Source organism: Chrysoperla carnea, chromosome 5 (assembly GCF_905475395.1).
Source record: "Chrysoperla carnea chromosome 5, inChrCarn1.1, whole genome shotgun sequence".
Taxonomy (NCBI): domain Eukaryota; kingdom Metazoa; phylum Arthropoda; class Insecta; order Neuroptera; family Chrysopidae; genus Chrysoperla; species Chrysoperla carnea.
Genome location: NC_058341.1, coordinates 22933676 through 23077854, shown reverse-complemented (window position 1 = coordinate 23077854; position 144179 = coordinate 22933676).

Sequence of the window (144179 nt, the reverse complement as noted above, 5' to 3'; positions counted from 1 at the left end):
TAAAATTTCTTGAAAGTCTAGATATAGTTTTGGCATCCTGATCAAAATTCTAAATGGTTGGAACCTTAAAAGCATCCATTAAATATTCAAAATTTTAATTTCTCTTTATACAGGGTGTTTTTTTAACTTGACGTATGCGTGAAATGCAAAAAATAAGTTTAATCGAAGAAAATTCTTCAAACGAAAAATGTTAATCAAAGACGTACATCTTATACGAGCAAAGTCAAAACTGGCATACATCAGACGAACACTGTAAAAGTAAATATATAAAGTTTTTCTATATAAAAACACAAACATCTTTTGTTTGAAAAGTTTTTTTGTAAAAAGAATAGTTTAAACAGTAATTTATGGCAAAAATACCCTATAACACACAATACACCTATATGAAACTGCATATCATAGCTTTTTTGCGCTTTTCTTCATTCAATTTGAACAAAAATGGTCTTTAGAAAAGAAAACAACTTTTATTGGAAAATTTTTTTCTAAGAGTGCCGTAATTCCATAGAAACATACGAGAAAACAATTTTTTTGCAAAAATTTTCAGTTTGTTTTTGTTTGGTTTGCGACGGTTTGCGAAAAAATGTTTCGAACAAAAAATGTTACCTATTTAATCAATAATTACTTTCTAATTAAGTCTTCATCTAACACTTACCAGGTTTGGAATAGGGTAAATTTTTCATTTAGCCTGAAATCCTGAGTCAAATATAACATTTGTTGCTTGAAGAAATTACATTAATTAAATTTATTTTTCAAGTTTTAAGCAAATATCAACTTAAAAAAGACATTCTGCTATATGAAGGAAAGAAGCTGTTTTAAATCACTCTTTCAAGAGTAATTTATCATTCAAAAGGCCAAAAATAAGTTTTACTTATTTTTTTACAGAAATGGATATATATTTTTATTAGAAGTGTTTATCGGCCATCAAAACTTTGTGTCGTAAAAGCTTCACGAAGCTCACGCCTGTGATATATCAAGCAGAAAATCTCCGCAATGCCCCTTCCAGTTGATAAATACCCCTTTATTTAAAATTTCCTAATTTATATCAAAATTCATAAAACTAATTTTTTGCATTTTTAAGCATTACCCTCTTAAATGAATGGTTTCATACCGTTCTTGTCCTTATACACAAAGGCCAAACCTGGTCAGCACAGTTTTATTAATTTGGGCATAAAATTTCCATTGCTAATCGATTTTGATGTACTTTTCCGAGAACACTGTGTATATTATGAGCACATGAAATAATATATGAATACAGAGAAATCTGTAAAGCTAAAATGATATAGATATAAACTAGGGGGCCACATGAAATAAAATGTGTCGAGATTGTTGTGTTCTAGTCATTGACGCGTACACAGGAAGCATATGCCACACAGTTTTCTCTGTGCCATGCTACCATACTATGTTACTACAACACCATCGTCATCATCATCGAACCTTGTTCGAATGTTGATGGTAACATATTGTAATGTTAGAATCGTTCAATAATCATCAAAATTTTTCGACGAATAATATTGTTATATTAAAATATATCACCGTACCGCACATCATCGCCGTCGAGTTATAGACCGACAGATAACAACACTTTAAATTATCTTTTAAATTAATGTCTTCAATTGATTGACCTTCACTGGCCTTCAGTTATTTTAAAACAAATGAAAACAAACAATTGACTGAGTTAATTGTTGAAATGCCATGCATAGTCAGTGTTGATTTCTTTATCACATTACACATACAAACATGTGACACATACATAACTGATAATCAAGTATAGTACATATTATAAAATTTCCGCCTAATTGGCGCTCTCACGGGTAAACAGTGATGTTTACGAAAAAATGTTTCAAACAAAAGTTGTTTAATTTTTGATAAGGAACATTTTTACATTCTTTTGCTCTTCTATCTCTAACGGTTTACAAGATGGGTCCTACGGATCCAAGACCCAATTGACCTATGATGCTCATTTACGAACTTGACCTCACTTTTTACGTCCTGTAAAAAGTTCGCTGTAAAAATTTCAGCTCGATATCTTTTTTCGTTTTTGAGTTATCGTGTCCACAGACGGACGGACGGACGGACAACCGGAAATGGACTAATTAGGTGATTTTATGAACATCTATGACAAAATTTTTTTCCTAGCATCATTATTTTTAAGCGTTACAAACTTGGGACTAAACTTAATATACTATGTATATTTCATATATGCATGGTATAAAAACTAGTACTAAATTCCTGTATCTACCCTACTAAATTGCCACGGACACTAAAACCAGTTCGAGTGTGTAGCACGTAAGAGAATGGTGCAAACTTTTGTTTGAAATAATTTAACATCGAATTTTTCGCATTATTGAAGTTACTTGTTAATCAGGATCGTTCAATAAGATAGACAGTTACAGACACTGAAACTGTCTGTTTCAGTGCGTTAAAGATAGTCAAATATATAAAAGTAGTAATATCTTACGGTACAACCCTGTACAATAAATAATATTCAAACATAAATTTTCTTGTGTCTCATACCTATGAACTATTTTTTAGCTTTAATAATCAGGTTGGGAATTCAGATTGGGAAACTTGGTACATAATATACAATAGCTATATGCTTACCTTAATGGCTGACATAAGCTTATTGAACAATTTTGAGGGTTGTTGGCTGCCGGTCCATTATAGTTGTTCAATATGAATATCGCATCTCTACAATATATTATATTATTTTGATGGTTGATAATATACAGTTATCTTTTTTATTGTGTTTCTTTTTTTATGTGGGAAAAAAGGAAGGTAAAGAAAAAAAATATTTAATATTGTCATCAGTTCTTGTCATGTCAATATTAAACGCAATATCCGTGTTAAAAAAATGTGTTTTTATTTATCGGGTGGATCGAAGTGATTTCTGGTTAAGTTTTTGAAAGTCAGTTATTGTTTTCATCCCGAAAATTCAAACCAAAAGTTTCTCATCAGTTTAAAAAAGTCATTGGTAAAATACACTTTTGGAGATTTTTGTGTGACTTATCTGAATAACCATAATAGGAGTGTTTTTTGCATGCATCTTGGATGTTCTTCACGAGATTTGACTATGCAAAAAGCTGAAAACTACAGGATATGAGTATTTTGTTTTTTAAATAAGTACAGTGGGTTTTTAATTTAATTTCTAGAATAATTCGAAATACGCATGAATAAACCGATGAAAAATTTTCAATTTAAGGATAAATGGTCCACCCAATACATACATATATTTATTTATTTTTTTGAGGATTTTCAATACATAAATTACAATAATATATGTGTTTTTCATAAAGTGAAATTTTCTTTTTTCACGACCCAACAACATAAAACACTTTATGTGTCATTTACTCCTTTACTACTATTAGAGCTTAGTATTCTCTAACTGAATCTGAAGAATCTCTGACGCCTTTCCATCAAATTCACCAATTTTTGTACTAAAATTGTGCTTGTAAACTAAGTATCGTCTTGTTTTTAAACCAGTCAAGTTTACTTTTCAATCGTGTAGACAGTGGCTAATTTTTCCAGTCAACAAGCCAGTTGAAACAGCATTTAGCCAGCACACAAATTTGACAAGAGTTTAGTGTTTTTGAGCTGCTGGCTTACACTTATACTGTTTCTTTAATTCAAACATTGCGCAAACTGATGAATTTGTGTCAGTGGAATTTAACTGGCTCGAATTTCATATGCTCTTATAAATAGCAGTGACTTTATACTAATCCAGGAAAATAAACCAAGCTAGTTCCTGAGATATTAAGATTTAAAGTTGGATTTTATGTAATTTGAGACTGAAAATGAAGATTTCGAAAAATATCTCGATAACTTGAACTTTTTGCCCTCTATTATTGATCTTCATTCACAAAAGAATGTTTTGTTTGTCTTGATCGACCATTCCTTGAACCATGATATCATTAAACATGGAATTTATACGAGAGAGCAAAAAGTTCTAATAATGGAGATGTTTTTCGCAATTTTCTTTTGCAATCTCATATTCCATAAAATATAACTTTAGTACCCGGAATGAACTAAATTGATTCACTTTCTAGATTAATTTTAGGCCACTGCTATTTATAAGAGCAAATCAAAAATCGAATGAGTATAATTACAGATTTTATTATACTAAGATATGACTCTTGACGCCCTATTAGTTCTGTTAGTTAAGGCGTAAAAAATTAAGTCCGCGGTATGCTTAAGGTAGGTTTCGATTCCCGCCGTCGCAACAAAATTAATTTAATTAATAGTTGTGATAGGCTGGTGTAGTGCATGGTATATGCATGAAGGAGATGCACTCAGCCTATGGATATGAGGAGCTAATAAATGAAATTATCAGCGTAAAGGTGGTAAAACACATAGATGGTATCACAATGGGCTCTATACCCTAAGTGTGTTCTTCGTGGCCAGCCAATATAACCTAACCTAACCTAAGGTATGACTCGCATTCGCACAACATACAAAAAATACTAATAACAATCTGATGAAAAAAAATCATATAAATCCATCACCGAATTGAATAATTATGACATAATATATCTAGATTACGGCAATAAATAAATTTATTATGATAGACATATATTTATTTATAAATATAAGAATGATGAAATTTCATCACAAATAAATCTATTCCATGTACAATAAAAAAACACAATATATTTATAACATTTTTTAAAACGAATATGAAATTTTTTAAGCCATTTTAACACGAAAATTATTTATAATGAAAGATAATTTGAAAATTGTCCCTCTATACTACAAATGTCATCACATTTATCACACACAATAAGTGTTAACTCATTTCAGCACTCACCCTTGAAAAACAAAAACCGGTTTTTTAAATAAAAAAAAATTTATATATAGAGCTTTAGCAAATAAATAATATAAATATGAGACAGAAAACCTGTTGAAAACTAATGGTAGAAGGTCGAGTATTAGAACAAATTCGCTATAAAAAATAATGCGTTTTTCAAGAATTTTACACATTGTGAAGACTTAGTCTTAGATTGAAATCTACTATCTTTCTGGAAAATTCCAACTAGGCTCTACCATCTTCAAAAATATTTAGGGTTAATTTCATTACAACTGTTTTCTTCATGTTTGAGCGTGCATGATCAAGTAATTTCAGGAAAACAAATTAAAAAATATATATTTTCAATTATGATAGTGCCTTAAGAAAGAATAAAATTTTTCGATACCTTCAGTTATTATCAAAATAAAGAAAATTGAAAAATTTAGAAAATTTATTGCTATTTTTCATCTACGTCTATAAAAGTATAATAAAATTAATTATCAAAGTTGAAAATGCGATAAAAATAATTTCAACTCTAAATCTACCTTGCTCGTATGGATGTAGACACTTGTATTTTTTCACTTTTGCATCATTTCTATTATGCTTATTTTCTATTAACAAATTTTTTTAATTTGTCTTCATTCGTTCCTTGGGAAAATTATCAAAAACTTTCAAAATATGTCGTTATTTGAGATTTCTTCATATCAGCAAAATATTTTATACCAGTTTTCAATGATTTTTGATGAAAAATAAAATGCAAGGCTAGTAAAATGATCATAATTGAAATTTAGCTTCAGGAAAAAACAAAAGTTATTTGCAAAAAATTTGGGATGGAAAAGGCTCAAAACAATATACTGAGCGCGATATATGGTATCACGCAGAGGATGTTGTATAAACCTGTACATAAAATATATTACATAGTCCAGGCCTATTTTCCATACAACATGTCAAAAAAATATTTATGTTTGATAATATAATATTTTGGTATCTCGTTTTGTTTTTGTTGTTGTTGGTTTATAGATTCGGTTTTATTATAACATAAATATTTTTGTTTTGGAACAGATTAAAATAATATAATTTCTGTGTATTGTTTTTGGGGATAAAATTTATGGTACCTATATTGTTGTTGCATGCTTTTTTTTTTTGTTCTGTTCTGGTGATATAAATGGGTTGTACATTTATCATATTTTACAAAATTTATATTTTGATAATTTGAAGTTAGATATAAAACGCATGTAATAAACTAAATATAAAAAAAAAAACTGCGGAAATATAAACATCAATAATATTAATTTAATATTATTGTTTTGACTTTTTTTTTATAAATAGTTTCAATTATTCATTTAAAAAAATTTAATACTTGTTGAAATTATTCGAAAAAAAAAAATTTGTAATGAAAAGTTCAAATATTAAGTACGTCATGGAAAAGTGAAAATAAACAATTTGTAATGGTCTGAGAGACGGTATAATCGATTTTCATCCATTTGATAAGCAGTTGAGAGTTTTGCAATTTTGAAATTCGGTTTTAAGCCACCGGATGATATATGGCAAAATGATTTTCCTAACAGTATTGAGAAAGGAAATTAGTAAAAATGAGTATATTATTTCTACTCTTTTTATGCAAATTAGTATATGTAAACATTTCCAATTCAATTGGATAAAATCCATAGACAATTTAAAAACAACGAGACAACGCAAGCTACAAAAATTAAAATTTGATTTTCGCAAATGAATGAATTATATGAAACACACTAAATCATACTAAAAAAAAGTGTAGTAGCAAAACAAATTGTGTGCTATAAAAACATACATAAATTTCCAAATAAACTTTGTAGTACATACTAAATATAGGTATACACTCTATTACGTCATAATATACGTCATCATAGCCTTGTGCGAACAACAGAGAACTATAATAACACGATATTGACATTAAAAAAAAAACAAAATTTATCTACATTATAAATGAATTTTTAATAACATTCAATAAAAAAAATTGTATGTATTATGGTGTTCTTTATAAAATTATAACTACCTTTTTTATAAAATTTTATGGGGCAAAGTTCATTCTTTAATGAATTTATTAATTAAATGGGGATTATATAATTAAAAATCAAAGTGCTGTTTTTGAAGACAATAGAATTGGTATTTGTTACAAGATTATTTTGTGATTTCGGGTGAAATTTCCTTTTGGCTGTAATTCATTTCCAAATCCTAACTTCCAAGAAAATTGTCTCCTCATTAATGAAAATTTGGTTTAGCTTGTTTATATCCAAGCTTTCAGAATACCACATTTTCTGAACAAACTTTAAGCAAGCATTTGATAGACAAATTATGCATTATGCTATTTTTCGATATTTGCAGTTTGCAGTCGATCCTTGTGGTTTTGATTTACAAGCTTAGATAAACCTTTAACAGTTTCTTCTTAGGCATGAACCGATATAGATACATATCGGTTATTTTCTTAATGGGCAGTTTCCCACTCAAATGAAAGAAGAAGTATATATAGATAGTCTAATTTACATAAAGAAGTATCATCTCGTAAAGTATCTACTGTACCGAAAGTCATGACATCGATTGTTAAATTATCTGAGGAACACCTAATTGTTATATTTAAATCCTTCCAGTAGCTACAACTATAGTGAAATAATATAAGTTTTACGTTTTCATAATCAAAAAAATTAAATGCACCACTCTAAGTGCTTCAGAAAGCACTATATTAATTTTTTCAAGAGATTTTTCCATCTTTTTGAAATAGTTTAATCATAATTTTAGACATTAGTTATTTTGCTTATTAGAACGAAGTAATACTTTATAGTGCAGCTCTTCTTTTTTGTTTTCTAATCTGTGTTGAATAACCTTTACATAACTAAATTTTCAATTCTAATACAGTTGTTAAAATGCGTAGAGTATTCGAAAGAAAGATTGTGGTGATAGAGCAAAGAAAGTTATTTACATCCTACTTAATTAACAACAATATGAGCACTCGACTGCAAACTTTTACATGCTTAGAGTGAAATTTCTCTTCTCTACTTTCATTTCGAACCGTGTAAGTTCAACTTTACTTTTCTATATATGCAGTTCTAAGAAATATAAAAAATAGTATTTAAAAATATAACGAGTAACAATATTTATTTTGAATGGTGCATGTATAATAACTTTTTTTTTTCATTTTGTAAATATTATAAGGCTATGAACATTTTCTATAACAAGGGCGACTAGATATATCTAGCCGTCTCAAATACAGGTGGTTTCAAATTCTGACACCATACTGACAAACTTCTATCAGTTGTACAGGACATAAAAACAAACATTTTTGACACGGAAATTGTGGGTTCAAAACGCTTTCTTTTCTAGATAAAATATAATACATCTGAAAAACTAAAATATGCTGTAAACCAAAATAATTTCATTATTTTAGAGATTGATTTAACTAAAATAACATAAAATGATTTTGAAACAACTTAATGACTGTATATCTCGAAATGTTTTTGTCCATAAGCTTACATTTTAACGAGTCAGGCATCGAGGGAGCTGTGGAAGTGTTGCTGAATTATTAAAAATACATTGCTTGTAATATTAATTAGAAAATTCAAATTGTTAATTGATTTTGGTGAAAAACTTAAATGAATCTTCGATGAACAATAAAATATATCAAAGTTTTCAAAGAATTCACAGATTGATCTTTTTAGTGTATCCATCCTACAGGGAAGAACAGAACAATATGATGTTTATTGTTTTTTTGTGTAAGGAATTTTAAAACGTAATACACTTAAATATACCATAATCATTATTTGTTTGAAACTTAACCACCCAATCACCCAGTATCTCGAAAACTATATTTTATATATTCCCTACAAGCTTTACAACTTTCTCAGTATATTTCTGAAACACCCTATAATATTATATGGGCAAATAAATGTTTTATATACTCATTTTCTACAAAAAAAAAGGTATGTAATATAAAAATGATTAAATGGCTTCATGTCACGTGACCTTTGCACGTATAAGTAATATCGAAGAGAGAAAACACAAGTAAGTACATAAACACATAATTTGTCAGAAGAATCTAAACGCATATTGAATTTTTGTGATATTGTTATAATTTTTAGGTAATTTTTTTTCATAACTTTGACATGTCGTCTGTTTTCACTCATGTTTAACGAAGAACCCCTTTATTGGGGATATAAATATAACGATTTTACGAAACATGTGTTTTTTGTCATAAAAAATATTGATGTACTACAAAAAAGACCTTACTTAGAGCATAAAGACGTGTTGTAAATGTTTGTAAATTTTGGAATTTGTTTTTTGCGATTCTGTATTATGTTAAAAGCTTTGGAATGGTAATGTGTTTTAAAACCACTTACAGCTATAGGATATCCTAAAAGCTTGGACCAAGAACAAAAAATTGCTATTTTTGAAAGACAGGTAGAAGGCCCTGGAATTTAGTTTTAAAACTAGTTTTGTAAAATTCAAAACCAAATTGCTTGTGTTTTTTTTAATATAATGGCACTGTTTTATTGAAAACAAAAAATCCATATAAAAAAATGATTACCATCAATTTATTATCGTGTGTGAGGCTTTAGTTATAGAAACTGCCAAATTCCTTCGGCAATGAAGAGAAACTATTTTTTGTATGAAATTAAGTTTCAGTTGTCTACAAAAAAACTGCTCTGACGGTAAATTTCGTTTCTTCTCTGGGTCAACTCAAAATATGCATTTGTTAAGTTTGCTTCATTTTTATTTCTTCCAACACTTATTTGATAGAGAATATCCCACCAGAGAAGAAAATAGGCTTTGGGAACAGGAAGAAATTTTTTCTGTCTCAAGGACTGAACAAACTTTATTTATCATAGGAATAAAAATGAAAATGGTAATTTTAGCACAATAAATGTTAAAGGACTTATTCCCTATGCCCTATTTTTGCGAGTGGAAAATATTTGAAAGAAAATCTTAATATTTCAAACATTTCATGTATTATGTTTAGAAAATTAGAAAATATAATTCATATTTTAAATAAGCAGCACCTACAAAAGTATACAAGTCGTTGAAAGATAGAGGAGGGTGATTTTATGGTCTATTTTTAATTAAGTAAAAATATAATTTATTACTTAAATACCCTTTAAATATCAACATTAAGTACATGCATTATAATTCTAGAAATCTTATCTAAAATTAATAATCTATTATTTAACTGTAAAACAAAAACAAAACAATACTATAATTTTAATTTATGGGGTAAAAAGGGCACTGTGCGTATATGAAATTGCCACAAATATTAATATAATAAATGAAATTCTGTATTTATGTAACTTCTGAACGTTATTGTCAATGGAGATCTTTACACATATTAGTTTTGATGAAATGGTTCTCATTATTATTACAATTATTTTTTCGAATGATTAGTTACTAGTACAATGTAAAATAAAGAGTCTATCTTGTGAGAATTTTATGGCCTACAATGTTTTTTAACAACCTTTATTACATTATTTTTGACATTATAAGAAAGGAAATTGAGCGTTGTTTATTATTATCAGATTATGATTAAGATACAGCACCACAAAAAACATTAAGAACTAAAACAAAGAGAATTTTCAATTTTTTGGCAAACGTGAAAATATTCACGACATTCACCATAAATGTTGAACAAGACTGTTTGTTATAACATATTTTCGGTAATGTTTGGGATTTTCGACTTTTTCACGAAAAAAACATTTATTGTCCGAAATAATTACTAGTTTTTAAGTCGTTCCAAAAATATAAAATTGGGAGAATCATATAAACTCCAATTTTCCACACATTTTGGTTTATAAATGTAATTCAAGAAATTTTATTCAAACATTTTCAACAGACAATGTGATAGTAATTTTATTATTATTATGTTAAAATTAAGGTTACATATTTTAACAACAATTAACTGTTGTTCGAAGAGTCTGCTGTTCCATTCAATTCCCACCTTTTCACCATAGTGTACCTGTTTAGTAAATTAATTAACCACTGTAAAATAAAGAAAATTTTATAAATAGTCTGGCGCGTATTGGTTTAAGAGTTCAGCAAAAACACTTCTCTCTTTATTTAATTTTGAAAAATATTGCGGTAACGTTAAATTTGACCCAAAATTAGAAAAAAACGGCCAAAATTTAGTTGGATTACATACTTGGTTTATTAAAATAGGATAAAGTTTGGGTGTGATAGAGCAAAATCAAATTTTTTTGGATTTTAATGACGTCATAGAGTATAAAAAAAAAACAATTTTGTGGCAATCTTGGGCAAATTTTGGTCGATTTTAATGAAATGTTTTTTGAAACATACTAACTTTGTGTCGTATTTTCCATTTTTCGTGTTCGTAAGTCGCTTATACCACTGTTTGAGTCAAATGTGGAAATCATGATAGCTAAAATTTTAATAACATTGCAGTAACGGTTAATTAGCAAGAAATTTGAAAAATATGACCAAAAATTAGTGGGGTTACATACTTGGTTTATTTAAATAGGATAAAATTTGGATGTGATAGAGCAAAATCAAATTTTTTGGATTTTAATGACGCCATAGAGTAAAAACAATCAAATTTGACCAAATTTTAGTCGATTTGAATGAAATTTTTTTTGAAACATATTAACTTTGGGTCCTGTTTTCCATTTTTCAGATGTAGAAATTGTGAATAGACTGTCTTAATGGACCTCAGACCTCTGAGTAAGCGTCAGCATAGCCTTCAACTTACTTCCTACCTTCTACTTAGAAGTTAACTTTCAACGCCAATGTATTTACCGAAACCTTTTCGATATTGATAGTCCAATAAGTACCAGATTAAATAATGTTTTGTGCTATTTGAAAACAATTTTGTATGAAAACGTTACTTATATTATTAACATCCATTGTATAATACATTTTCATTATGATAGAAAAGCTTTTGATATAGTTTGTTTTCGAATAGGAAGTTCACTTCCTTTCAATGTTTTAAAACTACTGTTTTTCCTAGAAACTATTATATACGCGTAAATGTTGTGTATAGTTTTTAACAATTTCTCACAACAATGTTATTCGTTGGGAAAAACTGCATTATAATCCAATAAGGATGTAATTCTATTTGACGCGCCTTGTATATAAAGTGTTTATTTATGCTTTGTCTACATAGAATGCATTTACGTTGAAAACGTCAAAGTCCATATGGGTAAACACAGAATGCTCCACAGAAACTTTTCCACATGGGCTAACTTACCTTTTCGAAAATTTTCGTTCTTGTAAAAGATAATGCCTTTTTTGCAACTTGACTCTCACCTATCTCATCACATTAGTTAGAAATTTCAAAGAAAAGGAATAAAAATTGTCTATAATCAGAAAAATGTTTGTTAATATTGTTAATAAAAAAGATGTAGGTTTCTATATTGCGGGTCTATTTGTACCCATTTGGCCAGACTTAATACCGAATTCAATTAAGAGTTAATCCTAAAACAACATTATATTTTAATTCATTGGAATAAAAAGAAATAAAATATATCATTGTTTTATGTGATAACTGAAATAATCGAAATTAGGTATAAAATTAAATAAATTATCTATTTACATGATAAAGTTGGAACCGAAACATAAATAAACCTAAACAAACTAAAAAATACAAGTTTGTAAATCACCAGGTGTGATAAATGTCATATGTGTCGGTTCTCAAAAAGTTATTTATCATTTAAAACCTCATTTGATTGCGTGTATCAAACCAAACGAACTCCTAATAAAATATAATATAGAAATTAATAGGTAACTTTTGCACACTGCCCTTTAAATCATCCTTAAATATGAAAAATGGACACCCTCTCGTATATGATAATAAATGATAAAATAATTATAATACATATTGCACGAATTTATTATATTCTAAAACCGCTAAAACTATGTAAAATTGTCTAATTTCTGTTATTTAATGGTCAAATCATGTGAATCATACTAGCAATTACTTAAGGAGGGTTATTTTAATCAATGAAATGTTTTAAATATCCCACAATGGGTTTCTATATGGTCAGACATTATTAAGACAGTTTCGAGTCTGGGAACTAATATAAGAACTAGTACCATTTACTTTAGCGGTAAGGAGCGAACATAATTTAAGATATATAAAAAAGTGATTCCAAGGTATCAAAATTGATTATTGAATTTCTCAAATTAGAAAATTTAGAATATACTATCTTGATACCCGCCCGCTTCACTGGGCTTAAAAGTATAAACCATCGCTTTATAGCCTCCTCTTCTCTTGATCTCACTTATGTCCATCCATAACACTGGAAGGGATTGTTTTACACTGCTAAAATATATTCAGTTTTCAATTTTTGAAAGTGTTAAATAGTCATAATTCACTAAGTATATCAGCAAAGATGGCCATGAATTGTTTGACATTTACTATTTTAAAGAAGTTGGCCGAAAGCACAAACAATAACACTTAGTTTATCACTTTGAACTTAACTGTCAATAACTTACCTCAAACAGAATTTTCCTTACAAAGAATTTTGGAAATCCAAGTTTTTTGGGAAAATTTTTGGTTAAACAGAGTATTTTGTGCTATGAAGCTTGGTCCTTAATACTTCAGTTATCCTATAATTAACAAAGCATTCTCTGCAATCATAAAAATGAAACTGAATTGAATAAAATAAAATTTTTTGCTTTATTATTATAAGGGATAATTCGAAAGAATGAACAAGTTTGGCGTCCTAATCAAATTATGTGATTGAATTTTTCTTCAGATATCACCCATAAGGTTGCTTTACGGCTTTATCGTATCTTCTTACTTCCTTATAGCCCACATGACAACTGTACCTAAGTTAAGACCTCGATTTCTTGAATTTTTACCTTAATTTCTTTTTTTCCCTATTAATGTGTGTATCATAATGATATATACATCATAGTTTTAAGAGCATCGATTAAGTTAATTTGGCTTTTTGATCAGTATAGAATTTGATATCTATTCCTTCCGGATTCGAATCTCCTCTAATAAATAAAAAAATGATGTAAACTATAATTTGACTGTGTGTCATATGCCACTAAATTCTATTGTTTATAATGAAGAACCTCCTTAATGATGTTAATAATCAAATACCAATATACAAACAGTTTCATATAATATTTTATAATCCCTCGTGTGTCGATATGTTGTTGTGTACGTACAACATATTATAATAGCATCAACAAACACCTCCAAATAGCCTATCTACCTACCTACCTACCTACCTACCAACAAACCTACGTCTACCAGCCCTTACCTTACCTACATTAACCATGATCCATGTGAACTATACGCAAATGTTGTTGTGTATCAATTAACGATGTCATTTCGGTATAATATTACCAATAAATACCAATCCATAACATTATAGTGCAGTTATTGAAGCATTACAATTGGAAATAAGTATCGAAATTTAGCGAATTTACATCTTAATTATAGCTTTTGCAACAATATTTCAACATTCGGATAAAAATTGAAAAAGTGTCTTGCTATCTTGATCGTTAAAATCAATGAAATATTTGATTTCTAGAGTTCGTAATAAGGGCCCACATCGACGATAAACAACCTAATGTTTACAACAACATGTTATACAAGCCTTGTTGATTCGATTATTAAGATTTTGTAGGCCTACCACGAGTATGGCAGAACGATTTATGCAATGCATCTAAGAAAGAGGTTTTAGAGGCATGTGTTGAAGCTACGATACGCATTGAGTTAATTGTAAGACGATTGGATTTCTAAGACATTAGATGCATTCCTTAAAGCATGTACTCTGTCATATTCGCGGCACGTCTATGCCTAGAAGTGAACTGAACGAATAGTATAAAAAAAATATGCTTTTACATTGATTATTTTCTTTTTTGACCAACGAACCAAAAAAGGGGTGTTACAAATATAACCGCTATGTGTGTGTGTCTGTTTGTCTGTCTGTCTGTGCCATGGTAGGGCCTATAAACAGATGAAGCGATGGAGAGTCTTCTAAGCTAACTTTTAGGTGCAAGTTTATTGTTCCGTACCCGAAACAACTAATAAAAAAGGTGATAATCATCAAAATCAGTTTCCCACTAAACGGTCAAGCAAAATCAAACTGAAACTTTAAAAGCCATTGGCTAATATATTGCCAGTCTCCAAAACGTTTGTAGAAAGTTGCAGTTTTTTTTTTCGACTAGAGTTTCAGTTTTATTTTGTTTGTCCGCTTAGTGCAAAACCGGCATAAGAAAAAAGGGGTATTTAATGGAGAGTGTTCTTAATGGAGAGATATGTTTCAAGAGGGTATTCAATAGAGAGATATGTTTCAAGTGCGAGTTGAGGGTTCTGTACTCGAATTTGACGGGGTTTTTTAAATTTTGTAAATTTAACTTGATATTACAACTTATATTTTCCGATCTTGTTGTATGCTTTGGACTTCATTTTTGTTCATTTTTGACATATTTTGCATACTTCTCTTTTTCTGGGAATTTTTCAAAAAAAGATTAAAATTATTTAACTTTAAATTTAACGATCGGGAAAATTAAGACATTACCATTTCGAACCCTTAATGGGAGATGGTAGAAACAAAATCAGTGAATTTTGGATACATTGTACAAACTCTTACCTGATAGAGATCTATTATTGAGGGATAAAAAACTACGATCACGCTAATTATTTTTATTTAGTTTAGTTTGATGATATGTGGTCTTCTTTGAATGGCCTATTACATGCCCATTTAGATGATAGAAACAACACAACTATTGTAGATGATATACAATAGATAACATAACAATTATATCCACCTATATGTCCGTCCTCTCCTTCAGCCCCTCAGTTATTTTATGCATATGATTTAAATTATAATGAGTTCGTATAGTACATACGTATTACGTACGAATTTAGTTTCTAACTCTGGCTATAATAATCATTATATTATTGTTATTATTGTTATTTGGTATAATGTGTTTGATAACGGGATGTAATTAAAGGGTTGTCCTATATCAAGTAATATATCTGATAAAAAAGTTATGGGTAAAAATAATTTTAAATAGGACCTATTGCTTATGACAAACTGTCATGTTGTTAAAAAAACGTTTTACAAAAAAAAAAATAAAAATAAAAAAAACGATAATATAATGTAGTTAAAATTATTGTTATTTTTGGAATTGGTGTCAGCCAAGGAAAAAACTGTGACAGAACAGTTTGCTACATTAGCTTGGCTGACATTGACTCCAAAAAAACAATAATTTTAACTAGATTATATTATCGTTATTTTTTTACTTTTTAGTGCATATTAAGTTATTTTGAAAAAGTTTTTCTCTTGAAGTCGGTTTTCTTTTTGTTAAAAGTTTTTTTTTATTTTGTGAATTTTATCGAAATCGAATTTGTCGTGCATACTTAATAAAATTTAAGCCTTTTATGGATTTCTCATGGATTCTGTTGTCAGAACTGCACCAAAACAAAATGGGATCACACGGAAAGCAACAGCTTTCAAATAGATAAAGAATCATCAAAATCGGTTCACCCAGTCGTAAGTTTTGAGATAACACACACACAAAAAAAAAACAGTCGAATTGATAACTTCCTCTTTCTTTGTTTGAAGTCGGTTAATAATTTCTGTGATTAGTAATTTTTTGCTGGTTTTACTCCAAATGACTATTGTTTTTATGAATACAGCTTTCTAGATATATTATTTGGTGAAAACCTAGAAATGTGAATTGTAGCTGTAAAAATGAAGCCCCAAAATTGTATTATAATGCCTAGCCTAAGTACATTCAATAAAGCAAAATATTGTCATATCAATGAGAATTTATGCCTAATATAAATACAAACTGCCTATAACCAAAACTGCATAATACATACCGAATTGATGCAATGCCTAATGCCATGTAGCCCATGTAGCAGAAAATAGCAAGAGGTATTTTATGTAAATTTATATTACATATTTAGTTTACAAATAAATAAATATATTCAACACTATTTAAAATAATACCAAATAACACAAACAACAGAAATCAATATACAACATTTATCGATATATATATATCATCATTAACTGAAAACGAAATTAATGCAATGGTTACGTACTTTAATATGGAATGAGACTAATAACAAAACTTTTTATTCACATAATAGCGCAGCAAACTAATGCAGAAAGTTTCATACGAACAGTTTTGGTGAAAATAATATAGACCTTCATGCAGCTAGTTTGGTCAAAGAAATACAATCAAAAAGTTGTCCGATTATTCCTTTTTGAGGGCTTCGGAAATATCTTATCAATCTTTAATCGAGTTTATGAGATATGTAATTCTACTCAACTAACCAACATCAGAAGTTTTACCCTAATTGATAATGTCTCCTTAAGTTTTAAAGCTCGATTTTTTTTTTTGTTATTTCTAGTCTTTAAAGGTAAATTTTTTAATTTTGTTTACTGCATAACCTGTTTCATTCTCTTCCAAAGCAAGCTAGCAGTTAGGTTGTTTTGGGATTTAATTAATTTGAGAAATAATGTACAACAAACTTGAAATGTGAACAATTTTTGTCATTTATTCCAGAAGATAATTGAATAGCGTAGTGTAAATCATTTTGCCCAACGCTCTAAAAAATGGGATATCCGCTGAAACCGTAAAATTTTATTTTTTCGGGTTATCGAATAACAAACATTATTTTATCAAACAAAATGATTTTTAATCCACGAGAGGAGATCACGACTGACAAAAAGGGGTGTTATCAGTTTAACGAGTCTAATCTTACAGGAGACAGTAGGTAGAACTCTCATGAACAGCGTAAGAAATTTCTATTTTTAATAAAATTAGAAATCAAAAGCTTATAAAGATATAGATACGCTAGAGTCAAACTATTATAACGCGTACAACACCCACAATAATTGTATAATTTGATTTGTGGCATATTTTAATACTCATAGATTAATATATTTTATACAAATAATATTGATATTCAATAACATATAGTCATATATTACCACACATTACAAGCATAAATCTGAAATATTAATTACAACAAATAAATTGAGTGATTTATAAATCAATTTAGGGGAGAGTGGGATAAACAGGAACAGCAAGTAATTACGGACAGCGGAGCATTCGAACATACCATGAAATTATTTCAAAAACGAAAACATAACCAATTTTTTGCAAAATTTTCACTTTATACTACTCAAGAAATTTTTAAAATGAAGTATAATAATTATCGAGGTCTTTATCACAATATCAGATCGAAAAACGTCAATGGACTTTCCATTTTCGAATTTCGTAACAAAACCAAAAATTATGCTTCTCCAGGTTATTTTGGGCATCTTGTTTTGAAATATTTCGGATATTAACAGTGCTTAGATATATACTATGAAATTTTCGAGTGGGCACATTCCGCTTAGCCAGAATATAAAATGAACCTTTTCGAATACAGTGTTTATCACAGATTGTACTTTTATGTTAATCATAGAAAATAATTTTATATCTTAAGGTTTTTAAATTTATAGCAAAAAATGGTAATCTTTTCATTCCTACAAAGTATTAAACCTACTCAATAAAGCTTGTATAAAGAGCAACAAAGCTTTTTACGTATTCAACACAATTCTCGATATACAAAAATTGTCTAGCACTTTCACAGGACAATAAAAGACAAAAACGTAATTCAAACTGAATAATTGATGGAAAATTTTAAAACATCAATTGGTACTCAAAACGCATTTTCTTTTGTTTTATTCGTACAATCGTACAGTGAGGATATTATATGAAGTATCTACATTTTAAAATATTGGATGGCCCAACATAATAGGTTATTTCAACACACACAAAATTCTTTGTTTTCCAGAAAATATATTTCTAAATTAAATTTTTCTTGTATTTCTGATACCACAATGAAAAATCATATTAGTCATATTAGTTCCCTCATATTTTGCGTTCAATTTCTGTCAAATTCGTGGGCCCCTTAAAATACATCGATTTAAGAAGCAAAGTCTATAAAACCTGCCTCACTTCTAATATGGCAAGGGTTTTAATCAAGGTTCATTTTTTCAGACATTTTTGATTGAATAAATTGATCATTAATAAATTCAAAATTTGAAGACACTCAATACTTAAACCCAAAACATGTAATCGTTGTTATTCATTCGCATTTAAATGTTTAAATAATAGATTAGTAAGTGTTCGTACCTATCGTTCATATTATAACGTATACCTAACTAGTGTACACTAAATAATATGAGTGCACACACGCGTATATCACATCACAGTCATGTAATATAAATACTATATATATATTATTATATATTGTCTCATACACCAGTGCAGTGGTGAGAGTTATATATGGTGGTTACTGTGGATAATTGTGCACTGCTTGTATTTTTCAGAACCATAAATAAACCATAAACCATGAATTGAAATGGGTAGATAGTCGCGTTACATTAAGGTGGCTATTTAGCTCGTGTATAACAATAAAAATTCGTAGCGCAGAAGCTACGCTAGCTAAACAAATTCCCTCAGAGGTTGAAAAAATTATCATTTCATTTTTATGCCCACTTCCTTAAATTCTTCTTTTTTAAATTATTCAATTCGCAGGAATTTTTGGATAGCAGTGAGTTTTTACAAATAAAGCAAGGTTACAAAGAACGATTCAAATCAAAAATACCAAGAATAATTTCGAATGAATTAAAACTGATTTCAAATGCAGATGCTATAAGTTTCGAAAATTGTGTTCCATTTCTTCGTTCTAAAACAGACTTTTATTAAGTGGACTTCATCTCTATGGCGATTCTTATAAATTTCGCGTCAGTTTTAGTATTTCTCCTATATCTAGTTTTAAACATTTCTGATGATTTTCTAAAACTAACTTCATCAGCCTGTATATGAAGCAGTTTCTCATTTCATGGTTATCATCTGAAGTTAGAAAAATATGTAACTATTATCCGCATTTTAAGCTTTAGTAGTGTGCATATATCGCGTTTTCATTAGATACAAGATTTTATTACTCAAAGTGTATATACAATTAAAAACAATACATACTGTTTATATCATTTGTGTACTTACACACAAGGGTGTATATTACCATAGTATTGTATTGTGTAGTATGGTAGTATGATGAGACCCAACAACGGTGGATAGGTACCTCTGACGCTTATACATATCACTGTCATTTTCCATTAGTTAGTACAAAACCACATTTACCAACATGATAATAATGATGGATGTACGTACAATGAAATGTCCCAAAGGTTTCGTCAATGTTCAACTATTATGAACTTACGTTTGGGAATAAAGACAGTACGTACGCTCGCTAGAACATCAGCAACCAACCCTACCTACGCCTACACATATAAACGTCACTATTCTCATTGTTATTCGTTTTGTTAAATGTAATTGTTACTTAATATTGTTGTAATTATTATTATTACGTGTTTGGTTAAATCAAAAATTTCGTCAATATGACAACTTGCATAATTGGTGTACAGGTTGTCCGTGAAAGGTCTGTACAACTTGTTCCAAGTTGAAAATAATTCAAATCAGCCAGGTATACCTACCAACTTTAATATTTTCCTACAAGAGTTCTGTCCACGATTAATATTAAGAATCAGTCGAAAACTATGACAGTAATCGACGAAAGAAAATGTTCGTTTTTTTGAAGTTAACAATTTTAGCCCGTGTTCTAATAACAACGTAATGTCGTCAGCTGCCAAATTCTAGAATGGATATATTTAGTACATCAGGCTAGAATCCTACTTTTACGTATGATTTCCAATTCCTCGGAGGGATACGTTGATCAATTTTTTTAATTCTTATTTTATTTCCATGAACTAACTAACCTTTTTAATTAATATTTCTCATAAATATTATGTTTAATAAAATAAATGAAAAAAAAAAAAATATCGAAATAAAATAAAACCAGAAAATATAAATTACAACTTTTATTCGATACAATCTACAAATAATCTATAATTACGATAAATATACAGAGGTTGTCCACGAATTTAAATTATAGACTGTAAAAATGAAAAAAAAATTAAATATGCGTTACGTACGAGTTCAGAGATTATATAACTTGTCTTTATTTTTGTACATTTTTTTAGTATTTTTTATTGTCCTTTAACATACAACACATTTTTATTTTTAGAATTTTTATACATAGAAACAAAGTCTAGATTATACAGTGTGTCGCATTTAAGATAAAGACACCCTCATATTTTTGTTATTTATAGGAATATCGATTTGAAATTTTGCACATTTTTTTAACTAGTGTGGTATGAAATTTAAAAACTGGACAAATTGATAATTTAATGTGTTGTGTATTCAAATATTTTAATAAACTTAAAATATTATTAATTTTAATAAACGTAATAGTTAATTATGAGTGTGGACCAAAATAATAAAAAAATTAAAAATGTGCATTTGGTCATGAAAATCGGTATTTAGGTATTAAAAAAGTATTCTAGGCAACTTTTTCATATAGATTTTTGTCGATTTCTCTAACTATCTCTAGCGCTAGGGAAAATATTAAGAGTCGCCCCTATTTATCAATTTATAGTAGGCTGAGTTTAAAGTTCTGATTTCGGTTAAGTATCTTAAAAAATGTGACCCATCACATCATCAAATGTGAAGATGTCTTCATCTTAAATGCGACACACTGTATAAAGTTCAATAACAGAAAACTTATGGAAAATAAGGGTGCTATGTTTTTTTCTCTGTTATTTTTGTAAGTATTAAATTTAAATATTATTTGGGATACGTTGGTGTAGTTTATGGTATGGGTATTCATGAGGTGCACTTAGCCTCTCAAATTAATTAAACTAAGCTTGTATTCTTGCTAATTAATTAGTGGTATAATGTTTTATAAGAACCGAAAATATGAAAAGAATAAAAATTAAGTACAATTAAAAAGGAAAAATCAATTTTACGATTGATTCTGTTTGTTGTTAAACAAAATTTTACTTTCAGAAATCTTCAAAATACAACTTTTACTTTTTAATATTATTTAAGGGAAAAAATGTATCAACATTCTTTATTCTATTACTCTGTAGGGTCCCATAAAAGATTGTATAAAACTTTTCGGAACAATTGATAACTGAACAAATTTATATCGTAAACTTAAAAAATTATATAAAGTTTGTAACCTTCCGTTACCTTTTTTCTTCTTCACTGACATATGAAAAAATATGACATAAAATAAATGATGTAAAATTTTGACAAAATAAAAAGAAAAAATGTTGTTGTGAAGAAAAGGTTTGAAATAGAATTCACTCGGTGTTAAAATCCAGTAGATTTTAAAACTTTTTAAGATCATTCTTAGATATGAAAAATTATCGATTTGAGAAAATAAAATGAGGCTATGACCTGTGTATTTAGGTGTATTCGATTTGACAGGCGGCAAGAGAGTTACTGCTCCCACAAACGGCCATATCGTTATTTTAATTCTTAAGGGTCGCATGTCAAAATTTCACTTCTAATTGATGCCATTTTCCTCCCAGAAGTTTTCGTGATTGATTATGAAAAAAAATCGGCCACAAGTTGATTTAAAATGCTTTCCAGGCGTTCAAGGAACAAAATTAGTCTTTAATAGAACCAATAGCAGCCTTTAAGAGCTCTACCTTTTGGAATTAGAGCAACAATATTGTGTAAATTGGTTATTATCAGGTAATGTTCTCATGGTTACTAAGCAATATGTTGGAATTCGAGTGATCATAATCTCTGAGGTATTTCTCAAAGAGTATAGCGGTAGAGAAGAAGCAGGAATATAATTTTAAAAGACATCTGGAGTCTGTGGCGATCAACTATTAAGTTTGTCGGCCTTTGCGGGTATGACTATAAAATAAAGTTTGACTACTTTACTTGTATCTTGTTCCATGATTCACACGTTTTTATCGATAATTGTTTGCTATTTAAACTATCGACAAAAATACATCGCGAGAATAAAAATGCTATAAACAGACAATTTTCATTGTGATATTCAAAAAGTTTCTCTCCGAAACACATAAATGCCAATTTTGATTTAATTTCAGAAACATATCTTTGAGTGGTTTATAAAATTGTTGATCATTTTCGGCCTTTGAACTGTAACTTTTGTAAGATTTATTGAAATTATTTGAATAAAAAGTATTTATAGCTAATAAGAACGGTATGATAAACCTATTAAAATATTCCACCAACAATTAAAAAGAAAATGATTTTATATTTAAAAGCACTTTATATTTTAATAAAGCTCATTAGAATCACTTCATTATCAACATAATTTATTAAAGATTTAATATATTTATAAAATATACACTAATTGATAAATTAAGAAAAGATAATTTAAAAACGTAAAAAACAAAAAAAAAACCAAAGCTATGTTTGTGATGATGATCAAGGGTAGATAATAAAAGTATATATGTATTTATATAGATTGTTTACAAGGGGTTTTTCATTATTTGTTTCTATAACGTACCATCAACTCCATCACTCTGAATGAAGTTTGTTCGTTTGGTTAGTTGCTTGTATGATCCAATTAAAAACAATATAATATCTGTGCATACAGTGTACATTATGAATTTTGTGTGAAAATACAGAATGTCACCCCCCAAAAAATAAGACGTTGAATTTAATTAGTTCTATTTGATGTTCTCCAACTTCTTTATAGGTTTCCTTGGCGAAATAGTCAACAAAAAATCGCTTATGATTTAAAATTGGGATCGATGTAGAACTCTTTCAGAGAATAATAAATAAAATCAAAGTTTTTTCTCTTTTAATAATTTTAGTGTCATATACGAAGCTGCAAAGCTTATGTAAACCAAACGATTTAGAAACTGTAAAAATTTGAAAAAACTATTACCCGCTAAAGGTGGTCAAATATTAGAAGGCTGGTGGTATAGTCAAATATTCCAAAATTACGAACATGAAATTATTTTCATCAGGATATTTATTCTGAAATAACATAAAAATTGCATTGTACTTACTTTAAATTATTTCTAATATCCTTAACTTCTGATAACTTTCACAGATCAATTTTTTTATATGATAAAACATAAAATTTTGACAAAAAATTCAAATTGACAATTATAAGAATATTTTTGCATTTTCTCTCAAATGCATGGCAAGCTGAATCGGCTAAAAAAATTTTAGTTTCGTAGGTAACCTAGATGAAAATAGTCGGTTTTTGGAACCATTTTTTTTTTTTGCACTTGTTTGGTTTTGCTTTCCAACCAGCAAACAAATCAGAACGATAATGTACGATAAGGAACAAAATCAGAACGATAATGTGCGAAAAGGAACAATACAAAAAACGGGTAAATTCGTATCGGCTCATTTTTCGGAGTGAATAAAAACATAGCATTTAATTTTATTATTCGTTCTGGTTCTTAATCGCAAAAAGAAACTTTTGTTTGACAATTTTTTTCCTAGACTCCAATTTTCGGTTTTAACATAGTAGGGAGATAACTTTTTAAAAAGAAGCATAAATTAATTTTCGGTTTAATTTCACCCACCGCAAATATGTAAGTAATTGTAAATCTGACTATGATCAAAAGTTTTGTTTGCGATAAATCGCAAAAAAGTGATACATAACAGCCTGTAAATCAGTACAAATTTAGTGTGTATATACATAGACTTTTAATTCCCTGGAGATAATCATTTTTCTATTGAAAAATACAAGCACAACCCCTTTGTAAAAAAAAAAAACTAACAAGTAATCTGTTATCTTTATGCTACTGTTGTAAACAATAGACATGATCTATCCAGCCATGCGAGCAGACAGTCAGACGTCATATCACGTAAATATATCGTTAATGTGTAGTAACCACCAAAAACATTTGATATAACCTAGCGTAACGACGTATGTACCCACACTACAACGGCGCTGCCAAATGCCCTTCTAAGCTTTTTATATTATTTGCCTATTGTAATTTTTGGTGTTTAACTAATATTATAAATAATGTATATAAATATAGTCATATAGACTTTAAAACAGTGTGGGAGGTAGTGATTGGCGCTCCCACACCTTTTGGACAAAGAATTATGTAACAATACCCGCATAAAGGTGATATTCATAGTAATTTTTTGAGACAGTGAAAATTCTAACCTTGTTAGTAAATTTTAAAACCAAATATAATTAATTTTAATCAAATTACCAAAATCACTAAAATGAGCTTAGTTAATAATTTTGGTGATTATCTGAATGTATTTTTTTAGTAAATTACAAGTTTGTTGCTTTAAGTTGTTACTATTTTTGTGAAAGTAAGTTGTTTAAGTTCAAAGAAAAAGAAACTATCCGTTTTCAAGACTCTTTATGATGGGAACGACGTAGTTTATGGGACAACATGGAAAAGTATGATAGGTCTTAAAGGCCATGGTTGTAGAAGTCTTCGAACGTTATGTTCTCCAATTTATATCGTTTGAGAAAGATTATACTTATTTATCATAAGCGCATTAGATTTTTTTTAAATCAATTTTACGTTCAAATTTAAATAAACTATACGAACTTTGTCAAAGATTTCAAATTCATAAAACACACATAAAACGCAAAAATTAACGATTTCAATTTATTACCAGTTACCAATAATTTTCATAAACATTTTAGGTTCGTCTCATTTTTACAAAAATTGCATCTTCAAGACTGAAACTGAATGCAAAGTCGTACCCAAAATAAAAAATGTGCATTGAAAAGAAATTTTTCTCCTTAAAAGTTATCTTTTCCCCCCTTTAAAATACAAATAATCTACAAATGTCAAGTTAGAGCAAAAGCACCCGATATACTAAATTAACTTAATATTAGAATATTACTATTAATAGTTCCTTATGAAAAATTCCAGCATTTAATTGGTAATATATTTTCGACGATGTATTTGTCCCGTTTATATTGTAACTAACATCTTATTGGAAAAACTCTATATCCGAGATTTTCGAGGACAAAATTTATCATTTCTCGATTAAAAGTCATATTAACATGTTACGATTTTATTATTCTTTCTATATTTATTGCTTAAGCAGTGTAGAAAATATAGAGTTATATGAATCAGTTTTTATGTGATTATTCGAAAGTTGGTGAGATTTAATTATCCTAATTTTATTTTAAACTTTTTAACATATGGATCTAATAAAACCATATTTTAAAAACTAAATATATTTGTATAAAAAAAAGTAATATTTTAGAAACATTAAGTAGACAAATAAAAGAAGCTTTAAACATGGTTAAATATATTAAGTATTTAATTTAAAGCTTATAAAAAATAAACACGTCTTAAATGATTAGTAAACAAAGACCATATCTTAAAAAAATCTTTTTATATTGTTTGCGTTTAAACACTTTAGTGTAGAATGATTTGTTATAGCTAGTAGGTATAAGGTAGTAGGTATTACAACATAAGTATTAAGTACATACACACTCAGCGTGGCTTCTTATAACAAATATATTTGACATGCACGAAAGAATTTTCACTACCAACCACCAAACCTGAATGAAGGCCAGCTTACAACCACCATGTTGTCTTGAAAGGTATCCATAAACTTTCTACATTATGATACTTTTCTGTGTATTCTGTTGTTCAATCGATTTTTTTAATACATTTAAATAATTTGAAATATTTATGGATACCTTATATACGTGCTCTTTAGTACATTTAATCGTAATAAATCGGACTTGAACAGAAAAATGAAATGGCAGAATAAAATCAGCCCTTTTTGAATACTGATAAAATAAAATTCAAAAATTAAAACTCCGAGGACTACAAAAAATCACGCTCTAAAAAGTATGAAAACAAGAAAATATTTTTATCTGATATTGTTTTGATAATACAAATCGTTATTACAGTCGGGGGCCTATATGATTAAAGCTGTACGACTTTAATGACGATTTTACTTATCATAACAATTTCAAATGATAATATTTTCTTATTTTCATAATTTTTAAAGCGTGATTTTGTAGTTGTCGGGAATTTTCAAAGTTTTGGGACTTTGTTTAATTTAAACTATTTTTGTGGCTATAATTTTGTGATAAAGTGTAACAACAATATATTATAGATATATGAAAAATGTTCATTTTGCCCTTTTATTCGAAACCGACCATGGTCTCATCTTTAAATTAAAATTTGTTTTTATACCCTCTAAAGGGTATTATATTCAATTTAATGTAACTGTTTGTAAATAATTGCAAAATCGTTACTTAATCGTTACCACATAAACCAAAAAAATAAAAATAATACTAGACCAGATAATTTTCATATTCGACTGACTTATATTCTATTGGAAATTAAACACTAAATTTATAAACATATATATATTTGTTATATATAATGTAAAAAGATTTAAGTTTTTATCCTTAAATGTTTAAATAAACTAAAATGTATATAAATACAAATAATAAATATAAACAATTCTTAAATTAAAACATACATTTGTCAACAAATATATACAAACACACATACAATAAATGTTATATTTGTATATTCATCACGTGACTTGTCATAGAATATCAAGATTAAAATAATATAACATATAAAATATATGATTATTACTTAAAATACCATAATTTGGTGTTATGTTAAATGTCAAAACAATTATAGAAATATTATTATTATTAAAATGTTTATTGTGTTTTTGTATTCTAATATGTGTGTGTGTAAGATTCCGAAATAATATTGTATTTTTTAATAAATAAACCTCATTGCACGGAATCATTTAAAAATGTGTTTATTAAATATGTAACACCAGTCAAATTATTTTAAGGATGTACAATCACTCACTTATCACAATTAATGCAATCGTTAAATAAAAAATCTTTTAACAAAAAAAAAAACCTACTTCAAATAAAGCTATTCCAAAACAAATTAATATGCACTAAAAAGTAGAGAAATAATTTTGTATTTTTCTGAATAACAAACAATAATCAAAAATATTTCTTAGACTTCTCCTAAGTAAAATGAAATAAAAGATATGAGATTACTTAAAAGTGAATCAAATTTAGTAAGATAATTAATGTAGTTCATAACTATTATTGCTATTTTTGGAGTCGGTGTCAACCAAGGAAACAACTATGACAGAAAAGTTTGCTACATTAACTTGGCTGACACTGGCTCCAAAAATAGCAATAATTGTAACTACATTATATTATCGAAATAATTTGATTTACTTTTAAGTAATCTAATATTTTTTAAGTCATTTTATTTAGGAGAACTCTAAAAAATATTTTGATTATTGTTTGTTATTCACAAGAATACGAAATTATTTTTTTACTTTTTAATGCTTATTTATTTGTTTTGTGATAGCTTTGTTGAAGTCGATTATTTTTCGTTCATGTGGTGCACATTTTTTATTCAAATTTAAGACTTATACGGTTTTCTCACGGATGCCATTGTCAAAACTGGACCAATTTGTCAAAATGGGACAACAAGAGAAGCATCAGCTTTCAAATAGCAATAGAATCATCAAAATCGGTTCAACCTGTCGAAAGTTCTGAGGTAACAAACATTAAAACGTCGCCCTGGTAGCTCAGTTGGTTAAGACGTAACCAATTCCGTCCGGGGTATGTCCAGGGTTGCGGGTTCGATTCCCGCCGTCGCATCAAAAATTAATTTAATTAAAAATTGTGATGGACTGGTGTAGTGCATGGTATATGCATGAAGGAGGTGCACTCAACCTCTGAAATGGAGGAGCTGCTAATTAAATTATCAGCGGAAAAGGTGGTAAAACACATATATGGTATCACAACAGGCTCTATAGCCTAAGTGTGTCTTTCGTGAACAGCCAATATAACTTAACCTAATCTAACATAAAAAAAAAAAATACAGTCGAATTGAGAACCTCCTCCTATTTGTCTGAAGTTGATTAAAACCACAGTGTTTTTCCAATAAATATCTACATCAACGCCCATTTGGAAGAGAAAAAAATGAGCTTGATCAATTAATATTTACTATGAGTACAATCTTCGTTGCAGTCGGGGGGACCTCTAAGATTGAAAAATTTTCCAGAGAATGATTCCCCGACTGTAATGATGATTTTACCTAAAATACAAACAGGTGATAATATTGTCTTGTTTCATACTTTTTGAGCATTGTAGTTGTCGAGGTTTTAATTTTTGAAATTTTTTTATTTTTCAACTAAAAGAATCCCCAATTATATATAATACTTTTGGACTAAAATATTTAAAGAAATAAATCAAGCACTTTGCTTTTAGAGCATTCGTGCTTTAACGTCCTTTAATAGCCCCACGAAACATTTAAATGTGTGAATTAAACATGTAACACCAGTCACCAAAATTCTTTTAATATATTTATTATGTAATACATACAACAAAAATTTTATCTGAATATATATTTTGGTGTATGCATGAATGTAGGAAAAACGTTAAAATATTAAAAGATTTATTATTAAATATGAATATAAATGAATCAATTTTTATTTTGTATATGACTTTGTGTGTTGTGTTATTATATTCATTTAAATATTACTAGTTAAGTGTGTAGTTTATTTGAAACGTCGCAAAAATCAGAAATGGTCACGAAAGTTAAGAAAGCGAAAGTTGGTAAGTTTTCTTTTTATGTGCAAACAGTATTTTAAACAATGAACACGATTTTTGAAATTATTGGGTCAAAATTACCTTAAAAAATTAATTTTATTGAATTCCAAAGAGAAAAATATTTTTGTGATTTTCTCGATTTTTTCAAAGGGGTAAAAAATCATAGAATGGCTACTCAAATTTCTGAATATCGATATATAAGTTTCGAAATATCGATATACTCATACTCACTTATAATAGACATATAATTTAAGTCGGCTCTAATCTCTTTTAATAAAGAGAATCAAATCTAGCCTCCAAAAAGAACGTATACTTCTTAAAAGTATACTTCATTAAACATTAAGAATCCACTATAAGTTAAAAGTTGCGGAATGTTTAAAAAAATCTCATAGTATATTGATATTTATGTAAATTATTTTATTTAAAAAAACATTGAAAAAATACTATTGAAAACGAAATATGTATGGTAAAAAATCAATCAATGTAAATGCGATGCTTTCAATTCGTTTTTTTTTATTGCTGCGTGAATATAATTTCAAAAATCCTTACCGTATTTTGAATGTGAAATGATTTTTCTTTCAACTTGAAGTTGGATTTTGTTTCTTACCTGCAAAAAAAAAACAGAATTCAAATTTATATCGATATTGTTTCAAATATTGGCAGGTTTGTCGCGGAGAAATAAAATAAATAAGTTACGTCATGATGATATAGTTTATATTCATACAAAAAGTGAAATTTACAAAATTTAAAAAACCCTCGACAAATGTTTCGTGTACTGAACCCTAAACTCGCACTTGAAACATATCTAAGAAGATTCTCCATCAAATTATAATATGAAAGTTTCAAGTCATTTTTAGGTGAATATAAATTTATCTTTTGGCGAAAAGTTTATTTTTAACTTTCTACTGCAGCAAAATAATTTTTTTTTTTTTAGTTTTACTTAATTATCCTCTAACAAATTCCTGTTCATGAGCCTACTCCTTGTAACTTTTAGTTTAAAGATAGTCAGAAACGTTCCAATTAATTGATTAAAGAGATGAAAAAATATATTTCACGTAACAGTATGAAAAGAAATTTATGCAATTTTTCTTCAATGATATATAGACAAACAAAAATATTAATTTATATTAAAATTAATTAAAAAAATCATTTGAAACAATCTACGTAATCAATTTAATTTACATTATTTATTAAGACCATATCCCGCCCAAAAATGTTTTTTAATAATAAAAAAAAAGGTACCTATATAGATTAATTGATTGATACAAATATATTGCTGACTCTGAAAATATCATACTAATATTTTGTTCATAAATTTATGATGTTTGATTTTCCCGTCAGATATATTTTATTTAGATCATTCATCGTCAAACAGATACGTAAATTTAATAGATATATAGTCTATCATAAATTGTTGCACTACTTCTGAAAATGTTCCGCTATAAATATTGTGTTGGTAGGAAACGAAAACGCCTATTGCCGGCAAAAATTGTTACTAGAAATTATTCTTCACGTGTTTTAATTTTACTTTCACCAAGGAGCTTGCACATTTCATATCTATGATGAAAGTCAGAATATTCCCAAAATTTTTTGACGTAATTGAGTCGTGCGTAAACTCACGATCACAAGTTAAGAAACCGAAATACAGTTTGTAGATTACAAGATAACCGATTTCGTTGGTAGTGTTTGGTATTAAATTAATTAAAAGGAACAAAATAATTGGTTGGAAATTTCGATGGAGTTCAAAAGTAGAAAATCTCTCAAGATAGTACAAACGTCCTACTATGTTATATTTTTCATTGCATTGCAGCAAAATGCAAACAAAAACAAAATTCTCATTTCAATTTTCGCAAGACTTGTACCAATACTCTCCAGATTATTATGAATGGCATTCTGGTATGTGATGCGCGTCCATTGAATTCAAGGGTTTATTATTATTCATTATTTTTGTTTGTGATAACGAATATAAATGCTGGTTTGAAATGGATTGATGGTTTATTTGATGGGTAGGTTGTTTGATTTACTCATACAATATTGTTAGCCTGGCTAGTTATATATAGTATCTACTTACTATACTTATACTACATAAACCAACCACCAGTCAGTTAGCCAGTTCGATTTAGTTTAAATATTTACAGTAGTCCATAAATTACTTACAATTGTAATGACCTTCAATGCCATTACGACTGTGTTTGACACGTGGAAATTGACTGGTCGTTTTGGTATCTATTTCGATTATATCAAATCGTTTTTATAGTTCAAAGAACTTGATATCGAAGATGCACTATTTTGATAACAATACGATGATTAAAGGTTTTTGTTTGTCCGTTTGTCCTTTGAATTTACTCTTTTTAAAGTTACGTTCAACTTGTGGCTTTTCTTCCGTTAATTATATTTAAGAAAAACAACATTTTTTCTTTGAAATTATTTAGTAATTGGATAACACTTTGAAATTGTTCCGGGATGGTTGAATACCTACGGAAAAGCATGCTTTTCAAATATTTGAAAAAATTTTAGGTATTTCATAATTAGTAGCATTATTTTCTTAACTTGACGTGTATGAAAGAAAACGACCCTGGATCTGAAAGTTAGATATCCTGACAAACGTCAAGGCATATTGACAAAAAAAAGTCGCTTTGTCGGGAGTTATGGCCGAAGTACCGTCTTTTCGACTAAAGGAAAAAAATATATAATGAATATAATAGAATTTCGACTAAAGAACTAAGAACTATAAATGTAATGGAATTTTTCAATTGAGGTTGGTCATTTATTTGATTTATCCGAAATTATGCGAACGTATTTGAGAGCGAACGGCAATACAATTGTATGATATAGTGTACATGATATAGTGGAATTCAATATAGAACGAAACGAAATAGAAATTTGATTGGTGGAGGTGGTGGGAAAATATGATAAGATATGGTTAGCCTTAGTGATGGTTTTCTCTCTTTAGTTGAAATATACTTTAATACTTTTCTTGAACTTTTTAGAAGCACTGCATGTGGCATGTTAATAGCTAGGTATAAAAACATAATTTCAATCAATATCCAATCATTGGAAATATTATCTGAGCACGCAATATTCTACAAATAATGTATATTTTAATAAAACACAGACATTTATTTAATATAATATACGAATATTAATAATACTGGTGTGTGTTTAACAGGTTGCATTTGTTACAATTGTACATAGAAAATAAATTGTATACAAAATTGATTAAAACGACATTAAAGAGATCGATAATTATGGCTGTTATAACCGATAGTCGTTATAATTGGAAGTATGCGCATATGCACACATGTTGATCGTTATTGCTGAATAATTCCAATAACAATTTCTCGATATAATTGATTTATAAGTAAAACTCAAGAAAAAGTCCATAAGATTCAAAATAGTATTGTGATGGCTGTTTTGCTTAGCTCAGAAGTGTCTACATGCATGTAACAAACGTAGATATATACATGTTTTGGTTGTTATAGCCAATTCGAATCATTGCCGCTATAGCCGACATGTAGTTAAATCTGATGTTATAGCCGATACAATCATTTATCTGTTTATATATCAATTCGGCCCGGATCTTTCCATTGCGTCGTTAAAAATAGTTCGTCATTATAACCGATTTTGATTTTCTGTCGTTCTGACTAATACAAATATTTTAAATGCAGTTCTGTGATTGGCTTCACTGTTAAGATATAATTGCTTAGTACTACATACACTGCTCCTACTAAGCTCCCTGCTAAAAGCATCCATTATTGTGTCTAATTGGGCGTCCCAAGGACTACACTTACACTGTTTTAGGTATATGCAGATCTAAAGAGTACAAATTGTATATGTATAAAAACATTTAAATTATATTTTTAGTGTAGACATATAAATGATATTTTTAGTGTAATGCAAAAATATTATTGATAAGAATAATCAAATTAGTAATATTCATTGAATTAACATCAAATATTATGTATTTAATGTTAAATTTTATCAGGATTGTCAAATTACTCAGCCCGTTTGTATATTTCCGCGTTTTTTTAGGATGGCTATGAGTCCTTTATAAGTCATTTTCTCCGAAGATATGTACACTTGTGCACTGTATCGCAGATCAGCAGGGAGGGATTGTGTTATACTATATATATTCACTTTTAAAGCCCTAAACACGATTTATGGGACCTTAGAAACGTCTGAATTGTACATACCACACCATACTGTATGTCCTAGAATTTCTGAGCTACTCTTTAGAAAAGTAAGTCAGTAACAAAAAATGTTTTATAATTTGTTAGGTGATTTCTTTATAAAAACATTGAGAAAAGATTTCGGAGTCCTCTCAAAGTGTAACACTTTTTGGAAAAATTCTTCAAAACTTAAACTGTTTTAGTAGTTTTTTCCTTTCAATTTCTGTGGAACCTATTCTTCTTGTTGAAAAAATTGTTCTTTCGAAAACTTGTTCGTGCTTATTAAGTAACAACTTTCTAATTTAAAACTTTCTTCAATCTACTTGTAACGAAATTGAGTATACCGTTTACTGATCTTCAAGGTCTAGGTCCAATCCAAGATGTCCTATGATATGAACTACTTTTACTTAAAACATTTTTATGTATCTGATTTACCTTAGAAGAAACATCTTTTTAAAGGATGGCTAAGAGTAATAAATTTAATGTTTTTATACCTCAAGTCTTAATTTAAAGCTCAGCTTGTTTTAGATTAAATTTTATCCTACAGCAATTTATCTTCTTTTTTCCCTTTTTTCGATTTAATGTATTAAATGTTATCATTTTTGAGGCTACTTAACTCATTGTTCAATAGAATTTAGTTTTTAAAGCTTTTGTTATAATTTTCTGTAATTTTGGTACTATTTTGAAGAACCATTGTACTTAATGTCTCGTGTAAATGAATATAAGAAACTTTCTCATCAAAAGTTTTCGGAAAGGAAAAGAAACTCAACTTAATCGAAAAATAACAGTGGCAGGAACTATTTATAACAAAAAAAATTACATACAAACACACTTTACTTTGATATCAAGATAGTTCACGCGTAGCAATCGAAACTCAGAATATAGTGCAGTATGTCGTACTCGTATGAATTTGTTGTAATTATTGAATGTGTATTTTTATCTCCTGAATACCGAGTTATTCTAGATAGAAGTTTGATCTAATTTTTGTCTAATACTTATCTAAATATATATTTGTTACGAGATGATATTAATATGATAATGATAGATGATAAACTCTCTTTTTCTAACCATTATGTTTGCGAGATGATTGTTGATAATGATTAGAAAAAGAGAGTTTATTGAAAAAAAATGTTTCATACATGTTTCTATATTCTTAAATTCTGCTATCGAAGTTTTAAATTTCAATATGCAATCAAGTTTTATGCCTATAACAAAAAGCATTTTGTCTCAATAAAAAGTTGGGCCGTTTGAGACAGATACCAATTTAAAATTTTATAGCGAGCTCAGGACGTAAAAAGTGAGGTCTATATCGTAATTGAACAACATAGGTCAGTTATGTGTGTGCGACTTCTTTACTTTCTTTACTTACATGATAAAAAAACAAACGATTTCGTATTCAACACTGTCCAAACATGATATTTCAACAATTTACTCAGTCCATTGTCTTTTTTCACTGGATTTTAAGATAATTTTTGTATAAACCAATTAAACGACAAATTATTCGGTCCGATACTACGGAAACGCTGTGAAAACAATAAATTTCTTGCAGAAATTTAAAAAAATAAATATATTTTTGAGTAAACTACCTTATTAATAGAAGTTCAATATAAATTTTATGATCGAATAATAGTTACAATGACTGTACAACATTAGTAAGTTTATAGGTTACCTTATGGCTAGAAAAATATACCTTATTGACAGAGCATGATGGTGCTTTAGGTGGCTACAGAGTACACATATACACACAACGGACATATATGACACAAAACTCATAAGGTCATGTGACATGGATGTCGTGTTTGTTGAGTTTAAATAACGGGAAGTTACAAACAAGGCAAGTGACTTATTATATTGGTATGGTGTTGAAAATCGATCGATAACCTTTTCTATTGAATGAAGGCTTTTATTATGATATTGTATACAAGGTGTTCCAAAAGTATGAATATAGCTGAATTACTCTTTAAGATAATAAAAATGTACGAGCACCAAGACAATTTTAAATAAAAAGCTTTTTTTATAAGAAGTTGGACAAAGTCTAAAACAATCCTGAAAATTTTATGGGGTTGATAAATAATTTCAACCCTAAAATTTGCTTGTTGCTCGTACCTTAATATAAAAACGGCGTCCATGCAGAGGACCAAAATTATTAGCATTTCTGTTATGAATTTCTGTCTCTAAATATATAAGAATGCGAACACAATTTTTAATCAATAAATTTCATATTTTTTTAGCTACGAAACCGATTGAACTTACAAACTTATTGGTTTCTATTTAAAAAATTCAATTTATCTTCTTTCACGTTAAAAAAGGCCTGCAAGATCAAATTGGGGGTCTCCATATGATGTCCCATAATATTCCTCTTATTCAAGTCAATTTTCCATATCCCGATACCTTAACGAATTTTTCAGTGTAAATAATTTTGGAACACCGCCTATATGTATGTGTGTATCAGACAAGTTAGAAGTAATGTTCCCGAAGTATTAATTTCAGTAGAGGAAACTACCTTTATCGTTTTTATTTAGAAAGTTTTTAGAAGTTTAAGTTCTTTAAGAATAAACTGTAACATTTACCGTGTTTACCACATTAAGTTTCTTACATTTATTAAACCTTGAAGAAAAATTGAATAAGTTAATTTTTTGACCTATAGACAACCTTACTTTAAATTGACTGATATTGTCGATTCTTCAAATTAATAAATTTCATATTTTTATTGAACTAGAATCAATTTTTAAATTAATGAATATGAAATAATCTATACTGGCCGCTTAAATCAAAAAAAACCTTTACCCAACTTTCACAAGTCGAAGTTTTTTTGCTCCTGGCAGAAAAATAAAGATTGGTTTAGGTTTTGTTTAAAATATACATTATTTTCCAAACGTATTTATTTAAATATTAACGAAACCTGACGTTGGTCGACAACCTTGTCATATCATATTCCACCCTACATAATATAAACGTATTTATTACACAAACGAGGACTCCCCATGGAAGACTTCCCGTCAACTGATGAAGGCTGAATATTTCTATCTATAAGGTAATACACATTTCTTTTTTTTTACAATCACTTAAAAAAATGTGAATTCTAAAAAGAAAAAGGTGACATTATGGTTGAATAATAATAATGAAGATGATACTTTCTATGTAGACAATGTAGACATGAACGTAGGGTAGACACCAACACGCTCACTAGGTATGAATGTAAAATATTAACTTTCTTATTTGTAATCAGATTAAGTTTTGCATTCATATGAGTTGGTACTATTATGATTACTAGCAGAAGCATTTTGGTTGTATGTTCTAAAATTGTACATAGAAAAAAATTATTATACTACATATACTTAGTTTCAGAGGCGTGCGCAGAGTTTTCCAAACAATCAATATTCAACTTGACTCAGTATAAAAAACAATAAGACAAAATAGTAATAGTGCGTAGATCACTAATCGTTATAAATTATGAAGATCAACTCACAACTGCTCAATCAAATACTTTCTATGCGTTCTTATGTATGGCATTTTATTGTATTTATACGAACGCACACAGTACACGTATGATTATGAGTGCACACAAACATACAGATATTAAGACAAGAATAGTTCGTGCCTTTTCCTGGAGGCACTCAACAGCGCTAGTGTAGCCCAATACGAAGTTTCTTAAAATTCAATGTATGCCGATTAGAATTATAGATGATAATCGTTAAAATGTTTTGTTTATTGATAGTACTCGTAGGCAAATAATATTAGATATCAGAACAAAATTATACATATTTGTCTGCATTGTGTAGCGTAGGCAGTGTCTTTCTGTCTATACGTAATGCACGCCACTGCTTAGGGCATGAAGGCATCCTCCATAATTCCTGCAGAGTACTCATTCATCAACAAAAGATCACTATTTTATTTGACCGTATGAATGGCACATTAGGATCATTTACTTACTTTTCCCTTAAAGGTGATCGAAAAATGTCCACAACAACTAGTTCTGAAGCATATATGCAGTGTTAAGAAATGCACACTGTATATGTATAAAGTAAGTAAATTTATATGGTTTGAAGATAGTTTCACAGATTAAGGTATCAAGTCTTAGTGTTTTCAGACATTAAATGTAAATACACAGTTTTGGAAAATACTCTTGGAGTCTGTGTGCCAATACAGAACTTTGCGCAAAGTAATTTTATTGTTTTTGGTAACTTGACTGAGCTTAGAAAATTAAATAATAAATAAGGATGATTTATGGTTAAGTTCCGAAATTTACAACACCTGCTATTACGTTGCAATTTCATTAATGTGATGCATGAGCTTTCAAATGAAAATTTTGGATTTCTTGCAAAACAATTTTTCACATCCTGTCTTCAAAGACCGTAGAAAATGATAAGACAATTTTTTTCAACAATTTCAATTACAATTATAGTTACAATTTAGCCTTGGAATTGAAAAACTAAAAGCCACAGAAATTTAGATTATCACGATAAGACTATTAGTCTCGTAGAAACAGATGTTGGAAGCAAAAATTTGAATTTATTTAAAAAGAGCGAATTTGAGTGATGCCAAATCTATTAACGTTAAGTTTTGAGCACTAAAATAGTTTTTTATTGATTGAATCATTGAGATAGTTGACTGAAAAGTTAGTACTTCTTATAAATGCATTAAACAAACGTGTTAACTTCAATAAATGTGTATTGGTAGAAATTATTTTCGGTTTGGAGTACCGTGAGCGGTACAGGACCTAAATCCACCTCTGGTATTCAATTTTCTTCATTAAAATCGACTCACCAATTGAATAAAATATATTAAAAAGAATAAAAAACTTCACATTCAAATTAAAAATTTTTCCAAACTAATAAAGTTTAATAGCTGCAACACTAATAATATAGAGATTATAAAAACCGTATACGTAAGTAAACTGTATCCAATTTATGGTATAACACACAACCGGTCTTTTTTTATTATTATTTCTTTTTTCATTGAAATAGTTTTTAATCTCAAAGTAATAATATTTTTACTTTCATACAGACAAGAATAAAATGGGTATATATTTTCCCTAACCTATTGTTTATCTTTATTATAAAAGAGAGCGAGGTAACGCAAAAAAAAAAAATAAAAGAATAGTTTCGATGTGTCGCATGAATAATGCAAATGTGATATTGCAATTGGTGTAATGCTTTTAAATTTTTATTAGAAAGTTGTTGTTTTAATTTAAAAATTTGAAATAAAGATGTTATCCCACAAATATAACCCCGCGTATTATTCTTAACAAGGAAATTTAGAAACAGATGTAGATACACGTATGAACAGCAGGTCGAAACTATTCCAAATTTATCTAGGGAAGCTCAAAAGGGATATTTGAAAACTCAACAACGAATTGTGTCTAATGTGTACCCTCGTGAGTAAACAATGATGTTTACAAAAAAAATGTTTCAACAAAAGTTGTTTTTTTCTTGATGAGGAATATTTTTTATGTTTAAACTTTTGTTCTATCTCTAACGGTTTACAAGTCAAGACCCAATTGGCTTATATTGCTCATTTTCAAACTCGACCTACGCTCTGACTGCGCTGTAAAAATTTCAGCTTGATATCTTTTTTTGTTTTTGAGTTATCGTCTTCGCAGATGAACGGACGGACAACCGAAAATGGATTAATTAGATGATTCTATGAACACCAATACCAAAATTTTGCTTGTAGCATTAATATTTTTAAGCGTTACAAACTTGGACCTAAACTTAATATAAAATATATATTTCATATGTACATGGTATAAAAAACAAGCCTTTTATTTAGAAATGTCCTGGAACTGCTACATCCTTAGTTAGAAAGTTATCAATGTGATCTTTAAAGGTTTATATTCACTACGGTTTGTTTGTTTTTCATATATGCAGCATATAATAATGCTGCAATGTAATATACACAATTGTAAGACCAAAGAGTCCAAAAAATATTATTATTATTATCTTTTTTTATCTCAATGCGACTAGATTATTCCTTACTATTACACACCCTTCCCCGCAATGTAACTCTATCAACGACCGATGCACTATCTTTAGGTTATATAGTAGAAAAAAATTTATCTTGTGGTTAATATTTCCACAAATCAACTTTGAGTATAGAAGAGCGATAATCCTGCGCTGCAAAATTCTAATACCAACAAGTGAAATTTACAAAATTTAAAAACCCCGAGAAATTTTTCGGATACGGAATCCTTAACTCGCACTTGAAACGCACATAAGAACACTCTCTATTAAATTACCTTTTTCCTTAAAGCATTTGGAAGATCGTTTCAAATTTTTAGTTTTTTTCGTGTACAGAACCTTAAACACACTCGCATAGCTAAGAACACATTAAGAAAAAATTCTAGCTTCGTTTACATGTGTATTCACGACTTTCAAAACTTTTACTGGAAGGGAAAGAGATCAGGATGTTGAGAAAAATAATAAAAGATTAAAAAAACTTGTAATAAGTCGGCCTAGGCAGAAAAATTATCTAAACAACTTTCCTCTATATAAATTGAATTTTGAATGATGGCTTTTAGTATTTATATCTTAAAGAATATTTTAAATTTAAGCCCATAGGCCAAGTCTTTTGTCGAATCTGTATTCTACTTATTGATTATTATGATGAAATGTACTGTTCTTTCAATATGTAGCACAAATACTGTACTATATAATATATCACATGTAGGGTGAGATGTGATACCTGGAGTCAAATGTACCTTGAATTGTTCTGTGTTTCTGGGTAGATATTGGGAATTTATGAACAAAAATTTTATAAAAATGTATGTAGGCTGAAAACCAGTTGCCCGTGTTGTTTTAAATATAGAATAAATTAAGACTTTTTATTTTTTTTTATGTATTACTTATTATCAATTGCGAAAATAGTAAACCAACTTAGAATTCATTAATTACGTAAGCATAATTTTGACGATTTATTTAAAAAAATAATTTTATCGGAAAAAAACGTGGGGTACTAAATTTCAAATATGTAAATATTTTATAGACAGATATTGGCAAAATAAAAGTCATTATAAAATATCTTAAAAATCACCCATCGCCTTTAAACGATAACATAAATTTTTGAAATTTAAAGAAATTGTTTTCTACCTTTTAGTTGAGCTAGTTACGAAAGCGTGTTTTTAAGTTTTTTTAAACTATTATTTATTTTGTGTTTTTTAGTTTTTAAGACTATTTATTATTGTTTATTTATCACAAATGCAAATAAATATGGTGGGAGCGCAAATAAATGTATATATTTTCCGATATGGAAATCGTTAATCCTGAAAGGTCTGATCAGAATAATCAAATAATCTTACAAAATTATTTTATTGACATCGTTGCTTGATAAGTATGCCAAATTTCGAGTAAATCCGACGTTTTGAAGGGTATCAATATAATGTTCAAAGTTTCCGTTACATACTAACATACTTATGAGGCTAAAAAAAGTTCGATTCTTGGTACTACTCCTCCTACTTCCATATTATTTAATATATAATACAAAGTACAAAGTATGGAAAACTAATTTTAAATAATTGAAAATCAATGTATTAAACTTTTTTCATCATCAAACGAACGAAGTTTTTTGGTGTTCCTTGTTTTTTATAATTTTCATTTCTTTTTAGAAAGAAAGTTATTTCTTTCATTTCTATTATACACAATATCTTGTTTATCCAATTTCACTTTAAAACACTCACGTGTGTGAGATTTTGAATGCTATTGAGTTTACGGAAGAAAAGTTTCAATAAAAAGTTGTTATAATAGAAATCATTTGTTGTGATATGAAAAGACAGGATTCATTACAAGGGCATAATGAGCGTTTAGAATACAATATACCTTTAAGCCTTCAACGTACTAAACAAAGCTCTTGGCAGCAGGAAGAAAAAAAATTCAGACGACCTAGTCTTGAGGATGAAATAACTCCGTTTCTTAAAAATCTCCGTGGCTCAAAAAATCTATTTTTTTTTTACTCGATGTAAACTTTAATGGCTAATTTCTTTTTCTGGCTTGATAGTTTACCTAAATTTAGCCAAAAACCATGACAAATTTGTTTACAAGCAGAAACTGCATAAGTGTCTTGCTAGCTTCAAATACTTGACCCTTATCTATTAGCCTTTTTCCTCTGAAGATTTAAAAAAAGATCCTCTAGATGGCAGGATATACTTGTACCCCCCCCCTAGTGTTGCCATCTAGCGGATCTTTTTTTAATCTTCTGAGTAAAAAGGCTAATTAAAGCATTAAATTTTTTTAATTATTCTAATAAAATTTTTTAACTAACTACATAAGACAAATTATAAACATTATCATATCATCATTAAATCCGGACATACAACAATTAATAATTCCAGGCCTTTTTCCTCTGAAGATTAAAAAAAGATCCACTAGATGGCAACACTAGGGGGAGGGTACAAATATCTTCAGAGGAAAAAGGCTAATTGGGTATTAAAATGTAAAAAAAAATTTATTGTGATTCTAGACGTATCTGGACTAAGTGAAATCTTGCTTATCTTGCTCAAATAAATAATTCAAAGAGCTAAAACCAGATAAAATTTTCATTTTTTTGTACGATTACTTTTTGAATTGCCGAATTGAATCGATATGATAAAAGAAATGTAAACATGACTTTCACCTATGAAATAAATATTACCTTTCTAGTAATCTTTAATAACTTGATTGATGGCATTTTCAAATAAAGATAATAGTTTTTGTACAGCTATGATGGTATGTTTATCTTTCAATAAAATAATATACTCAATATTTATATAGACAACAAGTCATGTCTACCATATTGAACGATATTAATCTCAAATCTTATCATCACTCAAAGAAAATTTATCATTTTATTAACATCATGTTCTTTTGACATTTTGCTCTTACAATAAAAATTTATTTGAGCATACTTCATGACTACACTACTTTGCTTAAGAAAACTTTACTTCAGTACTTTGTTCGCGAGGTCGAGTGGATTACCCAGTGGTCAAATAACTTCAGTTATTCCGCAGATCACACTCACAAATTCCAATTTAAATTTTTAATGACAAATTTCTTGGAATTTTGAGCTAAAAAAATCTCGACAAAAATTCTTAGAAAGACACACTCCTCTTCAAAAAACGAATGAATAAATAGCCTTAAATATGCTTAGAAAAGAATAAAAACTGTCCATGTTAAAATTGATTCGTTTTGTGGAAATTCCAGCAAAATCTAACTAGCCATTTTCGAGGTTACCATTGAAACCGCCCAGGAAAAACTATAACTAACTTGACTATTCCTTAATTGATAGCAATTATCAAGCTTATGTTTTTCAATAACTTGCCTATTATAGAACAAAAATCTAATAAACGTTAAATCATTTCAAACATTTATTTAACCAATGTTACAGTTTTGAGAAAAGCTAAACTTAATAATGCCACTTAAATTGGGACAAAAGTAATTCATTATTTCCTCTTGTAAAAAGTGGTACCACGAAATTTAAAAATACTAACAAAAATTTCTCAAACAAAAACTTTACCAATGAAAAGATGCATCCCGTTTTTCAAAAGGTTTCCACTATTTCGAGAAGATACATGTAATACTGGTTCGTTCAGTTCAAGTGGGGCTGATACTTTGAACTTTAATGTTCAGATCGTAGCCCCTCGTTAAAGAGAAATATACGTATCTCAGTATTGTCGTGAAAATGCGAGCGAATAGAGAGATTTGATATTTAAATTATGGTAGTAGCATTACGTCTTTGTAGAATCTTTTTCTTTTAATAGTGCGCATTGAAAAATATTGGACAGCGACCCCTAAATACTTCTTAAAAATTAAAAATCTAATCCCATAAACTTTTTACATTATTCGCTTCACATTAATATTAAAAGAATGTAATATTCACACATGATAGACGGATAGAATGCATTCATAGAATGTCCTTAATTAAAATCATTCCTGCGTATATTACAGTGATATAAGAAACACTTGATATAATAATATTAAACAATTTTATCCAACAAAAAAATTTATTTTATAAAGACATTCCTTTTTAGATTATTGAAAAATGTATAATTAAATGAGGGTTGAAAAACTGTAAAAAAAGGTTGTATATTGTCAACTATAACACAGCTTTATAATTGCAACTTTAATATTGTCTTAGGGTACAAATATTGAGAACACTTGTACAGTTAATGACGTGCTTTTCGCAAAAACCTCGGAAAAATATCAGAACCGACATTTAAATATACCTTTTTCTGGGTTATTATTTTATTATTTCCTTTAAAGGTAATAGAATAATTCAGAAATCAAAAATTAAGTGCCTTAATTTTATTTAATTCCAATTAATTTCTGTCATTCGGAAATTTTTGATTGTTAAGATTAAAGATTTATTTATCAAAGCTCAAAATTCGGAAAATTGGTATCATTATTTCTATTAACGCATCGTAGATTTTACGGCTAAATAAATCATATTTTATGTAATTTTGGAGTCAAACTTACGTTAGAAGATAATATTTGTATTTTCATTTAGTATTAGACAAATTTAAATCTAATAGTTCAGTTGGTTAAGGCGTAACCCATTCCATTCGCGGAATGCCTAGGGTAGTGAGTTCAATTCCCGTCATAACAAAAATTAATTTAATTCATAGTTGTGATAAGCTGGTGTAGTGCACGGTATATGCATGAAGAAGGTGTACTCAGCCTCTGAAAATAATTTAGGAGGTGGCAAATGAAATTATCAGCCGAAAATGTGGTAAAACACATACCTGATATCACTATAGCCTACGTGTGTCCTTCGTGGAGAGCCAATATAGCCTAACCTAACCTAACCTAGACAAATTTAAATACAATAATTTAACTTTTATTCGAAATACAATGTAAATGAAACTTAACAAATATTTTTATAGCCTCGGTACATCTCGTGAAATTCTTACTCACCTGGACAAAAAGATAAGAAGGAAAATAAGGAAAGACCCTATTAACAACTACAACACCGTAGTACTTTCGACATCTTAATTTTTAAACAGTCGAAGTTCACTTTTGTAGTTCTGGCGAAGAAAATTACTCACTAAAATATTGTTATTTTTTGTGTTATATAAAGAGAGGTAAAAAATTATAATAATCTCACAAATTCACAGATTTTTTTAAATTTTAAACCTCCTCAAAGTGGTTAAATTTTGCCTCTCTTTGTAAGTATTATAAATGATACAGGATAAAATAAAAAATTTAAGTATAATATTATCAGAGAGGGTTTACTACGATCATCTTGCTTACTCAAAAGATTTGACGGTTATTTCTCTAATACATTTATTTAAGAATCTTTATCTACTCAAAACTTAGATTCAGAACATTTTTCTTGATTTATGCTTATTATATAAAGTGATGAATTTATTATATAAATAAAAATTAAAATGATAATATAATTCACTAAAAATACATACAGAAACAACATCTTGGATCAAAAGTTAGAAAACAAATAGCAATGTTTTTCAGTCAGAAAGTTAAGAAAACTATAATCCAAAAGTGAGAATACAAGAAAATATTTTCACCAGATTGTTTGTTGTGTATGTTTTTAATATATAATACATACACACGAAAGGAAAACATAAAATTTTGTATTTCCTCTTGATATGGTGGTATAAGTTATAACAAACACTTCTCAAACTCACCTGTTTATATTTTATTTTGAAGTTATTTTATAAAAAGTTGTTATGTTGTTCAACAACGAAAACTTTGCAATATTTTCATATATCAAATGTTTAGAAAATTCAGAATTTTTCATTTTTGAGTAAATATATTGTTTTCGTTGAATAATACTAGCACAAGCGAAAGTAGTAATTAATTTCAGTGTTACATATATATCATCCATATGTCAAGACTTTGTTACTGCGTTTCCGGTTAACACTTCATGCATCCATACACAGTCACGGACATGGATAAAAAATATACTGCATTACTAAATTAAATTGCGTAAAATATCTCTTAGTTGCTCTTTATATTAGTAAATATAAATAGTCGATATTATATACCATAAATACGGTAAACCATAATATACAATACATACGCTACAAGAAACACAGCGTGTGCAATAATGACATTTCTAACCGAAATATTCGATGACATAAATATCTAACTTTTAAAATGTCAATAAAATCGAGGGTATTATCGCCATCAAACTCTTCATTTCATATTGTCATAAAAAAAGACGACCTTTCTACAAGTTATTGCGAGCGTGTCATTGAGAGTTGAATCTATCCAGCAAGAAATAAAATGCAAGGTACCCAGCAGAATCACTGTCGTGAATTCGGCAGATATTTGAATCTTGGAAAACTATATTCTTTTGTTAGTTGCACTTGTTCAATGACATCCCTTTATATTATAAATGTGAAAGTAAAATTGCCTGTGTGTTTGCTACGGTTTCACGCAAAAACTACCGAATGGATTTGAATGAAAATTTACAACAATATACCTCTTACATCAGAAAGACACATTGAGCACAAAAATTAAATTTGTCGTTGACATTTCACTGCTCCACCTATTAACATCATTTTAAAACTGAATTAACGATTTCTTAAAAAACAGTGAACAAGATACAATTACGGCCATCTGTCCTGTTATTCTTAATGAATTATGACTATTTAACATTTAAAAAAGAAATTGAAAACTGTACATATATTGTACCTGTCTAAAACAATCCCTATCCCTATTTCCATTGTTATGGAAGTGGATGAGCGAGGGCAAGAGAGGTGAATGTTATAACGTGGTGTTCTTTTCTTTTAAGTCTAGCCAAGCGGGTGGATATCAAGCTAGTAATATGTAAAGCTTCCGTTGTAAGAAGAAATTCAGACAATCAACATACAGATCCAAAAAATAAAACAATTTTTTTTCTGCCAATCTCTCAGATTAATTTTTGTGTCATCTTCAGCAAACAAAGGCTCTGGTAAATAAGTCAATTTACATGAATTCCGCTCTTGCGCCCGCTTAATAGGATCTGAATACTTAAGTTTAGGTGTGGGGAGTACCTATTAGGGACATATAGAGTATTATCTACAATCGTCATCGGCGAAGGAAGTTTTAACTAGAATTTCCGTCCACTCTCTTTTTATCCAAGCGATTGCGTTATAAACATGTTCAACTTTCTCGAATTAGGTTGATACGTACAGTTTGTGTTTTTGTCATCGACATAAATTTAAACGTTTAAGATCATAAATTGAACCCAACATATTTACAAGTGTATCTGGCTAAATAACTGTTTCAAATAATACCAAACTATTCTTTTACATGTACTGGCTATTTAGCAGAAAATGGTCTCAATAGGGAGAGATACAATTTATTTTAACGAGTTTCTTTCTTCTTTTTTTTTGTATTGTTAGTGATTTTTTTAAGATTTTTCATTACCTTTGCTGTCATAAGTATCTAATTTCGTAGTTTCTTCCAACATAGAAAAAAATAAATAAACTAATAGTTTTACGGTACAATAAAATGAAAATAATAACAATAAAAAGTTTCTACTAAGTGGCATTATAATAAAGCGAATTGTAAATAATTTTTACTTTATACTATCAGCTTTTTCCATTTCTTTCTTTCTTTTATCAACAACAAAAATTGTGCTATCTCAGACGGACATCTTATATGAAAATGGTACTTATTAGTTTTAGTTCGAAGGTGAATTATTACTTATTTTAGGTGCTCAGACTATGGCCCAGTTAAATTTAAAGAAATATTAGCAAAATGTCTCTCTCAACTAAACGTTTATTTTCTCTGATAAGACTTCCACAAAAGTAGAACCAAACTAGGATGGAGACATTTATTTGAGTGTTCTGAACATATTCTAAAAAGTAACCTTAAAGTGAATCATTAATTTTTCTTTCTTAAAGAATGAAAAAGGAGCAAAATCAAAATGTTGTCTCGAAGAATATCGCTAAAAATGTCTGCAGGCATATAACATAGGATCTGCCCTTACGGACAATATTTTTTTACAAAGTACTCCCAAAATTTTCTAGTTTGTAAAAGATTGCGTTGAACTATGGCACACAAAAACCTCATTTGTAAGTAATGCTTTTAATTTGTGGATAATAAAATAGATGTTCCATTGATTTTTCTGGTCCTCACGGTTATCTCTGTGTTAGTTAAAGCATCTATATGATCTCATTCAATCATACACCGTTTCTGAGATCTGTTTACCCTTGGTACTTCTGTTCAATTCAGCGATTACACAGTCTCGCTTGGTTCATTATAATTTCATTAACATTTGTCTGTCGTTCTTATTTTCTTGAAATGTTCTTGAAACTACACAAATAGATATGACTAGCCCGACCAGTGCGCCATCTCTCCGTACAGTACCCGTTGCTACAAACAGGGTAGAGAAATAACATATAAGTGATACAAAATATCAAAATAAATTCACTATTTTTTTTATTTATAGGCAATACAACAGATTTGAGATACAAATTACATAAAGAACTTAAAAGCTTAATATCATTTATCTAGCCCATTTTTTTCCTAGGCGGGGCATTAAATCGTGAGTCTATTTTTCGCACAATAAGCACGATAAGCTTTAAAGACATGGAATTTGAATAAACAATGAGAAAAATTTCGCGATGTAACAGAAAAACAGGCTTAATAAATAACATATAAGATGCGTTTGCTTTTGACAAGTGCTATTCGAGAAAGTGAAGAAATAAACATTTTAGAATCGTTTCCGGCGCTCTCTTTGAAAACAACTCTTAAGACAATCTTTACCGGAAGGTGCTTTATTGTATAAATTTTGTTTTTGAAAATTGTTATGGTCACAGTATATTTTTTCCACAGTTATTATATAATGGGTAAGAAAAATGGGATACTGTTTTTTAATTTTTTTTATAACTTTCTAAATCATTTAATTTGTTAAAACTGTCAAAAAAAAGTATATTAGCTTTTAAAAACATTTTGTAAATGAGAAATTTATAAATTGCAATACAAACACGTAATTTTTCTTTGTTTTGGTATTTCGTTTTTGTGTGAGACGTAAAATATGTTAGAAATCGTATATTATGTCAAACTGTATAACACAAAGTTAACTTTTACCAACAACAATTATTGTTTTCATAGTAGAGAATTTGAACTAACGGAAGTTTCGCTTGATTTATATTTTGTGAATTACGAGACTTGCTATGTGCTTGCCTTACTGCTTATAAATAAAACAACATACAGAGTGGATCGTTTAAATTATTAAATAATTTTTATGTAATATTCATGAAGAATCACAATTTTAGATTGCTTTAGAATTCAATAAACTGACTTCGTCAAAAGTTTTCTAAAAAGTAATTCGAAAAAATTTCGAAATGTTCAAAAACTAGAATAAATAGCGATCGGAAGGCTTAACTTTCGACCGGTTAGCTTGCCTTTGTTGGTTTGATTCTTTTAATTTATTAAAAATTATGCAAATACTGATACCGATAACAAATAATCGCACGGATTGTTAAATATATGTCAAATTGAGGAAATGGGCCGTTGAGAAATTCCGTACGCCAATGCTAACATTGAACCTTTTTTTTCTAATGGCTCTGAATTTCTTATTCCTTTGTGGGCACGAAAATACATTTGAGCAAAAATGCATCACGGTTTTTTTTCTTAATAAATTATCAGTAAAACAATTATTATTTGGAGTATTTTCTGGTAATAAATTTTTTTGGTGAAAACCTGAAAATACCTGAAAGCAGGTACCAAAATTTTAAGACCATGGAAAAACGCGAATCTGCTGCAAAATATTAGTAAAAACCCAAAAGCATCCCTATTTAATAATATAAACACGTCCCGGTATAAAAAAAAAAAAAACTAAATACTTATTATAATTTCTCCACCAGTTTTAAAGATTTGTGATTTCCCATCCCCTTTGCGAATAATAAGATGGAGGTTTTTTAAAAAAGACCTGTAAAATGAAATTACAAAAATGTTTCCACTGATTTTAGTCAACAAAAACGTTAACTTGTTCTCTTGTGGCTAAAAATTTTTAACTTGAGATACTGTAGCTATGCTTATTAGCTAACTCCGTATAAATGTTGATATGTATAAATATATAAAACAAATACATATACTTGTCTGTCCTGAACTGAAAACTTTTTGATGGGTATGGAAGTTTTAAACAAAACAATACACACTCACAAATATGTTCTCTACACATTTAAATTTGAACAATTTCACCAATATTATTCATAATATTAAGTATCTCAAGTGTAAAGACTTAAATGCAATCCATATATACACAAATTTGTTATTTAGCACATAGACATATCCCTATATATTATAAATGTGAAAGTAAGGATGTTTGTTTGTTTGTTTGTTACGATTTCACGCAAAACCTAGCAAAAAATTTTTAACAAAACTGTACAGCAATATAGCTCATTAGAATAACACATGAGCTATAAATTATAAAGATATAGATTTTTGAAAAAAATAATTTTAAAAAATTAAATTTAATCTGACATTTACTATTTTAAATTTTTACAGAAATCTTTAATTTATGGTTCAAAATGATGGTTGATCATCATTTTGAATATAAATTAAAGATTTATGTAAAAATTTAAAACAGTAATTGTCACATTCATGGCCACCTTTTCTGATATATTTAATAAATTCTGACTGTTTTACAATTAAAAAAATAACTGTGCATACCTTTTAGCTGCGTAAAACAATCCCTTCAAGTGATATGAAAGGGGGATAAGTGAGATGAATAGTGTTGGAGGTTATAAAGGGGTAGTTTTTACTTTTAAGCCCAGTGAAGTGGGCGGGTATCAAGCTAGTTCAAAACTATTTATATAGAGCGTTCCTTTATTTGTAAATTTAAACAACCCAAGTTAAAATATGCAAACAAGAAGTTTTTCAATAACACCAATTACCATGTGGACTATCCACAAAATTATCTAAGAGACCAGACGTCAAATTTGGCATATCCTGATATGCAAAAATTTTTCCGAAGTGTTTTATCCGAAAGTAAGTTTGTTAATAGTTTCTATTATATTAACATGGCTACATGTTACGTAATAAATTATTTCGGTAATAAATTAGAGGCTTTCAAGTTGTGTTTGAGTTTTTTATCGATATTTTGGAGCCAGAATATCAACTACAAATTTCTTTACTTTTGATCGTTTAGTTTCACGATTAAGGATAATTATATCCTATTCACATTCTTTTCATTGAACAATAAACTAATCGTGCTATCAAATGCTTTAGTGGAAAAAGAGATGTCAATAAACTCTTCTTTTAAATTAAACATTAGCCACTCTTGCATAAAAAGCATGAGACCTGTATTTAGTTATTTCGGATGCTTTCCATACAATCTTGCGGGAAGTCGTTTTGTAGTGTTTTCAAGCGTCACCCAGCTTAGAACTAAGTGTGCTCACTAAATGTTGCCTAACTTCATTGATCGAACGAGAACCGTTCTTTTAATGTGGTATATTTGGAGAAGCGTTGGGTGACGATTATCGGTGATACGAGTTTCGTGATTTTTACTCACCCAAAAAATGTTCAACGTGCCAATAGAAGTTTTGACTTCGAAAAATTTTAACAAATATTCGACCACAAACAAAAACTGATCTAAAATTTTATATTAAATAGAAGCTTCATATGAAAATGTACAAGAAGCACACGGCTTACAAATTGACCTTTTATAAAATCAAATAACAAAAGAAGCTAATATCGAATGATCTTAGTCTGCGAAAAGCATGAATAAAATACGAAAAAATATTCTATTGGAAACATTACCAATAAAATAACAACGTCTTAAAATTTTAATATTTCTATCATACAATTTCCGTTAGACAGGAGAGGGATTTTAACGAAATTTCTATACATTCATCGATCTACCACCACCCAGATGGATGCATACAAGAAGCAATTCAAGAAATATATTCACTATCAATATTGTTGTCGGTATTGTAGGTAGCTGTTATATGTATAATATAATAATATATTTAATGTAATTCACACGTGTGTAAATTCTCAAATGGCATTTTCTTGAATTATATCTTCAATCTTTATATGTATAGCGTTGATAATGTTTGACTCTACACAATCACAATATGATAACACACCATCATTGTGTCTTGTCTTGGTGTTTTCTTGGTGGAAGTGTTGGGAGGAGGAGTGCTAATGGAAGTGAAGGTATACGTAAATATACGCAGCGAAATCACAGAATGAGAATCGAGATCTTCATTTATACATTGTAACATATTCATTCAAAAATATATGTTTATTTGTTGACGACAATGAAACAGATTCTAAAAATATTGGTGAGAATTTCCGAGACTCCTTTATACAGGCTAATTGTGTAAGTAACGAAAGGTTAGGTTAGAGTGGTTGTCCTGGGGTGGGACACATTCAGACCATAGGGTCCGTTGTGATACCGAAAAAGATTGGCCTATCTCCGACTACTAGTCTATGAACCATTTGGAGCTGTTTAAGAATAGCAGGAGTGTTTTGTCGTCGACGGACTTACGTCGGAGGGGTCATCAAAGAAAGGCTGGTTTTAATAGCAAAAGTTGGGCAGTGACAGAAGAGATGAGAAAGTGTCTCCTCCTCCTCATCAATCAGTAATCACCTCCTCAGCTCCTGCAGTAGTCGTGATAGACTGTCAGGCCCAGGCGATCATCATGCCTGCCGCCCAACCAGTGCCCTAAAATACCCGCTAAAACTTTACTAACAGATCCTTGGAAGAGACATAAGATCATTGGAACAACTACGATTGTACTCCAACCAAATCTGTCTTCTAGTACCACAAGTACGCTTTTCCCTCCATCTAAGATTGGCCCTTTTACAGATAATCTCTTTAAGGAGCAGCTTACAGTTCGCGAATGGAACTCACGGATGCTTATTGATGCTTGGGCCCGACAGCATTGTGCCATTTCTAGCAAGATCGTCGGCTTCACAATTTGCTGGAATGTCTTGGCTAATTGTGTTGGTTTCGAAAAATTTTGCTGATAATTACTTTAGATATTTCTATTCGAAGGATTTTGTATGTAAAATATCGAATTTTTGAAACCTAAGTATGTGATTAGATAACTGAATCACCACGGCTATCTTTAACAGGTACAAAAACACCGTGGTAATTTTATAATTAAAAGCAACGCTCAAATTTTAAGCAGCCATGTTGTTAAGGTTTTATTAAATATTTGCATTTGTAATTAAAAATTGATAATTAATCTGATTTTACTTACATAAATCTATAAGTTTAAGTCTATAAATATTCAACTATTTGGCTCAGTGTTATTAGATCACTTGAAAAATATACAGTAGGAACATATCAATTTTATTCCATCAAAATTAATCAATCACCTTGTAACTTTATATGAGTACATTCAGCCATACGCTGGCAAAAAAAACCAATATGCATGTCAATAAAATGTCAACACGTTTATCATTTGGTATTATTTTTGATTCTCATCAACGAAAAAAAAAAAAATATCACAAAAAATGAAAACGGTATAAGAAAACTTTCGCATGTATTGTTTCAGTATTCATGTAATGTAATTTATAAAAATATGAATAAATAAATAAAAAAATACAACAGGCGTTAGTATGTAAAAGATTTTTGTTTTTTTTTCTTTCCTTGTGAAGATTCGAATAAAATCTTATGTTTTGATTTGATATGATTTCTTCTTTTTCACATGTCAAATGTTGTTCTTTTTCAATATTGATGTGCTGCTATAAATTTGTTTTGTTTTATTTGATGAAGAAAGTGTATGCAAAATTGATTTAATGAATCTTACTTTTTTAAGCCAGGAATTTGTTTATAGAGTTAACTTTTTTATTTTACTAGGATTATTTCTTTTGATCATAACAAACTTATGAATTATATCTACACGCTACCATATTTTTCCAATACTTGAGAATTGAAAGTGATTATTTCCCTACAGTATTGTAAAAAAGTTTTGGTTCATTGCACGGTACATACATATTAACCAAATACATACTGTATGCAAGTGCTGCTTATAAATTTGATAATATAAATATCTCTGTTCGATCATCAATGCTCTAACTATAGACTCTGTTCATCAATGATCTATCTTCGATGATCTCATAATTAAATTAAATTTTTTTTAAATCATCGACAACTTTATATTTTTATGGTATTATTATAAACTACAAGATTGTCTAAATATTTTAGATAGTTTTTATCACACTCTCTAGATTTTTTGACATAGAAATATCCAATTGAAAAGGATAACCTACATGATTCATCCTTTTTTCAGCTAACTTTAACGATGAAATAATAATAAAAAGCCCAGTGACCTAGGATTTGGTTGTGAATTTTGGGAAACTTTGTTAATCAAAAAATGTATTTATAAAGTTTTATTGAAATCCCTAGTATTATTCAGTCCTTTCATATCTTCTTAAGAAAGTGAATCTAACAAATTTGAAATGTTGGAGGTATAACTAATATATTCTTCAATCATTGACTATAAATTAATAATTTTAAAAAATATCCTTATCAAAATATTTTAAAAAACTTCAAAATATTTAAAGATTTCAATAGAAAAATCAAAAAACTAAATTTATTGTGTTGTTGAAATGTGAATATAAATATCTAAAAACTCTTTTACGATAAGAATGAAAATTTCGAAGATATTATCGATATACTCATTTCTATGATATGTTTCTTTTAAAAGCTTTTTAATATATTCGCTAAGAATATGAAAAATCTGTTCATAGTAGATTGATCTTATTTCATCGGATAAAATGATCTTTTCGAAAAAATTTTCAACAATCGTGTATTAAAATTTATGACACAAATTTTCCATTTTACTAAAAAACAAAGAATATCAGAAGTAAAAGGCTAAAAGTATTCGATACTATTTTTTTGCATGAATGACAACATCCTCTATGGCTTTATTAACTCCCAACATATCATGTATATGTACTGGTTGTATGTTTGAGAACTGAACATAGATTAAAAACTTTATATGAAATACTTTTAAAGTATAATAATTTAATTGTACTAAGAGGACACCCAGTTAAGACTATGGATAGGTGGCAAATGTTTGTAGATTGTTTAAACAGAGATACAATTTATGGACATCTGTTCAACCAAGGTTATCAGACATACCTTGTTTTATGAAATGTCAAAACAATAAATACAATTGTTAAATTTGATGTATGAGCTATATTATTGTCAAGTTTCGTTCAAATTCATTTAGTAATTTTTAAGGTCAAGACCTAATTGACCTATGTTGCTCATTTAACTCGACGAACTCGACCTAACTTTTTACGTTCTAAGTACGCTGTAAAAATTTCAGCTTGATATCTTTTTTCGTTTTTTGAGTTATCGTACCCACAGACGGACGGACGGACAACCGGAAATAGAATAATTAGGTGATTTTATGAACACCTATACCAAAATTTTGTTCGTAGCATCAATATTTTTAAGCGTTACAAACTTGGGGCTAAACTCAGTATACCTTGCGTATTATATATATGCATGGAATGAAAATAAGGATGATTGGCAAGCTTTATGATATTTACAAACGGTTTATGAAAATGTTAAAATTTTTCTGTAATTAATCGAACTAGTATTTCAGAATTGTTTAATGTCTTTAATAAATTTTGTCTTTTTAAGCCTATTAATACAAACTGGCGATTCAGTATTCGTCTCCATGCTACTGATGCAGAGATGTTTTCTTAGGTTCTAATCGTTTTCTACTTTCACACATTCTAGGAAGATCTCAACCATATTTCTACGATTCGAACAAACATTTTTGTTATATTTTAACTCGTTAGGTTATTAGGTTTGTTACAGCGAGACAAGAGTTATATATACGGTCCTAAAAAATACATACTCCATAAGCGAGGTGTGTGGTGTTTGTATTGTAGGTAAAAACAAAGAACAAAGAGAAAAACGGTAAAATGAAATATTCTCGAGAGAAAACAGTTGAAGTGTTTTTTTAGTCTATGTATTCAAGTTGATGCCTATCCGTAATCGATCGATTTACTGCTACGAACACAACAGAGAACACAAAAGTAGAAAATGTACACAAATGTGTTTTTATTTTTTTATTTATAAATATTTTTTTTGTTTTTGTTTCTGTAGAATTCTCTGACGATAAGATAACAAGCAATACTATTGTTATGTCAAACATGCATGATTTGCTCCAGATTTAAATGTATATTCCTTTATGGGCTATGAAAGATATCAGGAAAAGAAAAAAACCTTTTGATTTTTGGTAAATATTTGTAATTAAGGACGGATCAATTGTTTAACAATGCATATATGTTCGATAGATTTTTCGATTTGTGTTTTTTTATCAATTCTCTTTTGGGTTTAAATGAATCTCTTATTAATGCTCTATTGACAAGAACGAACTTTCAGAAGAAATTATTTATTACAACGAAAATCCGAATATTTGTAAATTTTCACAAAATCCTAGAAAAAACTTATATTTTTTTAAATTTTAAAGATTTTAATAAAAAAGGTACTCCGCCTGTTTCGCACCGCCTAAGCGGATGAAACGATTTTGATTTTTTTGTTTAGTTTGAAAGATATTAAATGGAGAGTGTTCTTCACTTCCGTATCACTTGTTGAACATAGAATTTGAACTGAAACATTTTCTGGACACACGTAAAAGACCAATTATAATGAGAAGATTCAAAATGTCTTAGAATGCTTTTTATTATCAACCTTTACCAATAGACGAAGTATATTCGATAATATATGACAGATAACTTAATTATAAAGTTTGGAAACTGACACGGGAAACACCAAGAACAACCTATACAGCATAGAAACTTAAAATGTGTGCAAAACATTTTTTTGGGCCAATATACCATTCTAGTTTAAATTCACTTTCTGGTTTTGTTTTTTAACACACCATATTATCAAGATAAGTTTATTACTGAAAATATTCTTTTGCTATTGTATTTACATTTTTAGAAGTTTGAAACCACGTGGGAGTCTATGATAATATATTTAATTAAATTGTAGAAAAAAAATAGATACAAGTTCTCATATAGCAGAAACAGTGAATTTATAGAATAGAAAAATATGCATTTTCATAAACTAGAATTAAAATATCAAGGTATAACCATTGAATATTAAAATTAAAATGAAAAAAAAAGTTCTCCCCTGCTACAAAATATTCATATAAGCTCTTTTTCTTTCCTATCATAAAATTGAGTTCATATTTCTTTTCTATAAACCACATATTAAAAATTAATATAAATATTCATAATATTATACAGAATACAATCAAATATTTAAAAAAAAAAAAAAAAAAAAAAACGAAGCATAAAACAACAAGCAGCCACTCATTAAACCACCGCTTACTTTTTTCCACTTTCTCCGTTGATGAAAAAACACGAACACACACACACACATAAAATGGAATAAAAAATAAAATAAATGATCGTATAATCGGATTATTGATGAAAAGAAAGGGTTAAATAAATATATAGAGCCTACATATTTATAATAAAAACAAATGAAGGTAGAAGTTTATGTCTTCTACACCATCGAAGATATAAAAATATTTCCATTATGTATTCATGTATTCGAGAACAAGCTATAGTCTGCGAGACAGATATAAGTCCACAAAAACAGGCTTGAGTAGTAAAATAAGCATGGTCTTCTTCAAAAACGAAATGACATCAATTTATTTTGGAGAGAACGATAACAAATTTGGATTGACGAATATTTGATATCCACGTATCTCTGAAAAAACGGTCCTTGTAACTTTCAGATGATACTCTGGACAGGCTCCAAAATTCTCGAACATGATCGAGACTTGCTTTAATTTACTAATACTTAAGAAGTCAAATCCACCAACGAAGTCAAAGATCATGTATGCGAAAAACATCTGAGAAACGAGGTATAAAAATGGACACTACAATTAAAAACTACTCTTTGAAAAATCAGCCAGAACCGTACTTGGCCGAAATAATTTATCAAAACAAAACAAATATTGATTTTGACTTCATCAAATGCAAAGGTATTGTGTAGGACATTGTAATAAAAGGCAGCTTTGGCTTTTCAAACCAGTCAGATAAACGATGTTGATAAACTGCGGTTCTATGAGACACAAAAGAGAATGTGCGAATAACTATCAGAGAACTCTACGAAATATACTATCGTGCGATGACCTACTCCAAATTAGGTTCTCTGTAAAGGAGGATGACCTAGTGAAATCGCTCAAACATACGATATGCTAAAAAATGTTGAAAACCGCTGTTATATGATAATCCCCATCTCTATATATTTTAAATGTAAAAGCAAGGATGTTTGTTTGTTTGTTTGTTACGCTTTCTGTACAAAAATATATCTCATAAATGGGAATAACATATAAGCTATAATTTAAAAAGAAATATTTAAAAAAAAATTTCAAATGACCTATAAAATATTTTCGTATCTAAAATTAATTTGCATATATTTAAAGAATTATCGAAAAGATTGTAAATTGAAAAGCTTTTTGTTACATTAATAATACCTCACGCTTAGGTATAAATTTTATTTGTTTTGTAGAAGGCACCACCCTTCATGTTCCTCGACTAGTATGAGGTTTGTTTTGTATTGCCTTAAGGTTCGTTGGTCGTTCGATAATTGTATTTTATGCGGTGGTTACTAATATTAAGGTTATTTTTCATATTACTTCTTTTATTAGCTAAAAGTATTCAGACCATTACCCGTTTGGGGAATTAAATAACATACCTAACATTATTAGTACGTATATATAACACAGGTAAGAAATATAAAAAGGTGCTCTCAACTCCGTTCCGCATAGAAATAAATTTTCTTCATCAGACATACCTTATAGTGAAAATAAGTTAATATTCATTTAAAATAAAAATTCTTGAAGAGTAATAAATGTAATTTTATGATAATTTTTTTTCTAACATTTTCATTTTGATTTCCTTGTAAAAAACTATAAAGGATAAAGTGTTGAATCATTGAAATACAAGTTTTTGATATTTATCAAAAACAAACGGCAAGCAATCGAAACAATGTTTGTACAATCTTCTTTTATTTTTGATTAAGAAATGCAATTTAATAATGTAAATGTTTTTGTACTTTCACTGAACGCCCAGAAAAGAGAATTTCTATTAGTGAAACTCCTAATGGTTACAATGTTTTGTTTTTACAATATGGGATAATCATGTTGCTGAATTAAGCCATATTACCCATAAAAATGTAAAACTATACTTGATACCATGAAAAAATTTGAAAGTGAAATTAAAATTGATTAAAAAACGAAGAAGTTATAAGCAATCAAAGATTACATTCAAAGATTGTCCATCTCCTTTTAGCAAAAAAAAGTTTCATATGCAATCTTTATGGCTATACCCACGTATGATGTCACTAGAGAATGGGTATCTTCCTCTTTGTTTAAAAAGAAATTTTAAGCGTTCATATCTTGCATACTAGTAAAGATTTCTAAAGTGATAAACAAAATTTAGCCCGATCCAGTATTAGTTTTGCCACGAAAATACCATGTTCCTTCTATTTCCTTCTATTATCCTCATTTGTTTTATATCGTCTCGTCTCGTATCGTTTTTATACTTTAAAATATTTTTGGAATTCAAATAAAAATAATAATTATTAGCATCTGATTGTTTTTTTATGAAACCAATAAAAATTGATTGATTCGTTTTCTTGTCAAACATTTATCGTCTATCGAATAATTATCGAAAATCAGAATCGTATCGTCTCGTTTTTTCTGATCGCTGCATCAAACAAGCAAGCTTCGATATTTAATAAGCCTACCTCATATGAAGTTATTCTCTAGAATGAACTGTAAAGACCGGACCGGAAGCAAATACTGAATAAGCGTTAAATTTTTCAATTTTTGTGTGTGATCGTTTCTACATTAGGGTCTTGTTACATGAATTGTATATTAATAAAATATACAGTTTTTATTCATCTGTTTAAAATTTAAAATGTTAAAAAATATGGATGTAAGGAGAAACAATTTTAATTGATATTCATGCAAAAATATTTAAAAAAATAAAAATTGTGATTTAAGGTACGACACTCTCCCCCAATGATAAAACCCATAAGTCATGTGTTTATTTACTATACTAGAAGTATCTAAGTTTATGATTGAAATAAAATAAATTGAAATCAAATAGGTACTGGACTATGAGAAATATTCAGCCATTTTATTGGTCTACTAAAAATAAAACGAAAATCAGCATTTTTCTTTAACTTGTGATAGATATTTATTATTTTCTTCCCGAAAGTTAAGATTCAAACATTGTATGATTATCTCTATTAATTTTGGTTAAATGAAATTAACAAAGATGTACAAAATAATATTTTTTTATAATTTATTTATGAAATAGCGGGTGATTTGAATGAAATTTTGAATACCTGTTTCCAGTAAGAGAGGTATAAGTAACTAAAATAGCGATTTTATAGGCCACCTTTGGAAACGGGTAAAAATCTTTCATTGTCCACCCAATTATATACCTTTATTATAACTTCTTGTTTTATAAGTCTAAACAAACATAGATCTCCTTCTCGGATCGGGATTAAATGATCGAAGCATAGTTTGGGTGCAAAATACTAGGGTGCTTTAACTTTAACAGGCATATATGCGCATTTACAAAAGCTTGATTTTGTAATTCTATTGCGGCTTGAAAGCCTAATGTTTGGTAAAAATCGGTTGATTGGGTAGCTTTTATTTATCTCAAATTCGAGTTCTTACGATTCTCAAGATTAAAGTCCCCTAACTATACCACGTGCATATGAAATATATCAAGGTATACTAAGTATAGTCCCAAGTTTGTAACGCTTAAAAATGTTGATATTGCGAACAAAAGTTTGATACAGGAAATCATATAATCACCTAATTACAGCATTTTCCGTTGTCCGTCGATACGTAAACTCAAAAACGAAAACAGATATCGAGCTGAAGTTTTTTTGCATGCTTAAAACCTAAAGAATGAGGTAGTGTTCGTAATCAACATTGGTCAATTATGTCTTGGGTCCGTACGACACATCTTGTAAACCATGAGAGATGACGAACAAAAAACAACTTTGGTTGGAAACATTTTTTCGAAAACATCACTGTTTACCCGCGAGGAAAAGAACCCGATGGGAATATCAGTTATGTGTGTGTGGCTATTCTTAAAGTGGATGGATAGATATCTTTATTTTCTTACGTGGAATAAAAAGCAATCGATTGCGTTATCAACACTATCTATACATGGTATTTCAACAATTAACTCACTCAATTGCTCGTTTTATCACTGTAATAACGTTAGTGGGTAAACATGAAAGTCAATGAGTGTGCTTTATGATTCATATTCAAATTACTTTATTTATTTTGAAAACGATGAATCGGGTAGAGCTGATAACAATTTTTTTGTAATAAATTTTCAACAAGCACCTTTAATATCATTATAGAACAGTTGGTAAATGTACATATATTATAATCATCAAAATATAATAATACAACAAAACGTAAGTCCATTAGTGAGATCACATCATACTAAAATAAAAGGCTGATTGCACACAAAGTTGACGACTGAGCTTGTAGCTTGTAGACTGGCAGAGGCTGTTGTATATAATAGCAAGATATACCACGTTTATTCATCTGTCATTCATTTAAGAGAGTGGTTGCTGTATATATTATTTGTGGGTATAAAGGGTTAGATATATATAATATACGTCACGTAAAAATCAACCCTCCTCATATTTTTAGTACATGTAGGCATAAAGGTATGCTATAATATTGTTTGCACATACATTATGTCAAAGTATGACAGACTCTTAAGTAAATATTGTACATTGCTGTACATAGTAGTACAGATTGTGTCTATAATTCTTAAGGAGTTATGGTACCATTAACACGATGGGAGATGCAGATGCGAAGATGACTGCGTCAAGATTTTAAAACCATACAAAGACATCGTCTTATCTACCGATTTACAGCAAAACTTGTTCTTGTAACCAAAATCAGGGGGTAGATATAAAACTACAAACGTGTAATAATTCCGAAGCCGATATGACTGCATCAACAAACATTGACAGAAAAGTTGCGTTGGAACAACCTTGCACTTTGCACCAAGTTATTACTCAATGATACCAATGTACCAATTGCAGCTAAGTACTCAATGATACCACACTTAACATAGTTTGCTGACTTTCATTATTTTCTTTTTCTCAACATGGCTTCTGGTAATAAATGCTCTCATTTATTATCTTCGATAATATTTATATGGCTTCTGGTGGTCGCCATATAGTTTTCAGCAATGCCATATTTTCAGTAGCACTCAGCTTCAGTAGCGAGGCTAAGATATTATTTCTAGATGTTACATTTCTTTGAATGTTGAATTTGACCTGTTTTGAGTTGTTTTAAAAGCAAAAGTATTCATTTGGGTGAGAAGGATTCACTGAACGAATCCTTCTCACTCAATTGAAACTTATAGAAATGGTGCATTTCTCTGCTTCCATGCTTAAATGCAACTAAGCAGAGAAAAGATAAGGGACTCTTTCAGAGAAAATGGCAGCGATAATTTTGTTTTAAATAGCTCGACAAAATGGATTCAAATTACTTTTTCGGGCTACATTTACTTTTAATCTACTACTACTTTCGTAAGATATCATTATAAAATGTTTTTCTTACTTTGATTTTAAAGTATCTGTAACAACCTAGTTAATAAAATAAATGCCACGATAGGCTAGGTTAGGTTACCACCTTTCCGCTGATAATTTGATTTATCAGCTCCTCAATTTCAGAGGCTGAGTGCACCTCCTTCATGCATTTACCATACACTACACCAGCCCATCACAACTATGAATTAAATTAATTTAACCCTCTACCCTGAGCATACCGCGGAATTGGATACGCCTTAACCAACTGAGCTAATAGGGCGACAAATGCCACGATACACAAATAAAATTTTATTTCGAGTATCGCATCATTTATAGCTTTGATGTCTCAACTCGAAGTCAACAAAAATTCATTACTGTATCTGTGACTGTTTTCGGTACAGATAAGGAGTTGAGATAACTCAAAAATATTTAATGATTTGTTTTTCAGTTGCATAACGTATGTTTAACGTTTGACACTCCCTATATATACTAACATAACGTATGGTATATCCATATAATCAAGATGATCCATGACATTTAAGTGATTTTACTTTTAAACATAAACGCAATATTCATAATGTCATCTATATCTCCCCCATTATTTGTTGTATTTCATTTTTAATCTTAAATACTTTACCTTTAACAACAATTGTAATTACATTCCTTTTAATTTTTACTTTTCACGCACACACAAACAACAAGTCAGCATTTATTATTGAAAAACAAATACCTTTATCTTATACCCCAGGAAATGGATTGCTTGCTGGAAATTGGTTTCGTAGAATTACTGGCAAATATTTTATTTTTTAATTTTGTTACCATCAAATATCTTCATATTGTTATAAAGAAACCTTTTTTATGATTTACTCTTTAAGATTGAGAAATTCAAAAATGTGTGGAAAAAAGGAGTTTTTGCTTTAAATATAAAAGCAAATTTAGTTAAAATTGATCCTTGCCGTCTAGTTTGGAAATTGGTGAAATTTATTCTAAAATTTTCGAAGGCATTTTCTAGAACTTTTTTTCAATTTTCGAAAATGTTTAATTGAAAATATTCAACTCCCCATCTATTATTAACTGCCCAGAGGAAGTTCATGTAATGGGGTCGATTTTGAAAATCCCTAGTTTTACATATTTCCGCGGTTTCAAGGCCACAATATCAAAATCAAATCTTTTCAATGTGATGTCTGTGTGTGTGTGTGTGTGTGCGTATGTTCGTTGACTGTGCTTATTCGACGCGTAATCGCGTATTTAAGAACTGAAAGAGTTTTCAGCACAATTAGTTGAGCCGTTTTTTAACGGTAATAAAAAAACTGGAAGAAACTGAATAAATAGAATCTGAAAAGTGGATAAAGCACATCATTTGTCTTTGGAGATAATGATCGTTCCAGCATAAGCTGCAGTACATCTTAGAATAATCTAAGAAGGCTAACAAGACCTTTTTTTTCATGTTTTTTCCCCCTCTAGGAAGTTAGCCGTGTGGACTACAGGGATTGCATCGACTATGTACTGCCAATTTTAGTTTTGGAGAAAATGGACAAAAAATACTTTAGTAGCGTGATCTTGTTTGGTTGACCGGAAAAAGTAGGTAGACATGTAACAAATGTGTGTTTTTATATACGTTGGCCGTTATTACCGATATGTCGGCTTATAATTCCAGTGAAAACTGGTCGAAATATAAATGTATTTCTATAGGGATTCAATTTTAACCTTTCCTTTTTGTGTTTATAACCGGTTTGTCGTTATAATAGATGTCATTATAACCGGTATTGATTGATATTTAACTACTTTTCAAAACTATCATATTAAAAGATCAGAGCAGCCTACTCACGCGTATTTCATAAAGAAAGTTCCTGTCTGGTTTTTGGATTCGATGTATACCTTTAAATATGCAGAGCTTCGTTACTTATTGGTATTTATTTTGAGAATTACTGGATTAACATTAGCTTTGAAATTGACATTTTTACAATAAAGGCTGTAGAAAACATAATTCACTAATATCAGACTTTCAAGGATATTTTGTAAAATAAAAGTAAATAGAATTTTAAATTGTTAAATACAAAATTTGAATAATAGATAATTCTTAAATTAAGGTCTATTTCGTTAATGGTCAAATGAAAACAGAAACTGCAAAAGAATATTCTTTTTCGAATATTTTATATCAATATGCTGTTTCAATTCGATAAATTTGACACTCTGTATTTCATAACTAATATAATAATTCTGTATAATATATTTTTCAATTTAAAAACTCACTTATATATCACACATAAATACATATAAGTGCAGTTAAAAACTCTATCTCCATCTATAATTTCACTTTATAACAAACACATCTGGTGAAAATAAAACACCACACAAATCGACCACCATTGAAGACGAAAAAAAAGAAGTACTTTTATATAAAATATTATCTTCGATGTTTTTTTTATTTTATTATTATCTACAAATAATCGATTAGTTTTTCTTTCAAATCACCATTATATTGCACTTGATTTATAATACGACTTCATAAGATTAAATACTTAATATCATTTTTATTAAATAAATTGGAAACATAAATATAATAATAAGTTTTTATATATTTTAGATAAAATATATTATCAGAGATTCAATTTATTTGTTGTATAATAAGTATCTTATAATAACAATAATGTTTTTGAATTCTACATAAATTATTTTTAATTGCATTTTAACGCCAACTCAAAAGAAACTCATTATTAACTTCCCAGAGGAAGTTAATGTAATGAGGCCGATTTTGAAAATCTCCAGTTTTACATATTTCTGCGGTTTCAAGGCCGCAATTTTCGAATTAAACCTTCTCAATGTGATGTCTGTGTGTGTGTGTGTGTGTGTGTACGTATGTGCGTATGTTCGTTCGAATTCTTTCGCCTCGATTATCTCGCAAACCAGTTATGACATTAACACGTGACTATTCGACGCGTATTCGCGTATTTAAGAGTTTTCAGTAGAATTAGTTGAGAATCTTTTTAACGGTAATAAAAACACGAGAAAAATCTGAATCATTTATCTTTGGAAATAATGGTCGTTCCAGCATAAGCTGCAGTACATGTTCGAAGAATAATCTATGAAGGCTAACAAGCCCTTTTTTTAATGTTTTTTCTCCATCTGGGAAGTTGGTCGTGGGAACTAGAGGGGTCGCACTGACACGACTTCAATACCACACCGACTATTTACTCCCAGTTTTAAAGAATTTAACTACAGTTTATTTCCGAGGAAAAATGCAAAAATTTTCAACAATATTTGATTGATTTTCGTTAAACAAGCATTGTCTTTATTTAGTACTTACGTAGTATTTAGTATTTTAAGATGAAACACATTTTTTTTAAAGCATATATCATCCAAGAATTCGTTCGAAAAAAAACAAAACAGTGACTTTTTCTATGGAAAAGAAGCATTCGTAAGTAGGTAATATGACCCAAATCTGTAAATACTTTAAAAATAAGGTCATTGGTCGTCATATTATACCCAGCTGTCAAAAAGTCAAAAAAGAAGAAATTACTTATATGACAAACAACTTGTTTTATGTTATTTTGATTCTAGCTATGAAATTTTGTGATTTAATCGAAATAAGTTCTTTTTCTATATTAATTAAATCGGGGTACCTTTAGTCACCCCTGCTAGTTTCATTATTGATTAAATTAATTTTAAAGAACCGGCACATTTAAAATTTCCCTAAAGTAGATCTCAAAAATATTAATGAAAAAATATTTATACATATTTTTTGTGATTTTATTCAATATGTTATTTAATCTGCCAACCTAGACAACGAAAAAGCTAGACATTTCAGTTACTAGCAAACCGCCACTGAATTTCAATATAACACCATATATGAAAGTAAAATCCAAAAACTAATTAATTTTATCAATAAAATATAATTTGAAATAATAATTTTTTTCTCTTATCGTTATTTTTAGTGTAAACTTCTGTTAGTTTTACATTATTTTATTTCCTCAATATAGAATTTGATCACGGAAGGAAAAACTTATGTTTTTTTCCCCTAAACATTTAGCTACACACAATATACACCTTCATATACCACGCAATACATTTACCACTAACTATAGCAATACAAGAAAAAGAAACCTCTCTATATGTATACAATCAAATTACTGACTTCTATAATAATTTTCTTTATCTTTCTTCACATTCGTTTCCAATAGTTTATTCGTTAAAGACCGCAATCTTAAAGAAAAAAAATACTGCAAAATCCATAACTTTTCCTAGTAAAAATTTGTTTCATAAATTTTAACAGGAAATAATTGTGGGCTGTATTGATGTTTTGAATGAATGAATTTCTCACGAAAATATATATGTACACTTTATTCAATTGTTTGCTAAGACTTAATAGTTGAAAAGATACGAGCTATAAAATTAAGTTCGTCGGAAAAAAGTTAGCAGTATTCTGACAAAAGTGATACAATTTAAAGACCATGAAACATTTCTGTGATTCGTTTTGACTGCTATTTTTATTATTAAAAATGAGTAAGTTTTATATAATGAGTAAGGAAAATTCAATTCACAATGATCGAGTGTGTTTATGAAAATCCACAAGTTTTCGTATTTCATCAATTTTTTTATGCTTACCGTCGCCCTTTTAGCTAAGTTAGTTAAGTCGTAACAAAATTAATTTAATGAATAGTATTGAGGAGCTGATAAATGAAATTATCAGCGGAAAGGTTGTAAAACACATATATGGTATCACAATGGGCTCTATAGCCTAAGTGTGTCCTTTGTGGACAGCCAATATAACTAAACTAACCTAACCTTTCCCTAACCTTTATGCCTACCGTTACGCCAAATTAAAGCCTCTTAGAGTTTGCATACCGTTAGTTTAAAACATTGTTTTTTTTTATAAAATCAAGGTATCTTTAGCATATACAAGATATTTAAACATATATCACTTTATCGATTTGAACATGGTTTATGTCTGTTTTTGAATATTTTTCACAATATATTTCTTCATCTTAAAATAATCAATTTTCCTAATATTCGCTCACATTTTTTGTCTATTATGTTTCTCTTTTATAATTTTTTTTTTTAATTAAAGAAAAAACGAAAAATTCCTACTTTTGGAATTAATACGTGTGACAATAATCAATGTCTGACGGCTTGCAGTCACTTTTTTAAAAAGACGAATGTTTTTAATACCAGTGAGACCCACTACGGCTGTTAGTACGTAGGTAGAGCTGGACTCATTCCGTTTATACTTTTATTTTATTTTTTTTAATTTTCTTACTGAAAGTTATTTAGTTCACATCGAACATCGAAATCAGTAATTTCACTTTAATTGTGGAGATGTATGCAAATATGTTAATGGCTTTGTTATAATGTCTTTTGTAAAATTTTTATTGCACACTATCTCACGAGGAATTATAATACCAATTGAAAATTCTTACCGATAATGGGTTCTTTTTGAGATTCTGATTCCATTAAAGGGAAGGAAGATTTCTGGGTGTAATAAATAACAATAAAATTAACCACTCTCTTTTTAACTTGCTTGGTCAATATTGGTATACTTTTAATTGCCCGATTAACTTGAAATATACATACATACCAAAGTACGGTGACAATACAATAATTTAATTATGTTATCCTAGTATCCTGACCATGAACGCCTAGATAAAGATCGATTTTTAATGCAAATAAATACATCAGTACATAATAAGGTAATATAATGCATTATTTATATGCGCTTCTACCATTTCTTGCATTTAATACTTTTTTCTTAAATTTTCTGTGTCGCTCAACTTCTGAATTTTTTCTTTCATACAAATTTAACACGAAAAAAAATAGCGAAATTATTCCATCCATTCACGCGTGATTCGATGACCAAAATAAATAGAGGTTCATTTCTATATATGCAGACAAATGGACAGATAAAGATAATTCAGATTTCAAAATTTTATAATTTTCGTATAGTTTTTAGTAACCTTTATAAGGTAATGAAACGCAATTCTAGTATTTCGAAAGCATGTCCTAATTTTTCGTCTATCGTTGGACCAAGCAATAGTGGTTTTTATTTAGAATCACGGGCACTGCTCTTTAAATAATTATTAATACAACCCCCAGTATTTTTTTACATTATTTTATGTCTGTCCATTTTATTTATTAATGAGATTTGAGTATTAAATTTTACTAAAATTTATCAGAAATCCAATAAACTAATAATTTATTGGTCTGGCCTTTATAGTTCATATTTCCACGACAGCTTGTGTTTTTTCACTCATTTATTATTAAATTGTGTCATCCTTCACTAACAACAGTCACATCAACATGTCTGTCTACATCTAACAACATTCTACTAGTAGGTTGCCTATGTTAGACAAATTCATCTAGGAATGATGATTATGATGATGATGTTGGTTGATGACAGTTCTCATTGGCTAGTAATATCGTAGGTATCGTAGGATAGTTGTAGTAGTAGGATGTAGTAGTATCGTAGCCTAGCCTTGCCTAGCCTTGCCTAGCGTTATTATGTACTTTTTTGTTTCTTTTGCAATTTTCATATTATAAAAAATTAATTTAAAAACTTACTACGAAAAAAATATGTGTTGATTATATTATATTAACGTGTGAGTCTACTGAATGTGTCAGAATGTGGGGAATTAATAATCTATTTTCATCGGAGCACAAAATAAACTTTTCAGTAACCCAAGTATGAAAAGCATAGCTTGATAATGGAAACAAGGTTGAACCAACAATTGCCAAGATGTTAGGTTAAGCTAATTAAACAAGTTTCTAGCGCCATATTCTTATTTCACCTTTTATTGTCAAGTTATAACATAATTTACCGTAAAAATCACCGACTAGCTTTGGAGAAATCTATAAAAACATATTATCCATCACACACACAGCGGTCAAACCCTTTTTTTTTAGTTTAGGGGTTAAATACCAATGTTAAATATGCTTACTTTTGAAGTCATTTATTTATTTAAATAATCAGGTAACCCCCCTAAAATTTTCGAAATTGATTTAGACTTAGTTCCACTTCATATTTTAAAATAAATCAAGCTTTTTATTTAATCTTTGGTGCTCGTACATTCTTGGAAGCTTATTTAATCATAGTTTGTACACCAGCTTTCCTGAGACATACGGTAACGTTTGAAGGTATGTTTTAATAGTATAGAAAGCTGCAAGCTTTACTTTACTGTAGTGATTCTATATTTATACAGCTTTCTAGCTAACTTTATAAGACCTGTTTGTTTCAACTGTATACCTACTAGGTATGATGTGATTTAATTCTGACAAATATTAAATTGAATTTTTGTATCTGTTATCTCTTTGATTATTATTTTTTGTTTCATTTGTAATTTGCATATTTACTGCACACATAAAATTAAAGTTTATTTAATAAATTTGAAATTATTTTGTCATTTCATACATGAAAAATATTCACTTGGATGTTTTAACAAAGTTATAAAATATTTCTCTAATAGAATATGAACATATATAAATATTATTTGAAAAGGAATTAGAATCATCATTCATTACCCCAAAATTTCCATCATGGTATGCTCAAAATTAATAAGCACAAGTTCCAAATTTGACAACTTTTGCTTCAAAAACTATTTATCAATTTTTATGCATTCATATTGCAAAACCTGTGTTTACTTGCTTTGGATTTGACAGGTACTGGTGTAACAATAACTTTTAAAGGAGAAATTTTTTACTTTGGTAGTTTTTACTGAAACCATTACAGGCTAGGGACATTGGCAAAATAATTATACTGTTTTAAGATAGTTATTTCCCCTTGGTATTAACGTAACGAAAGTGCTAATGACTTTTCTGGTAGCGGATGACAATAACATAGCAATAATAATGACGCAAAATGGAAAATAATATAAACAGACTACAATGTATTTACTAATTCCTATTGGTTTATGAAGATGTATGCAATGACACAATATACCTACGTCCATTTTTTTTTATTAAAATTTTTTATGTATTATTAACGTAAATGAATTTTAATTTCAATTTTAACTTGAAATTGTTATTTTTAATTTCATTTACATATTTACTCATATTACTTATATTTACATTTAATAGAAAATAGTTTAACTTTAACCAAAAAAATAGACTAGTTTTGCTTTTTTGTGGGAAAAGGTCTGTAGCTACCAGATTGTGCAGTGAAACTTAATAAAAGACAATAAAACACCTGCAGAAAAATTTAAAGAACAATTTTACCTTGAATAGCATCTTCCATCTTAAAAAAACATAAGTGGTTTTTGAATTGACTAGACCATTAAAATAGGAGTTTTTTCTTATAAGATAGTTCATTTATACATGTGGGCAATACTCTTGTAAATTACTATGATTTCTTAATTAATTTTGCAATATACTTAGAGGATAATTCAATATCAAGTACGTGTTTTATTGAACACTCCTAAAGGTTGAACCATTGGTGTAGTCAAAGTTGGAAAAATCATGAATTATATCTTTTTAAAACAAAACGGCTTTATGTGTCAATAGAATAATCAAAGTAAAGTTAGAGGAGGTTCTTGAAGCCAAAAAAGTTTTAAAAAAATTGAGGCCGTAAAAAAGGCCACATTTTCCTCAATATGTAGACTTTGTGCTTACATAAACTCAGAAAACAAAATCATACAACAAGGTGATTTCAGAAGTTAAAGCAGCGCACATGGCATTCCTATTAACTATTTGTAAAATTAATGAGTGCAATTAAATAATAAATATATAAATCGAAGAGTTCATTGATTTCAGATTATCGAATAAAAATTTCTAATTTTATAATGTTCATGAAATAAATATAAAATATAATTTTGTATAATATATGTGAAACCATATCGTATTTAAACGGTAATAAAAAATTCAATCTAATATTACTTACTTTATACTTACCATAATCATAATATTAAAGATTATTATAATGAATTCTTACATAATAACAGAAATTATATCTATAAAATATGACAAATGGTTTTTTTTATGTCACGAAATGGCCATTATAATTATATGTTATGAACTAGTATCAATTTATTGTAAATATCATCGTTTAAGAAAAATTTTATGATTTTGAAGTTTTATAAGTTTTAAAAAAAATTTTTAAATCTAATGCTAGGCCAATGATACTTGTGTGCAAGCCTATTCGAGTATTTTTTGACGTTTAAAATAATAAATTACAAATCAAACTTCAATTAAAAACTTAATAATAAATTACAAATCAAACTTAAATTAAAAAATAAATCATGAAAATAAATGTCTTTTATTTTGACAACGTTTTATCAAGTTTCAACTTCTTTCATTTGCCTAAACTCGCACTTGAAACATGTATAAGAACATTCTCAAATAAATTACCGTTTTCTTTAAGGCATTTGGAAGATCGTAGGAAATTTTTTGTTTTTTGAGGTACGAAACCCTAAACTCGCACTTAATAAGAACACTCTCCGTTAAATTACCTTTCAAACGAAACCATAAAAATGAAAATCGGTTCATCCGTTTAGGCATTACGATGCCACATACAGACAGACAGACACACACACACACTTATATAGCAGTCAAACTTATAACACTCCAAGTTCGGGGGTTAAAATTATTGTAAATAATAACAAAGCAATACATAGTGTTTTTAAGGTATCTCCCATGTATTTCAACGAACATTTGTTTCGAAACTACCATATAACTTCCATGTACATGTATCGAGTTTTCAATTTGAAGTTTTATAGTGTTTAAAATAATTTTTTTTAAATAATAATCTGTTTATATTTATAAAAAACAAGAATTTCATGTTATACAATAATATTCATGTTACTATAAAATATTATAAATATAAATACTGACTACATATAATATTATTATTAATATTCAGTCTAGTATCACATCATAGAAACATCGTATGTCTTGATTTCATGTTAACGATGTGTTAACTTAGATTATATACACCCACACAATAATACAAAATGTTGCAAAAGTGATCACCTTATCGAGAGACTCTCATTTTTTACTTATACGTTTTCCGAGTAACAAGGTTCAGACAAACGTATTTTCTAAATTTACACGGGATTTAAAAATTAACAGCACAGAGTAGTTTTTCTGTGTTTTAAATAAAAATTCAGTTTTTTACTGTTTGAATTCAAAGCCATATCAGAGGCTACTTGATGTGAGATTGGTCTAAGGCAAGATAAAGATAAACCAGCATCGCTTTCGTTTTGAACATGAATCATATGAAAAGGAACTAAATTGAGCATGATGGAAAAGTCTTGTAAATAAATGTATCTGTATTTCTCTGTAATTCTCTATTTCCGTCAATTCGCAAGGGCAATAATGATAAAATAATTCATCAACTTTACTAATCAAGTTTATCTGAACGCTGCATCTCGCAAATTGTATTTTATTTTTACACACCTCCTAATACCTTCAGAAATGTTTGTTCCCATTTTTTAAATATCAAGTGTTGATACCTTTTCTCCTTTCTCTAAGCTTTGGGAATTCTTGATTATAATTTTTTTGTGGAAAGACGTTATTGCGCTGATTAAAAATTGTAAAAATTTCGTCTATAACATACGGTAGTTGCCTGATGAAAATTTGCCATATAACTTATAAAAATGTAAAACTAGACGAACTGATTTCATAACAAAATTTCAAAGACATCATAAGCATTCAAAGATTGTTGTCCATCTTCTTTTAGAAAAAAGTTATATATGTAACTTCTATGTTGATACCGGGCCATGACATCACTAAACTAAATCACCCTCTTTGTTTAATTAGAAAATTTAGTCGTTCATATGTTGCATACTGCTAAGGATTTTTAAAAATCGGCTTCACTTTTCTGCCCATCCAGGCAGAATTATTTACCTATTTAAAGTGATAAAAAAATTTAATAAACATATCTATTGTGTGGTTTTCATCAGTTTCATATTTTTGGATTTCGTTTCGATACTGTCTGGTGCGAATCTCAACGCTTTCTATTACAAGTTAATGGGTTCATATTCACAATCGATTATTACCTAATATGTATTAACCCCATAATAACATTATTAATTAACGCCTTTAGTATTATGGAGAGTTATATAGTTATAAAAATATATATGGTTTTACATCATGTTTTCAGAAATGCAGTGAAACATTAACCACAGAAATAAAAATAGTTATCTTACTTTTCGAATAATGAACTTTTACATTACCTTGTAGTAATAACACCATCAGAAGAAAACAAAAGCTCTTTTTTGTAGTATATATATTCTTTGCTAAACAGTTTATATCTAATGATTATTTTGTATAGACTTTTTTATTATAAGCCAAGCCGCAACGCACCATACCGCACACTTTAGTAAGATATATTGTGTTGTATGCATGTGTGTATTTATAATATTATGTTATTTAGTTTATTGTATGCATATTTACTAGCTTTTTGTTACTATAAAATTTTTATTTTTATTTTTATTATTATTATTATGTTGGTAACAATAATGAAAGACAATTTATTTATTTATATATAGTGTTCATTTAAAAAAAAACAGGTAATTCGCGTTAATATCTCCAAACAAAATATCATCGAAGCAGTGTCTCCGACAAAATATCCCTGGATAAAATATCTCATTACTGTACAAATTATCTCTCGAAACAATATCTCCTCGACAAAATATTGCCAAGACCAAACATTTTCAAACGAAATGTCCTTTTGTTATATAGTAATCGATAAAAAATACCGTAGATTAACGTAAATAAAGAGAATTGAAAAAAATACACTCGAATCGGGACTTCTTGGATTCAATTCATTCAAATTGCACTCTGTGCCTAGACCTCGAATGGCCTAATTGGTAAGGCGCTTGACATGAATCTAAGAAGTCCTGGTTCGAGTGTATTTTTTTCAATTCTCTTTAATTAAGATTACTAGACAAGATATATGTCAATATTTAGTTCGCGTTGTATGTATCATATTAAAAATCATCAATTATAATCGATATTATCATCAATACCATGATGTAAATAAATATCGTATACATGATTAAAAGTAAACAAAACAAAGAATAATAATAATGTAAATTGTACTTATAATTAGTCAATCGATTATTAATTAATCAAAAAAATATTTGTCCTTGTGACTAAAACATTGGCTATTTGTCCTATTTTGCGATAAATATTAAAAATTTTTCATTTTATGCAAATATTTATATGCACTTTGCCCAGAGATATTTTATCTGAAGATTTTTTGTCCCTCGAATATTTCTTCGTGAAGATATTTATTACGAGGAAATTTTGTCATGGAAATAGGTCATCAAGGGATATTTTCTCCAGTTTCAGCCCTATGTGAATGATATCCTGAAAAGGGTAAATAGGATCATATTTTAACCAGCGGGATCCCCGTATCCAAATAAAAATCAGGATAAATAAATATTTTTGTGATTTCTTTAATACGTAATACAAGTTGTCTTTTTATTAATTTTTAAAGTCAACATTTCAACAAATAGAAATATTTACGAAACTCACTCATGGTATACGAATGATATTTGACGTCTAAAAAACACTGGTACAGCTTTGACTGTACTTTATACGGGTTCACATAAAAAAAGTAGATTCAACATATCATTATATCCGATATTGTTACTGCCCATACATGATATATGTGTTTATAAAGATCGTTATAGCTAGTTTGCATAGTAATCATTATTAATTAATGCATTTCCCGTAACCTCCACAGACTTTCTCAGTTTTACTTCAAGTCTTTTTCTAAAACGCTCACAATATAGCATTCAAAAAGTTTTATAAGTCATTTTCAACTAGCTAGATTTATAGTGCCGGAAAATTAATTGAATTCAAAATCTAAAATTATTTTTTAACAAAATGCAAATTTTTACATGGAAAACAAGTGAAAACAAGCAATTGAATGAGTTAATTATTGAAATACCCAGTAAACAAACTGTTGAATGTCAGTACTTGTTTTTCAAAAATTATCGAAAGTATTTATTATAATTTTTTTTTTCATTTTCGAGAATCCTTCACAAGATTACCTGTTGAAGCTACAAATGTTCAACTTCCTGCCTTTTATAGTTTTGGAGAAAATGGACACCACAATTTTGTCCTTATTTGCGCCCTTGCGGGTAAAAAATTATGTTTATGAAAAAAATGTTTCAAACAAAAGATGTTTATTATTTATAGGGAAGGTTGACGGGCGGACATACAGGTGAACAAACGAAAATCGACTTATTGGAAATGGAATAGTTGATTTTTTGAACACTTATACGAAAATTTCGTTCGTATAATAAATATTTCTAAGCATTACAAACTTGAGACAAAAATTAATATACCTTGATACATTTTCATATATCCAGGATATAAAAATAACTAAGTTTATCAGACCAGAATAATTTTATATTAATATAAAACAGGTATAAATATCAAATAATCTATAGTAAACATACGGTAAACTAGAAAAAAAAAGCAAAGTAATAATTTCTATGGAAGCTATAAAATACATAAAAGTTTTTATAGCTATTTTGATGATAGGAGAGGGGTGCTTGGTGGTGTTTTGGTACGATACGATATGATGTATATATAATAACGATAAAGTTTAAGAGTATAAAATTTAGATGAAGGGCTTAAAAATTATAATAATTAAGCTGTATATATATAAGGTATATATAAAAATATTATATGAAACCTCGTATATAGCATAGCCAGGGCTAGTTTGTCATAGTTCTTTCTCGTATAAATGCTTTTCTAGAGTTGCAAAAGATTAATTTTTATGTGTGCTATGTTAAGAACAAAATTCCCAATTTCTCACAAAAAAATGAATTTAAGAACGTTATTTTTGAAATAGAAAAATCTAGTATCGAAAAATTAAAAAGATATTTTCTTATTAAAATGTTTTCTTAGTACTACAACATAATCTTTATAATAACAAATAAAACTTAATATTCAATGTTAAAAAGCGTTTGATAATTCTTAGCTCGCTTATAGTTAAATTAATAGATATCGAGCATGGATTTTGATACTGAATTTTTTCTTATCATAACAATTATTTTGTACTCCTGTAGTCGAAATATTCATAAAATGTATTTGTTATTTTTTAAAAACTTTTCTATAATTTTATGACTAGAAATCAGGGTTAAAGCTTATCAAATTCCGTTTTAATTCCGTTATGCTATGACGTATTATTGCATTGTCATCGAATACATCAATTCCATTACATCCATACTTACACGTTTAAAAATTGCAATTGAACTGCATTTCAAAAAACTGTTTCTTAATACAAAATAAATACTGTTTTTAAGAATAAAGTAGAATTGTTAGAGAAGTGTAGGTTATCGTCTCAGACATTAGATATCACCCCAAAAGCTGTAAATAACGATACAAATTTAAGCAAACCTATTTATTATATATTGGTGTTTAATTTATAAATATTAATTAATTTACTAAATCTAACTTGAAAAGTTTTTTTTATTCAATTTCATTTATTTTTGGAAGTAATAATATTCTAACTTCGCATATTTATAGGAAAATAATAATCTCGAATAATCTGCACTTCTTATACAAACATGATTTGATTAAAACCTTGACACTCGAATCTGCCCTTATTTGACCTAAATTATTAAACATCTGGTATACTTTATTTTTTATTAATATTTTGTTAAACGTATATATAAAATAATAAAATATTATATAGGTACGTATAAACTAGACTATACAAAATATATTATTAAGAACATCAAATTTTATGAACTTTTTATATGCTATTAAGTAAGTAACAATTTTACTGGGTAAGAAAGACTTTCTTATAGGTTTTACTTTGATGTGTTGTTGTTCTTAGTTAATAAATAAAATTTATTCATAAAAAAATTTGATTTATATATAATATTATGAGCGAATAATGAACTTGCACTTTCTTAAATATTAAAAATCTATTAAAATTATGTAGATATTGGTTTCGTAACTCGATGAGCATAGTTTAAATGTATTTTATAGAGAGCTATCTTTGTATGGGAAACTATAATGGATCTAAAGTAGAAAACTGTCCAATATTGTACGCCGTAATACAATAGGATGTTCCTGATACTCTTCTCTCCAATTATTTGAAAGGTAAAAATGTCTTTTTTATCATGATGACTGGCTATAAAAGTAAAAACTGGTAAGATCACCGCATTATAGCCTTCACCTCCCATGCTCCCACTAATCCTTCTTCCATAACACTCGAAATAGAGGTAGGTTTCATTGCACGATCAGGCGAATAGTTTTCGATTTATCGTGAAAAATCAACCCGAAATACCGCTTTTCTCAGAAACTATTCGCCCGACCGTTAAACTAACACGATTTTTGAATTTTTTGGGTCAAATTTACCTTATAAACTGAGTTTTACCAAATTCCGAAACAATAATTTTTTTCTAATTTTTTCGATTTTTTCTAAGGGGTACCCCTTGAAAAAATTACGAAAAATCGAAAAAAATTGTTTGTCTCCGATTTCGATAAACTTCAATATATTGGGCAAAATTGACCCAAAAAATTCTAAAATCGGTTTCTTTGCACGATCGGGCGAATAGTTTTCGATTTATCTTGAGAAATCAATCCGAAATACCGTTTTTCTCAAAAACTATTCGCCCGATCGTTAAACTAACACGATTTTTGAATTTTTTGGGTCAAATTAACCTTATAAACTCAGTTTTACCAAATTCCGAAACAACAATTTTTTTCTAATTTTTTCGATTTTTTCCAAGGGGTACCCCTTGAAAAAATTACGAAAAATCGAAAAAACTTGTTTGTCTTCGATTTCGATAAAATTCATTATATTGGGTAAAATTGACCCAAAAAATTCGAAAATTGTGTTCATTGCACGATCGGGCGAATAGTTTTCGATTTATCGTGATAAATCAACCCGAAATACCGTTTTTCTCAGAAACTATTCGCCTGATCGTTAAACTAACACGAATTTTGAATTTTTTGGGTCAAATTTACCTTATAAACTGAGCTTTACCAAATTCCGAAACAACAATTTTTTTCTCATTTTTTTCGATTTTTTCTAAGGGGTACCCCTTGAAAAAATTACGAAAAATCGAAAAAAATTGTTTGTCTCCAAATTCGATAAAATTCAATATATTGGGCAAAATTGACCCAAAAAATTCGAAAATCGGTTTCATTGCACGATCGGGCAAATAGTTTTCGATTTATCGCGAGAAGTCAACCAGAAATACCTTTTTTCACAGAAACTATTCGCCCGATCATTAAACTAACAAGATTTTTGAATTTTTTGGGTCAAATTTTCCTTATAAACTGAGTTTTACCAATATGTCTCCGATTTCGATAAAACTCAACATTTAAGGTAATTTTAACCCAAAAAAAAATCGTGTTCATTAAGTATATATATTGTTTTACACAAATAAAATGTATGTACAGTATTCCATTTTTTAAAAAACGTAAAATTTTCATAGCTCATTGAGTATTTCAGAACAGTTGGCCAGGAATTGTATCTTGTTGACCATTTTGAGATATAAATAAATATTTTGGAGAGTTACAGTTTAGTTTCTTTCAATTATAGCAAATTTGTGTATGCCTCAAAAGTTAAGTATAGATATTGGGAATTGACAAAGACAATTAGCTTTCGGTCGACGTCTTTTTCTATTTGAACGTACTATCTCAAATTATTGAATATACCTATGTGTGACTAAAATTTTTATGTTAACACTAAAATAAATTCTTTAAGCTTATCCCTTAAAACTATAAAAATATATACATGTGGACACAATATGTCGAAAATACAATGAAAAGGGGATCCTAGTTACACAATTTAGTTTTACAAATCTATGTGTTATCAACAACATACTCGTATATAATAGATAAGCGAAATCTAATAGTAAAACTAATTTCGTACCCCATATGTATAAAATGTAAAAGATAGTATCCTAAAACTACACACATATGTATGTACATGAATATTGTTCTAAAAACAGTTACGTTACACCTATGTTAACAAAAATATCTAAAAAAACATATCTGTAGCTACAAATGTATAATGTCAGTGTACAAAACTATATCGTCATAGTGTTTAGTTACCTATTTCATTCTTATCTATGTACAAGAGTATCAAACGACCTATAATACGGGGTACTATGGTACTCGAAATATAGGCGTTACCCACAAAATAAATGTTAGTAATAAAAATCAAATCCGTCAGTACTCATAATGTCTGTTTATATTCTAATCACCAATCATTCATATACTTGGATGTTTTCAAGTATGGTCGATTTTCAAGTTGCTGTGATAATGACTCATTTTCCTGAAATTTGCAACAGTTGTTCACTAGGTAAGCTCTAGTGATAAAGGTTGATACAAAGACTTTTTAAATTGCATAAAAACCAAGTATTTACAATATTAGTCTTAACTGATGATTCTAAGAATGCATACTTTGAATTTCAAGTGATTTATAATTTTTATATGATACTTACACGATCATTATTTAACTTTAATTCATTATACCATGTTTATATGTAATATACAAGGTATACTAAGTTTAGTCCCAAATTTTTGACGCTTAAAAATATTGATGCTAGCAACAAAATTTTTGTTTAGGTGTTCATAAAATTACCTAATTTGTCCATTTTCGGTTGTTCGTCCGTCTGCCGACTCGATAACTCAAAAGCGAAAAAAGACATCAAGCTGAAATTTTTACTGCGTACTCAGGACGTAAACAGTGAGGTCGACTTCGCAAATCAGCAACATAGGTCAATTGGATCTTTGGTCCATAGGACCCATCTTGTAAACCGTTGGGATAACACAAAAGTTTAAATGTAAAAAATGTGCCTTATAATTTGCCAATTGCTTGTTTTCAATTGTTTTTCTATATATATTGTTAATAATCTGACAATTTTGCCATCTAGATATGAATCGGTCGTATTTCCCTAAGGATAGGGATCTATTAGAATTTCTATTGGTGCACCTTTGAGCAATAACTCCTCAGCAAAACTTTTCTTTCACACGAGCCTTATTCATGCAGGACTGGAATAAAATAAAACAAGTGGAAACAAACAACTGACTGTGTTATTTGTTTAAATACCAACTATAGACTTGATGACGCAATCGTTTGTTTTTCGACTTCACGTAAGTAAAGAAAGATAACCAACCTTACATAGCCACATATTCATAACTTATATTGCCATATTATAAAATTTGCACATAATTTGCGCCCTCTTGGGTAAACAGTGATGCTTACAAAAAAATGTTTGAAACTAAAGTTGTTTATTTTTTATAACATTTTTTACATTTAAACTGTTATTCTATCTCTAACGGTTCACAAAATGGGCTCTACGGACCCAAGAGCCAATTGACCTATGTTTGTCATTTACGAACTCAACCTCACTTTTTACGTCCTAAGCACACTATTAAAATTTCAGTATGATATCTCTTTTAGTTTTTGAGTTATCGTGTCGACAGACAGATGGACAGACAGAAAACCGGAAATTGACTAATTAGATGATTTTATGAACCGTATACCAAAATTTTGTTGGTAACATCAATATTTTTAAGCGTCAAAAACTGGCAACTAAACTTAATATGCTGATACTAAATACACTGCAGAAAAACTGTGAACGTTGTATATAAAAACATAGCGGCCCTCTCTGGCTCTGCACGCGTATAAAATATATAGCCTATGTGATTAAAATCGATCCAGTAGTTTTGATTTATTCATTACTGTCCGTGGCCCGCACGCGTTAAATTTGGAGTAAAACAATCCCCCTTTCCCTATACCATGAAGATTTCCTGCTATCTTTGGAATATCTAAATTCATACACTACATTTTTACTTATTTACTTTTTACATTTTTAAGTATTAACCTCAAAAATAGCAGTACTTCTCTACTATTTAATGGATGTTATTATACATATAAACCTTCCTCTAGAATCACTCTATCTATTAAAAAAAACCGCATCAAAATCCGTTACGTAGTTTCAAAGATTTAAGCATACAAAGGGACATAGGGACAGAGAAAGCGACTTTGTTTTATACTATGTAAAATTATATATTAAAAAAATTTTCCGCACATTATTTATAGACTAGACTTTAAATAATCAGTAATATTTCAAATATAACTGCTTACATTTACACATTATAAGAAGTACTATAATAGGCCTTGGTATTATATAATATATATAACACATACGTACAAACCATAAATAGTAGAATATAACAAGATCTATAATGCTGGTGGTATGTTTGCTGTGTTGCTTGCTGGCCATGATTCATCCATATGGAATCAAATCTATTATAACCGATGTGAAAACTTCTCTTTACTTGTGATGCTCTAACAATATGTGTGAATGTGTATTTGAAGTAACGTCACTTCCGGACGACGACGTCTGATTTATGATCGACGCCCTTGCTACACTATACTATTACACTGGTGGTATATATATTTTGTTATGGGTGGGAAGTAGGATGGTTGTACTCTCTTTTTCCTCGTCTTCCTTCGTATCACCACCACAGAATTCTAGCTGTGTTTGGTGGTAGCCTAACACATTTATGTATTATTTTATGGATACTTATTACAGAGAGGCTTCACTATAACAGAAGAATCGTTTATTTTAAAAAAAAAATTGCTAGGATTATTCGTATAAAGTATTGGCTTTCGCAAAACCTGAGAATAAACATTGCGAGAATAAGCATCAAAGTCGTATATCGTTAAATAAAGTATAATGGGCAAACTTTCAAAAAAGTTAGAGTTCCACCAAAAAAATTAAAATCCATAAAATTGTGAACAGAAGAGAGGATAATAGAGGGCTATAACGTGATAGTCTTTGTTTTTGGAGGAGAAATTGCCCAGCAAAGCGAGTGGGTATCTGCTAGTCTAAATATATAAGTATTCAGGCTGAGATATCGCAAAAATCAGAATTTCTGAGATATCGCAATATTTGGATCGATTTTAGTCCGTATCTCAAAAACTATTCACCAGTCAGCAAATGCACCCGACTTGTGTACTTTTTGGGTCAAAATTACCTTATATACTGAGTTTCATCGAAACTGGAGATAAACTAAATTTCTCCATTTTTTGCAATTTTTTTTTTTAATGGTATCCCTTTGAAAAATTAGAGAAAAACACAAAAAAAAAATTTTGAAAACTTCTTTCCGATAATAGCAAAAGAATTTACTTTGTGCAATCGAAAGAGCACGTGAAAATACCCGTGATGTGAACTGGACCATTAAAAAGCTCTCTAACTAAACACAGGTTGTAGAAATGACCCTGTATAAAATAAGTTTTGTCATTTTATCTATATTTATGAATTTCATTAAATTTAAAACATACCGCAAATTTTTGTGTGTGAATAATTATTAAAATAATTATCCAAATCTCTAAAATTAAATTTTTAATAAATTTTTACTAAACAACATAACACCATAACACTACCAACCATAAAATAACAATTACAATTACATCCTGTAAATAGTGTAAATATTATCATGAATTCATATACCACAAATACCACAACAGTAAAACCAAAAGTAACCACCATATATACTACCCATTACAATAGTAACGAACGATATATGTATGTATGTGGATTTCTATTATACATAATATATAGTTTAGATGTGTAGAGAGAGTACCTGCTATATGTATATATACTCCAAAACGTCAATCTAAAATGGACCCCAATTCCTTTTTTTACTTTTTTACGTTACATATATGCAACATACTTAAAAACACACATATATTTATTTTATATTAATACCGTGCGCTTTAAAAACACACTTACCATTTATGAATAACAATGTTTTTTGCTGTGATTTTAATTATCATGCATATATGCATGTTGTACCCCCAATAATAGCGCTGAATTTAAATTTCCAATATCGAAGGTTTACAGACACTACTGACAAGTGAAATTTACAAAATTTAAAAAACCTCCGACAAAGTTTTCGGTTACAAAAAATTTTTTGAACTCTAAATTCACATTTGAAACATTTCTAAGAACACTCTCCATTAAATTACCTTTCAAACAAAACCAAAAAAATAAAAATGGGTTCATCCGTTTAGGCGCTACGATGCCACAGGCAGACACACACATAGCGGTCAAATTAATAAAACCCCTTTTTATTTATTCTGGGCTTAAGAAACTAAAAGTTGAGGTGTCCATAACACAAGGTTAAGGGGTCGTTATATTCGTCTTAAAAATCCAAGTATCTTTAGATAAGGTGTTTCAAAAATAATCATTTTTTGCGCAAAATAGTAATACATCAATAAAAAAATAAATAAAAACACCTATCGAGTATCAAAATAAAGGAAATTGAAAGGGGATTTCAAAAATATATACAAGTTATATGTTTTTATCCAATTGGCAAGGAGTGGCTATGTGTTTTGCGCGCATCTTGTATGCTGGTTTAATAACCCGGCTGCCAAAAGTGCTTTTTTTTGTCAATTTATTTATAACTTCTTATCTTTGAAACGGCTGGGTGGATTTCGACCGTTAAAGTATCGTTGTACCATTGAATTGGTACATCAAACTAATAACTAAAAGGTGACATATAAAAAAAAATTCAAAAAATTCGACTACGTTTAATTAAATTCAATAAAAAAACAAAACCCAGTAATTTACATATTGACTTAAAAGTCTAAACTAAACTTAAACACTAAAATCTATACTGGCTCAAATCTTAATAATAGACCCCGACTATCGCTATGTAAACTACTGGACTTGTTTTTGTCTTTTCAGTTTTTATTTAACGCAATCGGATTTTTCAATTTTTTTAATTAATTTTTTTGTATATAAATTATTGTTCGAAATAGTGATTATTATGATGAGTTAACCCGAAAAAATGTCCACTTTCAAGTGAATGATTCATATCTTCATATATGCAAGAAATATTTACTAACTGCAAGTCAGTTTAGTTGCAGAAACGGTTATAAGAAGAATAGAGGAATTTCACGGTTGGGTCTTTAATGTATTGTTCATCCTTGTTGAATACATTCCAGAATCTCTATACATAGAAATCCTTTAAAATGAATGAATCACAGGACTTCAAAAAAGAGCGTGTCATATTCAAAGAGAGTCGTAAATGCATTTCAAGAATCAATAATTTTTGAACATTCTGTAATAGACACAAATGTATCCTTATACACACAAAATAAAATGTGGAATTGAGTTAGAGGTAGAAGATGAAAATTTTTCTGAATGGAAATTCGATAAGATATTACTTGCACACGCACAAAAAAAAGGAAAATTTACAAATCTATACGAAAATAAAACGAATATTTCAATAAGAAAAATTATCTTTAAATAACTTATAACAATAACAATGTTTTGAAAAAGCTTCTCAAAAATTTTCCATTCAATGGTTTTGACATATGTATATACTCGAGCGGGCATTTTTTATACAAATATTTTAATGTATGAATTTATAGTGAATACTTAAATGCGCAACCTAGTTTTGAATAGTTGCCACTTATTTCGATACTCGAAAATTTAGCAAAATTCTTTCAAATCAGATTTTTATATTTGTTTGATTATATATAGCAAATTAATTTTAATACGATTGATTCAGTTTTCAAAATCCTCTTCTTAATTATTTGAAGTATCACAAGATTGCTTTCAACAAGTGAAATATAAAAAATTTTAAAAACCCACGACAAATTTACAAGAACATCCCCAAACCAAAAAAATCAAAATCGCTTCATCCGTTTAGGCACTACGATGTCACAGACAGATAGATAGACAGACTGACACACAAACAGACACACACACATAGCGGTCAAACTTATAACACACTTTTTTTTAGTTGGGGGGTTAAAAATGATGAGTTAGTTTTTTTTAAATATATTTTGAACTCAAATAAAGAAAAAGAGGTTGTATAAGTTTGTTTGACCGCTATGTGGGTGTGTTTCTCTGTCTGTGGCATCGTAGCTCCTAAACGGATGAACCGATTTTGATTAGTTGTATTTTTGTTGACTTGAAAGCTGTGTTTCAAGTGCGAGTTTAGGGTTCTGTACCCGAAATAGCTAAAAAAACAACGATGATCATCGAAATAAGTTCAGTTTGGAGAAAGCCACCAGAAAAAAATCGCATTTGTTGAAGGTTTTATAAATTTTGTAACATCATTTGTTTTTCGAAAGAAAAAGTATGTTCAAAATTTTTTACAAAATCATTGTTTCAAACTGCTCTTGATTCAGATTGTTGGTTTTCAATCCCATAATTCAAAAAACAAAGTTTTATCTGGAAATATATTGTTCAAACGTTGAAATTAATACTGAACAAAAATTTTTTTGGAAAAATTTATTTTCAATTATTTTAGATTAAAATTAAGTACTCGAGTTTCCTTCCTTGAAAGAATAAATATAGAGGCAAATATATCCTACCGGTCAATGTATAATTATTTTTCCAAAACAATTTCGTATTTTTTCATCAATTTCAACATAGAAGAAAAATCATTACGCAAATTTCCCAATGGTATAAACATGTTTTGTACATGCATACAATGAGGCAGAAAACGTGTGAAGTAAATAACCCTTTATTATTATGATTATTTGAAATTCACTTGGAAAATTATATTGACATTTCATTGCCATGAAAATTATTATCTTAAGATGAAATTTCTGTCTGTATTCCTCTGGCAAAGCAGAAAACCCGTTGAATGACATTAGATAACAAAAGAAGTGTTAATAATTTTAGATTTTCGGTAAAAATCACAGAATTTCATAAACTCGTTATTTGGAATAAATGATTATAATTCATCGTGGTGAAACGATACGCTAAAAAAACATTTTCGAGTTTTAGAAGAAATGTGTCCGAAGTCCTTCGGAAATACGGACATGGGATTTTCGATAAACTGTGCCGTACAAAAGTTTCATGAGAAAGCGCGAAGTTACCAATTCGGCTGCATTTTGTCTGTGTGTTTTTCGTGATATATTCACTGATTACCAACCGACTTTATTGATTATATTATAATATGTGTTGATTTCATGAGTTGAAGGTGAGTTTTAAGGTGATTTCATGAGTTTAAATAAAAAATTTTACCTTAAAAGAGTGGGAAGTGGTGAATTCTTTAATTTAGGAATGCAATTTTTATTTTTCAGCGATTTTAATGCTTTCTGAGTGACTATGTTTGGGAGAGCTAGTCTTTATAGTTATTTTGGATTGTTATCATTAAGTATTTGGATCATTAAGACGCACATAAATCACTAAAAAGTAGAGAATAACATTTGTTTTCCTTAAATTGTTCTTTACTTTTTGTCGACGTTAACCTTGGCAGGAAATCGATTCGTTGGCGTCGTCTTCAAAAGCTAATTACTTTATTGAGGAAAATGATAATTTACAAATTATTTTTTACATTATTTTTGTGATTTTTTTGCAGTTAATTATATTTTTAAGTTTTATTATAATTGTTAATTGCCAAAATATTTTGTATATTCTGAAATCTATTAAATAGTTTTAAAACAGTTTTTTGGCGACTTAAGTTCGGATATACATGGCTGGTACATGACGTATATAGATAATTTTAATATGGAATGAGTTAGGTGGAACCTGTTTCCACGACAAATGATGAACCAGAAATGAGATAATGTGTTATGACTAATATAGACACACAGCGAACATACCTAAACAACTATAGTACTAGAATTTGCAATAAACATTTTGGAACAAAAACTTGTATGAGATGGTGGTAATATATTACTACTCCAATGTTCTATTTGATATTGTTGTTGTTATTGTTAGTGTTGTTATGTTATAAACATATACATATATATACAAACATGTATATGTATACAACTTGTTTAATGCTATTTACTTAACATAAGACAATATTCAAATAACATTCTGTGTGTGCATTCAATGTAAAGCGTGATCTCAAATGTCGATTGTTACGGATATTTATCGGTTTAATTGACTATAGCTGTGTCACGTCCTATGACATACTTGAAATATCACACACAAAAGAACTTAACAAATTAATGGTTCTAAAGTTAACAGTTTAATTTGAGAAATTAAAAAAAAAAACTTTAAAAAATTTTTTTTCCCAATTTCCATAATACTCAGTATACCTATAAAGTAATTTTGACCCCAAAAAATACAAAAATTTCATTTGATGACTGGGTGAATAGTTTTTGATATACGGACTAAAATCGATCCAAATATTGCGATATCTCAGAAACGCTGCATCTAATCATTCAATTAACCTGATTTTTATACTCTTCAATATCAATAAAACTCAGTATATAAGGTAATTTTGACAAAAAAAAGTACAAAAATCGGGTGCATTTGATGACTGGGCGAATAGTTTTTGAGATGTGGACTAAAATCATAATAAGTTTGTGCAGCATAATAAGTTTGAAAGTTATCATAGTTTTCATTTTGTGTGTTAATTTTGTTTACTATTTTTCCTTCCTCTTTCGTTGGTACGTGCAGATATTGGAAACAAAATATTTTTAATATAAATCTTGCATCAACCTTCAGACAGCCAACACGGTTGTTGTGTTTATCACATTTCCTTGACACTGTATTTAAGATCGTACTATATAATTTATTATGTCGATAGATATGGTACCTACATATATACAAACAAATATAACAGAAATGTTATAACTCTGTTTACAGTTTGTTTGACATGTTACAGTATAACAACAAAGTATGGGGCACTATGATGGTAGCCTGGGTAACTAAGTAAACTGTGTGTGAATGCATCGTGTCAGAAAAAGCATTGTCAGATCTCTTTGATGGCAAATTCTACTTAAGTTAAAATTGCTCTTGGAGTTTGCAATGGTACCCTTTTTCTGCCAGATCAGAACACGGAGAAAACATCGTGATGAGAAAGAAAAGTAACAAAATTCTAGTTTTTTCTTTTCATACATAGGGTATAAAAACTAGGGATATTATTGAGTTCTCTAACCGTAACCGCACTATTGGATATCCGAAGTTTAACCGAATCGTAAATAAAAGTTTTGAATAATTTCGGATAGCAGCAGAGTTCAAAATTAGAAAGATAAATATATAGTTTGTTATTCTATGTAAGTATATATCAGTTAAAAAGAGTACTTTAATATGTTCCTGATTATAAAAGTAAAATTTAGATAGTTTTTAAAAATTTTATTATTAATTAGAATTATTTGTATTTTCATGTTACAATTCTTGAAATATCGAATACCCTCACTGAAACTATCGAAGACTCTCGGATAATCCGAAAAAAATTTATTTCCGTATTCATAACCGAAACCGCTGTAATAAATTCGTATCCATATTCGAATTCGTACAGTTTTTTTTGTTACATGCAGTATAAATTACAATTGACTATATAAGTGAATATGAAGGCATGTACCTACTTAGTACAGTACAAGATGTTCAGTATGTCCCAAAAATTTTTAGGGATTCGTTTATGAAATGTTTATTTCATGATAAGGCACAGAAACCTGTTTCAAGCCAAAATAATTCATATCAAAGGAGGCAACCTTGAGCTTGAAGGTCTTTTATGGGTGAATTTGTTTTCCATATTGGTGAGAAATTAAAATAACTAATCTTTAAACGAATAGTTTAGAATAGTAAGGGCAGAAATTAAATGTAAAAATCAATTAATAAATGAGAATGACTTCATCTCTACCTGGATTAAAACACTGTTTAGGCATGAGATAGAATTTTTGGAATTGAGGCTAAAATTTATAATATGGTGTGAAAATTTTATAGTATCAGTAGAGTTTTTACATTCAATTCCTATTGTATCAGTTTATATTCCGAAAAAGAAATTCAAACCAAAAAGGTTGTCAGAGAAAAAATTTATCTTTAATTCTATGTTCAATCCAAGATGCTTATAAGATGCTCCATTTGATATGAACAGCTTTCACTTAAAACATTTTTCTGACTTACCTTCTCAGAAGATCTCATTCAAAGGCTGTCTAAGGTAGGACATACTGTATTATGTTTATTGGGATGAATTGTACAATGGTAGATAGGTAACATAGCATGAGTTAACTTGAGTGGGTTGGTAATAAAGCTATGTTATATAATAATAATATAACATTGGATGATAGATAGGATATTGTTTAGTATGTTTACACTCATTTACATAATGTGAATGATAATATTATCATATGATATATATAAGTAACTATGTGTGTTTGTATGTATGTATTTATTTACTGATCATGTGTTAGGAGAGGTGATGATGTAAATGTTGATGGTAAAAATTAAAATCCGTCGAATTTGCTTAACATTTTTCAAATATGTGATTAAGAAATTAGTTAATGGAAAAATAACAAACAGAAAAGCTTTAAAAAGGAAATAGTTTTCAATCAAAGAACCTAAAACTATGTAAGTGTAAAACAAATTCCCTGTAAGTAAATCAAGACTTTTGAAGATGAAAAACTTAAATCTTGTACATCAATAGAATACATTGAGCTATAATTTACATATAAAACATTCGAATATAAAAACGTTTCGTCAAAAAATAGACATTATTTGCATGGATAAAACTTCATTATGACTTTAAGGTTCTACGTGAGTTCAGTTAGAAGGTAAAGAAGTGTAGAATTATAGGAGGATATGAAGCTTTCTAATGAATATAAGTATCTGTTAATGATTACTACTAATGTGTTTTTAATAAATTTTTTTCTCAGTAAAACTGAATTTCCGACTGTCCCTATGATTCTTCTAACCAAAACAATTTAGTACAGCTCAAAACTAAGACATATTATTACTTGCTCATTAAATATAATATTTCCAAGCGCCTCCACCATTTCAATAAAATTTCGTATCGTACTTTTTAATGTATAATAACTCCATTCGGTTATATTTTATAATCTATAGAATTACCTTTTCACTGTTTCAAACCTTGTAATATTTTCAAATATTTAACTAACAGTTAAAAAATTTTTGATACCGCTACTTATACTCATAAACAACTCGATTATTTATACTCATAAACAACTCGAAAGTTTAAAATAATTGATAATGAAAGTTTTTTGTTAAACTTACAAAGATAGTTCAATGCTAGGCGGACAAATTATTTTGTCCGGCAATTAATAAAACTGATTTCTCGTTGTACAGTTCTGGAAATTGAAATTTTCTGTACACTTAGAATCGGAGAATGTGACTTTTGTCAAATGATAAAAGTGATAAACCTGCCTAGCACCTGGGTTATAGTATGAACCGAGAAATTCAATTAAAATAAAATAAGCAGTTAATTCGATGCGTGACTAAACGATTACACTAGTCTTGGGCGCATGTTGATCACACGTTAAACGAAAAAATCGTGCTCAACGTGTTCAAGAGAAACAAATTTTAAATGAAATCATTCCCAAAACAAGCATAAAGAACCAACAAATATTTTCACAATTATAATTTATAATACATTCCATTTATATAATAATTGTAATTACAAATATACATTTGATGCACTATTAAATAATGCACATATAATTTGAATTCTAAAACTAGAATTTATTTTGATAACCATTAATCAGTTTCAGTCATTTATGACATTTGATATATATACATATAAAATAATATAACATCGAATAATATATTAAATATTTTATATATAATGCAATCTGTTTTTACTTCGATCGAAAACAAAAATGACATTAAAATAACAGCTTTCCAATTTTTCTTTTAAGATTCTTTTATTTTTTAATTCAAAAAAAGTATGATAGTGACAACAACGAGAACAAATTTCCAAAATTTTCGCGTAGATAGCAAAATTAAAAAAAAAAAGTATTGTCAATTTTTCAGGCCATTAATCTTGTCTCTAATTCACCGTTTTCATGTCAATCTTTCTACCACAATCAGACTACCACACGAGTTTTAGGTTATAAGGATATATAATATAAATATGAATAATAAATTTAATTTAGTCTGATATTTCGCAACGCTATCCACGAGCATCATTTTGAACAATAAATTAAAGATCTACAAAATGTTAATATGTAAGATGTATACATACAATTCATGGCCATCTGATATGAATTATGACTATTTTAATTTTTAAAAATTGAAAACTGTACATGTATGATACCTGTGTAAAACAATCCCTATTCCTATTTCGAGTGTTATGGGAGGAAGATAAGTGAGAGCGAGTAACAGTAGTGAAGGCTATAACTCGGTGGCCTTTACCTGTCTTTCCTTGTAAACCCAGCGAAGCGGGTGGATATCAAGCTAGTTTATTATAAAATCAAAAGTGAAAACAGACTCAATATAATATTTTCCATAAAGTAAAATAAATGTATCTCTTCAAAAACCAACATATGTCATCTTAAAAAATATAAAAAATGATTGTTGAATGATATATTTATCTATTTTCCTTTCCCTTCTTCAATAACAATTCAATAGCAAAAGAAAAAAAATTGCACAACTTTTCACTTTCAATAACTATACATGAAGAAAGGCAGGATATATATTTTATACCGAAAGATTTCTTATATATGCATACATGTATGTAAAAGTGTATGCATTTGAATACAAAATATGCAATTTATTAACCCCTCAAACTTTGTGCTCATTCCTTAATGTGTTCGGCGACGTTGATGCGAATGTACACAAAAAAAAACTATTATTACATATAAAAAGATAAAAATGTTCATTTAATGTCATTCATTGTATTACAATGTAACAGGAAATATAATATACCACTAGAAAACTTAAGTTTAAAGTAGGGAAGAAGTTCGTGGTTTAAGCTTTTCATTATACATCGTTTGTGACACATCAAGAAATTTGTCTGTAAGTTAAATTATTCCTACTTTTTTCCGTACGAAAATGTATCGTATGTAGGAGCCCTCTTGTCAGAATTTTAAAATTTTTGATAAATGCAAAGTTGAAATTTTTAAAGTGATGTCAACGGGTACTCCGTTTAACGAATGTTTTTGGTTTTAGGAACGAGCTTCGTTATCTCGGTTTGCCATGGTGAGCTAAATGGTAGAAATCGTCACGTAAAATATGCTGTGTGTTCAGCAACTTTACACTTAACAAATTATATCTTTGCTTAGGTGATCAACCAAAAAGAGATTACATATACCTAAGTAAATACAGATTTAGAAAAGTAAGTTAATTGTATATTTCATTTATTTAAAGTTCACATTTGTTTTTGTCCAGTATTCATAAGGAATTTTATTCCTAACAGGAGCCTGCGACGGCATCTCTCCTTGTTAGCCTTTCAAAAATGAGAGATGCCATACGGTTGTTATATTTTTATTTAGGTGAGTGTCAAAAACAGATTATATGTATTATACAGATTTAGAAAAGTAAGTTAATGAACTGTATATATGTATTTATTTAACTTTTGCATTTGGATTTGTACAGTTTTCATAAGGAATTTCGTTCCTAACGGGAGACTACAAAGGCATCTCTCCTTGTTGGTCTTTCCAGCAGTATCAAAAATGAGGGATTCCTTACAGCATCGTTCGTAGAGCTTGTATACAAAAAAAATTATAAGTAAATTTTGCATAAAAAGGATGATACAACTTTTTTTAACAGACTTTTGTGATTATTGAAATGTGCCTTCCCCTCCAAGATAGTAGTTTAGAAGTAACATTACTTTTTTCAGATTTTAGTATCGCATCGTTAGTAAATTAAAGATGTAATAAAAGACTTAAACTTCTTGCATCCACGCCATTTGACAATGGAAGTTAAACAAATTGTATAAAGAAATGCAAAAAGATGAAAAGACTAAAGTTATCAAAAAATAATAAAAAATTAAAAACTAATAAGTTTTGATGAATCATCTAGTCCACCTGTTAGATTTAAAAAGAACGATCTGTATTAAGATTTTGAAATCGTATTGAAATTATCAATCTACTCATAATCCAAATTTTCGTGCATGTATTACTTATGACACATGCTTATATTTAGACATACGTTGCTTGAACTTGAACCAGTGTATTCCCATGTGTACAGACCTTTCATATAAAATGTTATTTAGATCAACAAAGATGAAATGTTTGTCTATGGTATGATAACTTATGTAAATATTATATTATTGTCTCTGTTTAAAAGAAATCTTTAAACTGAATGCAATTCACTGACTACATAAAATGTACACTTAAAAACTTCCCCTCTATTTAAAAGAAAAATAATCCTGTTTCTCTTGCCATAATGCTTCTTGCGAATGACTTTAAGTTGTTTTTCATCTTTTGTATTCAATGAACGACCGATCTTTGTTATAATATGTAGAATCGAAAAAAAAATATTACACTTTTCACTTTTCATTATTTCTGCTTACTTCCGTAATTTACTTACTATCCATCCGATAATGTCATCTTGAATATAAAATTAATTTTTTTTTCTTGTGTGGCATTTCTTATTATATGTAAAAGAGAAAAAAAGGATGTGTTTATTGTCCATAAATAATATGGTAATTAAGACTGTTAAAGAATATCAAATGATTTACATAAACCGGATAAAATATTTTATGATTCGGAAATATTTAAATGTAGTTTTCATTTTTTCTCAAAACGAATCTTTAATTTCCCATTTTCTTAGATAGATTTGCATGTTTTATTATTTCATAGAATATAAAATGCAAAATGAAATCGAAATCATTTAAGGGGTTATTTTGTGCGTAAAGTTATCAGTTGAGATGAAGTTTCTCAAGCGAGATCCTTTTCAATTTAATTATTGGGTCAGTTAATCGATAAAATTGGCGATAAATTAACATCGGCTACAACATTGGCTAAGCTTGTGAACTTGTGTTATTATTAATTTTCCTTCCAGAACTTCATGCGTGACCAGAACGAAATTTGATATAGATATGAAACGAACAATACCTTTGCATTCAAGACAGATTTTGTCACGGTCAAGGGTCATATGTGAAGAAATAGAGAGGGGCTCTTGCCCCAAAAAACTTTGATTTGAAAATCTGACTAAAATGCATAAAAATTATTATATTAAGACACCAATTTAAGTATCGAAAAATTCGCTAGAAAAACAATTTTTACCAAAATGTTATTTTTCACATACTTTAAAGTGATTGAGCCGAAGCGTGCTTAAAGGAGTGTACAATGAAAAGATTTCTTGACGCAAGGGAGAAAAAAGAAGCAAAAAGAAGAAAAAAATATTCTTGAAACGGAAGAATTTCACTTGTTCGAAGAAAATTTTCTAAAATATTCTTGGGCCAAGAAAACCATTTTTTCAGTGTTGTATGCGTTTAATCAGTATTTATAACGACATTGTGCGATTACCACATACAAATCCTTCACATATATTTAGAAAAAACATCGAGTTTTCGCATGAATTATATAAATAAAAAAATAAAAAAGTTTACTTAAAAGTCGCAAATTAGATTTTGCAACTATGGGAGAGTTGCCATGATCTTACCACTAAATTTCAGAGAGTCAAAGCATCAATCTGTTTTACTTTTTCTGTCCGCTTGTTTATCCGCTTTAAACTCCGTCTAAACCATGCAAAGGATTGTGAAACAGTTTTTACTGTCAGATATAATATTTTGATTTTTAGTAGATAGTTTTTCGTGAAGGTGTAGTCCTAATTAAAATTTTATAAATTGTGTAACTCTATAAATTTCGTGAATTATTGTTACGACGTAAATGCGTCTATCGTGTGTAACTGCTTTTAGATCGATCGCTCCTACAGTATTAACCTACATTTATATATATATTACTGTATTCGTTAGTTACTAAACTGTCAAAGTTTCAACACTAGTGACTTTCACGCTATCAGTTTGTTTGGAACCAGACATGCTTTCATGTTCAGAAATGGTAGACAGTGAAATGGATATTCGGAGGGTAGCACTCATGTGTTGAAGGTGAGATCAACTTGGTCTTTTTTTACCGAACGTACGTTACCCAAGATGGAGCAAGCGAAATTAGTTTTTTTTAAAATGTGGAAACATCATCTTTAAACATCCGATTCAAGGTCTGATTATATTTTTTAATTTCGTTATGGTTGTGACCGCCTGGTTCGCGTGTTGTTAAAACGCGAAGCATTTCTTCTTTTTTTAACCTAAAATAATTTAGCCACGTTTTGTAAAACAGAACATGCTGTATCCAGGGAAATCTCACATTTCCTTGAACAAAATGCGATAATCATGCTCGAGGTTCATATTAAAAATTATCGCGTTTAAATATATAAATATAGGAATTTAATAGGCTACATGAATAAATTTAATGTATTAATATTTTGTTCGATGTTTTGTAGTTGCGTAGGGTAAACTTATTCATAATGTACGAGCGCTATCGTATTTAAATAAATTTTATTAGTTGTTCATATTTTAATGTGAAAAGTTCTTTGGCTTTTCGGTTATTTTTTTTTTAGTTAATATAAATATCGTAACATTTAAAAATTTCAATTGTTTAATTTTAGTGCTAAGTTTAGTAGTTCGTTAAAAAATTTCTTTGACTAGTTTTTAGTTCATACAAATATTGTAGCAGTAAAAATTCCAATTCTTATTTTTAGTGCTGATTTAATAGCTCTTTGATAGTTTGTTTTAGCTTAATGTTTTTGTTAATATAAATATCGTAACATTTAAAATTTTCAATTGTTTAATTTTAGTGCTAAGTTTAGTAGTTCGTTGAAAAATTGCTTTGACTAGTTTTTAGTTCATATAAATATTGTAGCAGTAAAAATTCCAATTCTTATTTTTAATGCTAATTTAATAGCTCGTTGATAGTTTGTTTTAGCTTAATGTTTTTGTTAATATAAATATCGTAACATTTAAAATTTTCAATTGTTTAATTTTAGTGCTAAGTTTAGTAGTTCGTTGAAAAATTGCTTTGACTAGTTTTTAGTTCATATAAATATTGTAGCAGTAAAAATTCCAATTCTTATTTTTAATGCTAATTTAATAGCTCGTTGATAGTTTGTTTTAGCCTAATGTTTTTGTTAATATAAATATCGTAACGTTGAAAAGGTTACAATTGTTAACCGTTTGCTCCGATTGTAAAAGTTAGTGATTAAATTTTAGATTAATTAACTGTCAAGGTAAATATCGTGACAGTTAGGTCAAGTTTTGATAACAAAAAAAATGTTTCACTAAAAAAGCAAAAATATAATATTTGGATGTATGTATTGATAATGTTAAAAATTGCTATCAGTTGTTAAATTTGTTATTCTTGTACGTGGTAACTAACTTATATTGATTGTATAATAAATGTCAAATTTGTTACATTTAGTTATTTCTTTGGACTGACCTTCGTTTACGTTGCAGGTACATGGTTGATTATATTTTGCGGTCCAATAGTTAGATTTTTTAATGAAATACGGTTAAGGAGTTCCAATCCAAGATGCCTGAAACAGCGAACGACAGCATATCCAGCGATTCCCGAAGATCTGCAACAGCATCTACTCTTTTAGTACTAACACAGAAGATGGACACCCTAGTGGATTGCGTCAACCAACTTACAGCTAACGTTTTACAACAAACCAACAATGTCTCAAAGATGAGTATTAAAAATAATTCTGACTCTCTTATCTTAATACGAGAATTGTCGACGCGTATACCTATGTTGAACATACTTATTTCTAGTTCGGTTGTAGATTTTTGTATCGAGGTCGAGGATGTAGTTAATTTGAATATACTTAAGCAAGATGTACTTCTTAAATTTTTAATGTCAAAAATGTCTCCTGACTCTAGGCAGTTATGGTCCTCATTTATTGTTCAGGATTTGTCGTGGGGTGTCATTAGACAGAGACTCTTGTCATTATTATCCTCGTCTGAACTTCATCAGGTAGTCGACAAAAATATCCGTAGAAAACAAAATCCTAACGAAAAATTTTTTACATTTGCATCGGATATTCGTAGATACGCAAGAATACTCTGCCCTAAATTTAGTCCTGTAGAAGTCATTGAAATTATATTTTCACATCTTAATCATTCTACATTTGATCTATTAAAATTACATTCTCAACCAAATAGCTATGATGAATTGGATAAGCTCTGCGTCAAGGTTGAAGAAATTCAATCCCGCGTTAGAGATTTTTATCAAGGTTCTGAGCTTGCAACTTCATGTCCGTCTGTCAGTAATTCGTCAGGTCATACGCTGTCTGTAGCTAATAGTATGCCTAAGGTCGACACACCTTCACCGTCGACTACAGATTCGTCTGCTTTACCAGCCCATTCGGCTATATGCAACGCTAATGCGTGCACTACTTCGGATCAAAGTCCATGTTCCTCCATGACCAATAATGTTGTTTCTCATGGAAATGCCCCTCAGGCTACGTGTAGCTCTTTATGTTACACTTTAACGGGACATAATTGCCCAAATAGGGTTTCGAATATAATTTCGGCCCAAACGTCGAACGCAAATTCGGTCTGTGGATCCGGCAATAGTTATTCTTGTACTCGAGATAACTCTCAATGTTTAGTTTCAAACATCAAGAATTGTAATTGTGCTAATGCTACGAGTAACTCTCATCCTAATAATTATCGTTCTGTTACCTGTGCCTACTGTAAAGTTAGAGGTCATCATATTTCGGAATGTCGTAGAAGACGATATAACAATTCCCGTTACTCGTATTCCAATAATAATCATAGCTCCTCAAATGCAAACGTAAACGCTCAATCTTCGAATAACAAGCCCTCTATTGCCAGCTCCAACACACCGAATCCAAAAAACTAGTTACTGAACCTCGATATCCTCGCGAAAACAATACATCCATAGCAAAACTTCCGTTAGTATATGTAGATTTTTATAATGCTCCATTTTTAACCCTACTCGATTCAGGGAGTACCTTAAATTTAATCTCTTCAAGATGTTTTTATAAAATTTTCGATCCGCGTTATACTAAAGTTAATGTATCTAAAATCGAAGCATATTTACCTGGAGCTCTGTCTTTAAAACTGAACAAATATTCGCTCTTACATTTTAAATTAAATTCGTATTCCTGGACTGCTAAATTTTTCATTACTGAGTTTTTACCATACGATGTTATCATTGGGTCCAATACTATGTCTAAATGCGGTATGTTATTAGATTTCTCAATTTCACGCGTAAAGTTTTCATTTAATCTTGCTGCATCCATTCCTTTTGAAAAACAAGGATTTATTCAAAACTCTATTGCGCTTATTACGGAATTTCAGGCGGATTTAAACGATTGTCAAACTAAACGTCTCAACAATATCATTAATAGTTATCCTATGGTTCTCACCAAAACACCGGGTCGCGCTAGGAATTATGAGTACAAAATCATTTTAAAAGATTTCGAACCAGTACGAAAGGGTCCTTATTATTTGCCTCCAGACAAGTTACCTTTACTTGAAGAACATATTAATGAGTTAGTTGATTCTGGGATACTATTCCCATGTCAAAGTCCATACGCCTCACCAGTATTCTTCGTAGCTAAAAGTTCGGGTGGTGTTAGGCTATGTGCCGATTATCGGTTCTTAAATGCAAAAATTCAGTTCGATCCCTTTAGTTCTTGTAAAATGAATACTATTTTTAACAGTTTAGGCTCCGCAAAATACTTCACTATATTGGATCTTAATCAGTCATTTTATCAGATTCCGTTGACCCAGGACTCGCAGCACATTACCGCAATCATTACTCAAGTTGGACAATACGCGTTTTCCGTTTTACCCTTCGGTTTGGTAAATTCAGCACAAGGTTTAAATAGATATCTAGTCAGAGAGTTCGCTCAATTTAGACGAGAGCAATTTTTCTTACAATATTACGATGACTTAATCATCTATAGTTCGTCCCTGGATCAGCATATATCTCAGATTGAAAGAGTTTTATCAAAATTTAAAGAATTAAACCTAACAGTGAATCCGGATAAGGTTAAATTTTGCATGACACGTTTAAAACTTCTAGGTCATATCGTTTCGAATCAAGGTCGAATTCCTGATCCGGATAAATGTTCAGCTATTATAAATTTAGCATTTCCTAGAAAACTTAAAGATCTTCAAAAATTCATTGGTATGTGTGCCTTCTACTCAAAATTTATTCCAAATTTTAGCTCAATAGTCGCTCCTTTGAACGCTTTAAAAAAGAAAAACGCAAAATTTGTTATAGAGTCAGCTCATTACGAATCTTTTGAAACGTTAAAAAAAGCGTTAATTTCACCACCGCTATTAAGGTTTCCTGATTTCAATAAAAAATTTATATTAACCACGGATGCTAGTTCCAAAGGTATAGCCGGCACCTTGAGTCAGGATTTTGATGATGGCAGGCATCCAATAGAATTTTTTTCAAGAAGACTCCAAGGCGCAGAAGTTCGATATTGCGCTCATGAACTTGAACTTTTGGCAGTAGTAAAATCATTAGCACATTTTAAAGATTATCTGTTGGAGAGGGAATTCGTCCTTGAAACGGACGCTAGATCATTAATTTGGATATTCAAACAACCACAAGCCTTCAATAAACTTTCGCGCTGGATACTCCAGATGTCACGGTTTAACTTTACCCCGATTCATGTTCGTGGTCAAGACAATTTTGTAAGTGACGCTCTGTCACGCTTATTTGATGATTGTTATAAAAATGTAAAAGATGAAGATGCTTCAGAATCCGACCCAGTCGCTTTATTAAATACGTTAGTTCATTCGAACCCTCAAGGGTATTTGTCTGTTCGCGAAGCACAAAAGCTTTCGGAATATTGTAAGTCCGTTTATGCTGACATTAAGTCAGGCAAAAATGTCAAAAACTTCTTTATTCGTGACGGTTTACTTTGTCGCTTCGTCGGAAAAAATCGTAACAAAAGAATCGTATTACCAAATACTATGTTGGGTTTTATTCTGGAGTATTTTCATTCTACCATACACCACGGTACTTTAAAAACTTACAGGGACATTGCCAAGCGATTTTGGGCTCCCGAATTATTTAAAACTGTTAAGAACTTTGTGAGTGAGTGTAAAATATGTGCTTCTTCAAAACCATCGAACTTACCTGGTGCTCCAAATCTGGCCTTAATTCCCCCAGATGAAGTGTGGTCCCACCTCTATGTAGACTATATTGGTCCCCTTATAACATCTACTGATTCTTCACGTTTTATTCTAGTTGTTGTGGACGCTTTTTCGAAGTATGTAATCGCAAGAGCTACTCGCAGATGTACAGCTGAAGTTACTACGAAAGTTTTAAGAGACATTTTTCTGCAATATGGATTTCCCAAATTGTTAACGTCAGATAACGGATCGGCTTTCAAGTCACAAAAGCTTGCAGATTTTTTAATGCAACATGGTATTAAATCTGTTTTTACATCAAATTATAACCCGAAGAGTAACATGTGTGAAAGGTACAATAAAAACCTTAAAACAAATTTAACCGCTATCATGAAGCAATGTAAACTTCAACATAAAATGTGGAGCGATATGCTTCCATATGTGATCTACAACTGTAACAGATCGTATCATCAAACTACAAAATGTACTCCAGCGGTTGTGTTTTTTGGAAGAGAACTATATACCTCTCTGGATCTGTCTCTTAACATCGATTTGGGCGAAGAAAAGCCAAATTTATCCGTAGTTTTCAACAATTTAAAAAAATACTTCGTTAAAGCATCAAAACCCACGTTAAACTATGCTTCAAAGTTTCACGTTAACCAATCAGTCATGGTCAAGAATCACTCTTTAGTTTCTACAACAGAACTTGACAAAAAGTTTATGGACAAATATAGTGGCCCTTATAAAATTTTAAAGTTTACTACGCCAGTGTCTGTGGATCTTCAAGAGATCGGCTCCAGTTCCATCAGAAAGGCACATATCAAAGACATTAAACCGTATGGAAGTGTTACATAATTTAATCTTGTTTAAGCTCCTTCAGAGATCATTTTAATTTAACTTGCCGTGGATGTATTATATTTTCTTGAAAACAAAGTTAATTTATGTTGGGTATGTTCTTACGAGTTCGCGAGGCAGGTGATGACAACCAATTTCTTTATTCTTGTGTACGTATGTACATATATATATATATAAAAAAAAAAAAAAAAAAAAAAAAAAAAAAAAAAAAAATTTTTTTTATAAAAAAAAAAAAAAAAAAAAAAAAAAAAAAAAAAAAAATTTTTTTTTTTTCCCTTAACCCGCTTGGGATGTTACGACGTAAATGCGTCTATCGTGTGTAACTGCTTTTAGATCGATCGCTCCTACAGTATTAACCTACATTTATATATATATTACTGTATTCGTTAGTTACTAAACTGTCAAAGTTTCAACACTAGTGACTTTCACGCTATCAGTTTGTTTGGAACCAGACATGCTTTCATGTTCAGAAATGGTAGACAGTGAAATGGATATTCGGAGGGTAGCACTCATGTGTTGAAGGTGAGATCAACTTGGTCTTTTTTTACCGAACGTACGTTACCCAAGATGGAGCAAGCGAAATTAGTTTTTTTTTAAATGTGGAAACATCATCTTTAAACATCCGATTCAAGGTCTGATTATATTTTTTAATTTCGTTATGGTTGTGACCGCCTGGTTCGCGTGTTGTTAAAACGCGAAGCATTTCTTCTTTTTTTAACCTAAAATAATTTAGCCACGTTTTGTAAAACAGAACATGCTGTATCCAGGGAAATCTCACATTTCCTTGAACAAAATGCGATAATCATGCTCGAGGTTCATATTAAAAATTATCGCGTTTAAATATATAAATATAGGAATTTAATAGGCTACATGAATAAATTTAATGTATTAATATTTTGTTCGATGTTTTGTAGTTGCGTAGGGTAAACTTATTCATAATGTACGAGCGCTATCGTATTTAAATAAATTTTATTAGTTGTTCATATTTTAATGTGAAAAGTTCTTTGGCTTTTCGGTTATTTTTTTTTTAGTTAATATAAATATCGTAACATTTAAAAATTTCAATTGTTTAATTTTAGTGCTAAGTTTAGTAGTTCGTTAAAAAATTTCTTTGACTAGTTTTTAGTTCATACAAATATTGTAGCAGTAAAAATTCCAATTCTTATTTTTAGTGCTGATTTAATAGCTCTTTGATAGTTTGTTTTAGCTTAATGTTTTTGTTAATATAAATATCGTAACATTTAAAATTTTCAATTGTTTAATTTTAGTGCTAAGTTTAGTAGTTCGTTGAAAAATTGCTTTGACTAGTTTTTAGTTCATATAAATATTGTAGCAGTAAAAATTCCAATTCTTATTTTTAATGCTAATTTAATAGCTCGTTGATAGTTTGTTTTAGCTTAATGTTTTTGTTAATATAAATATCGTAACATTTAAAATTTTCAATTGTTTAATTTTAGTGCTAAGTTTAGTAGTTCGTTGAAAAATTGCTTTGACTAGTTTTTAGTTCATATAAATATTGTAGCAGTAAAAATTCCAATTCTTATTTTTAATGCTAATTTAATAGCTCGTTGATAGTTTGTTTTAGCCTAATGTTTTTGTTAATATAAATATCGTAACGTTGAAAAGGTTACAATTGTTAACCGTTAGCTCCGATTGTAAAAGTTAGTGATTAAATTTTAGATTAATTAACTGTCAAGGTAAATATCGTGACAGTTAGGTCAAGTTTTGATAACAAAAAAAATGTTTCACTAAAAAAGCAAAAATATAATATTTGGATGTATGTATTGATAATGTTAAAAATTGCTATCAGTTGTTAAATTTGTTATTCTTGTACGTGGTAACTAACTTATATTGATTGTATAATAAATGTCAAATTTGTTACATTTAGTTATTTCTTTGGACTGACCTTCGTTTATGTTGCAGGTATTTTGAAATACTAAAACCATAGTAATGCCCAGGGATTCCTGAACGGGAATTAGGTTGGCGGGTAATTCCTCTGGAAAAGGGTTGTTATCAACCCCTACTAGGGCCCATTTAAAGACCTATGCCCGTACGCTAAAACTGCGCTAACTCTGCGAACCGTTTAACATGGTAATACCCGGTCTTAGAGTTCAAACGCTCTTCGTAATTTCGAATCAATAAATATCAATCAGATAACCCAATTTCGGTCTAATTTCTTTTTGTTACATTATGTTAATTATAAATTAAAAAGTTCTATACATACATACAAATTTTTAAATTTTTTAGAAAAATTGTCTGTATATATAAAATTCTACAGGCAACAAAAAGCGACGTCTATGTGTCTATTTGTGGTTCAACCGGTTGCATATTTGGTGCTGCGATAACCGCAACTGCTAGTGTTGAAGTTTTCTATCACTTTAATGATAAATAATCACCCATAGCTTCATTGGACGTTCTTTTTTATTGCTTGGATTTTAATGATTATTAATCAATTTCGTTTATAGCTAGCTCTTAATTAATAGCTGGGAAATTTAACTAACAGTGTTTCACTCTATCTTATGTTACATTCCAATGAAAAAGAAAAGAGTTTTCATAGAAGAAAGCAACATCAAAAGAAAACTATGATATATGTGTAATATATCTAGTATTTTTTATCAAATATTATATAATTTGACATGAACAATATTGTACTAGATAAAGATAACAATATGAAACTTTCAACTTTATACAGCATCCACGACACACGCTAAACAATATAACAATAATATAATACGAAGGGTACAAATAAAAAACAAGGAATTGAAGTTTTCCATTGCTCAAGCACAAAATCTATCCGTCCTTTCTTGTCTATTATGGATTAATTTACCAATAACTCCTGGGCGTGGAAATTGGATAATTTGAACCACGGCAAAGTGAAAATACAGAATGAGGTATATTAAGCAAGTGTTTTTGATCGGAAAGTACTTGAACATTCGAAGAGAGAAAGAATACATTCTTAAATTCAAAGCATTTCTTTTTCACTTGCCATCATGCAGTTGTCGTATATTCGCGTATAATTGTCTTATTTGGCTTTGAGAAATTCAATATCAATCGAAATAATTCTTTTCCTGCTGGAAACATTCCACTAAAAGAGCAATAAAGCATTCCTGAGCGAATATACGCTGTTCTAGTGGGCAGTTGAAAAACACTTAGTTATTACGGTCCACCCTGAAAAATATGAGTTTAAATAAGTATTCACAGTTATCACCTATTGCTCAAATGGTCGATTCGAATTAGAAACAATTAATAAAAATACTTCTTAAGCTTTTATTGTACTAAAAATAGAAAATAGTTTTATCTATAAGTCAAGCATACCCGATTATTTGTCAAGCTTGAGGCGCTCAATTTAAAATATCAAAAATGAATCGGAACACTTCATCTACTCCACATTCCAAAATATTTGTCGTGTCATTATTAATATCAAGCGTCTCAAGCTTTTACAAATAGTCAGGTATGAGTGACTTTTACATAGACGTGAAGAGAAACTCAAATCAGTATAATTTCTCGACAATTTAATGAAAAATAAAGAACTGATGGTTTCTTATTTACTGTGTGTTAAATTAAAATGTTAAAAATCATTAGGAAGATCAAAAAAAATATTTTTTTTTTAATTTCTTAATCACCACCTTATGAAGATGATTCTTTGATCATATGCAAAATTGAAAATAATAAGTTGTTAACTTTGATTTTTAATGGTCATCCCCACCATGGTTTGTCGAAAATGAACACCACGTTTGCTTTCAATTTACAATTTTCAAAGTTCTTGTTTTTTTTTTGTTTCTAACCATCAGATATAAAGATATAATAAGAAAGACATTATGTTGTGTGCATCACTATATGTTTCTCTTATATTTTTCTATGACATAGATATGTAAGATGTGTCTGTAACGTTACTATAATATACATGTATACAACAATATTGTCGGCTGTCATACGGAAAAATAAAGTACAGAATGATATGAAACACCCACTATAATTTTCCTAAATATTTTCAGTTATTCAAATAATCCATTTTTTGTACTTAATCAGGTTGTTTATACCGTGACGGGAAAACTCTGAAACCAATACAATACTTTTAAATGGTTCAAGATTAAGAACTCAAATATATATAAGTTCAAACTTACTATAATATGAATCCTATAATATCCTCCACGGACGCTCTTCATGGAGACGGGGGATAACGAAACACGTTTTTATTTAAACGGAATAGGACACCAAAGGGAGTTTGGAGCTCATAAAACGCCCAAGGGAGTTTGGAACTCATAAAAACCATGATAATAGCGTCTATCAGCCCTCGAAAAAACGTGTGTGTGTGTGTATATAATATATATATATATATGTTTGATTTTGTGTAACATTAGTGCCAAAGATTCCATGATCTCGCCAATTCCACGATATTTATTGACTCCAAACTTCATCTCATGTGTGCATTGGTTGTATTGTGCTCAATGTAGCAACAAACTAAGAAAACCGGCTACTTTTACTCATCATAAGTTCATGAAAAAAGATCGAGAGGTGTCATGGGACATTCGGTACTAACTATATTCCTTTCGTATCTTGATACATTATAAATGTAGCGCTTACTTTTTTTATTTACAAAATATTTTTCTGAAAATTTAAGGTATTAATTTTAGAAGTCAAATACTTGTATGATTCTTTAAAGAATATAATTGTATAGCTACTTTTAGTTTTTACTGTATGAAATAATTGTAGTATTACTTTAAAAAAGACATACTTCTGATTTAGTTGTCAACCCAATATTAGAGTACATGACGTTTGGTTTGATTAGGATATTTATTACGACATAACAAAAAATTGCATTGTACTTACTTCAAATTATCTCTGTTTTGACCAAAAAGTGACACAAGCCGATTATTGATAGTAAAAATAAATAAATAAGTAAACACGTTTAGATGTTATAACACTAAAATTTTCAGCAAATCTAAATAGCATACCTTTCCAGACGAATTTCTCCCATAAATACAACATCATTTAAATCAACTTTTAAATCATTGAATACATAAATATGTACAATAGTTCTGAAGCGACATCAGGAAAATAGTCTGTAATGCCGCTGGCATTCCTTCTTCTATAGTACCTACACTTACTGTGCTTTAGTTCAATGTTACTACTCAAAGTAAACTTTAAAACTTTGAATGAAGGAACGAAACACACTTTCAACTTTGTTTTACTCGACCATACACGCAAAGGAATCGAACAGAGTCACAAATGTTTGTGTATTGACAAAAATACTACGATGGTTGAGATAATAAGGTAGTTCATACTAATAATTCTAGAGATACTGGCGTCTTTTATTGCATTCTTAAATTTCTACTTTCTAAGAGAACTCGACTTAAACTTAAAGTAAAAGAAGTATTCTAGTTTAGAATCTGAAGTCTTAAAATTCATTACAGGAAGCTTCAGTTTATATCAGTAGGACGTAACAAAATTGAAACATATAAGCTTTTTGGTATATCAAGCATGTGTACGAAAAGGGTCATTAAGCTACATGCTTCGAGAATTTCGGACAATAAAAATTTGTAGCATTTTTATGAGAAACATTATTTTTAATTTAAATAAAAGCTTTAAATTTTCCTTAATATTTTTCGAAAAGTTCCTTTCTGCATCTAACCAACAAAGCTTAGATAAAATAAGTGCTTAATTAACAAATATTTTTCACATAGAAATACAATAAAATATGTTTGTTTGAAACATGTTTTTCAAAAACCCGGCGAATATTCCAAAAGGTTGTGCACAGTTTTGAAGTAGGTAATTCTGCAAGAACCAGTTCCTAATTTCATGATCTTTATTCCAAAATGTTTGTTTCTTCGCCCAATTTTACATATATTTTGAACATATATTCAAAAACATACGATATGACGCGCACGTTAGATTTTCAAACTACTCTATAAGTGTATCGTCAGCTTTTTTACTTTTATAGGAGATTCTATACATAATATACATGAGATACGAACCACAACCCAACCGTCAAGCATCTTCCAAAACGCGGGTTAAGCATATTCATAAAATACTATTGTATATTACTTTACGAATATGAAGTAACGTTTTTCATTCTTTTTGTTAACTATAACAAATAAAAAGTTCTCAATGCCTTTTTTTTTATTTTACAAAATATATTGTATATGAAATATTATTCATTATTCATATAAACATTTCAATGTCAAGTTTCTTACATTTTTATGGAAAAAATAAAACAAAAAATTTTCAATTCCCTAAAGAATGTAAAATATTTAACTTAAAACAATAAAGGCGTTTTTAACAATTATTTATATAACGATACTAATATTTTAAAAAAACACGTCTGTAACGCTTCAAGCGTAAATCAAATTTGTTTGATAAATGTTTCAAGTGTAATACGTAGATTTTCTGTCATATTTTAGTAAACTTCCTTTCAGAAGATTGTTTTTACATTGAAAATCAAAATCAAAAAATATTTAACTCCCGATGACAAAAGAGTATCCTTAGTTTTACGTGTCTGTATATCTGTATCTACAATTATTTTGGAGTGTTCTAGCCTTGATTTAAGTACGACCCGAAAAAACTAAAAAACAAGCTATGATCTTCAAACGACTAAGTAAATTTTCATGAAATATAGCTAAGAATACTCTCGATCAAATTACCATTAAAAAAAAGCATAATCGGTTCATTCGTTTAGGAGGTACGATGCCACAAACGAATCAGCCAGACCTTTTTTTATGCCGGGACTTCTTTAAATTATAATATTTTGTATCCGTAGTCAAATTTTTAGATTTTATTACGTCCCCTAGAATTGATTCATATTGGTATTCATACTAATTCATTATGTCATCCATGCATATGAAATATATCAAGGTATACTAAATTTAGTCCCGCTTTAAAAAGTTTATAACGCTTAATAATATTGATACTATGAACAAAATTTTGGTATAGGTGTTCATAAAATCACCTAATTAGTTCATTTCCGGTTGTCTGTCTGTCTGTCCGTCTGTCATCACGATTACTCAAAAACGAAAAGAGATATCAAACTGAAATTTTCGTAACGTGCTTAGGACATAAAATTTGAGGTCGAGTTCATAAATGAGTAACAGTTTAGAACAAAAGTTTAAATGTAAAAAATGGTCCTTATAAAAAAATTAACAACTTTTGTTTGAAACATTTTTTCGTAAACATCACTGTTTACCCGTGAATATATGTGTTACATGTATGTATGTGTAATGTGACAGAGTACTCATCAGTACTCTATCTATACATGGTATTTCAACAATTTACTCAGTCTATTGTTTGTTTCCCTTGTTAATATATTATATTGACTTGATCAGAAAATTATCGGTATGCCTCTAAATGTCACACTCGTCTTGGTTTGTATGAATTCGTGTTTTTATTATTTTTAATAAAAGATTCTATTTGACGTATGTAAAGTGGAAAAATACAACAAAATACCAAAGAAAAAGATAAAAGAAAATTGACACGAATTTTTAGAAAGATGTTAATTTGCTTAAAAATTAACTCGAAGAACTTAACTTTTAACCTTACAGAAAGAATATTCAATTTCCATATCAACAACTATTACATGCCTTAGATATTAGCAAAAAATTTAAATTCTTCAACCTTCTCTTAATCTGCTTGCATACTATTGAGAACAACTTGCTAGAAACCAAGATTTATAAGAAACTGTTCGAAAGCGGCAGTTTGTCTGTATTAAAAGTCTTACAAAAATTTATTTAACTGGTTTTTCGTGAATGCAAATGAAGTCGTTCATTATATTCATTAGTGTGTTCTACGAAAAACAAATCATTATGAATTACAGACAAATGTCAGCATAAATAAGAAAGCCGACCCTTTGAAAAAATCGAGAAAAACGTAGAAAAAACTTTTGTTTTTGAATTTGATGAAAATCGGTCAATGGGGTAATTTTGATCCAAAAAGTATAATATTCAATCGGGTTAATTTAAGGATTGGATGCAAAGGTGAGATATCGCAATATTTGGATCGATTTTAGTCCGTATCTCAAAAACTATTTGACCACGACCTCGTCAAATGCACCCGATTTCTATACTTTTTGGGTCAAAATTACCTTATATACTGAGTTTTATCGAAATTGGAAATAAAAAAAATTTCTCCATTTTTTACGGAAAACGGAAAAAATTTTTTGGAATTTGATGAAAGTCGGTGGATTGGTGAATTTTAGCGCATGAATTGGTAATTTTTTGATAGCGGCAGAACTCTTACCTATATTTATTACTTCATCTGGTTCTTATTATGGATTTAGTAATACATGGTACATCGCTCATCTAATACTTTGTTAGTAATTTGAGTAAATATAGTTATAATTACAGACCATTTTCAAGGATTATTTACTTGATATAGGAGCTATTAGGAATATATACTTTATCAGAATTAAAGTAAAATTTTTTTACCCTTCTCCAATGATATATGAGATTAAATAATATATTTTTCATGGTATATTGAAGAAAACCTTTTATATATTTTGTATATTTACACCAAAACCACACAGAGTTTCTTTTCTGTCTACCTGTAGGATTAAAACTCATGAAAATAAACACTTATCTCTAATATTATTAAAAGGAACTTCACATATTTTAAGTATGTAATGCCGTAAACCCATAAAAGAACTACACAGACAGACAGAAAAGTAAAATATTAATCGTATTAAATATAAATATTCTTTGTAAGATATGTAATATATGATACCTATATGAAATTTCTTGAATGTGATTTATTAAGGTATAAGTTTTACAATGTACGTGGTTTGTATTATTTAATTACAAATACTTTTATTTTGAAAGAAAGAAAAATGCCATTTAATCGATTTTGGGTGAAATCTGAATAAAATTTACCAAAGGCAGTATAGTACCTTTCTGTTAAAAATCATAAAATTTTGGGGATGTCGAAAATTGAAGTTTTAGCTTACACTTGGCAAAATTTTTGTGTGAGGAGCAATTGGACTTAAATTTCATTTTAACGACCTGTCCAGTACTTACCTTTATAACGGTATGCGTGAAAGAAAATGATTAGGTACAATTCTATCAATTTTATAAAATAGAGTTTTACAACTTGAACCTCTTAAGAACAAAAAATTGTGTCAGATTATAAATGAATTATCTTGAAATTTCGATTCAACTACTCATAAAAAATTTTCAAAGATGCGCCACGTCTTGCAAACGGCTCTCAAAAGTATATTGCAGAAAAATTTTACTTCTTCAAAGATGCATTCAAACAATTTAATTCTGAATAGACAAGTTCTTAGCAACAAACGAAACGAGATGGCGGGAAGGACTAATCCAGAGAGTCTTGGTCGACAACAACGACTGTTTACGTAGAATTTTCAATCCCAGAAACGTGAGAAGAAATATGAATGCGAACAAATTGGGATTACAAGAACGTGTAGAAATTATAACCTCACCGCATTCTTTGTAACTACTTAAAGGAGTAATTAAACCAATAAAGAAAATAACTAAATAAGGCAGATATATGTGGATCAATATGTTTGAACTACCTCGAAGTTAGTACCCAAATATCAATATAATTAGAACCAGGCAACTGCTAAAACATTGGGAGATTTTATTTCACACAATCAAGAGATAGGATATTTTGCTATCAAGACTATAGCAGAGAATGTTAAAGTGCAGGAGAGACGTTAGATAATCTGCTCTACCGATACCAGGAGAATCAATATCTCATATTTTGAGAAAACATTTTTCTGATCAGCAATGGACAGAAAAAGACACTCGGAAAGCAATGAGCATTGCTTAAAGTTAAAATGTTCCAAAGCGAGAGTTTAACAAAAGTTAATGGGTTTGAAATTTAGAATAGCAGGCGTCCGATTGATAGTCTGCAATGCTGACAAAACTAAGAAAAAACACTGGATATATTTGCCTTCCCAGAGTTGGCAATATAATTTCTTCCTACAATCAATCGAATCAAACGACTTTTTATACTTTATTTTTATTTATATAATGCATGATGTAAAGCAGTTAAATGCAGATGTATGCAGTTTCAAGTGAACAATTTTTAATAGGAACGATAGAAGTGGAGAAAAATCATTTTATATAAATAGTATAAAAATCTATGTGCATTTTAAAAAAAGTGAGTAGTTGGTTGGAATGTTATGTGTTGAAAATGATGAAATATAAATTTTTTAAACTAACATGGTTGGCAGCCAGCATCAGCATAAGCAATCATTATTATGATATAACAAGCACATTGCATTGCACGCGTGTATTTGACATATGACGGATATGCAACATCAAATACCACTTTTTAACATTACTCTCTCTACTACTAATGTAATGGCGTAAATATTATTTTTTTGTTAGTTTTTTTATTTTTATGATTTTTTATTTAACGTAATTGTCATGCTTATTGAATTTAATTTATTTCCTATCTCAATAATTGTGAATGTTTTTTTAATGTTTGTGTGTATGGTTAATTTATTACTGTCTGCAAATAGTAAAGTGGCTATCGTATACAGGGCGTTCTGTAATTGACTAAAGATCGTTGGCATAAGCTCATAGAGACGAAGGAAAAACCTATTTGCCAATTTTGGATCTGAGGCCTACTTTGCGAGATAATTAACATAACAAATTAATATAATATTAATATAAAGTAAATAAATTTATCGAATCGCAATTCAATAAAATTTTGATTGGATCAAGTTCTTTGGGTCTCGTTAATAGCCAATTAGGATCCTAAACGATAAGAGATAAAATAACACTTTATATAAAAAAGTAGAACTAGCTTTCGGACGAAATGCGACTGAAAAATATGTCTAAAGTTTAACGATAATAGTAAGACAAAGTCATGGACAAAGGGGAATATCCTTTGTTGCCCTTAACAACGTTTGGCTGAAACATTTTTCAAAAGCAGAGTGAGCGTATTTTCTTTTGGTTGAATGCAATAATGATATATTTAAGTCGCATTTCTTCCGTTTTTCTAAAAATTGTTAACTATTTTATGAGAATCAACTTCCTAATTTAAAGAGTTATTCTAGCTATTACCGTTTATTATCTAAATTGGCTAATAAAGAAACCCGAAAAACTATTTCAAGCTGATGTCAGAACATAATGTACTAGTTAACTACAAAACGAGATATTTAGGTATATAGATGAAAATGGTGCATCCTGTAAAAATCAAAAAATGTTAAGAAAACTGAAGTATCATCACGTCATACTATGCATATTAAATATCAGATTATCTCAGCTGAATACGACGATAAAAAACACTTCCGAAGTACTACTGCTATGCGAGGCTTTTAGTAATGGATAAGAACCGACTCTATGTATCACCTTTTAGGTATGTATCACCTAGGTTTTTTAGCACCTTCCTATCTTTGATTTTAAAGTCATTTAGATATATAAGTTTATTATCAATATCTTGGCTTCTCAATTACGAACTAACAAAACCTGGGAGATTAAATATTCTCATTTATAGATCTCTTTATTAGGCTTCTCCTTGATCGGAAGCCAATATCTCCTGGACTATTATAGCTCTTCTTTTATTAAATTACATTTACTAGAATCGTTATTCATTTAAGGTGAACATTCTTTTGAAAGTTTGTGTATATAAAAATAAATGAAAGTGTACAGTTATACTAATTTTATTTTAATTTCCATTCAATTTTTATTTTTGGTAAAAATTTTTATTTAATGTTATTAAAATATCATTAACATAAATTGTCCTTTTTCTATTACTTCTGTATTTTTTATAAATTTTTTTTATAAACATATGTAAATATATTCCACACACATATTTAATTTTTAAAATTACTATAATAGAGTGTCCCATTAATGTTTTCGTTTAGTAAGGACGAGTGAAAATCATTGTATTATAACTGAGTTCCTAAAAATTAAGCCTCCATTAAAACGATAAACAGTTTTATAAAAATTTAACCCATTCCAAAAATAATTGATTAAAAAGTCATTCATTTGAAGAAACTGAATCAATTTAAGAAAACTACCCGAGGAATATTAAAGAAATAACTACCCAAGGAATATTCGTTTCCAAATCGAGGATATCGTGGACAAAATTCGAAATGACCTTGCGCGTTAATATTCTCTGAAAAGATGCTTACACTCTTCAAGAAAACGCATTCTAATACTTTTGTCGACCTAGATATTGATTTCCAGATTATGAATATTCAGAAATCAAACCCGGATAGCTTAAATTCATGCCACATGATTTGTTCAATCCATTAACTAACTTTACTTCAAATAATAAATGATTAAATTTTATACCATGTATTATGAAATATATCTTTATAACGCTGAAAAATGTTGATCCTACAATCAAAACTTCGTTATAAGTGTTTATAAAATCATTTAATTAGTCTATTTTCGGTTGTATGTTCGCCTGACACACATACTTTTAAGTCAAACAATTGGTACAATGTATTAAATTTGAAATACGATAAATATCCATTATCTTTTCATAGGTATATTGTGTCATATTCATAATTAATATTTAATCGTATTACATATAACCCGCTCCAGATTACTTATACATTCATTAAGTTTCAGAAACTGAATTAATTTTTGTTAGAGCACCCTATATACAGTGCAGATATATATTATATGTTTTATAATCACTTTAGTAATTATAAAAATTTATAGTGTTGATGAAATTTTTTTGGAACATTTAATATCGAAAAAGAAAATAATTTTTACTAACCTGCAGCTGGTGATAATTTTGTAACCACTCCCCACCGCTGTTTCCACTGAAACAAACAAAAAAAATCATAAATAAGGTTTTCAAAAATGAAACATATTTTCACATTTAATCCTAATATTATAAATGTGAAAGTAACTCTGTTTGCCTGTACGCCTGTTACGTTTTCACGCTCACGTCGCTGAACCACTTTTGATAAAATTTCTAGTGTAGAGTTAAAAGAAGCCTTGTGTACTAGTCGAGCTAAGAACAAAACTTTTCGTGAATCTTGAAATTGACATTGTGATATCAAGTTTGCAAGACCATTAATAATTTAGGTGCTTTGTGTATTATAGGATCAAGTCAGTGTTGCTTCGATTCAAATTTATTTTATACGAACGTTGCATAAAAAAAACTTTTAACAAAAATAAAATCGACTTCAAAAGAAAACTTTTTAATATGCACCAAAAGTATAAAATAGCGATGACATAATGTAGTTAAAATTATTGTTGTTTTTGGAGTCAGTGTCAGCCAAGGAAATAACTCTGATAGAACAGTTTGCTACATAAGCTTGGCTGGCATCTACTCCAAAAATAACATAATTTGAAAAAGTTTTTCTTTTGAAGTCGGTTTTCTTTTTGCTAAAATTTGAAGTACGCTAACTAATTTATCACTAAAAAAAGAATCATCGAAATCGGTTGGCGTGATATTGAGTTATTCGTCCTCTTGTCGTGCATACTTAATGCAAATTTACTTTAAATTGACTTTTATGGTTTTCTTATGGATGCCGTTGTTAGAATTGGACCAAAATGAAATGGCACCACACGAGAAGCACCAGCTTTCAAATAGATAAAGAATCATCAAAATCGGATCACCCAGTCGAAAATTCTGAGGTAACCACATAAAAAATACAGTCGAATTGATAACCTCCTCCTTTTTTGTTTGAAGTTTGTTAGAAATATAGAAGACAAATTTCAACCAAAGTCAAAATAAATTACATCAAAATCCATTCGTGAAGATTATGCATTTAAATATCGATTTAAATTCCTTCATGGATAGTGCTCCATTTCCTTTAAGATGAAATTCGCTAAGCACAGTATGAATAAATCGTATAACTCTCAATGATTGATTCAATATTAATAAATTAATATAAAAAGTTACTAAAGGTATACATTATTTATCTAAATAAAAAAATTAAAATATAATTTTTTATTGTATAATATTGCACACATTAAGACATCCTTTTCACATGAATAACCATTTATCTTCCTATAAAAGTCATACAATACATCATATAGTAATTACTAGAAGTGAGGCTTTTACATTTACCTATACAAAAAACCGTGAAATAAATATTAAAAAAAACTTTTAACAAAAAGAAAACCGACTTCAAAAGAAAAACTTTTCCAAAACAAATAAATATTCACTAAAAAGTAAAAAAATAACGATTGGAGTCGGTGTCAGCCAAGTTAATGTAACAAACTGTTCTGTCAGAATTGTTTCCCTGGCTGAAACCGACTCCAAAAATAATAATTTTTACTACATTATATTATCGTTATTTTTTTACTTTTTAGTACATATTAACTTGTTTTGGGAAAGTTTTTCTTTTGAAGTCGCTTTTTTTTTGTTAAAAGTTTTTTTCTTTAGTGATTTTTAGTGGTTCTGAAGTACACTAATTAACTAAAAAAACTAATTTGCCACTAAAAAAAGAATCATCGAAATCGGTTGGCGTGATATTGAGTTATTCATCCTCTTGTCGTACATACTGAATGCAAATTTAAGACTTTTACGGTTTTCTCATGGATGCCGTTGTCAGAACTGGACGAAATGGAATGGGACCACACGGAAAGCACTAGCTTTCAAGTAGATAAAGAATCATCAAAATCGGTTCATCCAGTCGAAAGTTCTGAGGCTACTAACATAAAAAATATACAGTCGAATTGAGAACCTCCTTTTTTTTGTTTGAATCGGAATTTTTTCAACGAAGGGCTCATAAAAGAAATAGTACATTGAAGTAACTTAAATTTGTAGGTATAAATAATAATAAGATATTTTTTAAGATACCTGCGAACTCTGTTTGGTCAACTTTAAAGTTATATTAAAGTGAGCTTGTACTACAACGGGTTAATAAAAATCATAGTTTTTTTCAGTAAAGAAAAACTTAATTACGGATCGGTAGCTTTTTTCTTACGCTTAAATAATTTACAATAATAAGTATTGACTCTAATGTTTGTATACTTTCATCACAAAGCTCAACTGTTACTGTGGAGTATGCATACTGGATAATTTTTCAAAAACTTTCCACACTTCGAAAACGAATTGAAAAATTGAAAATACGTATATCAGCTCATTTACAAGTGAAATGCAGTATTTAGTTTTTAAATACGGAGACGTCTTCATGATCTGTAGTTAAGCATCTACGAGCAACAAGGCAATATTAGATACAAAGTATGAAAGTTTTATATGAAGTTGGACTAAGTCTAAATCAATTCTAAAAAAAGTTAGGGGTGGTTGCCTGATTATTTAAATAAATAAATGACTTCAAAAGTAGGCATATTTAGCATTGGTTTTACGGTAAAACGGTGGATGATATATTTTCATAAATTTCTCTAAAACAAGTCGGGGAAAATTAAAAATAAAAATATTTAAATTAAAGTTAAAATCTTAATAAATAATTGAAAAAAAAAAAAAAAAAAAACCGTTGTGTCCGACTTACTATGGATGTGTGAGCACGGTAGCGGGGGCAAAAATAAAAAAAAAAATATTTTTTTAAATTTTGATGGAATGATGAATTATGTTATAACTTCACAATATAAGACGAAAAGTAGAAATAAAATTTTTCGATATCGGGTAATTAAAAACTAAATACTGCATTTTCATAATCCATAAAAATTAGCTGATACGTGTTTCCGTGTTTCTTTAATTTTTAAGTTCGTTTTTGAAATTTTATGGTGGATACTTAAAAATAATCATTCTGTATATGTATTTAATATGCAAAGAGATGTTAAAACTTTTAACTGAGTTTTGATTTAAGCTCCGCTATACACATTTATCATTATTAAACGGTCATTTATATATGTGCTTTTAAAGCTCTAGAGTGTATACATACAGCTAGGCAGACTAGAACCCTTCAACATTTACCATATGTTCATCGTCGCCTGTCCTCCTATATGGAAATTTAGTCCCGTAGAATTAAATAAAGTTACAGAAAGAATATTTTGAAAACTTGAAACTGGCTCAGAACGATATTCCACTATGTTATTTTAAATTCAACTGAACCAAAAAATTCAATTTTTTATGTGGAAATTTTGGTTGAATGATATCAGCATCTTAAGTTACAGATTGTTCCAACCCTTCTATTTAATTTACTTTAAAGCATGCAGTTGTGGGTTTAAGCGGTAAAGATTTAGTTTCATTAAGTTCTAAAACGTGATGCATAAACCATATTATAGAACTTTTAAGTTCGAAAAAACAATATAAAATCATTCGCGTAAGCTTTACAGATTCGCTTGGTTAGGTTTTGGTCAGAATCAAGACAGGTTTCATTTAAAAAGTGTTTTCAGAAAAAACTAAACCATACACTGCAAAATATGACTCTTGTAACCAATCAAGAAATACAAATCATCATTTAAAACTCGAGTGAGAAATATTTTTTATGCTAACTGTAATGTATATTAATTTGAATTAGACTACATAGACGAAACTCGTTTATAGGCAAGGATCCCATGCACAAGTGATACATTAGATAATACCTGAGAGAAAAGAAATTCATCATTCTGAGAAGTAGTTGGGAATCAATGATGACGATGATGACTATGAAAACATATTCAATTCAGGTTGTATTTTCCGTAACCGCTCATACGAGTGAAGCGATTGCCGAAGAAAATGGAACTATTGCTTTTGTACTGATGATGGAATTTTGAAAAAAATTTTATATGTTTCTGTAAACTCTCTAGCGCTCGCAATTTAAGTCAATTAGCAATATACAAGCTACATAACAATTTTTAGCTTTAATAAATTCATTTAAATATCACGGAAATCATGAATAAATACGGTGTATTTATAATTCATAAATAAGAGCTGACTGACCAGCCCTATACAAACATCTAACTGACTGACAATCATAACTGCTATTTATATGCAATATACAATGTGTATAACAATTTTCAGCTTTAGTAAATTCATTTTAGTACCACGAAAAACTTAACGGTTTCGATAGCATATATCTGACCCCTATTCTATCGTTCGCTTGCCTGACCGCAGTATGTGTGTGTACACAACTTCTATAACCAAACCTCAAATAATCAGCTTTAGTAAATTCAACGAATTTTTTTTGGCCCGGCTCTTAATCTATAACAAATGCTTCTATGTGCAGTGCTAAAAAATTCAACCTGTGAGGCAAGTTATTTGTGTAGTTCCATACTATCTCATTCAAGTAACTAACTACTAAAAGGATATATACTATACGCTACATTGAGAGGAATTCTTTAAGGAAATAGTTTGATATCCTAAAGACCCTCTTTAATGGTCACGAAAAGTCTTTGATGATGATAGTGGTTAACGCAAAGACATAATACTTACTCTTCTTACAGTGATATTACATAAGGGTGATGTAATCCATCGTCTACGAACGTATTTACGTACTTAGGTACACTACCAACTAACTGTAGAAAGTCTTGCTGACCTCCTGGTGATCGACGCCGGCTGACTTATTTCACTACTATATGTATGTATGTATGTATGTATGCAATAAAGATTACTATTACTTTTTACTTTATAGTATAGAAAAGATATACTGTCGCTTCCTTCCTTCTAGCACAGATTTCATACGCATCATTATTGTTAATCTTAATGATTTGTTATGGTAGACACTTCATATTCCTTTTCCAAGATTGTATGGTACTGCAATATACTTTTATTGCACAATGCAGTTACTTGGACAAATTGTAGCTTGATTCGTTTTTTTACGAACAAAAACCTACTCCACGATTTTAAGAATAACGGAATGATTAGAGATTATCAGACTTGGGTATTAACAAACTAAAATAATATTAGCTAAACTTATAATAGCGCTATAATAAACTTGAACCTGAAGTCATGGTTTATTTAATGAAGTAAATAAGCCCCGGCACTCGCAGCATTTATTTGCCTTAGAGCTAGTTTCATTAGAAAACCAAGAAAAAGATAGATAGTTGTTTGAGTGTTTCACTAGAAAAATGGACATTTCCTATTTTTTCTGTGTGTGAAAATTAAACCGATTCAAGGAGAGGTATTGTATTGAGATTTCCCTAGTATTTGAGATTAACGTTAAAATTAAAAGATGTCAAATGCAAAATTGAAAACCCATCTAGCACGATGGCCAGTAGGTTACCTAAAAGAAAATGTAGCGAATTGTAAGATTTACTTTTTCCACAGGGTTTTATTGGTTTGTATTCCAAAGTCAGTGTTTCTAACTGAACGAAAAACTAGTATATTGATTTTTCCATTAGGACACCATTATGTGAATAATTGACAATATATTTTGTTACTGGCAATCTACTTTTGTAACTTTCAATTAAGGTGAATTGCATTTTGATTGACTGTCTTTATTTGTGATTGAATAGTATTCATTTGAGAAATATTTATTGATTGGTTGAACGTCTCTTGAAAATACCAGATTGTCAATCATATCAATTTTCCAATCATATTGATTGTCAATCTTGATTACGATCAATAAAGCGAGTTTGGAGATTTAAGTAAATAATCTCAATTCAAATAAATACAATTTTTCAATATCTGTCAATAAAGTTTTGCATTAATTCTTTGCTCATACTGTACATTAAATGTAAAATGATTCATCCCCATCATTAAAACCCCGATATAATTCTTAGTTTGAGAATTCATTAAGGTATATACGATCGAACATATTATAATAAATCATTAATACCAATGAAATATGACGATTTGTGATTTAAACAAGTAAATTTCATCATTGATATATCATTTATTAAATAGATAGATCAACTATTGTAGTTTAACTGCTACTATATATTTATCGTGATTACTGTATGTATAATAATATATAGAAGTCCAACCGTGAACACAAAACACATTTAAGTATTGTAAATTACATATACCTACATTATAACGAAAATATAATCATTTTGCATGAAGTTTATTCATAATATATCTTACTATCATCGTCATATTTGCAGAGTGATGTAAAATTAATCACCCGATTGAAGATACTCATCCGTTTTGTAAGAGATTTTTTAATATTTATCGTCGCTACGAGTCTGTTTCAGCTCGATTGGATCACGAGAAAAGAGTTAAAAATCGATCCAAAGTTTATTCGACAGGCAAGCTGAAAGGTAGAGAGGGAGAAATAAGTTAATTCTATATAGATTATAAACTTAAAATTTATAAATAAATAACTTTGTAACCTTACTCATTTTTAATAAATTCAACGGTTGAACATGATTGAACATCCTAAATATAAATCTGTTTTTGAATACACTTGGATAAATTGTACATACATCGCTTTTCAGGGGAAAAAATATTTGCCGATAAATGTGTCAGTATTTAAAAAATGTTGAAAAATATACGCAAAAACATGCCACTCAAAGTCCAAAACGAATCTCAAGTTGCAGAGATTTAAAAAGCCAAACACTCATAACCTTTAGTCTCTTTTACTCAACAAATAATTTAAAAAATAGGTTTTCCTAGAGATCTTATAAAGAGACAAAGATTCATATAATATCTTCGGAAGATTTCGTGGATTTATGTACTCTTGATTACTTTATTAGAAGTACTATCAAACTACAAATTACTTACAAGTGCGAGACCAACTTGATATAAAATACTTTCTTTCAAATTCGGGTGAATAATTTTGTATCATCTGGTATTTTTATTGTAACTGCTTCTTACTTTACTATTAGTTGTGCATTGCACTTATTTCATCATTAATGATAGCTTTTAATAAACTATTACAAGACATTAGGGAGTTTGTTATATATCGGTGCGGTGAAGCAATACAGTGTGTTCCACGAATCCATATTGAGTCCAATATGTATTTAAACTTATACTATTACTATTTAATTATGCAGCTTGACTATTTTTTCTGGACTATAATTTTTAGGTTACTATTGTAATGGCAAAAACGGTTATGTATCTCCTAAATTGTCCGTTTTCTTTTCAGAGTGTATATAAGTAAGACCGCATATCATTTTGAAAATTGTTATGAAAAATTCTTCATATTTTAAGTTTGAAATAATAAATTGATTTATATACATACTACTCCTTTCCCTGTAAATAATATTTTCCTGTTTCTGGAAGAGTCTAGTAAGTTTAATTGAAATATTCAGGTTGAACCTAAAGAAGTTGATCGCATATGAGCTGCACATTTCAAGAAAAACTTCCAAAATAAAATTTTTGAAACTATTAGAACCCACTTGCATGTGTAAAAAAAATACTTAAATGCCGTCTGATAATCTGGATGGAGCGATAAATTGATCACACTGTTGTCGCTTGGATAAGAACGAAGTGCCCACATCATAAAATTAGTTAACAAATAAAGATTAAAAATAACGATGTGGATGGTCTCTGTTATAGACATGGTCTAGAAACGGTGATTAAACCCCACTATTATTATTATTATTATTATAGTTTTATTCTTTATAAGAACGCTTTTAAGTTTAAAGTTCATGTTTAGGAGAGGTCCATCAAAATAGATAGGTCTATCAGAATAATGTTGGCTATTAGGAAGACCTTTGAGCTAGTGCTACAATAATGCTTATTCCGAAATTTTGTCCCTAAAATCAGTATTAACAACTAAACTCTGAAAAAACTGAGTCATATTGTACAGTCATTTACGAGTAATATTAGTGACAACATTGAATAATGGCTATTAAAGACCTCAATATTGCACATATCAACTTAGGTTAACATTGACAAAGGTAATGTTAGCATTTTCTATAATATATTCAATTCAATTTTTGATCATATATTTTCTCCATGTTATACTTATTTAGTGCTGTATTGTATTCTCAAAATAACTTAATTTAAACTAACAGCATATACCTAGAAAGAGCATCATCATAGCAGGCAGATAGCAACCAAGCAACCAAAGCTTTGTATCGTTCTCTAATCTATTTATTTAGTATATAAAAAATGTCGATAATCATCAGATATGAAGATAAATGGCTTGTTTTATAATTATTGAAAATAGCACATATCCCTTTTCTAATATATTTTCATATATTGTGATATACAACGGTAACTAATGTACTGCAGCTCATGCCTAAAAAAACTTGTGACTTTGTATTTGTTGTTTGCATCCTGTTTATTCACATTCACAGGATCCGGAAAGGTTTAGTTATCCCAAGCTTCAAATTGATGAATATTCGTTTTTTTTTTTTTTAACACAAAAAAGAATGTTGGAAAAAATTATTTTCCAATTATTTCTCAATAATTTTGTTAGAACAACCACACAAAAAAACCATATTATTTGAAGCTTGAGGGTGAATTCAAAAATTTTTCATTGGTGATGTAATCTGCAGTATATTTAATCAGCGTGAGTTTGTAAACTAGAAGCTCCCTTTTTTAAATTGTAAATATAATTTATAAATTATTTAATCATTCTCAAGGTTTAGCTTAAAAATAATTAAGCCACAACGATAATAATAGGCCAAAAATATATGATAGCAGGCAATTTCCTCAAAAATTATCACAGCAACATTGGAATGAGGACTGACAACGAGTTTTTGTAATTTTGATTTTTCTTTCTTTATTGAGCTTAGCCAAGTTAACAGTGCTAGTTAAAGCAACCGAATTTCTGCCTGGAAAATTAAAATCACATTATTTTATTATCAAACGAATTTACAGACAAACTAAAATGATTGGAACCAATATTGAACTGTGATAGCAACGGCAAAACTTTCTGACATGAAGAATTATTTTAATTATCTGAAAATGTTTTTAAAATCAACAATTTTCACATAATTTTTTGGGAAAATGCACCGGAATATGCCCCGGCTCGGAATCAGGCGCATTTAATCCCTTCCTAATTCTAATATATTCAAAATATAGCCGTCTAAAAATCAACTTTTCAATGATTAATAATTCCAACTTAAAATAGAGGTGTGATAAGTTTAACGCGTCTGTGAATCAGTGTGTTTTTCTGAGGCATCATAGATGGATCTTAGGGTTCCGAACCCTATAACAACTAGAAGAGTGGTCATGATCTTTAGAAACCTCGATACTACAAAACAATCGATCAGTACTGATCTTGTGTCGGAGGTATCTTTAACTTTTTAATTTAATATTACTAGAAAAAAATGGTCAGTTAATAAATTCTAGAAAAAGAAACCATTTTATATTTGTTAAATATATACAGCTAGCCAATCCTTTATTTAAGTGGTCGGGACTTAAAAACTTTTGAACAACAATAAAAACTCTTCTAACAAGCATTATATATAAGACTAGAGTGATACCCAGCCGCTTCGCTGGGTTTAAAAGTAAAGATTGATAAAGTTTGCTTTCGCTTATCTCCTTTCTATATAACACTTTATAAATTATGCCTCATGTGTTATTTTGAAGTATGAGCTATATTGGTGCAGTCTGCCACCAAATTAGCAAAGAGGAACATTCACTAGCTAATTCTTACTGATGATGACTACTTGGTAGTCGAAAATACGTATTTTAAAAATACAAAAAAACTAATCTAGGAATTGGGGCAAAAATCGAAATTTATTTCGACATATCCTAGAGTTCTCATTTATTATCTTCGATAATATTTATATGAGCTATATTGCTGTACAGTTTCAATAAAAACCATTCGCTAGTTTTAGCGTGAAAGCGTAACAAACAAACAAACAAACAAACAAACAAAAATGCTTACTTTCGCATTTATAATATATAGAGATTGTAACAACAAAAATGCAAAAAAACACTCAAGAAATATTTTATTTATTTTTATTGTATTTTACGTTTTTTTTTTCTGTATATAGGTGGGTATAGACGATAATATATTTTAAAGATAAATATTTCCATTAATATTCAAAACATTTCAATATATAAAATAATATTTCTATGTATAGGTATAGGTAGGTAAGTTAAGGAAATGTGAAGAACGAAGGCAAAGTCACCACAACAGCAAACAAACGTTATTAAACATCGTTATTTCGAATCGTTCTTGACAATAAGCGCCTCAAGCTTTAACAAATAGTCGGGTATGAGTAACTCAGATAAAACTATTTTCTTATTTTAGTACAATATAATGTAAAAAAATGTATATATATCAAATATGGTGGAAGCGATGGGAAAATCACGACACCACAACCTTACGATGCATTGTCATCCAAACTAAATGTGCATGCAAAATTTCAGCTCAATTGAAAACTAGGAAGTGGATCAAATATGACTTGCAACATTTGATTAAAGACAGGCCACGGGGCAGGTGAAACTAAATAAAAGCTTGTAAAAATGCAATTGTGAGAATGATGATTTAACATTTTGTAACGAAAATTGAATCTGGTATCTTAAGAAACTATCAAACAATCAAAAAATGTAATAAAAGTAAAAATGTGCTGTAAAAAATTAAAACTGAACCTAGTATCTTAGATAATTGGGAAGATAATTGATATCAAATATGCCACATTACCGATAAAACTGTAAAACTAAACTTGATACCACAATAAAATTTGAAAGTAAAATTAAAATTGATTAAAAAACAAGAAAGTTGTAAATCATTCAAAGATTGTTGCCCGTCTCTTTCTTTCAAAACTTGAATCTAATAAATAATCTCTATGGCACGACTCAGCATTGACGTAACTTTTAAAGTATCTTCCTCTTTGTTTAATTAAGAGTTTAAAAAGTTCATATTTTGCGATTTTAAAAATCAACATCACTTTTCTATTCATACAGTAAGAATTATTCAAATGAAGTGATAAAAAAATTTAATCATCATCCCAATTATCTATATACGAAAAAGTTTAATAGAAGGTGTGCTTTGAAAAACTTTTCGGTTTTTCAAATATTCTCGCAAACGTTCCTTAAAATTTTGATGAATTGATTTCATTCCTTTTGTTTATCTTTTGAAACAAATTAAAAAAATTCTTGGGCTGAAACATACACTGCAAAATATGACTCTTCCTGACATCTATTGGTGTATATCATAGTTAGCGAAATTAAGTACATTGCCGGGACATTCAAATTGGTATTTGTGTGGAGTTTTAAACGGTTCTTATATTAGTGATAAAATTTGTTTCTTTTTAAATAAAAAATACTGAGCAAAGCTCGATCATTCAAATATTTTCTACTTAACCCTCAATTAAATTGTATTCACCTCATTTTTATTTTTGCATTTTTAGATATTTAATAACGTATTTTTTACTGTGAAGGCAGTTTGGACTAAAAGGAAGGTAGACAACGAGATGAATAACGTTAAATATGCAAGGAGTTGTTGTAGTAAGTAATAAAACATACAACGTCGAATACAAGAATGAGAATTTCCATGAGAGGCCATCCATGACTTAACTACCCTCTTGCTAATGCTGGTGGCTGGTTTAGTATAAATATATATATTCTTGTTGCACAGTTATTCACCGAACCAGAGGCTAAGAGCATTTTATGATAAGTCAGAGTGAAGAAAATGTATTCACCTTGCGGTCACTTGATAATAATATACATAGTAGTCTCATACTTACATAAGTATTATCAGTATTCCTATATTTATGGCGCACAGTCTACAGACATGTACATATACCTACAACAATATAAAGTACCATTGTTACAGCAGCAAGGTGTATGGGTATACGGGAAAGTTGTCAATGTGGATTTTTCTGCATGGATTTTATTTAGGATTTTTGATTTTGTGGATTTCTCACAAACTATCCCCATTTTGCATTAAAATTTCTTTCTTAAACTAAAAACATGCCGAGTTTGCCGTCTACAAAGTTGTTTTGCTTTCTTTTTTCTTTGATCGCAAACCACTTATTTTTTAATCCAAACGTTCTAAAATAGACTTTAATACATACAATTTTTGTTGCTTTTTGCCCTCCATTTTCACAAACTTAGAACTATCAAATGGTGTTGATATGATATTACAATCAATAAACCTACTAATCGAATCTCTCCTCAAATTTGTATCCTTTTATCTTTTATAGTTTCGTATAAAACCTCTAGAAACTAACAACTGAAAACTAGATAACTAATAATAATATTCTATCTTTCGTAGTTTTGTAGAAATACTCTAAAAACTGGTGCCCTGAGGGTTTCAAAGCTTTAAAAGATAGTAGATTCCCGTTCAGTAAAGTTCAAGCTATTGGTTTAATGTGCATTGTTGATACCAACCCATTTTAATAACATTAAATGGAGTGATAGGGGGTTAAAGTTTTTTCGAGAAATAGAATTAGAGGCCATTCATACTATCTGACAGGGTTTGTCTGCAATTAGGCACAACTTCTATCTCTTATAGTTTTGGAGAAAACCTCTGAAATTTTACTTTATTTTCGTTTTGTACCAACAAGAACTGATGGGTCCACCTGGTAAACGTAAATAGTACAATGGTCCTTGACAAGAAACGACATTGTGTCATTGCCCCACACCATAACCAAACACTATTTTCAAGGATGACCCCATGATGATTTCATGTAGTAAAGAATTGCTGTCTGACGTCTGATGTAGAAAGCAAGTCTATATAGACAACTTTCTCATATTTTACTGTTGTGTATATATTTTTATTTATTTCTATTGTTCATGAAATAGCTGATCAATATTATTACATAAGAAAATATACGGAAATGTAACTATATTTTAAGGTCGTTTCAATTAAAATTATTTTGGAAACTTGCAACTTTTTCTGGGGCGATACATTGCTGAAAAGTATTCAAAAGTCCATACGAGCTACAAGTATTTTGTGCATTTACATTCAGTACGTGATACTAAACCTATTTAAATAATAAAATAGCTCCTGTAATTTAGTGCATTATGGACAAAAGTAACTAGCTTCTATATAACCTGTATTATGAAAAATTTTTGCTATTTAAGTTTTCCTCTATGTCCAACAGTTCGTTATATTTAGAGCTAGATTTTCTCTTTGATCAACAATTCAGTATTGATGTATCTCTCATAAGCTATTATAGATTGATAACTTTATATGACAAAAATTTTTACCCGATTAATACCAACCTCTATGCGAATAATTTTGCGTAAGCCCAACAAATTTACCAAAAGTACGATATGCAAAACTTCTAGCATCAGTAGTTCTGAAGAGGAACGTTTCAAGGCACATGTTGCCATAATTATTGTTTCGGTGTACCCTATCACTCGCCACGTAATTGCTCATTTATTCTGTTACATCTTGTAATTGGTCAGATTAAAAATTCTATATTGATCGATTAATAACAATTAGATACTTTGAATTTATCCAGATATATCACTTTAAACTAACAATTCCATTTATTTCTGCTAAAATCATTAAAAGAAAATCAAGATAGTGCATATTAAATCATCATGTAAATTTACATGTAAAACTATAATTTAAATGTCTAACAACATGACATGACAAAAAATAAGTTTTTATCATCAAATTGCAATGGGAAAAAGTGGAAGACTTACTTTTTTTACATAGTATGAAAAGGATTACAAATAGGGTAATGTGTAATACTCCAGACAAAATATACTTTGAATTTATTATTCAATATAATTAGTAGTTTCTGAATAGACAGATATTGTCTATGTCCATTATCTTTGATAAAACAACTTTATTTAAAAACAAGTAAAAAAAAACCCTTGACCGACGTAATTGTTTAAATACCATGTATATAGAGTGTGAATTACGCACTCATGTTTTTTTTGTCATGTAAGTAAAGAAAGATAGCCAATCTTCGATAGCCACACATACATACATGTCACACATACATAACTGATATTCCCACATAATAAATGCTATATAATTTGCGCCCTGGCTGGTAAACTGTGATGTTTACGAAAAAACTTTTCAAACAAAATTTATTTATTTATAAAGATCATTTTTACTTTTGTTCTATCTCTAACGTATTACAAAATGGGGCCTACGGATCCAAGATCCAATTGACCTATGTTGCTCATTTACGAACTCGACCTCACTTTTAATGTCCTAAATTTCAGCATGACATCTTTTTTCGTTTTCGAGTTATCGTGCCGACAAACAACCGAAAATGGGCTAATTAGGTGATTTTAAGAACACTCATTCCAAAATTTTGATCGTAGCATCAATATTTTTAAGAGTTACAAACTTGGTACTAAACTTAATAAACTTAGTATACCTTGATGTATTTCATATATGCATGGTATAAAAATTTACTCCCTAGAAAGAAAGCGACAGAGAGGATCATGATTATCCATGTTCATTTGTTTTTAAATTTATCTGAAGTTAATACCAATACCAGTGAGACTGTAACTTGACGCTCGGAGAAGGTTATCTTATCTGCAAGGTTTTTAACCTGTTACCTGTACTGACCTGATAACATCACACATGGAAAAACTCCTCTGTGTTCAATCGAATGTGATTCTAGATATCTACAATTAGATGTGAGCCATGTTAACGTATGATCTCGTACCATGGGAGTACAACTTTTATTGATAGCTATTTAACATTTACATTCTCAAAAATATGCATTGTTTTTAGAAGTACCGCTATAAGCAAAGACTATTTTCATTGTTGAATTTTATCTATTATCTATTTATTTAAAGGATACAAAAATGTAATTTTTGAAACCTTTGGTACCAAACTCGCCCCTACTTAGTATATAGAATAGATGTAGGTAGAGAGTATGATTGAGACAAATAAATGAAGTAAACTTTTTATTTCTACAAAATAAATAAAATTTAATTTATTGACTCGATTTATTATTTGCATTAAACTGAGTTTTTTAATGCATTGTACATACCATATTTATATACTAACAAGATAGTACTTACATTCACTACTAAAATTATATATGGTGTCTATGAAAAGTGCAATTCAAAATAGTTCTCTTACACATTTAGGGAACTAAAATATCATTTTATTTGTATGGCTTTCAAGAGTCAGAAGAAAATTAATGTTGACAGATTTAAAAGTCGTCGATTAACCCCCAGGATTTTCTAGAGAGGCATATATCTACACATGTTAAATCTGTTACTAGAAAACTGATTTCCTTATTCTTTTTCTAATTATATTAAAAAATCCATACATCTTTAGATTCTTAGACCATTGATGACTGAGAAAAAACAAAACTTTAAAATTTGATTACGTATTCTTGAAAGCATTTAGAAATGCAAATTCGAAATTTTTCCCTTAAGAGAGTAAATTGGGGTATCAATGATTAAAAAAAATTTTATTTTATACTTATCTATTTTCTCCCTGTATAAGGTTTGATTTCTTTTCATTGTTTACAAACGATTGAACAAGTTTACTGTAAAACGAGAATTTTCGAAGTTTCACTCAATAGAATGTAAGATATATATCTCTATAGCAAACAGCCTGACTTACTTATTCATGGCTCTACATCTTGTGTTTTTATTTGCGACATAATAATATGAAATATTTATATTGGTTCAGAAGATACCTGAAAATGATGAACGAGAGGTACAAACTAAAGGTACCATTGAATGTAAAATAGTAGAAGATCTTATAGTCCGGTATCAAGTGAGAAACGGAGTCGATTTCGGAATTATTCAGATTTTATTTTACGTGTATAACTAGAATAAAATCTAGCGACTGCTAGCATCGGAAAAACTGTCTGGCTTTCATTTATATTGCTACTAAGGTGTTACAACAATTTCTTGAAATGATTTCAAAATCAGAAATATTTGAAGTTTTTTTCAGGATTGCGCACTGGTTAACGAATTAAACACAACAGCACTAAGGCGTCAGTTTCAAATACTGAAAATGAAATCAACTTTTTTGAGCTGTTACCAGTTCTTATACTTTCTAGACCCAATTTTCTAGCTTGAAACAGGTCTATTAGAATTTACTTACCAGAAAGTATAAACTGCACATCACATACAGAAATCTAATGTATCTTTCTATCTCTATGTAAATAAATGCATCAAAATGAATACAAACTATTTATTATCGTGTGCATCATCATCATATTCTGTAATTTTTTTTTTATTTTTTTTTATTTATTTTATTATTTATTTATTTTATTTACAATAATTCTTTTTTTCTATACATTATTCTTATATTTTATTTTTAGCGTTGCTTGTTGTGCATAATATTTTATTATTATTTACCTTATGATTAAAAAAGAATTATTATAGAATAAAAAAAATAAATAAATTTTCTAATATTTAATGAAAACGAGATAATGAGAAAATTAAACAACCGTACATTTTTGCCACAAGGCGAATATAATTTACAATGATGAACAGTGCGATGTTTTCTTTTGTGTATTGAATTTTTTGTTTTTTATGTCATTGATGGAAAAGTATTAATTTTTTATATCGAAGGTTTTTCAGCTTCATATTATAGATAAAAATTGAATTTTTGCAATTAACTAAAGTCATATGAGTTGAATTAGGATCGATCATTCAAACTTAGAACATTTTTCCCCATTTTTTAAATTATAGCTCATGTGCTATTCTGGTGCAGGAGCAATATTGTTGTACAGTTTCATTAAAATCCATTTGCTAGTTTTTGCGTGAAAGCGTAACAAACAAACATTTATAAGGAAACATAAAATATGTAGAGATAGAAATTGGTCCGGATTGGCTAGAATGATTTATAGAGCCCATTAAATTATGTATAGAGGCAAGCATAGCCAGTATATAATCGGGATTTTAAGCAATTAGTGCAGAATTCCTGTATGTTTAAAATATATACCTATGGGTAAGCAGTTGTAGTTAGTTTGATGCATTCATTCATCCTCACAAAATTTCACATTTACAAAATTATCAGGATCAGGATAAAGGATTTATTGAATTTAAGTAATATTGTCTATCCAAAATTAGGAAAAAAATACGTATGTCATTAAATTTTGTAAATGAGTGTCAAATTTGGATCAATTCTCACAACAAACCAAAATGATATTAACAATTTATAGGACCAGTTTTAATAAATTTTTTTTAAACATTGAAAAAATGATTTTCATCATTTTATCCACCACAATAATAAATTCATCCTAAACTTAAGGCGAATATAATACAAATAATTGCATGAAAAGATAGAAAGAAAGCAACACAACCATTAACAATACTGCTATCTTTTTTTATTTAATTTAAAACAGCTCAAGTGTTCTCATATTAATGTTACTTTTTGTCAGATCATTATATAATATAAAATTCATTGTTCAACATTTTATACTTCGCTTTTAATCTTCACCCAACATTACAATATGATTACAAATGTTATTACATTTCTTAAAATGAAACGAAGACCCCCCATCTGACCGCCAAGGGGTGTCGTACAACCATTACACAGTGGTAAGTCTATATCATGTTCTTAACTTTTTAATGAATTTCTTCTTCAAAATGAGCTGCTATTGCTTTTGTAATGCAATGGAATTTTATAAGAACATTTCCCATCGACCTTCGTCAATATTTTAAGTCATCAAAAAGGTGATAATCATTATGAAAAAAAAATTCATTCATATCACCTGGAATCAAACCCCGGGGTTTCCATTTAGAAGACCAATTTCTTAGCCAGTAAACTAAATTTTTACATTTGATTCATATATTTGATTCATATATTTGTGTACTTTATATGAGTCAAAGTTCCTCATACTTGACACTATTAATAACTTTTGCTATCTCAACATATTACACCACTTAATATATGAGGATATTTGAGGTGAAAAAAGCTATTAAAAGTATCAGAATGAAATTTAAAATTTAGTTTCATAATAAAAATATTTAACTTGTATTACTTATATAGTAGTGCGAGACGTTTGTGTGTTCTGTATACACAAACATACAAATAGAATAAATATACGATAATGTTACAGATATTTAGAGGCTTCGGGTTCGAGTCCTTTTCTCTGTGTAATTTTTTCGTATCTTTCTATTTGTTCCAATGAAAAGTAGACTAGATGTTAAATTATTATTTCTCAACATTAAATAGGGTGCCCCATATAACTGCAGACAGAATAATATGAGCAATTCTAAATAGATTTTCTACCAAAATCATGTGCAATTTTTAAATCCGATGTAATACATTTAATAAAATTCTGGACTATTAGTCAAACTTAATTTTTTCCATACGCAAAGTTGCAGAAAATAAAATTTGCAGCAATTTTATCAGCCAAAAATGTGTTATTAATTACTGAGATTTGAATTCTACTTAAAGATAGTTACGGCAAATTACTAATGCTTAGAATTCCGTAAGAAGTGAAAATTCTATTTTAATTATACCTAAGAGAAGCTTCACTTAGTTTACGCGGATCCTGCGAGATGAATTTTTTAAGAATATTATATTTAAGTACATTACTACTACAGTACTCTCATTTTAGTAGAGATATGAAGTCAGTAATTATTCAAATGAGAGTATTATTGTATTGTATTTTGTGTTGGTAATATTACGATGATCGCTGTAATCTAAACTCAGTAGAAATCATATTACCACGCCTATGAATATCCAGACACTATATTTCGTTCTTCAAGTTATTAGTGCGTTAGAAAAGTCTTCTAGTTGGGGTTAAGGGTGATTCTCAAATTATTGTTTAATATGACAATCTTTAGTAACAGATACTGAAGAACAAAACAAACTGGACTTCTAAAAAAATTTATTGTTGAATTGGTTAATTGAGGTGATGGACGCTGAATTTGAACTCGCGGAAAAGAGTTCCGAATAATACTTGTTAGCGACAAGTCGAAGAAAAGAGAACAGTTAAGTGTTCAAAGAGTTTGGGTATCTTTTGTAAAGAATAGGCTTTTCGCTACGGGTACGCTATTATCTAGACACTCTCTATAAATACTCTAATAACCTGTGATGGTTTCCGGAAATCAGTCAATTATCTTACCATACAAATTTTATTTATAACAAAAATATAAGTAAATTTGTATAAAAGAATTTTAATAAACATTTTGTAATTCATTGCTAAAGTATACAAAAAAAAGCTCAATTGAATGAGAAACTGAAAATTTACAAAGAATACATAGAAAATGAATTTACAACTCATTCTCATTATAGGGAAAAAAACAGACAGATTAAAAATTACTTTTACGGTAGATCTTTTTTCTTGGTTGGTTTCCATATATTTATTATACAAAACAACACAAAACCATTAATTCTTACTGAAAGATTAATTTTTTGTAAAAATAATGGCATTTTTATGTATTTATTTTTTAATTATAATTTTTTTTTTTAGAAAGTATCATTTTCAAAAGATATTTACAAAATTCTGCAACTGTTGCTGTTTCAAGTTTGTTTTAACTATCTAGTAAAAAGTAATTGCTTTCACCTCGAAATTAGAAATCAAAAATTTTAAATCTTCTCATGTTGAAATGTCAACGAGGATATAATCCTCCTTAATAAACGAATTGTTTGCATAACGTGCGACTGGCATAAATTTTTTGGCACACGATAACTCCCAATCGGCATAAGTTGTTGTTAAAAAGCATGAAATAACCTCCACTCTTGACTTTTTTTACACAAAAACTATTTTTTTATATAAAACTAAAAATGAGACCACCTCCATTCAAACTTAGATTATAAAATCATGTAGATGATGTCAAATTATTATACAGGGGACGCGTGTATTTTAAGAACATAATATCGTAGTATATTTAAGAGAGAAACGTCTTTTGGAACAATATGTGTCTCCCATTTAAGTGGTAACATCTTTTTGAACAAAATCGCTCCAATTTTCTTGGAAATGTTTTGTCAGTGGGTATTAATTCGTCTGGAAAAGATCATCGTTATTTCATAAAACTTTATTCCTGATAGTGCTTCTTTTCCCTGACGCTAAAAGCTATGAAAAATAAACTTCACAAAATATCCTTAATCAGAAAGATAACGATTTGACCTTTAAGGCCCATAATTACCACAGCGTGTTTTTTTAGAAGCAATATTCATTAACGTTTTTAAAATGGGGTGCCTATTTAAATACTTTGAATAATAAAGAAGGAATTTTTATGATAAAAAAAAGATTTACTAGAATTTTTATTAGGGTAAAATGCTCTCTTTTTTGTATGGAAAACTTATATGGAAAAGTTAAAATAGCATTATAAATACGGGAATAAAGAGTATGAGAAATCTACGTCATAAAATTTAGAAGAATTGTTTTGTTTATCATAAAACAGTGCCTTTCTTGTTTTTTTGTTTGTTTTATGTATAAAATAAAAACGATGAAATCGTAGAAATCTATAAAAAGAAAAAAAAGGTTGATGAATACATTTTCTTTTGTATCGTTTGTACATTAATGAACTTAAATACCAATTTAAATATTATGATGCAGTTAAATTAAGGTTCTTCGAATCATTAGTAGAGTCTGAGAAAATATTTAAATATGCTCATTCAACTCACTACTGATTTATCTATTATATCTTGATACCATTCATTCTAAATTGTTAATACACAGATTAGTAAAAAAAAGTGAAAACAAACAATTGACTGAGTTAATTGTTGAAATACCATGTATAGACTGTTGATTACTCTATCACATTACACATATACCCATATACCTATAAATGTCACACATACATAACTGATAATCCCATATTAATAGTACATACTATAAAATTTGCATCTAATGTGTGCAGTCGTGAGTAAACAGTGATGTTTACAAAAAATGTTTCAAGCAAAAGTTGTTTATTTTTTTATGAGGAACATTTTTTCACATTATCACAGTTGAAAATTTTATAAATAAGCCTTCTAATTTAATTTCCCATGCTTGTTTTTCTTAATAAATATAATAAGTATAAATAATCAATCAATAAGTAATAATAAAGTTACCTTCACATAAAAAAAAAATTCAATAATAACCCGTGTATTAATTATTATTTATTTTCATTACCTATAGAAAAAATATTAAACCTATAATAAAAACCTAATATAGAATTTTCTATTTCTATATATCCATTGTGTAATTAATCCGAGCACGCAATTCTAATTCTATTCTAGTATACGTGTCAGAAATAGAATAACTATTTCAATTTTTCTAGGTAAAACATCACATTTCACTCAGAGTGGTTTTTTACCACATAGATAGTGAGGAAAAACTATAATAGAATAAAAATTTTTATGTTTTATAAATATATATTAGAAAAATACTTTTTACGAACGCATGAGCTATTAAAAAATGCAAAAGTAATGTGCAGAGTATGACGTAAGTGCATACGTCGTAACCAGATTGTAAATTCTTCTACGAAAAACACCAAAATCCTTGCTAAATCAACACGCATTAATAGGGCTTTTCATTTACGAAATGATTCTTTTTTGTTTCGGACTGTTTTCAATCAAGTAAAGACATATCTTATATCTTCTAAAATATAAAATATATTTAACTTTCTTAGGTTGAATAGTTTTTTGACAACTGTCCGAAACAACTAAAAAGGTCTATTACTAAGTGGTTTGAATTAAAGGTTTAATTTAGGACAAGTTGGGTTAGTTTTTGGTATGTTGTGGGTAGCCAGATTACAATGAGGCTTATTTACCATATGACTCCCAACACAAAATCGTTTGTGGCATCGAATCATCTAAAAGAAATAACCGGTTTTGTTTTTTGTTTTATTGTTTGAAAGGTAATTTGATCGGGTGTGTTTTTAGATATGTTTCAAGAAAATTTATATGTGGTTTGCATGTCATTACCCCTTTCAAGTTATTTGGGGTAAGGAGCCCATAATTCAAGAACTTAAAATATAGCTTAGGGCACTATTGATCAAATTACCGTTCAAACACACACAAATATCAAAATCGGTTCGTCCGTTTAGTAGCTAAGATGCCACAAACAGACACACAGAATATAAGCTATTATAAAACACTTTATTAATAACGCTCCGTGTATTTTAGCCAAACCGTAGTTTCATGTGACATCGTATAGGAAGATTTTGTTTCATTATGCAAATATCTTATTTATTGTTTTTTCTTGTTTAAGTAATAAAAAAATTATATAAGGTACTAATAAGAAAAAAAATATTTTAAAACTTATAAAATAAAGGTGAAGAATCATTTGGGAATATTATTGAAATTTTATATTTTAATGTCATAATGTAATAAAAAAAAATGTTGGAAAGAAAATCAAATTACTTATTTAAAATAAAGGTGCGTTATTCTTGAATGTTTTTGTTAAAAAAAGTTTTTCATTTAATTCAGTCTGATCTTTGCTGTATGTTTAATGTAAAGATATTCTACTGCTGTTTTACATTTTTTCCATTCGTGTTACACAAATAACTACTTCTACCCGCGCGGAATTTCGCAGTGTGGTACCCGTGTCCAAAAAAAGGCTGTAGAAATATTATGTTAGTGATATAAGAATTTACTTTCTTTTTATTTATAGGCAATTTCATTACAAATATGATATACAAATTTAATAATAAAGAAAATTATGTCTTTTCTCTAGACTGTTTTTTCCTAGCCAGCACGATAAGTTTGAAAGGGGTACGGTTCCAAGGAATTTGATAAAAGAAAAAGGAAGAGCTCGCGTGGACAGGAAAAACCAGGCTAGATAAATAATATGTAAGATAGAAATACATAAATTATCATTCCAAATTTTCTCGAATTATTATCCATATAACTTTATTTGTGAATACATGACAGTGCAAGAATAATAAACTAGAGAGGCTTCAACTTTGAAATGGTTTCGTTGGCATAGAAACGCACGGGAAAAACTTTGAAATTTTAGAATTTTAATGTATAATAAGTTTATATCAAAATCAATCCAAAATCAACATATCTGTAGCATCATGTTTATAGTTTTTAACTTTTTAAACCTTTTTGAAAAATAAAATTAACCAAATGTTTACCACGACTGGCTTTAATGTAATGACCGTAATTTTCGATGATATCTGCCAGCTCGATTCGAATTTTTACGGTTAATGTTGCACTTTTTACCGCAAATCAAAGTTATGAAAAATACCATTAAAGAAAATATGATCAAATCATTTTAAGAATTGAGGTTTTTACAATTTTTTTCCGGAGCTATAATATCCTGTAATGTTATGAATGTGTCAAAGTTTGTAGATCCATGTAGAAACAAATAGTGCATATGTGGATATGGTTTTTGGGATGTACATGCATTCACAAGGAATTGTACATGGAAACAGATTTTTAATCGAAATATAAATGAATAAACTGAAAAATAAGAAAATCTTTTTTATATTTTTTAAATTCTACAATTTTCGAACAATATTCCATGCGAATAACTTATGGAAATGAGAATAAATAAAATTAGCAGTATTTTTGATGCCAAAAGAGATTATGTTGGGTCATTCAAATCAACCATCAATAAAGAATATAAAAATTATTGTTTCAACAAGTGTAGTACATTTCATAAATAATTTTCCGTGCTCTATCGATTTTGTATAACCAATTCCCAATTCCTATCGGGAGGAGTAATTTCAACCAATTTTTTAAATGGTTTTTTATTCTTTTTTCAGACATTGATTTTTTTTTAATAATTTTCTTTTCAAATGTGATTTTTAAACCCAAATATTTTAAGAAGGAAAAATACTTGTTTTTTAGTTGAAGTATTAAAAATTTAATATTTATAATCGGTGGCACGAATGGTTTGAATGACTCTGTACACACCGAATATATAAAACAATTTTTCTTAAAAATAATCCAAAAAACAGTAAAAACTATTTAAGTGAAACAATTTGAAACATTTAATATAAAATAAGTACTATTATAACATATTGTATATTCTATGAAATACACATAGTATATGTAAGTATGTATAGAATGCAATTAAAAGACTGTAAAAATGTCGAATGCATAAGATCGATCATGAAGAAATACCGTTTATTTTTTTCAATATATAAATATTGTCATTTTTGTATCATTATCCACATTTCAATCACTTGTATGTGTATGTATGTAATAAAATAACGATAGCAACATAGAAATAGGAAACTAATCGATTAAAAGAAAAAATAGTAAAAGTAACAAAGTAAACTAAACGACCCATGCAGAAATAAATGCTTTTCTGTCTTCATTGTATGAACGTAATGTACGATACATTGTTAGTTCTACACTATAGTCCAAACTACCATAGCAATAATAAAAACGTTAAAACCAGGAAAAAAATTTGCAATTTTCTGGATGTAGAAAAACGAATATTGTTTTATTTTGTTTCATAAAATGTTGGATCAAATCATTTTTATGTTTGTAACAAAAACAAAAAAGAGTTATAAGGCAATTTTAATTTTCGATTTAAGTTTTTTTAAGGTTATTAGTTAATTTAAGATTTTCCATATTCCTTACAAATTAAATATGTTATTTAGCCTATTAATAATCGTTTGTGAAAAAATTGCTGTTTTGTAAATATCATTAACGGTCCAAGTCCGATGCGAGTATCATGTCATTTTTAACCCCTGAACTAAAAAAAGGGGACCGCTATGTGTCTCTGTCTGTGGCATCGTAGCGCCTAAACAGATGAATTGGTTTTAATTTTTTTGGTTTCATTTGAAAGTTAATTTAACGGAAAGTGTTCTTAGCTGTATTTCAGTTCTTAGCTAGCTTAAAGTTTTGTACCCGAAAAAACTAAAAAATTAACGATGATCTTCAAAATCGATTCAGTTTGGAAAAGGCATGACATATAATTTTAACATATAAATAATTACTATGGAAATGAATGGTCAAATAAACCTGGCTCAATTCATTTTGAAAAGTGAAATGGTAAAATAATTAGATAATTCAAAACCATAATTCAAAAGAACAAAGTCAACTCAAATATTTAAATTTCAATTTAAATATTTCCAAAATTTTGTCTCAAAAAATGATAGCTCTCTAAGTATCCTTTTCATCTCATCTGATGTCCTTGACCATCACTTTGATATTTGTTTGTAAATTAATAAAACTCATTTTCACGTTTATTCAAGCATATTCCACGCAAGTATTTTATAACGTGTTTATTACTGTTATGGTATCTTGGACTACTACATTTCAAATTGATGTTTAAAACCAATAAAGAAAATTTAATTTAAATATAAAAACAACACAGAACTGTCAACCTTATGCAATTTAACGCTGTTTTTTTTAATGTTTTTTCTTATTTTTTGTACTTGCATGTATAAATGCATATCATTGTCGTAGACAGACGTCAAATATCATCAAGAAGATATTATCATTTGCATTTAATTCTATGATAATTTGTTGATAGATTTTTTAATTTATAAAATAAATGCCACTGTATATTTGCAGAATTGGTTAGTATCTGTTTTAAGTTTAATAGACCCAATGTCCATCAACACACATTGTCGTTGATAAACTGATGTTTATAACTCTAGAAATCGACGTGTGGCTTAATCGTGCTTAACTTTAAAACTTTTTTTATCTTGTAAACTGGGCGTTTCCTTTCATACAACACAGAAAGTGTTGATTGCCCCCGTAGGCGTTAATTTGACAAATATCCGCCTTTTTTTTTAAATTTCATTAGGAAAAATTCATGAATAAATGCCCTAATAGTTTTGTCTGATACTGCATAAACGAGAATGTCTATAAAAGAGGCTGTCCTTTCAAGAAAATTGGAATTCAAGCTGTCACACAACGAACATCTAATTTAATATTGGACCTGGTTCTGCGAATGGGTTAAAAAACTTGGGAAGCTTTAGCAAGATATTTGCATTGCAATCATTGACATACAAATTTTGGAAACAGTTTTGAAAGTTTTCAATTCATCTCTATAAGGGATATGAGTAAACTTTTTATTAATATCAAATCACTTTTGCGATGCAACAACAAAACTTACCATGCACTATTTTGCGGCATTGGTAGTTCCAATAAAATAAATATAAAAACATACTCCCATTTTCCAGCACTGAGCAAATTAAAACATGTACCTTACCAGCAAAACGGGTAGTTCACAGCTAGTTATGTATAAAGCATTATCTTTGACATCATTTATCTAACAGAGAAATTCTTACCTGCTATATCTCCACATTGAAATATAACCGTACCTAAATATTTTGTTAAATTGTGTTCATAGTTTCATTCGAAACTTATGTCACACTTCTGGAATGAGGAATGATGTTCGATATTCCCTTTTCGCTTCTATATTATATGAAAGTGATATGAGAATTGAATTGCACACTATCAATTTTATTTTTAAACACTGTATGTGTATTTAACATCTGTCATTTAATTAAAATACTTAGTATTTATATGATATAAATGTTAATGTAATATATATATATTACACTTTTTCAATTATAAACATTACTACTATACATTCTACTAAGGTAGTTATTTTATTAACCCTTTCTACTAATTCACGATATTACGTTCATTTACGATCTGCTAATATTGAAAGGAACACGTCATCGAGTGTATTTTGTTTGGTCAATACGAGCTGTAATTTTTAGAACTGCATATGCTTTTATTTTGTAATATTGACAAGGTATGTATCAAGGTAAGTTTTAGCTCTTTAACGACTTATTTTAAGTAAAAATAATTGAAGAAAATTCACGTTTACCAGGAAGGTCTACCAATGCTAATCCAATTCATTGTAACTCGAGTTAATTTAACACAGATTGAGCTAAGACAACTTCTTTTTGGAAGCTTTAATTAAAAGAGGGAGAACATATAATCCATTCTCAATTAGCTTAGCTTTTATTAGCTCAACCCAACTTCAAAAGGATTGAGGTATCGCGAATTGAATTACCACATGTTTTTTTTAATCGAAGCAGGGAATTTGCAAAAAAAACTTAAGGAAGGGATTAAGGAAAAATCTTGCTTGTGTTTTCTTTGTTTATGATCGTTATGATATAAGTAATTTTCTATTTCTCTCTCATTTTAAACAATCTTGATGGCATTCCATAGAACTTCTGGGTATTTTATATATTGCGTAGGAAAAATACAAAGGAGCAATGAAGATTATTTTTAACCCCCAAGTAAAAAAGGGTGTTATAAGTTTGACTGCTGTGTGTGTGTGTTTGCGTCTGTCTGTGGCATCGTAGTGCCTAAACGGATGAACCGATTTTGATTTTTTTGATTTTGTTTGAAAGGTTATTTCAAATCTGCTCAGTTTGCTTTAAGGAAGAAAGCAATTTAATGAAAAGTGTTCTTAGATGTGTTTCAAATGCAAGTTTAGGGTTCCGTATGCGAAAAATTTGTCGGGGTTTTTTTAAATTTTGTAAATTTCACTTGTATACCTTATCTCGAATAACACGATATTCTATAATATTACTAGAAGTTCTATCGAATGTCTTCTTTAAATGTTTTACCGGCCACACATATGGCAGGACTCAAAAATTTTCTACTGGAAGGATAATTCTACTGAATTTTTTTAAATTTTACAAAATTATCTCAAAGACCTAGTTCAAAATATAAAAAATACAACCTGTATTTAGTGGTAAACAGTAGCGGGTGAGTATTTTGTAGTAGTACTTCATTTTGTTGATTTGATAGCTTTGGCATGCTATCGATATGATACTGTTATTATTATATTGGAGGGTAGGTAGGTATAGTTGGTTATATATTGAAATGAAAGGTGGGTAGGGTTCATCGAACGAATATTATTGAGTATCAATAATTAATTAAGTCCACTTATTTAAAAAGAAGTACTATAAATAACATCAATTATGAAATATTATATTAATAAAATGTTTATATTTTTACCTCTATACATAAAAATTATGCTGTTCAATGTTGCTATGTGATGCCGGCATAAAATTAGCAAAATATATGTTATTTTTGATAAAATAAAATCATTTCCATAGAGAACAAAGTTAAAAAATAACTAAAAAGTATATTTTGAAGACTTGAAATTGTGATCTGGGAAACTGTTATAAATATATTTATGGAATAAGGATTTTTAAGTATTTTCTGGTCGAGTACTATAAGTACTCGCTATAAATTTTTTTCCATTTCTGTCCGACTTGTATTAAAACATAAAACTTTCATTCGATACCAATATCAATGTGTTTGAATAGAATTCAAAATCGATGACAGCCATATTAATTTTAGCCATTTTGAATATTAAAATTTATGAAACCAAATTTTGTTGTTATTTTAAGTATTTTAATTCAAAATACGAAATAAGACAAAAAAACAACCGAGAGTGATGCAAGACTACAGTCAATTATGCTCAATCTTGCTCAACTTTTCCGAAAATCTTGCATTTTCGTCATAACTCGGACTTCCGTCACTTAAAATTTGGTATCTTCAAAAACAATTCTGAAATCAAAAGTGTCGCTAAAAGCGTTTTTATTTTCCCAGAAGAAGTTAATGTAATGGGGTCATTTTTGAAAATCTTCAGTTTTACATATTTCTGCGGTTTCAAGGTCGTATTATCTTTTCAATGTGACGTCTGTGTGTTTGTGTGTGTACGTATGTGCGTATGTTCGTTCGGATTCTTTCGGCTCGATTACCGAACCAGTTATGATATTCACACATGAATGGGCTTATTTAACGCGTAATCGCGTATTTAAGAACTGAAAGAGTTTTCAGCAGAATTAGTTGAGCCATTTTTTAAAGGTAATAAAAAAACTGGAAACGACTGAATAAACAGAATTTGAAGAGTGGATAAAACGCATCATTTATCTATGGAGATAATGATAATTCCAGCATAAGGTGTAGTACATGTTCGAAGAATAATCTATGAAGGCTAACAGGACCTTTTTTTAATGTTTACCACACCGACTATATACTGCCAATTTACTATCCAATACAGGATTCCAATACAGGATGAATTTTCTATCCATCGACATGTGTATCCAATAGATAGAATCTTTCGTTTGAAAGCTACAATTCCAAAAGTAAAAACCTATTCAACTAACCTCGCTTTCCCCACTTCAAATATGTCTCTAAGTATTGCCCTAAAATTCAAACCAGAAATAAAAAATCCCTATAATTGAATTCGCCATCCATCGGCATGTGGGTCAAATAAATAGAATGTTTTGTTTAAGAGCTACAAATCCAAAAATAGAAACCTACTCTATTAACCCTCGCTCTACTCCATTTTATGTACGTCCATGAGTATTGCCCTAAAATTGAAACCAGAAATAAAAATACCTATAATTTTATATAATCATAATTGTTCATTTTAATTTTATCAGAGAGTATAATAATTTATTAAATTTCATTACTTAATGATATATATAAAAGATTATTACTTTACGATATTAATACCAAAGCATTAGCCATGAACTAAAATTATAAACGTAAAAGTTATATTTTCTTTTAGATATTATAATAAAAAAAAGCACATGAATTTTCAATATGAAAGAAAATTGAATACATATAATATATTAATATTAGTTTTCCAACAAAAAATATTCATAAACATTTTCACTCAAACGTACTTTTTTTTGTGTGTATATTTACGATGGCCATATTACGTACAAAGAGGCGCACAAATAATGTAACCATTTTTGCAAGCGCCTGTTTTTCTATGTTCATATATTTCTGTTTTAAGACATTTTTCCAGTCGAGGATATTGCCGATGTAGGCCTCAACCTAAGAGTCAACCAGTCTGCAACTGGACTTTCTTATAGAGCAAACTGGACTAATTTATAGAGCCAACAGTTCAACAAATTTCCATTATTAGAGGGTTATGTATAATTGTTGGGGATTTTGCTCCAATAAAAATTTATATTAGAGTTAGGAGACTGTATGAATTGATTTGTACTTACATGAGTGTATTTTAATGTTACTGTGGCATTTAGATTTGGTCGGAAAACTGACGGAAAAAGGGAAATAGTTTTAAGGAAGATCAAAACCTTTAATGCTGGATAATCCGTGATCGATATTAACAAATCTTACATCGATTTTCCAATAAACACGCACTGAATATCCTGTTATTAAATTTGTAAAGTTTAATAAGAGAAAACGCGATATTCATTTAAATTGTACCCTTTTTTACAATAAAAAGTCTGAATTAAACCGCACAGACTATGCAGAAACACAAATGCACGTAAAATTTACGTTGAAAATAAAAATTGAATTGAAATTAGCTCTTGTGAACAATACTTGAAAAGAAATTTAGAAATTATGCTTTTAGAAAACTGACGTTTCTCCCTCAAGAACACTTAGAAATTAAATTGCAGTATTTTCAATTGGTCGAGTTTTGAAACGCCAAGTTCGTTTCTGAGAGCTACGCTACTTCTTTTATCTCACACATATGAAATAAAAGAGGTAGCGTAACTGTAAATGACTGAAAATGTATACGACGCAACGAATTTTTTCAACGAATTCAGTGAACACGCATGCTTGTCTCAAAATGGGTAATTATTTTTACGCCACTTTGTAAATGATCGTCCTATCCTACTCCTGATTTTTAATCAATAAAAAGGTATATACAACTAAAAAAAAAAAGGGATATTAGTACAAAAAATATTTACTGGAGATTTTCATAGCCATCCATTGAACGTATATTAAAATAAAATTGTTTAAAAAAACTTCCAAGTGAAAGTAAATTATATAGAGAACTCTATGTATGTAATATTATGAAATAAAGTCTATTGCGGAGGTTTTTCTGTGTTTTTCATTAAGCAACAGAATCAAAGGCTTTTCATATGAAATTTATATATACAGGTATGCATTTATAATATATGAATGATGAAGCACCTCTCCAAAAGAGTCACTTATAAAACTAGTGGGGCTGAATGAATAAATATGACTAGTACGTGTGTGTGTGTTTGTAAACCTATGATGGACTACGTAGTCGTACCAGTTTTTATACCATCGATTGTCTACACTTGTATTTAGTGTTCCGTACACGTAAAACAAAGGTTTTGGTAAAAGCGAAACTATACCTCGTATGGATTATTGGTCTAAGATCCGAATTTGGATCGACTTTCACCCATCTGTTTACCGAAAGAAAGTAATTTTTTTATGGAATATATTATGCTAATAAATATCTCAACTTTAGTGAAAATATCAAATTTTCAC